General features: G+C 34.0%; 5 protein-coding genes and 1 long non-coding RNA gene across 6 annotated transcripts; 4 read left to right on the top strand and 2 right to left on the bottom strand.

The window, feature by feature from the left end:
- Positions 1-10,422: 10,422 nt before the first annotated feature.
- Positions 10,423-36,075, top strand: LOC117333757 (sodium- and chloride-dependent glycine transporter 2-like). The gene is made up of 14 exons (XM_033893179.1): positions 10,423-10,607; positions 16,736-16,867; positions 17,227-17,453; positions 18,909-18,982; positions 20,020-20,152; positions 21,842-21,976; positions 24,012-24,115; positions 24,541-24,665; positions 25,073-25,188; positions 25,625-25,756; positions 31,208-31,307; positions 34,219-34,319; positions 35,175-35,342; positions 35,762-36,075. Exons 1-14 carry the CDS (start codon positions 10,475-10,477, stop codon positions 35,942-35,944), a joined length of 1,863 nt encoding a protein of 620 aa, XP_033749070.1. The 5' UTR covers positions 10,423-10,474; the 3' UTR covers positions 35,945-36,075.
- A 591-nt stretch (positions 36,076-36,666) lies between these two features.
- Positions 36,667-40,879, top strand: LOC117333320 (protein unc-93 homolog A-like). The gene is made up of 4 exons (XM_033892562.1): positions 36,667-37,649; positions 38,369-38,648; positions 38,890-40,615; positions 40,866-40,879. Exons 1-3 carry the CDS (start codon positions 36,759-36,761, stop codon positions 39,126-39,128), a joined length of 1,410 nt encoding a protein of 469 aa, XP_033748453.1. The 5' UTR covers positions 36,667-36,758; the 3' UTR covers positions 39,129-40,615; positions 40,866-40,879.
- LOC117333321 lies at positions 40,630-42,779 on the top strand. The gene is made up of 2 exons (XM_033892563.1): positions 40,630-42,730; positions 42,767-42,779. Exon 1 carries the CDS (start codon positions 41,733-41,735, stop codon positions 42,303-42,305), a length of 573 nt encoding a protein of 190 aa, XP_033748454.1. The 5' UTR covers positions 40,630-41,732; the 3' UTR covers positions 42,306-42,730; positions 42,767-42,779.
- Positions 42,780-44,520: 1,741 nt separating this feature from the next.
- On the bottom strand, positions 44,521-53,653 carry LOC117332541 (leucine-rich repeat-containing protein 47-like). Its single transcript, XM_033891490.1, has 5 exons — positions 52,614-53,653; positions 50,542-50,658; positions 50,067-50,185; positions 48,802-48,904; positions 44,521-47,952 (listed from the first exon to the last, which is right to left on the bottom strand). The coding sequence occupies exons 1-5, from the start codon at positions 53,595-53,597 to the stop codon at positions 47,650-47,652; spliced, it is 1,626 nt and encodes a 541-aa protein (XP_033747381.1). The 5' UTR covers positions 53,598-53,653; the 3' UTR covers positions 44,521-47,649.
- A 19,215-nt stretch (positions 53,654-72,868) lies between these two features.
- Positions 72,869-76,121, top strand: LOC117333781. The gene is made up of 4 exons (XR_004534003.1): positions 72,869-73,472; positions 75,129-75,159; positions 75,719-75,736; positions 76,089-76,121. It is a non-coding gene; the product is annotated as an uncharacterized LOC117333781 (long non-coding RNA).
- Positions 76,122-103,706: 27,585 nt separating this feature from the next.
- Positions 103,707-114,035, bottom strand: LOC117332117 (sodium- and chloride-dependent glycine transporter 2-like). The gene is made up of 11 exons (XM_033891001.1): positions 113,906-114,035; positions 111,042-111,173; positions 110,169-110,392; positions 109,356-109,414; positions 108,818-108,950; positions 108,260-108,378; positions 106,992-107,058; positions 106,557-106,688; positions 106,035-106,134; positions 105,585-105,685; positions 103,707-103,889 (listed from the first exon to the last, which is right to left on the bottom strand). The coding sequence occupies exons 1-11, from the start codon at positions 114,033-114,035 to the stop codon at positions 103,707-103,709; spliced, it is 1,380 nt and encodes a 459-aa protein (XP_033746892.1).
- Positions 114,036-115,554: the final 1,519 nt, after the last annotated feature.

The following is a 115,554-nucleotide window of genomic DNA, read 5'->3' as shown; positions in this document are numbered from 1 at the left end:
TTATTTGAGTTCATTAGAATTACAAATACTTCCATACTGAGGATGGCATTAGAGTATCCTGTACAACCATGGTCGTCTTTCATTTCATTACACTTACCTTGAGACGAAACCCGTGATTCAACATTGTGATGTTAGAAATTCCCACCTGCCGTCAACGTCTATGTTCAACAATCTTTATGCTTTGCTCAGTACTGCTAGCCGTAGCGATTATTTATATCACAGTGGCCGTAAGTAGGATATTGTTATATTTTAAGGTAAAGAAATTGTTTTCAGGGTGAACGAAATCGATAGTACTGAAGGTAGAATTAGACTCAGTCATATTGCATCGTATGGTGCTGCTTAAGTTCTAGTTGGAAGTAGAAAACGAATATACTCATTAAGCACTTCGATTTGATTTGGCCTCATCAGGTGGCGAAACCAATAATGTCCTTGCTTCGGAATATTATAAATAAAAAAGCGCAGTCAAATCCACAATCAATGCCTCAAGTAAATAATATAAGGAAGGGTTAATTAGGAAAGTCAGAAGCATTTTTGTTTTGTTTTGCGAAATCATTAATGGTAACGGTGAAAGTATATTTTTATATTTTAAGCTTACGCTTCACGCAAAATGAACAATGATATATGAAAGCCCGGAAAGAACGAATTTAGACAAACGAAATCTAAACAAATGTAAGAATATTCGAGGCGAGGTACACTTATATCTTATAACAATTTAGATATGTCACCTGAGACGAAGTCTGAAGTGACCTTTTACGATTGTCTTTGCTCGGCTTCATGCGTCTTGTGTCATCCGTCGTGCGTCGTAAAATATATTTTCGATTTATTTTCAATAACAAAGAGGTCGAAGGTCATAATATTTGGCCAGTAGCATGCTGTGCTGAAGGGCTACCGATTTCTTTCAAATGAATGACCTTGACCTACTTTCAAGGTGACACAGGCGAAATGTTTTTGAATCTTTAAAAGGACGTCCTGTTAATATCCTATAACCCATAATCATGATATTGGGACAGTTTTGTGCTGGGATAAAGGGCTGCCTAATGTGTTCAAGTGAATTACTTTGATGTACTTTCAAAATCACTGAGTTCAAATGTAATAAAATATTTAAACGACGTCTAATAAACAAGAGGTCTATAGTCATGACAACGAAACAGTGGCTTGCTTCGATTTCAGACTGAAATATTTATCAAATTGAATGACGTTGATCTACATTTAAGATCATACTAGTCATGTGTGTTGACTTCTTTATTTAAAAACAAACAAAACATCAAATATATATGCATTCAAACACTTAAGGTCAATATGTGTAGGTAGATCATGGTTCTTTAGATGAGGCTGCAATAATTCCAAGGAAAGAAGGATATTAAAGGATGCATTTATCATTGTCTATATAAATAGAAAATTGAGGCCATGTGAAGATCCATTAAAAAAAATTCGTTCCGCTCAGATTCATAAGACTTGAAATAGTAAGAGAGCGATGACAATTTAGCGACGGTGCTTTGTATTTTGAGTGACGCTGGAGAGTGCATGCCTTTTCCGCATCTTAATTACAGGCTATAACAGGAATGACTGGAATTTGTTTTTACATTTTGAGCAATCTGAACCTTACATGTATCATATTGATGTTGTTGTTAAGTAATTGGACGAAAAAACAAACATATTTTTTCTCTCAAGTATGCTTAAAAAATCTTTTGAAGATTTTATTTAATTGCACGTCAACATACATGTAGCCACACCGGGTTAATTCATTAAACTAAGTGAGAAACCTAATCTAGCGGGATAAACATTGGATATCAATACATAAACCCTAGACGCCTCTAAGTCTGATCGAGTGACAATGGTGAATGTCCTAGCGCCATCTATTTTTGTGAAAAGTATAGTAAAAGATAAAATCGAAACAGAAGGTCACAATCGGAGGAGAGGGCTGTATCGAGAAAAAAAAAAGATCACAGGAACTAAAGCTTGTTTGACCAAATGAATCTCCGGATAACCGGATATGTATGTGTATTGATTAATCCATGGTGTATTGATTTTGATCTGTATGAAACACATACTTTATTATCTTGGATACACCGGATCAATATAATAATCGGTTAAATTCACTTCAAGAGGCCGCGAACATATCCTAAGGACATTGCCTTATTGATCGCGTATCAAATTAAGTGTATTATATATGATTCCTCTATCCCCATGGCAAGCTTGTTAGACTTGTAAAGTATAATGAATTAACAAAACACCAAAATTGAATTGAAATATGGCCGTTTTATTAACGACGTAAGGATATCAATGTACATATACATTTTACATACATAAAGTTTTTTGATAAACCGTAGGTAATCAACATCAAGTCTAAGATGGGGATATGCAAAACGCCCCATCTTGAAATAATATACATGTATATATATATTGCGAAATAAAATGGATCAATTTACCATAATTTCAAACACATATAGGTGGATTGAAGGGGAGGTGGTGGGAAAAGATATAGAGCTTCCAGCTAAACTATAATTAGTAAACACTATAAATAAACAAACGTGTACAGAACTTGTTCATCCATATCTCAGGGGCCTCTGACCTCTGCGTCCAGTGGCCGTAAACTTATATATGAGCTAAAAATAGAAGCCGACTAACTCTGCATCCTTAGCCAATCACCTCACTTCAAATTATAAAATGCTCAGCATTGATATGATGCACGAAAACTTAAAATAATTACGAATGGAACAATCCATAATATAAATGACGTGATAATGTGGTATTACATATATAAATGACATTAAACAAAGTTTAATTTGTATTTATACAAGTCTATAAATACCTACCTACCATGGCGAAAATTGTAACTTGATCAATTATTAGTACATATCATAGCCAACCTAGGTTTGGCTGTTGATGTGTTTTTTGTTCAGATGTAAAGCAAAAAATCCATTTTGCAGGGGGACATAATTAGCTCATTTATATCACATGTATTACACAATATAGCCATACTGTTGTGTTCATAAGTGTCTATAGCACACAATAAAAGCATTGCTTTGACCTGATTTGACTTTATAATATGCATAAACACACTGCCACCTTTTTTGCCAAATTTGTATTATATTATTCACAGCCGCAATTTCCATTTCAAGGTCAAAAACAAAATAAGGATGTATACGTACATACAGTCGAACCCGGTCAAACAAATGCTCCTTATATTTGCTATAGACACTTGTGAGCATAACAGCATGACTATTTTAAGGTTTGATTTTTTGGGTGACTAGAATAATTCCCTGCTACATCTTACTAAAAATCAGCTCTACAGAAAAAAAACTATTAGTATCTACAGCAAATTATTGGTAACTTAAAGAAACTCCAGGTCTTAAAAAACAATTTGGTATATTGCTTGACTAGGTTTGTGCAACTTTGTAGATGTTTGTTCTTGTTGAAAATTCAACATTATTCGCCTACATAGGTGTCCCTTATATCCGTGTTGCCTCTAAAATATGTTAGACCTATGTCGCTGTGTTCTTCATTCGACGAAAAAACTATACACTCTACATTTCAAAGGTGTATATGTGTGCTTCAGCATAATGTATACGTAAATCGAAATCAAATTTGATGTGACAGGATATCAAAGATATTCATTTTAGTAGGGGGGTATCAACAGCTGTTCACCGAAATGCTTTTGTTAGCAGTAAGCATAGTGACCTACCATTAGAGTCAGTGGTAAAATATTAATAAAGAGATACGGGTTATTCGAGTTATAAGATTTTAGTTCTTGATAGCCAATATATCGGTCACAAACTATCGGCAACCGTGCCTGTCAATGACATTGGTAATACATTTCTCTTTCATCTTATATCATTTCTGATATGCCAAATGATTTATAGTTATTAGGTACAAATTAATTTAAATAAACTGAGCATATATATCTTAATTACATATCTTTCTTTCTTTAAAAAAAAAAGAAAAGAAAAAAAGAAAGACTTACGTTCACTTTTTCTTAGTTATTTCTAAAGCATTCCTCTGTATACGAGGGACGATCGATATGTTATGAGCCTCGTATTGAAGGAGGTATTCAAGGATGTTGTTTTTAAGTGCTACTATTCTCTGACTTCTCTAAAGTAAAAAGTAAACAAGACAAGCGGCTTTTGCGAAATGGACAAAATCCATTAGGTTAGGGTTAGGGGAAAGAGTCTGTCATTTTCATGGCTGCCATTAACGTTTAAGGCTTTAAATTGATTGATCATCCGCCTTATTCACTTAATCTCCTTCCATCAGATATTCATCTATTTCCAAACTGAAAACATCTATTTCAGGCACCCACTTTCAGTCCGATGATGACGTCATACATGCAGTGGATGACTTTCTGAACAGCCAAGAAAAGGAGTTCTATAAAAGTGGCAATGATGCCCTCAAACACCCCTGGCAAAGGTGTATGGATACTGAAGGGGATTGTGTTGAAACATAATACAATATGTCCGGTAAAATTTAAATCCTTCAATACGAGGCTCACAACATATCAATCAGTACTCGTACATGTATGTAACACACCATTAGCTTTCCACGTGTCGGAGCCATCAGATGTTATGGTGGTTTTTATTGTGTGGTAATGTATACTTCTGAGTGATTCTGCTTGGAAGTAGATCTTATTGTTTCATTAAGTGCTTTATTAGAAGATGAAGATGAACATCATCTGTCATTTCATCTATGGTTTAATGAACTTCATGTTTAGACTTTAGTGGTAAAAGTTTACAAACACGTCATGTTTGCTATCAGGTCTTTAGATAGAACTACCAGTTAATAAACAACAGTTACAGCGGTTTTCGGTCATTGAATAATCAATTCAACGTATATTCCATGATGTTAGATGAAGTAAATGTCAAGAAACAAACAAGAAGCATTTCTTAGCCCTGATAGAAATATGATATTTTATTTCAAATAAATCAATTTATATAGCAAGGTACCTGGTATACAGATTCACTGCATTTTTTTTAAAACTTCAGATAAGTGTATACGTGTGTCTGTATGAGTATATTGAAATATATCCTCAATCTTAATTTTGCACATATACTGTGTAATGATTTTTACTTGTAGAAAAAAAATCTCTATTTGATAATTAAGATGATTAATTTATTCAATCAGGCGTAGTCGGAGAATTCTCACGGCGCATCCTATAGTGTAGTTTTTTACCAAGAAATGCAATATTCTCACACCTCTTGAAAAAATGGCATGTTGATTTTTACTTTATTTGTATAGCTTAAGATTAATTGGGCTTAACAAAAATAGCGAAATTCTGAGCTATCCTGCTTTCCCCTACATGTTTTCCCCGGTGACGATAACTGTCACTTTATATTAATGTAGTTTATTGAAGGCATGAACATTCTTACATCTGCAAAATAGAAATACAATTCAGTAATATTTGATGCCATGGGAAGACATTTTGAGGTTTGATTTAGGAGTACGAATCATGCTTTTCTAGATTCATATATTGCATGTCAGCTTGATGCAATTATTTCAGGCAATAGGCCTACTGAAACAATGGTGCACATTCCGACAACCAGGAAAGACCCAACAAGGCATATATACTTGCGTTGACGACTCTTTCTTTCAATATCTTCAAACAAGTCTATAATATTTGTTTTTAATAGTACCATTTTAAAGCAAAGTTCCAGCTAGGTTCCATTGTTGGGCCCTCTCTGCCCATCAGGGTTCAAATCAACTTCAATATTAAAAACATGATAATCTTTCCCAAATGATGCTTCGGACAAAATTGGGTTGAAATCCGCCAAGAGGTTTAGGAGGGAAAGAGTTTAAAAGGAAAGGCTTACGGATGGCGTAACGTGCACGACGACAGACGAAACACGATGACTAGAGGTTAGGATGACATTCGTGTCGGATGCTAATATCCTGCATTTAATAGACGCACACCGTATAAACATTTTAATGTATATAGCTATATCACCTACACATTAATGTAAATAGACAACCATGACTGCATGATCGACTTTTTAACAGCTTTACTTAGCGGTATTATAGTAATAAAAAACTCCTGGTGCAATACACACAAGTGCATATAATGAGTTGATACGTAATATAGCCAAGTATACATCTATAAATGTTTTGTCTGTGATGTGCCTCTATATACAAGTACTTTCAGTATGCAAATATAACTCATTAACTATCCAAAATTTAGCTTATTGAAGAATTGATGATTATGTGTTTTCACCCATATGAAATATATGATGAAATATGAATATTATTAGTTTATCATAAAATCTAAATGATCATATAATCCTTATCACTTTTTAAGTTTACTGCTACTGTACAAGTACGTACATTATATACATGTATCTAGTACCTCAGACTAGTTTAAACCATGTATTTATGTTACCAAGAGGCCATTGACATCAAACAGGTACAGTAAAATCCGGTTTTAGCACAATATTCCGGTCACATTTCTTACCAGGCTAGGCCTGGTGTTAGTGTGTGTACTCAAGCGGCATTATAAAGATCACTGCATTTTATTTTATTATCTACAGATTGTTACAGATTGTGTACAGTGTTTACCAGTTTACCGGCGAGACATTTATCTGTTCATATACTGTCGCAAAAAAAAAAAAAAACAAAAAAAAAACAGTCATATATTTTTGTTTTGAAGAATAATGACACTTGTCATGCAGCAAAGTCAGAAAGTTCAGTAACACAAGCGAAGATTTTCTCATCAACATTCTCGCGTGACTCTACAAAAGTTTATTTTGTCAACACTGTCCACGAACTCAGAGAGGGTAGGAATTTTTAATTTAACACTTGTGAAACGGTTTGGTTTTCCCATCAACCCAGGTTCTTAATTATGCTTAATAGTACCATGCTATGAACATATAAACCACACAAGAATTAGATACAGGTTCTGCATTTATTCAATAATCCATCATTTGCAATATAAAACAGCTAGTAACCATAATTATTTACAGCACCACATAATAAAACCAACTTCCACACTTTAAAATCAGAGCAGCTACTACCCAAAAGCATAGACTGAAAACTACACAGAAAGTTACCTGCCAATGGCTTCTCTTAAATGTAAGGAAAGTGTAGAAGGGGAGTATACAACCAACTTGCAACAATGAAGTACCAGCCAATGGCTTATATATCTTCATACAACTACCCTCACATTCATTCACATATTTAAACTAGCACACTTTTCCATTCACAATGGTACACATAGATTAGCATACACTGTTTACAATATAAAATACACAATCATAATTACTCGCACACATTCCAAAACTAAATACATACTCTCAAACTACATATATTTTACATTCTGAACACATATATTCACACTCACAATTAATAATTCAACTATAATTTAACAAAATACTCCCATACATACACAAATACATACTTCTACTAAGGGACACAACTCTCAAACAAAGGTACATAACTCGCAAAATCCATTCCCGTTACATTCCCCCCTCATTTGAAAAATTGACAAATGTTATTTTCTAATAATAACAGTTTGTCTCAAAATACATTGGAAAAATAACAAATACGTCAAATATTAAAAGCAATCAAATATATCACAGCACAATTATACATATCACACTTAATGTCCAAAATTTTCTAGGAAAACTCCACAGATCCTAACGCGAATCGCGAAGCCAGCGACAACACCTGGCGCGAACGGGAATCGTCCATAAAGCGCGGTCGACGATCCAAGGCCTCCTTCCATACGAGGTACTCGCTTCACAGTAACTACCGTCTCTGGTCCGTCTCACTGGTACAGGTATCTTCGCCATTCAACTACAGACCATCCAGTGCCCAGCTCACATAGAATTCGTGTTCACCAAGAACATTGCCAGTACTTACAAATAATACACAAGGCACAGACACGGCCAACACTTTTGCAATCATCACATAAAGCATGTATTTATGTTATCAAGAGGTCATTGACATGAAACTAGTATCTCCTTGGTGAAAGCTTCTTGTATAGCTTGAATACACATACGATTCACTTTCTTCCTTTGGCTCACTACACAGGCAAAATATTTTCTTCTAATAAAGATGTGTATGGTTTTACAATATTGACGTTGGTGGTAGATGAGGAATGGAGCCGTAACAAATGATGAGGATCAACAACCTGGTCAATTCAACGCACAAAAGAGGGCAACTAGTTCAGCTCATGAGGAACACACGATATTGATGGCCTTACAACGCTATTCATTTTGAAAGGGGCAGCTTTGGACGAACCCTAAATTTACCATGCTACTAAACATGCATGATAAAACTTTCGCAAATAACAGAGTGGTTCCCTATTTTTCAATCAATTTCATTCTATAACATATTTTCCCCCCAATTTCTAATTGCGTGTCTTTTTCCTTTCAGTATATGGTATACCATTTTTTTTAAAAGCCAAGCATGTCTAAAAACACAGAAGACTTTATTATTCTTATGATACTATCAACGAAAATTAAATACTCCATATTACATTTACATAAACGCAACTAAAATTCAGATTTGCAAAAAGTTGAAAGTAATTATCAAATAATTCATCTCTCATTAAAAGCTAATTTTCATTACAGTATATGTGTCGGACATTTATCATCAATATATGCATGCTTTTTTTAAATGAATTGATAGCTTATTGGTCCCATGCATAAAACTGAGGGTCGATAAAAATAGTAATTAAGCTCATTTCATATTTTGGATTTAACATGTGCAGGATTGCATTTCAGGTTAATGAGGCCAACTTAGGTGAATATGTTTAACTGAAGTACCTAATGGGGATGATTCAGTAAGTAAATAAAACACTAAATTTGCAGATGTATAACTAATATATATATATATATATACAAGAGACAATGACTAAAGGTTAGCACATTTAATTCATAGAAATAAAATAAAACCTTACCAATAACTTCCTACATAGAACAATGTAGGATGCATGCACCATGTTAACATCAATTTTAAATAAAAATTATCACATTAATGTAGATGTTTATTCTGTTTACCAATAGTACCTATTATTATGGATGATCCTGTTTGTAAATAAAACAGAGAGATAGAGAGAGAGAGAGAGAGAGAGAGAGAGAGCACTCACAATTTCATGCCTATGGGGAATATAATTAGACTTTTGACCAACATTGTGGGGAATAATCGGTTTTATGGGGATTCCTCTGATTCCCCATCAATCCAAGCACTATTTGAAAAGAATCCGGATGCAAAAATTTGTAAGTTGCCGCCAAAAGAGATAGAGGATGGTGATACCGAGGTCATTGGTAAAAAAATCTGATACTTATTTCTCTCAAATTTTGTTTTCATAGTAATTGTTTTACTAAAAATGATGTATTTTTTGTAAATTGAAATGATTCTTAATCGTATTAAAGAGAACATTCAAATTAAGATATTTGTACCGACATCTTGACTTATAGACACTGTTTAATGTTTAATGAGAATTACAATATCATTATCTACAGAATTAGCATTAGAATGAATGATACCAAATAAATATATTTCTTTGTTTACCAAGTGTGGAATCAAATGAACATCAAGAAGAGATTCAAATATCACTAAACAAAGCTGTACCTCTATTCACTTCCATAAACAGTGAGCGATTGTCTCCAATACCTTCTGACGAAGTATGCATAAATGACTAGGAATTAAATATTGAAAAGAAAAGTGTTTGTTACCAGCTGAAGCTTAGAACTTTTTGTAATAGTTAATGGAATTCTTAGTATATTTTTCCACTCCTGTTCATCAAAGTCAAAATCGTCACTCCATTTTAGAATACCAGCAGATGTTTGAGCCTGTTTAATAATATTGCTGCAGAAATCGTTGAACTTTTTTGTTCTTTTAAAGAAAATTTCAAGTAAAAAATTATGTTTTTGTCAAAAATCTTGTGTTGAATATCCTAGATAATCAATGATATTTCTATCCTAAATCCCATGTTAATTATCCTAAATCCTCTTGAGGTGAAAATGAGATGATCCTATCGTAAGGCATATGGGCAATATCAACGATGTAGAAATAAGGAAGTACAGAAGAATTTTTAATTTGAAATAAAAACATATATGCCATAGAGCCAATTCATGTACTTTAAATTTGAAATATTCACTGTAACTGAAGTTACTATCATTGGTGTTAGATATCAATAATGATAGAAATGTGGGAATGCGATCCTATACGACAAAGTATACTAGTGTATCATGGATATCTTATTAACAATTCAACATCATGTTTAGTCCTCTGATCTATGAAGTGGTATCTACAAATATGGCAGCAACAATAACGCGGCATTACTTCTGATATAAATATTCACAACCGTAACACGTGGCGAGACAGTACGCTCTAGAAGGTATTATTTGTCAGACGTCCTATGCTTTTATTATTTGTAGACAGGAATAATTTCTGAAATGTGCTGAGGTGTATAATATCTTTTTACGACGTGATTGTAGAACAAAATACAGGTAACATTCTGGAGAGTCTTACATACCTCGAAATGGAGAATACCAATAGTGCTTCTAGCGTGAAATGGACATCCCGGCTGGAATTTGTTGTGGCCCTCCTCGGTTATTCCATTGGCATGCCGGAATTTTGGAGAGTCCCGTACCTTACATACAGGAACGGAGGGGGTAGGTGTAAAAACCTGTATAAGTCATGTGCATCGAAAAGAAACAGACACTTAATACTATACCCAAATTATCCAGGCGTAAAAGTTTTGTATCATATACTTAATCAATGTTTAATACAGGACTTTACTACGCCAGATGAATGCATTCAAGCAATACTTGCATTACGATATGTTATGTCGACTACTCTCCAATATTTCTTACAAACATTTGCATGCCAGTTTTTCATGAATACGTAATTATGCCCAAGACTCTTCTTGTTTAGTCTTATAAACTTACGAATATATCATAATCGATAAAAAGGGGCAAGTAGGAACAAAACACAGAAACTTTAAAACGTGAAGGAGAAATAGGACCAGATGTCACAGAAAGGTAAACGTCTTCTGATTTATCGATGACATCCGCCGTACACAATCTAGGTCAAATCCAGTTGATGTTATGCCAATCTAATTAAAATCAGCTGTTACATGGCTACGTTTACTATGCAAAACGTAGCCATGTAACAGCTGATTTTAATCAGATTGATGTTATGCGTCATTAAAATTATAACAATAGCATCATATAAGAGCCACACAGGAGGTAGAAGTGACGTCACATAGGTACCGGAAGTTGCACAATAAGAGATTGCGTAGGTGGAAGAGACATCACATAGGTACCGGAAGCTGCACAAAAAGAAATTGCGTAGGTAGAAGAGAAGTCACATAGGTACCGGAAGTTATACAACAACAGATTTCGTAGGTGGAAGTGACGTCACATAGGTACCGTTAATTTAGCAGCAACATATTTCGTAGGTCGAAGTGATGTCATATACATGTAGGTGATCATGGGTTCATATGAAAAAAGTTTTCGCAGTTGATGAAAAACGAATTTTCCGACGACTGTTACGAGTATCATTGATTCATGTGTATACACATGAGGAAATTGTATATAACAATACACCATATACCTAGTGCGATTCGCTAGAATGCCTGCGATGTTGTAGTTATATAGAAAATCTACCGATCCGTCTCTGATGACCTGAGGTGATAGGTTTGTACTTGTTCAAACATACTCTGATGTATTTCCTTAGTATGAATGAAAATTACACCACCTAACTAACCTAAACATATGTGTTATAAGTCTCAGTGATGAAAGATTTTTTAGGTGGAATTGACTTACCGGAGGTTGCGCAATAACGGGTTTCGTAAGTGGAAGGGACGATACGTAGTAGTTGGTCACATGTATACCTTTGAAAAAAGAAGTCAGGTTTTCGCAGGTATGGTGGCATATTTCTGCCATCGAGTTGCCGACTTACGACTTAAATATGTCGACATCATTAAAAAATATGCCAACATAAACCGTAAAATATGTCGACTTAATAGTTTACTTACCGAGATAATATGGCCGTGATAATTATCTAGGAAGTGGCTGACAGAAATATGCCACCATGCGATATAAAGCCGAGTTTCAATCTTCCCAAATAGTTATCACGGTGTTATTATCTCGGCAATTAAGCTAATAAGTCGACATATTTTTCGGTTTATGTCGACATATTTCTTTATGATGTCAACATCTTCTCGGAAATATGTCGACATCTTTATGTCGTAAGTCGGCAACTCGATGGCAGAAATATGCCACCATAGATAGAAATTCAAAAGGAACAATGCAAAACAATTACTTTCCCAATATGTTTCGTAAGAACTTTCAGTAGTACAGTACCAATGGGTTTCGCTGATTCGTTATAAGTACTGACGACTTTCAATCTTTCAGAGATACTTTTCTAACGTGTATCAACGGTACATGTGCATAGACCTTAGGAATTTGTGTATGAACAATAGAATGGTACAAATATAGAGACCATATACCTAGTGGTTTCGCTAGAATGATTTTGTACCTACCTAGACTTTATATATGTGTCATAGATGACGATTGAGTCTAATCAACCTCATTGAACTAAACAATTGATTAGATATCGACTGTCACGTGATTTACCTTGGTCTAATCTTGCCACCTCTGACTTTCTGTTTTGACGGCATTTGCCGTTTTCTTTTTTTGGGGAGTATGTGGGCGCTGGTAGCCAAATCATGGGGACCACTTTATTAACACCAAGAGTCAAATAATATACTTGAAATACGTCCCTCTGTTCACAAAAACATTATTATATATAGTTGTGTGATTACACAACGTACTAAGAACATAATAAAACCTACTATTAGTTATCCGAAAATATGCAGTAAAAATAAATATTTAAGATGTTTGCTTATATTTTTGCGTTCTGCATCAAAGGTTTTTATTCATGTTTATCTTAATACCTGACTCGCATGAATTTGCATTTTGAAAAAAAAGATTTTATTAGAAATACGTGGTTTTATAACCATCGTTCAGTTCTGCATGTATCAAATATTCATAAACATCGATGTACTTTATCTCGCTGACCACACTGTCTCAAATACAAGTCAAATATGTGTACGTACATACGTACACAATCTAAGAGGTGTGATAGAGGGCAACAAAACATACGTCATTTCCCTAATCCAGACAAATAAATATAAGGCTACTATAAAAAAACAAACACAAATTTCATTTATCATGAAGCAAGATAAGTTTTTCGTTTATTTGATACTGAATTCTTGTGATTCAAGAAAAAATCTTTTCTTCAATCGATAAAAGCGTAGCGTTTGTGTCTTCGACGATGCTATGCAAATAACAGAAATCCATGTTAATTAATTTTCTCAATTTCCAACTTTAAAATTTCAATCTAAGATATCAAAGAACATTGTACTGTTACATGGCATTATGACATTTTAAACATAATTGTGGTTGACGTCCATGGTGTTTGTGATTGCTCAATGATGTAATTGTTCTTCAGACAGAAAGTTTTCTTTGTTAAGCTCATTTTCTAGTTAACATGCTTTTGTTGAACATGTTATAAATGAGGTTTTTCTTGTTTTTACACAAATTGAATTTAGGTTTCATCATATTTGTCATTCTGCATTAAGACTATGAGATCAAAACACCATGTAATAGAATACATTCTGTATTCTTAAAATTACAGAGCCATTCCAAATATCAAAATAATAGTTTTGTAATGTAACATTCTGTTTCCATATCATGATTCGAAACTGATGAAGGGATATTATTGTATACTAGGTCTACATTTCGTAGTGGGACGGATTCGAAACAACATTCATATAAGACGTTTAAAGGAAAAAAAAAAGATCAGTGGTTTTACCCTAAACGACACGAACAGCAAATTGCTCAAATTTGAAGCAATGAAAAATATCAGGAGAAGAACACGACAGTCCTAAATAAAAGCCTGACTTTTGATGTACAATTTCTTCGTATCTATACACATGTATCAATGTACCCGTAACATTGAGAGTCGTCGTTTTCACATTTTTCACAATGAAAGGAATTTCATCAACCGCGAAAAATTATGACCGCCTATGTGACGTCACTTTCACATACGAAATCTGTTATCGCACAACCAGTCGTAGGAATCTACGAACAACACATGATCACGTACATTTGTATGTGACGTCATTCCACCTACAAAATCTGTTGTTGCGCAACTTCCCTCACATATGTGACGTCACTTCCACATCCTGTATACCTCCTTATATGTTGCTAACAATAACATCAGAACTACTATTTATGTTTTGAGTATCGAGCACGTCACGCTTCACATCACATATCACCCGCGGGACTGAATTAGTAGGATCGTAATGTAGACGATAATAATCACCATATTGATTTCTTAATCCCACATTTTTCTTTTTTTCTATCAGCACTCGACGTCTATTAAGCAAACTATTATATTGAAAAGATGCGTTTTAGTATAACTGACATATTTTGATTTGACACTGAAGTTACTGCATAGAAATAAAAATATCGATAGATAAATTAAAAACCACGGCTGTTGTTAGCATTGTTAGTGATATTCTTGTAAATGTTTGATTAAGAACCCGTATTCTCCGTGTTGTTTTCAAGACACTTCCCCAATGCGCCTCCAAATCTAGATCTTAACATTTCTGTCTGTCATATATTTTGTGATTCCCCAATGCTAATATCGAGGGTTTTGTACAATCCTTTGTGCTCCTTAAGATTTAATCTGATCATTTTAATAAGCAGTTGATGCAAATTTGCCAAGAATAAATATAAAAGCATTATTTGAATTGTGTTCACAATATCCAGTTAAATGTTTTATTTGATATATAAACAGGTTTATTCATGCATTCTATCAGAACACTACTATGAACCTTCTATAGACACGCTTAGTACGTGACCACACAACAACAAATAAACATTCTGCATAATTTATATTTTTAAAATTTAATTTTGGCTGGTATACATTATACATATTTATATATGAAAACATGTTCAAGTGTATCTTTATGTTTAAATGGTATTAAAAATATAACACATTTCTACCATAGAATGACACAAAAATCACAAATATTACCCAGATTTCCATTACCAGCGCCTCATATTACAAATGTCGAGGCATTTGAAAAGGTGTGTCTATGATTCTAAAAGTACTTTTTAAAACGCCATGATATTGTTAATATGTATGAAAAACGCATCAAAATTAGCATTAATGATAAAACTTCCACTGCGTTTAATATATGTATTTATAATTCCAAAAATGCATTACCATTCAACCACATCTGGCTCTTAAGATTTTTGAAATGTCAGTCAAGCTGACCCTTTTTGCCTCGCCCCTTAGGCCCCTGTTGGTTTGGGACCTTATTATTCACAATTTTGGTTAACCTCTGGCCATGAAAGGTTTCTGGGATTTCTAATCAGAAAAATGTAAATTGTTTACGGACGCATGATGCACGACTGACAACGGACGATGCACGACGACGGACAAAATGCGATTAGAATAGATCACTTGATATTCGTCTTAGTTGACCTCAATGTTTGTGTGCATTCCTTATGTTACAGGTGTGGGTATATATAATCCAATGCCACTTTGTTGTTCATGGTAGTTTTATTATCCATTAATAAAACCCTACAATTACAAGAAATACTAATCATACACACATACATACTAAACTACAGACATGACAATCAAGGGACATAACTCTTACATGTAACATATTTGAACCGATAACAAAGAGATGACACAATTTCTGTTATAAATACGTTAACAGAACCAAATACTAATACATTTATGTTTTTAGAATACACATATCGATAACTAGAATATATCAAATTAGTTATTCACTATTTAGACACAATAGATATACAAATATCAAATTAGGAAATTATCCCTACCTTTATCACTTACATTACTATTAATATATATAAAACATTGGTAATTTTCCTACAGACAAAATCACCATGTACATAATGTACTGTACAATTCATACAATTAAAACAACCAGAACTACAACTCACCCCACATATCATGCGGAGGTTTCCGGAACATTATTCATTACCACCAACCAGATTCACAAGTAATCACCAGCTGTAATCAATGAATAATCTGGTCTAATATATATACAAATAAAAAGGTCATATACAAAATATATTGTATTATGATATCTATCAATTCCAATTAAACATACATGAAGCACATAACTTCTGACAAAGTACCAGATATGTTTTCTACACAGATCTTTTCAAAATACTTATTAAAACATGATATTACATGTTGTTTTATAATACAACATTAATATATACTTAGTTACAAAATAGTATCAAATGAAAGTAAAAACTCACCAGATCTTCAATATAATTTAGGCTCTGACTTCTACAGATTGTTTTCAGCTAGAGCGCCAGAAGAGAAGTGATTTGAAATACTAAGAGGATTAAAAACATGCAATACAGGTAAAAACTGTCCAATGAAATTGTCCATGTCAGGTCACATGTCATACATACTCACATTCCTTTCATTCCTATTAAGGTTTCTCACACCAAACAAATACCAACAGTACATTAAAGATGCACATTCCATGAAATATAACATACAATGATTTTACATAAAATATAACCCTGTGACACTTATATAGCTCGACACAGACCAATTGTTCATAGTTATATAAATGCAATTTCTTTTGCTAGGGATTCATAAAGAATCAGAAATGTGAATATAATTTAACGTTTTGTTATTAGTATCATTTATTGAAAATTCTTTTTTTACACAGGGTCTTTTATTATCGCCTACATCCTACTGATGCTGGTGTGTGGGCTTCCTTTGTACTTCCTAGAGCTGGCCCTGTCTCAGTACTCGGGAAAAGGACCATGGCGGTTTTGGGATATATGTCCTTTATTGAGAGGTAAGTAAGATACATAAGTAGATCAACTTCTCGTCTCATGCTATCAATAATACGAATACCTAGCTATGATCGTTCGTTTTGACTTCTGTATCAAAGTCCACAAACAAAGAATTACTCCGATAGTATGTTGTGATGGTTACATTTAAAGAGTGAAAATGGTAAAGCCAGCAATCAGTGAATTTATTTAAATAAGAATTTTCATCAATGGAAGGTAATGGAAATTTTATACACATACCCTTATGTGGTAAATGGGGTTGCGTGTAAGAACCATTAAATGTTTTGTATATTACTCCGAAATCTCAATATATAAAATAAAAAAAACACCGTGCCGTAGATAATTTCAGATAACTTGTTAACAGGAGTAAGTATTGCCATTGCTGTCATCAATGGTTTAAGTGGCGTCAACGCAGCCATCCTTGAAGTCTGGGCATTTGACTATTTTGTGAACTCGTTTAAGACAGTCCTGCCTTGGGCAAACTGTGACAATGACTGGAACACCCCTGTTTGTCATAAAGATGGGTCGAAAGGAGATACAGCCATGTATGCCAGCATCAACAACAACAACACGAGCAACTACAACATCATGGTAAATATGATTTATACATATGCAGATGGGACGCAATGCGATATTCAATTACTTTTATTACTGTAAAGTCTTTGCATATAACATATAAACCCTACAAAGCTATGTATAAGTTTACGTTAAACATATCGAGGCACTACGTATTATTATTTTGTTTGGTTGTTTTTTCAGCAAATAGAGAAAGGGCAACATAAACTTTATTCTGAAAACGCCACGAGTCTTCGTATATATTGTACCCATGGCATAATCTTGTTGCGTTATTTCATGCAATATCAAGGAAGCAAGATGTGTTCACTGGTACAAACTACAGCAAGATGAAAATAATAAATAATAAATTACCTCCATGTTATGTTAGAAATATCACGAAACTTTTGAAAAAGCCCTTCAAACTCATATATATTATATGATCACATCACACCCAGGTAAGATTTCCATATTTTCCTGCCGGGTTGTATTACAGATTAATTTTTTTTATACATTCCTATGAATATAGATAATGTCATGTCCTGAATCACAAGCCTACCAAAAACTATTATGTGGATACAAAATATTAAATATTAAAGACGAGACGTTGATAGCACGAATTTGTTCTTTGACCTTTAGTGACAGTTTTATAAGCTATGCTATGGACCGAAATGAGTATGGATTCTTAGGCGACACAGCCATATCTTTTATGACACCGTATTCGCATTATGACGCGATAAACACCTGTTGCCAATTATATTAATAAATAATGGTGGTGATTATTTAACTGTGCTTAACTGCATCATTAGACGAGAATAATGCATCAGATAAAATGGTTGGCACAATAGTTATTTTTCAGGAACTTTATTTCAAAGTCTCCATTAAGAAAGAAAGGACGTGAAAAGTTTCTGTCGCAGGATCGGGTGCACGCATTATGATATGTTCTGCGAAGTTGCATTAAAAAGGTTTGGGAAATATTTTCCATTTAATTTTCAGTCGCGATCATTTTTTTCGTGTAAGGTAAGGGGTGGCGATGTAAATATAACTCATTTCCGTTTCGAATTATAGGTATATTAACGCTCACTGAATTTTAGGAAAATGCAGGAACCGCTAGCGATTGGAAAAAAAAAAAAAAAAAAAAAAAATCCAAGAAGTTAAAAATGTCGTGGACGGATATGTTCCAAGATTCATAATCCCGCTGTTGCTTTATCATAATTCATTGCAGTCAGGGTTTAGCTTAATTTCTATTCCTTTCTAAGACTGTTCAACATTTTAATGCGTACGACGGCGTTCATGTTGGCGCAATCGGTAAACTTTTCCAGTTTATAACATTTCTAATCCAAATGAGTGTCTCCTATTGTCCAACCAAGAGTGTTGTACCTTATATCTTAGGGTATGTAAATTGAAAAGGGTGGTGTACTTTGTGCTTAAAATACGTAAAAACGAATAAAAATGTAACATATATTAACATATATCTGTTATATCTATTTTCAGAACAATGCATCTTCAACGATGTTGAATAACAGCGCTTTTCGTCATCCCGTGGACTCCGTCAATGAATTTTGGCTGTAAGTTATGGTCATTCATTGTTATAGAAGAATACATAAGTGTAATGATTTATTCAAAATACACAGACATTGTTTATCATGCCAAAACATTCATAATATATATCCCTTTTACATTTTAGATTAAAGTCAATTTAAGCATTCAAAATACATTGGATACGCAATATTTTAATATATGAAGGGTAACAGGACGTAAAAATTTTGATTTATGCAACAAGTATTCGAATAGGGAAAAAATGTTCAGGTTGTTTATAATCAGACTCTTGTCATTTATATAAAACATGTAATAAATAACAAGGCATGCAGCGAAATACAGTACCCCAAGGGATGTGAAATTATATGCTAGAAATGCACATAAAGATGATAACTTTGTAACGAATAGGGTGAGCCCATACCCAAAGTATGAAGTTCCAGTGATAAGTGGTACTGGAGATATAGCCGGGTCAGACTTTTCTTCGATGTAGATTGAAGGTCAAAACATAGGTTAGAGTGAGGTAGTTTTGATACCCGACATGTCACATAGTGAATCAACACCACAAGCACGGAGTTCCAGTGCCTAGCAGTGTAGAAGAGCTCTGACAAGATAGGGTAAGGACCGACGGACGCAAAGCAAAATCAAAGTCCTTCCCCGGTTCGCGCTGGGGGGTAGATAAATAAGCATATTGTTCAGCAATTCCCACGTGCTTTACCTTTGCTAATGGATTAATGGACGGCTCTTGAATATAAGATTGCAATCCTGGGGCTGTTAGATGTGTATATCTAAGGTCAGCTGTAAACATAAACTAACACACCAAATAGATATGATTTTGATAAAAAGTGCGGAGAAGTGCTAATAATTTCAATTAATTGGATCCTGAATCTCTTTTAATTTTCAGAATAAAAAAATCCTTGACGATGAAGAGCTGATCCTGAGTACAGAAAAAATAGTTTGAATCGTTTACAATGCAAATAAACTAGGATAGATATGTATTCAAATTACATTTCGAATGAAAGGATTTTTTTTTTTTTTTTTTAATTTTTCGTCTATTTTCCTCCATCAGGTATCGGATTCTGAGAATATCGGACGGATTTGATCACCTTGGGTCCATCAGTGTTATTTGTGTGATTTATCTACTTGTGATAAGAATACTAAGTGCTTTTAGCATGGTAAAGAGTGTCAAAAGTATAGGCAAGGTATGTATTTATTTGTTTTTCATCCTAAGGCACACGAGGGCTGATTGATATGTTGTGAGCCTCATTTTGAAGGATCTGAATTTTACCGGAAATATTGTATTACTTTTAATCATAATCGCCTTTAGTATCTATATACTTTTGCCACTTTTGTTCAAGGGCCTCAATGCCACTTTTATAGAACTCCATTTCTTGTCTGTTTAGAAAGTGATCCACTGCATGTATGACGTCATCATCGAAAGTGGGTGGCGGAAATAGCTGTTTTCAATTTTGGAAATAGATGAAAGTATGATGGAGCGAGACCAGGTGAATAAGGCGGATGCTCAATCAATTCAAAGCCACAATCGTGAATGGCGTCCATGTCAATGACGGACTTGTGAACATGAGCATTGTCCTGGTGGAATAACACACATTTAGTGAGCTTTCCGTGGCGCTTAAGTTTAAAATGTTCCCGTAACTGCCTCAGGAGTGAAACATAGTATGTGGCATTGATTGTTTGTCCCTTTTGGAGATAATCTATCAGCAGAATACCATCTGCATCCCAGAAAACCGAGGCCATAACCTTCCCAGCTGATGGAACAGTCTTTACCTTCTTTGGCGGAGGAGCCAGGGTGCTTCCATTGTTTCGATTGTTGTTTGGCCTCTGGGTTAAAATTATGGACCCATGTTTCATCCATAGTGACAAATATCTGAAGAAAATTGGCAGGATCTTCCTCAGACATATTAAGATTAGCACGCGAAAATGTGCGCCAGGTGTGCTCCTGATTAACTGTCCGAAGCCTTGGTACCCATAAAACTTTCTCATTACAAGATCCTCGTTCGGAATGGAATGCACCCTTTCCTGTGAAATGCCAATTCTACTGACTATATATTTTTCTGTGACTCGTCTGTCAGTCATAACAATTTCATGAATTTTATTGACTATTTCTGGGGTTGCAACATTGGCAGGCCTTCCAGGATGGGGGTCATCCTCAAGGCTCTGTCGGCCGCGCTTAAATTCCGCCACTCACATTTTCACTGTAGCATAAGAAGGGGTATTTTCCCCTAGTGTTGCTACAATATCATTATTGATATCTTTAGGTGTTCAGTCTTTTTATGGAGATATTGGATCATTGCTCTTTCACCGATTTTGTCCATTTTGCAAAAGCCGCTTGTCTTGTTTACTTTTACTACCTCGTCAATATAAACTGACCAAATGAGACTAGTCCTTGGGTATATGGCTCTCGTCAATATAAACTGACCAAATGAGACTAGTCATTGGGTATATGGCTCTATATATTCAGAGAATAGTAGGACTTAAGAACATCCTTGAGTACCTCTCTCAATATGAGGCTCACTGCACATCAATCATCCCTCGTATATGGTATTTTCGAACGGAAATGTGGGTAACCTCATATCTAGAAAAAATATTTTTAACGACAGAATATGAAAGAAATTTAGTCAAAAACAAATAAGCATACAAAATGTACATGCATAGCCAAACGATAAAATAAATGAAAAAAGAGTTAAGTTTCTGTTATTTGGACAGTTTCAAATGCGTCAGAAACGAATTCAAATGGCTTAAAAATGATAAATTGGTTTTAACTTGTGGTTTCAAAACACAGGAAAATATGCCTAGTGCATAATTCACAATAGTCTACAATACCCCTCCTTGTATGTCAAACAATTATTATCATCATGTCTGACCTACAGGTAATGTATGTAACTGCCCTTCTACCTGTGTGCCTGATTCTGGTGATATGGATACGAGCCCTGACCCTTCCTGGTGCCACTAAAGGAATGCTGTATTTTGTGTCAACTGACGTCACTAAATTAGCTAACACACAGGTATCAATTAAGCCTTTTAAGAATTTCTCAGAGGACAAATTAATCATAACGCGCAGTTGCAAACAAATAAATCAACAAACTTAGGCGCGTTATGATTAATTTTACTGCAATCATGTGAGAATAAAAGCTGATAATACTCGACCTGTGCTATTTTTATCGTATTCATAGTCAAATATTTACATTTTTACTTCGCTCCGCCTCAATGAACATAGTAAACTCATTTCACTTCATTTCCCGTTGAAGATTTTGGGTCGCGTGCTTCTGTTCTGAGAGACGAATCACTTTGTTGCCGGCGTGTGAATACATTCACTGAATTTACAATGGCGATCGAGTTCTGTACCGCCACAGACTTGAATGCACTTTCATTTTGTGAATTGTTTAACATTGTTATAAACGTATATAAACACAAGTGGAATAGCCGCTTTATGTGCTAATAAAAATGACAGTATAATGCAGACAGTTTAGAAAACAGGATCTGACAGAACACTGACACCCCCGATAGCACTGAGCTCATGACCTACGTAGCGCAGTAGGTCTAACGTTAGCTGTATCTCGAATGCCATGCCTTGATACCATTTTAGTGGTCACAGAAAATAAACCTCAATTTTAACACTATTTAACAACACAAAACAGACTGGTAGCAGAAGCATGCTATATCGAGAACAGGGACACATTATTGTCGTATTTTGACTCAATCTAAACATATGGAGGACACAAGTTTCCGGCCGTCGAATACCGCCAATTTTCAAATCAATGTTTCTTTACTTACTATTATCAGAATTTACATCCCAAAACGCCAGTGCGACAATGAAATCCAATATTTCAAGAACACCATGTACATCACCAGCTAACCTGCGACTAAAATCCACATTGTTACACTTTTTCTCGAGCTATGAATATCCCAGTTATTAGACTGCATCACGTCATTTTTTTAACCGAGTCCCTGTGTCTCGAGTGACCAAATCACACACATACTATACTGTCAACAATGCACTTTAAATTCGTATTTATATGGGTATTGCTAAGTTTTTATTATACAATATCATAAATATTTGTTATAAATGAAAATTTTACCTTGAAAATATCGTATCTATGTGTATCAACATCGTAATAATCAAAACGTGTATGGCACTATATTTTGTGTTGCCTTGGCGACGAGAATAGTTGACTGTCTGCTGTTCCACTACTGTGCACACATGTACGATAAGTATAACAATGTTACAAAGTGACGCACTTACGTCACACTGTTGCGACCGAATTTTGCAATCTGGTGGCGAAGTTTTAAATTTGGTTAACGTAAATATAAGGATTGATTGTCAATTTTGTTGCTTGCATGGACTGATGAAGGGAAGTGAACCTCGTGCAAATGGTACATGAACTGCTTCGCAGTTCACTTCATTTGCACGAGGTTCACTTCCCTTCATCAGTCCATGCAAGCAACAAAATTGACAATCAATCCTTAAATTTCTCTCTGTCCATAGGACTTGTTCTTGTGACGTCACAGCTAAACGCAACTGTTCCCGGCTAAAAAATATGGTCCGTGAACATACACAAAAAAGCTTCAACTTTATTTCAACAATATTAATCAATATATGCATTAGAAATGATATTCACCTTCTCTACTACACAAGTACAGTACATAAATTGTTGCGAGTATAATTTAATCAATGGGATTTTTTAATCCGGTAGCACGAATCTCCGTGACGTCAAAAATACAATAACTATAGTGACGTCAGACAAAACAACGCCATTTAGTGGTGACCTCACGAACATTGTTCTCCATATAAATATACCAATGGGAATTTATGTGAGAATTATATAGGACAACTCATTTTGTTTGGTAAAGTTGTACATGTATATTGGCAATGTACGGCAAATGGACATATTCCTTTATTATAATATGTTTAGATCGACAAATAGTATTTACAGTCGGAAAGACATAAAAACGTTAACAGAATAAAAGAAAAGAAAAATACATTGCATATATTTACATAATTACTACACAAGATCGTACATAATATGTTACTGATTTTAGTTGTGGACCGAGGCAGCTTTCCAGGCATTCATGACGCTTGGGCCTGGTTGGGGAGGGCTGATGATGATAGGAGCACACAACAAATTCAAGACAAATTGTTTCAGGTGTATATTTTCATAATGATAAAAAAATCATGTGATGTTCATCTTTGATAATATCATAATATATTATGAATATAAGTATCACCAGTAAATATCTTTAATGTTTCTCTATTCTTTTGTATGTCGAGTTGCAATGAAAGTCCTTATATAGTTCGTTGGTTTTCTTTTGTTCACTTTTTCATATTAAAATGCCACCACCAGGAAGAGTAATTCAGTCTTCATAATACTCACCACCATATCGTAGTAAAGGCGACATAAAACACACTTATCGTTTTATGGCAGAAAATTCACCTCCATAGTTGTCACGCATCTTCAGTTCCTGTCGATATTACTTTCATATTTAGATTTCAGTCTTGAATCTTGTTTTCTCTCTATCTGTTTGTGTTGTTCTATTTGACTTTCCTAATGCATTACGTTCGTTTTTATAGAGCATCCATTATATCAACTTCGGCGACGTTGACCTTCGGACTATTCAATGGTCTCGTGGTGTTTTCCGTGCTTGGTGTGATGTCTGAAGAGATTGGTGTCCCTATAAAAGACGTGATGACGTCAGGTAGGGGTCTTTGTAATGATACACTACATCGATAACAATAACAACCAGACAATATGAATAAACCAATCAAACCAAAACTGTAGCTAAAAAAGTAAATAAAGAAAAAGTGGATAAGTGAACACAAGAAAAAATAAGAAGATACATGTTAAAGAATATCATAAAACTATATAACTCTAGGTGAAATTCCAGAAATGTCAAGCTCTCAATTTGAGCACCAAGACGACTTATTAACCAGATTCATTTTAGAACAAAGATCGGGAAAATTTCACAAATGTTGAATGGCATTATATAACCAAAGGGAAGATAACACTATTCTATCCTTATCAACTACATACCACATTGTGTGAAATAGCGTTTCTTTATGGAGACTATCATATGTTTATTTTTTGTTTTATGCTTTTTTTCAGGTGGTTTTTCTATCGGTTTTATCGCCTATCCTAAGGCACTCAGTTATTTCCCCTTACCACAACTTTGGTGCGTTATTTTCTATTTGGTCATTCTACTGCCGGGATTGGATGTTATGGTAATGCTTCATGCACACGATTATTGGTTTATTTTGTAAATACCAGATGTATGCCAAACAAAATCTCGCACTCCTTGCTCCCAAAAATAATATTAAAAGGAATTATTCAGTGGGTACAACTTGGAAGTAAAATCATCATAATGACAACTTAATCCCAAGTGTTAACTATAGTAAGTTTCTATAATCTTTTATGATAATACCTCCTGTACTTGTTGTGTTGTTTATCTTTTTGTCCATGCCTTAGAAGGGAAATAACTCCCGACGACACCGTTGTTGCAACACATAAATTTCGTAGGAGCGACAACCTTTGCCTTTCCACGTATACAAATGATTTAACGTATCAATTAAAACATTTGCATTTTGTATATTATCATATGATTAATCTAAATCATAAACCGGCATTCTTTATATATTACGTTTTATTTTTCTTAAACAGGTTGTAGATACAGAACCGCTGTTGATGGTACTTGAAGAGATGTTCCCGAAGGCTCTAAATAATCGAAGAGTCTCTTTGCTCGCAATTGTCAGCATGGTCATGTTTCTTCTCAGCCTACCGCTGGCAACACAGGTAAATATGTCAATATAGGTAAAAATAAGCAACATTTTTCAATATGGTTATAGATTAACAACACGTATGCAAATCGGTAAAACGTGGAAACATGTACGTAAATCAATCAGCACACGTCTAATTAATCAACACGTGCAAAAAAAGATGTAAATCTGCCACACGTATACATATAAGTGTCAATCAGTGACACGTGTTAAAATTAGTATAATAAATCAGTAATACGTGTTTACATTAGTATAAATCAGTAACACGTGTTTACATTAGTATAAATCAGTAACACGTGTTAACATTAATATAAATAATAACATGTGTTAACATTAGTAAAAATCAGTAACACGCGCTTACATTAGTATAAATCAGTAATACGTGTTAACATCAGTATAAATCAGTAACACGTGATAACATTAGTATAAATCAGTAACACGTGTTAACATCAGTATAAATCAGTAACACATGTTAACATTAGTATAAATCAGTAACACGTGTCAACATTAGCATAAATCAGTAACACGTGTTAACATTAGTATCAATCAGAAATACGTGTTAACATCAGTATAAATCAGTAACACGTGTCAACATTAGTATAAATCAGTAACACGTGTTAGAATTAGTATAAATCAGTGACTCGTGTCAACACTAGTATAAATCAGTGACACGTGTCAAAATAACTTAAAATCAGTAACACGTGCTTACATTTGTATAAATCAGTAACACGTGTTAAAATTAGTATCAATCAGTAACACGTGTTAACATTAGTATACATCAGTGACACGTGTCAACATTAGTATCAATCAGTAACACGTGTCAACATAAGTATAAATCAGTGACACGTGTTAATATTAGTATAAATCAGTGACACGTGTTAAAATTAGTATCAATCAGTAACACGTGTTAACATTAGTATACATCAGTGACACGTGTCAACATTAGTATAAATCAGTAACACGTGCTAACATCAGTATAAATCAGTAACACGTGTTAACATTAGTATAAATCAGTAACACGTGTTAACATTAGTATAAATCAGTAACACGTGTTAACATTTGTATAAATCACTGACACGTGTTAACATCAGTATAAATCAGTAACACGTGTTAAAATTAGTATAAATCAGTAACACGTGTTAACATTAGTATAAATCAGTAACACGTGTTAACATTAGATAAATCAGTAACACGTGTTAACATTAGTATAAATCAGTAACACGTGTTAACATTAGTATAAATCAGTTTAACGTGTTAACATCAGTATAAATCAGTAACACGTGTTAACATTAGTATAAATCAGTAACACGTGTTAACATCAGTATAAATCAGTAACACGTGTTAACATCAGTATAAATCAGTAACACGTGTTAACATTAGTATAAATCAGTAACACGTGTTAACATTAGTATAAATCAGTAACACGTGATAACATAGTATAAATCAGTGACACATGTCAACATTAGTATAAATCAGTAACACGTGATAACATAGTATAAATCAGTGACACATGTCAACATTAGTATAAATCAGTAACACCTGATAACATAGTATAAATCAGTGACACATGTCAACATTAGTATAAATCAGTAACACGTGATAACATACTATAAATCAGTGACACATGTCAACATTAGTATAAATCAGTAACACGTGATAACATACTATAAATCAGTGACACATGTCAACATTAGTATAAATCAGTAACACGTGTTAACATTAGTATAAATCAGTAACACGTGTTAACATTAGTATAAATCAGTGACACATGTCAACATTAGTATAAATCAGTAACACGTGTTAACATTAGTATAAATCAGTTTAACGTGTTAACATCAGTATAAATCAGTAACACGTGTTAACATTAGTATAAATCAGTAACACGTGTTAACATCAGTATAAATCAGTTTAACGTGTTAACATCAGTATAAATCAGTAACACGTGTTAACATTAGTATAAATCAGTAACACGTGTTAACATCAGTATAAATCAGTAACACGTGTTAACATTAGTATAAATCAGTTTAACGTGTTAACATCAGTATAAATCAGTAACACGTGTTAACATCAGTATAAATCAGTAACACGTGTTAACATTAGTATAAATCAGTAACACGTGTTAACATTAGTATAAATCAGTAACACGTGTTAAAATTAGTATAAATCAGTAACACGTGATAACATACTATCAATCAGTGACAAATGTCAACATTAGTATAAATCAGTAACACGTGTTAACATCAGTATAAATCAGTAACACGTGTTAAAATTAGTATAAATCAGTAACACGTGTTAACATTAGTATAAATCAGTAACACGTGTTAACATCAGTATAAATCAGTTACACGTGTTAACACTAGTATAAATCAGTAACACGTGTTAACATTAGTATAAATCAGTAACACGTGTTAACATCAGTATAAGTCAGTAACACGTGTTAACATTGGTATAAGTCAGTAACACGTGTTAACATTAGTATAAATCAGTAACACGTGTTAACATCAGTATGAATCAGTGACACGTGTTAACATTAGTATAAATCAGTAACACGTTGCAACATTAGTATAAATCAGTAACACGTGGCAACATCAGTATAAATCAGTAACACGTGTTAAAATTAGTATAAATCAGTAACACGTGTTAACATCAGTATAAATCAGTAACACGTGTTAAAATTAGTATAAATCAGTAACACGTGTTAACATTAGTATAAATCAGTGACACGTGTTAACATCAGTATAAATCAGTAACACGTGTTAACATCAGTATAAATCAGTAACACGTGTTAACATCAGTATAAATCAGTAACACGTGTTAAAATTAGTATAAATCAGTTAAACGTGTTAACATTAGTATAAATCAGTGACACGTGTTAACATCAGTATAAATCAGTAACACGTGTTAACATTAGTATAAATCAGTAACACGTATTAACATTAGTATAAATCAGTAACACGTGTTAACATTAGTATAAATCAGTAACACGTGTTAACATTAGTATAAATCAGTAACACGTGTTAACATCAGTATAAATCAGTAACACCTGTTAACATCAGTATAAATCAGTAACACGTGTTAACATTAGTATAAATCAGTAACACGTGTTAACATTAGTATAAATCAGTAACACGTGATAACATAGTATAAATCAGTGACACATGTCAACATTAGTATAAATCAGTAACACGTGATAACATAGTATAAATCAGTGACACATGTCAACATTAGTATAAATCAGTAACACGTGATAACATAGTATAAATCAGTGACACATGTCAACATTAGTATAAATCAGTAACACGTGATAACATACTATAAATCAGAGACACATGTCAACATTAGTATAAATCAGTAACACGTGTCAACATTAGTATAAATCAGTAACACGTGTTAACATTAGTATAAATCAGTGACACGTGTCAACATTAGTATAAATCAGTAACACGTGTTAACATCAGTATAGATCAGTGACACGTGTAAATGTAAATCAATGAAAACCAATGAAGAGTTTTTGTTGTCATTTCAGAGGTAAGTTTATAGATTATTGTAACATGTTCGACACAAGTTTGTATTCTCGGATTTACTGCTACTCCAAAGTGTCAAATCATTGTATGGCTTTATCTAGTCATAATTGTGTACATAATACATATCTCTCTATATGTATGCAGTACGAAACGTCCTTAGCTTACACTGATACGAAACTTCTAGGTCAAAGGTCACAACAGAATGTCAATAGTCTGATATGAAATTCCAAGGTCAAAGGTCACAACAGTTAGTCAGCAGACAGGTATGAAATTCCAAGGTCAATGGTCACAACAGATAGTCAATAGACAGGTATGGGGAAATTCCAAAGTCAAAGGTCACAACAGAAAGTCAATTTTCAAATCAATTACGATAACATATTTTAATCAAACTGATATGGATATGATTTCAGTGCCATATGTTCGGGTGTTTATAAAGTCGTTAATATGATTGCGTATTACAGCTTGTCTATAACTACACATATATCTCATGATAATGTCACTACCAGGAGTATATACTTGAAATACTTATCTGAAAATAAACACCATGTACTACTGAAAACTACTTTTTATCTTAGTAGATACATCCATGAGGTAACATGGTATACCATATCAAATATTCATATCAAAAGTGGGACAAGTTAAGACTATTCATGCATATTGAATGCATTTGATTTCCATTTAAAATTATCTAACATTCAAAGTCTACCGAAAATAACTTTAGTTTGGTTTTGTGATGTCATTGACATAGCTATATATGTTTGAAAAAGCCTGTTCTAGCATCCCTTACGTCTCTTTTAGACTTTTGATACCCCTTAGCCCACACACAAACATTAAAGCATCATGACGAGTCCTCGAAAGATAAATTATATTTTTTGGTGCAGTTTTATCACTGTTCAGAATATACTTCCCTTTTCGTGACTGACTTATAATTCATACCCGTCTTTAATGACCATAGCTGTTGATAGAACATTAGATAATATTAACCTGAATCATACCTGTATAATAAATCTTTGATAAATTCACTATTTAGATTCCTGGATGGAGAAAAATAAAGCCCCTGGTGTTACGCATTCCATATTAAAAGAGGCGACTTAGGTGTTTGTCATTTTAGTGCGACTAAAGTCTGAATTGTTCTACCTTTATTTTCGTCACAAGATTTAGCATATTACAAAAAACATGGATATTGATCAATATGGTAAAAATGACAAATCCAAAACTCCTGTTAATTACATCTAAGATCGATGATGAAAATGTCTACATAATTTGGTTGCAATAGTGTAGAAACAATTGTATTGGAATATCAATGCGCTTTTTTACGAATACGACCTTCTAGACACTATCTGACACTTATATTTATACTGATTTCCTAATTATTGATTTTCATGAAAGGTCCTATTTTCAAACATGGCGTATTTTCGAGTACGTTTTGCTTGTTAGAAACTACATGCTTATTTTCAGCATTGGCTTATTTTCAAGGTCGGCTTGTTTTCGAGTTTTGTGGGTTTTCAAACCTAGCTACACATTTAGACGTTTTCTTGATTCATTTACAATTTTATCTTAGGTACATTGGTATAAATATAAAATTCCGGAGTGTAAATTGATAATCTTTTTTAAAGAAAACCTAAATGTGCAGCATGCGTTCGACACCAGAGTATCGTTTGTTATTCCTAACAACTCCATTGTAGAATTGAGTGTCATAGTCTCCTACTTAGGAATCATTTGAAAAGATATTAATAAACTTGTTTTATTTACCTCCAAGGCAACACGTGCGCGCCAGTATAATGTGTTCTCTTTTGTATCTATACTTCCTAGGGGACATTGGATGATATCAAATCTGATTTGCTGCATGGGTAACTCTATCTTAACTTCTATATATACACTTTACTTTTCAGTCTGTTATAGTCTTGACCAGTACGCCGAATTATTCTTTTTTTTCTGAACAGGGCGGAGTCTACATTTTTCTGTTGGTGAATTGGTACACAGGTACCTGGAGCGTCACACTGATCTGTTTGGCGGAGTGTGTGATCTTTGGCTGGATTTATGGTAAGTCTGGCTGGCAACCTTATATTTCTTTTGAGGTATTTAACAACCGTTTTGTTGAACCAGATGGAATATTGAAGGAACGCTTCTTTACAAGGCGAACTGAGACCAAGACCTAGTCTACAATTGCTGTTTTTGATTTGCAATATTCTGTATGAAACACGCAGCAAAAATAACGTTTCGGCTAAGAAGGACTTCCCTCACGATTCTTATCATTATTAATATTTTTAGTTATTCCAACACGTTGAAATAATTGATTGAATTCAATGATAGCCACACCAGGAAAAAAGGAATCGGGACACTGAAAAGGTTTCGAGTTTGATCAATATGATTAGTTTTTCCTATTACAATGCACTGGTGGTACCCATTATCTTAATGTTTATTGAAAGATTTTTCTTTAGAAGGACGTTTTCCAGCTATATTCAAAAGCATGACCGTATTCGTAATATATATCATTTGCTTTGTACCTTAATTAAATGTTCAGAAAGAACTGCTTTGAAAAGAACTCTTTCCACTTGAGCATTGCAACTCTTAATGCAATTGTGGACAGGTGCAAAAACAGATAAGGATTTGCAAACGCTTAAAAAATTCAGATGTACTTTAATCTTTTGGAGAGCGTTTTGTGCGCCTGAATAGTGATTAATTAAATTGAATTTGATCGATTGAATAAAGTGTTGTAATTGAACGGTGACAGCGGACAATGAGTACGTATCCGGAACCTAGTGTACCTAGTGTACCTAGTGTACCGTACCTAGTGTACCTAGTGTACCTAGTGTACCGTACCTAGTGTACCTAGTGTACCTAGTGTACCGTACCTAGTGTACCTAGTGTACCGTACCTAGTGTACCTAGTGTACCTAGTGTACCGTACCTAGTGTACCTAGTGTACCTAGTGTACCGTACCTAGTGTACCTAGTGTACCTAGTGTACCTAGTGTACCTAGTGTACCGTACCTAGTGTACCTAGTGTACCTAGTGTACCTAGTGTACCTAGTGCGATTTTATTACTACTATCATGGCTGTAATGTCAACGAAGAACCGACATTATCTTTCAAAGGACAACATTAAAGAGACATACACAATAACATTAATTAGACAATCGATATACTTTTGTCGGAGAAAAAAATAAAAGATGTCTCTCGCATTTAACATAGCTTGAATTTTTGTAATGCTTTCCAATGATAAAGCGAATTATTAATCTAAAAAACCAACATATATCTCCTCCTTCTCCTAAAACTACCTCACACACGCACGCATATATGCATTGGTTCATGGACGTTAGTTAAAGACTGGACAACGAAGTTTCGTATTTATGCTTTAAATGGATTAATGACTAGATTGTCGTTATCACTCTTCATATATTGTTGTTAGTTATAAGTTCATGCTTTAAGGACAGTTACACCAATAATACACTGCATTACTCTAACCGTTTTATCTTACACCAATAATACACTACATTACTCTAACTGTTTTATCTTACACCAATAATACACTGCATTACTCTAACTGTTTATCTTACACCAATAATACACTGCATTACTCTAAACGCTTTATCTTACACCAATAATACACTGCATTACTCTAATAATTTTATCTAACACCGATAATACACTACATTAATCTAACCGTTTTATCTTACACCAATAATACACTACACTGATTTAACTGTTTTATCTTACACCAATAATACACTGCATTACTCTAAACGCTTTATCTTACACCAATAATACACTACATTATTCCAATCATTTTATCTTACACCAATAATACACTACACTGATTTAACTGTTTTATCTTACACCAATAATACACTGCATTACTCTAACTGTTTTATCTTACACCAATAATACACTACATTGATCTAACCGTTTTATCTTACACCAATAATACACTACACTGATTTAACTGTTTTATCTTACACCAATAATACACTGCATTACTCTAAACGCTTTATCTTACACCAATAATACACTACATTATTCCAATCATTTTATCTTACACCAATAATACACTACACTGATTTAACTGTTTTATCTTACACCAATAATACACTGCATTACTCTAACTGTTTTATCTTACACCAATAATACACTACATTGATCTAACCGTTTTATCTTACACCAATAATACACTGCATTACTCTAACTGTTTTATCTTACACCAATAATACACTACATTATTCCAATCATTTTATCTTACACCAATAATACACTACATTACTCAAACTGGTTTATCTTACACCAATAAATCTTACATCAAATATACACTGCATTACTCTAAAAGCTTTATCTTACACCAATAATACACTACATTAATCTAACCGTTTTATCTTACACCAATAATACACTACATTAATCTAACCATTTGATCTTACACCAATAATACACTGCATTACTCTAATAATTTTATCTAACACCGATAATACACTACATTGATCTAACTGTTTTATCTTACACCAATAATACACTACATTAATCTAACCGTTTTATCTTACACCAATAATACACTACATTAATCTAACCGTTTTATCTTACACCAATAATACACTACATTAATCTAACCGTTTTATCTTACACCAATAATACACTACATTATTCTAACCGTTTTATCTTACACCAATAATACACTACATTATTCTAACTGTTTTATCTTATACCAATAATACATTACATTACTCTAACCGTTTTATCTTACACCAATGATACACTGCATTACTGTAACCGTTTTATCTTACACCAATAATACCTTGCAATAATCTAACCGTTTTATCTTACATCAATAATATACCGCATTACTCGAACCACGTTATCTTACACCAATAACACACTGCATTAGTCGAACCATTTTATCTTACGGGCGAGTAAAATTATGAGTGCGTTACCTTTTTTTGCATATATTTTATATATCGTATTACAGGTACCCACAGAATCGATCGTGATGTCCGACTGATGCTTAATCGGCCGCTTCCTGCCATTGTCCGCTTCAGCATTGCGTTTATAATGCCAGTTTTTCTTACGGTAAGCTACTATAAATTTATGATGAAGACATTAATAAAAAAAAAAATAACAATATATAATAATGTTATTAATTAAATGCGTTGTTCTTAAAGAGATGCATCAGTCTGTTATTAAGATTACAAGCATTTAAAAAAGATGTTTAGCTTTAACACATTATTTCAAATGTTTTTTGTTTTTGTTTTTGTTTTTGCATTACAGATAACATATTCTGATAAATGACACACATTTTGATTTAATAATTGCATCACTTGACATCCATATAGTTAATTCGTGTTCAATTATATAGTCATGTAATCCCTGGCAACTCCTATCAATCATATATATACATGTATAATAACTATTACGGAGTTATAATTATGTATAATAATATATGTATATATTTATATATCATTTCCTCCCCTGGTTACTTTTCTCTTCTTATTTTTGTTCACAATATTGGTTTGTGTTTCGCATGCCTGTATTGTGGGGCGGAGTTTGGCAACCCCTACAGGTCTTTGTTGTCATTTAGTACCATGGTCAATTCGAGATGTTTATTTTTAGATGTTTTAATGATTGTGTTATTTTATGCAATTTTTGTATTGTTAAATTGTAATATATTTAGAGTTTACATTAATGTCATCATATGCCATGTATGGTGGTCATTTTCAATCTAAACATTCTTTTAATTGTCTGTGACAGGACTGAAGATACATGAATATATTTCCATGCAGATGCATATACTGCTGGAGGAATTTAATATTTGTACTGTAAAAAGAAAAAAAAAAGCCATACATGTTTCAAGAACTGAGTTAATTAATATAACAAACACTTTAATTACATGCATATCGTATTTACAATGTATTTATATTTTTACAGTGTCTCCTTTTCATTAGTATATTTACTTACAAACCACCAACATTTGGGGAGTATCATTACCCTGTGTATGCCCGTGCCATAGGATGGGGATTCATTCTCGCGGCCATATTCCCGATCATAATATTCTGTGTATGGGTCGTTAAGAATGAAGAAGGAACGCTGTGTAACGTAAGATATAGAGTAAATTTAATTGTTTCTTATTGAAAAGTCATGGATGGGTGTTACGTAACAAACACGAATGAAAGTTTTGGTAATACTTAGCATTTAACATATGCTTGAGAGAGACAATAAGTACAATCAAATTAATTGTCTCAAGCGTTGTTTTGTGTGTCCTATCTCTCGTCGACTCCTATGTATTTTTATTGGATTTACCTGGAATTACTTGTGACACTATTGAAACACGAAAAAGAAAGTTGCAATATTGTTCTCTTTTAGGGGTAAATTAAGCAGCTATGCTTTACTTGTTAAAACACTGTGCGAGACACGAGACATGCTTTTTTGTTATTTTTAGATATAAAGTCCATATATAGTCCAAATGGTAAGAGAAGACAGTTTCTTTCTATTTCTTTTTTTTTTTGAATTTACAGCGGCTCAAACGTCTGTCACGACACACAGAAAAATGGCTACCAGCATGTGAGAAAGTTGAGGACATCCACAGGGATACAGAACAGTTAGCGAACTACACCTGGTCACAACTATTTTGGTTTAACCTGACGGGCAAGGGGGGCTTAGTCATAAATAAAAGCAGGGAGATCGTGCCAATGCTGTAAACGAATGGCATCCCTCACACCAAAAATACAAATATTGTGAAGATTATAGTTTAACCAGAAGTTAGGAAATTAAAAACAAATTGAATATTTAGCGAAAATTAATGAAACGGGCAACAAAGGGACGATATTTTAAAGATATCTACTTTTTCAATCGTTATAATAACCCAGAAAACGTCTAAAAATGGATAATTAAAAACGAAATAAACTTAACAAGTTTTCTGTTTTGCTTACTGTTCCATAAAGTTAACGTTAGCTCTTTAGCATTGTTTACCGACTGACATACTGGAAATTGATCAACACGTGGTGTAAAAAGTTGTAGACATAAAATAATTGGTTTTACAACCTTATGTGTATCTGTCGGTCAGTACAGATGTTAATCAGCGATTGTGGCTATCGGCAGGTCATCCATGTTAGCATAAGGCTTTGTTGACCTATGCCACCCTGACACCATATATAATAACCTACATCTTTATCTAGAGAAGGAAAACAGAAAATAATCTGCAAATTCAAACTCCCTGATATGCATACAATATAAATTCAAATTAATGAAAACCACACTGTTTCAAAGAGATTAAAGAGCATAAAACACCACCATTACTACGAGGATAAAATATTAACGTTGATCATGACAGAAAGTACCATTGTTGAATACATATGGACGAGTGTGTCATGCTATCAGTGTCAGCTGATTACCGCGGTCACTATTAAGATGACGCATCAACATGCTTGACCACTGACCAGAGTCAATCTTTAAAAAAATGAAATAGATTTAAATTAATGTTGCACGGATTTTGTCTAACAAAGTACAGTGACAATGGGGGATGTTATTCTGGACCGTATTACCATGACAACAGATGACAAGGAGGGACTTGTGGATCTAGATGAGGATGAAAGTAACAAATCTAAGAGAGATTGCTACAAGGTGCTAGCTGTCATCAGTACCATATGGATGTTCACTTTCACAGCCTATTCGGGACTACAGAATCTTGAAAGTAGTTTAAACCCGGAAGTTGGGACATATTCGTTGGCGGCTTTGACAGGGGGAGGTCTTGTGTCATGTCTGCTGGCGCCTGCCATCCTAAACTACATCGGTCCAAAGGGGGCACTCCTAATATCATGGGTATGCCTGTGTGTTTTTATAGGGGGGAACTACTACCCCAAAAACTACATTTTGATTCCGGCTGCGGCTATTGAGGGATTATCAACTGGTATTATGTGGACTGCTCAGGGTATTTATGTTGCAAATGCCGCAATGCAGTTTTCTGAAATAACTGGAGAGTCGTTCGATAGTGTACTTAGTAGGTTTTTTGGAATATTTTGCATGGCATTTCAGAGTACACAGATCTGGGGAAATCTCATCTCGTCTGCCGTTCTTCAGTACGGCCATAAACAACCTCCACTGCCCAATATCACTTTAGTGTGTGGAGCTGAAGAGTGTCCAACAAATATGTCCATACCAGCTCTACCAGAGACTACAATAATATATATCCTTATCAGTATTTATATGGGACTAACCATCATTGGCCTGTTCATTACATTATTTTTCCTTAGGCCACTGAAGAAGAAAACGAACCAGGAAAGTATAGGCAAGTTACTGTTGTCGACTGTTAAGCTGCTCGGTACGGACATGAATATGGCGTTGTTAGTACCCTTCAGTCTCTACACTGGTTTGGAACAGGTGGTTATGTACGCCGAGTACACAAAGGTAACACGTATATTATTTAAACGGTCATAAGTTATACAGTTATTGAACTCATTTAATAACAATCGGATTAAAATCATATCTTGATCAGCGCTCCATTTCCGTAAAATACCCTCCGCCTTGATCTGCGCTCCATTTCCGTAAACTAAACTCTGCCTGGTGGAGAGCAGTGTGCGGAAATGGAGCTCAAAAAAGGTGGAGTGTAGTTTATGGAAATGGAGCACAGGTCAAGGTATGATTTTAATCAGATTGATTTAATAAATTTCAGATGTTCTATTGATCACATAACTCAAACAGTCATGTGACGTCATCACGTCATTAATTCATGACGTCACAATCGATTTATTAAACGCGTCTTACGATATTTGTTGCATAGACGTGACGTAAACGTGGTGAAATAAACCGTTTTTCAGTTATAGGATCTTCACCTCTTTAGTTGTACCTCAGCTTTAGAGTACCTGATTGGTCAAGAGATCGAATCCAATTAACTTAGCCGATAGCATATTACTGTCGAATAGAGCTGTCAGCATACGTGGTACTCCAAAGCCGTGCAGAAATTTAAAAGACGGAAAGAAATTAACAAAAATAAATGATGAACGTACAGCCATATGCTGATGTAAGATGATTTTCTTTAAAAAAATAGTTCACCTGATAACTGTCTTAGAGACCATTGATTAGACCATTGCCCAAGAGTAGTAACAACTCGCCATCTTGTTTCCTAGTCGTTCGTGGCCTGTCGACTCGGAGTGGAGTGGGTAGGATACACAATGATATGTTTTGGAGTATTCAACACGATAGGTTCCCCCCTGAGCGGAACCTTAGCCAAGTACGTCGGTCGGGGCTCGTTGCTATTGGTTGCCTTCCTACTGAACCTTGGCGTCCTGGCGGGCCTCAGATTCTGGGCGGTTCCGGATCAGCCTTCCATCAAACAAACTATACTGTTTTTTGTGTTTCCTGGAATATGGGGGCTGGCGGATTCCATTTGGCAAACTCAAAGTGCAAGTAAGTTACGGTTTGAGTGATATATTTTAAGAGCTTTTTTTACCCCTAATTAAAATAGGGGAATTTAACAAACTCAAAGTAACAGCAAGATATTTTGATATCTCATAATTCAAGAACTGTTATTTTAACCTCGATGTGTTAAAATGAGTTTACGTTGACCTAGAGTAACCGTAAATTGTTGTGGTAATTCTGGACAGTTAAACTAAATTGCTTTGTTTGACGATATGGGATATTTGTTTAGCTCTTGTAGGTGTCGCCTTCAAAGACAAACAGGAACCAGCGTTCGCTAACTTGCGACTGTTTCAGGCCATGGGTTTCACAGTGGCCTATTTGTACAGTATACACCTTTGCGAGTACATCAAACTGTACCTTGCTGCTGGCTTTGTCACACTGTCCGTGGTGTTGGTTGCTGTGGTCGAGATCCGGTTGCGCAAACAGGCCAGCAGCTACGACATCCAGATGAAATCGCCAGGTTACTGATAACCAGAGGGACGCCGTCTCAAACTCGTCAAAAAGACACCAGGCATTAATTTTCTAATGTATGACACTAATGGGTATCTCACTATTCTACTACCAAGCTCCATGTCATTTACCTCGGCGTATATGGCAATAACGGTCACCTAACGACTTCCAATGTCTATCACATTACCGGACAACCATGGTCTCCTCACGCATCATTGAAATCCATGACATTACCTAATTAGGTATGGCAAAAATAGTTATTGTACCAGAACCACGATATTTACCTGAAGTATGAAAATAATGTCTAGCTCTCAAGCAAACTCAAGCTTGGTGTTGGAGATGTGTGCGTGTATGACGGACCTACTGTGTCATAAACATATTTATGTGATAGTAGGTCCATTGAAATAATAACATTTGGGGAATGAAATACCACACTCAATTTAATCAGTATGCAATTTATCTACATATCGCATTGAGACAATTCTCGGTTGCAGAAAAACAGGACACTGAAGGTTGTATACAGACGTAGTAAGGCCTGGACAATGAAGGTTGTAGACAGTCGTGGGTCGTAGTTTGGAAAAGATAATGAAGACTGTAGACGGTCGTAGTTTGGTTTGAGCAATGAAGACTGTGGGCAGTCGTTGGTTGCAGCTGACCTGGACAATGAAGGTGGTGCAGTCGTAGTCTGGCCTGAGCATTGGAGGTTGTAGACGGTCGTAACTATGCCTGGTTAATAAAGTATGTAAACAGTCATAGTTTGATATGGACAACAAAAGTTAAAAACAGTCGTAGTTTTGCCTGGACAATGAAAGTTGTAGACAGTCGTAGATTCGGCTGGACAATGAAGTCTGCAAAAACACGTAGTTTGTCCTGGACAATGAAGGTTGTAGACAGTCGTAGTTTGACATGGACAATGAAGGGTAGGTAGCCAGTCGTAGTTTGACCTGGACAATGAAGGTTGTAGATAGTCGTAGTTTGACCTGGACAATGAAGGTTGTAGATAGTCGTAGTTTGACCTGGACAATGAAGGGTAGGTAGCCAGTCGTAGTTTGACCTGGACAATGAAGGTTGTAGACAGTCGTAGTTTGACCTGGACAATGAAGGTTGTAAACAGTCGTAGTTTGACCTGGACAATGAAGGTTGTAGACAGTCGTAGTTTGACCTGGACAATGAAAGTTGTAGACAGTCGTAGTTTGACCTGGACAATGAAGGTTGTAGATAGTCGTAGTTTGACCTGGACAATGAAGGGTAGGTAGCCAGTCGTAGTTTGACCTGGACAATGAAGGTTGTAGACAGTCGTAGTTTGACATGGACAATGAAGGGTAGGTAGCCAGTCGTAGTTTGACCTGGACAATGAAGGTTGTAGATAGTCGTAGTTTGACCTGGACAATGAAGGTTGTAGATAGTCGTAGTTTGACCTGGACAATGAAGGGTAGGTAGCCAGTCGTAGTTTGACCTGGACAATGAAGGTTGTAGACAGTCGTAGTTTGACCTGGACAATGAAGGTGGTGCAGTCGTAGTCTGGCCTGAGCATTGGAGGTTGTAGACGGTCGTAACTATGCCTGGTTAATAAAGTATGTAAACAGTCATAGTTTGATATGGACAACAAAAGTTAAAAACAGTCGTAGTTTTGCCTGGACAATGAAAGTTGTAGACAGTCGTAGATTCGGCTGGACAATGAAGTCTGCAAAAACACGTAGTTTGTCCTGGACAATGAAGGTTGTAGACAGTCGTAGTTTGACATGGACAATGAAGGGTAGGTAGCCAGTCGTAGTTTGACCTGGACAATGAAGGTTGTAGATAGTCGTAGTTTGACCTGGACAATGAAGGTTGTAGATAGTCGTAGTTTGACCTGGACAATGAAGGGTAGGTAGCCAGTCGTAGTTTGACCTGGACAATGAAGGTTGTAGACAGTCGTAGTTTGACCTGGACAATGAAGGTTGTAGACAGTCGTAGTTTGACCTGGACAATGAAGGTTGTAGACAGTCGTAGTTTGACCTGGACAATGAAAGTTGTAGACAGTCGTAGTTTGACCTGGACAATGAAAGTTGTAGACAGTCGTAGATTCGGCTGGACAATGAAGTCTGCAAAAACACGTAGTTTGTCCTGGACAATGAAGGTTGTAGACAGTCGTAGTTTGACCTGGACAATGAAGGGTAGGTAGCCAGTCGTAGTTTGACCTGGACAATGAAGGTTGTAGACAGTCGTAGTTTGACCTGGACAATGAAGGGTAGGTAGCCAGTCGTAGATTGACCTGAACAATGAAGGGTAGGTAGCCAGTCGTAGTTTGACCTGGACAATGAAGGTTGTATACAGTCGTAGTTTGACCTGGACAATGAAGGTTGTAGACAGTCGTAGTTTGACCTGGACAATGAAGGTTGTAGACAGTCGTAGTTTGACCTGGACAATGAAGGTTGTAGACAGTCGTAGTTTGACCTGTACAATGAAAGTTGTAGACAGTCGTAGTTTGACCTGGACAATGAAGGTTGTAGACAGTCGTAGTTTGACCTGGACAATGAAGGTTGTAGACAGTCGTAGTTTGACCTGGACAATGAAGGTTGTAGACAGTCGTAGTTTGACCTGGACAATAAAGTTGTAGACAGTCGTAGTTTGACCTGGACAATGAAGGTTGTAGACAGTCGTAATTTGACCTGGACAATGAAAGTTGTAGACAGTCGTAGTTTGACCTGGACAATGAAAGTTGTAGACAGTCGTAGTTTGACCTGGGCAATGAAAGTTGTAGACAGTCGTAGTTTGACCTGGACAATGAAAGTTGTAGACAGTCGTAGTTTGACCTGGACAATGAAGGTTGTAGACAGTCGTAGTTTGACCTGGACAATGAAGGTTGTAGACAGTCGTAGTTTGACCTGGACAATGAAGGTTGTAGACAGTCGTAGTTTGACCTGGACAATGAAGGTTGTAGACAGTCGTAGTTTGACCTGGACAATGAAAGTTGTAGACAGTCGTAGTTTGACCTGGACAATGAAAGTTGTAGACAGTCGTAGTTTGACCTGGGCAATGAAGGTTGTAGACAGTCGTAGTTTGACCTGGACAATGAAGGTTGTAGACAGTCGTAGTTTGACCTGGACAATGAAGGTTGTAGACAGTCGTAGTTTGACCTGGACAATGAAAGTTGTAGACAGTCGTAGTTTGACCTGGGCAATGAAAGTTGTAGACAGTCGTAGTTTGACCTAGACAATGAAAGTTGTAGACAGTCGTAGTTTGACCTGGACAATGAAGGTTGTAGACAGTCGTAGTTTGACCTGGACAATGAAGGGTAGGTAGTCGTAGTTTGACCTGGACAATGAAGGTTGTAGACAGTCGTAGTTTGACCTGGACAATGAAGGGTAGGTAGTCGTAGTTTGACCTGGAAAATGAAAGTTGTAGACAGTCGTAGTTTGACCTGGACAATGAAGGTTGTAGCCAGTCGTAGTTTGACCTGGACAATGAAGGTTGTAGACAGTCGTAGTTTGACCTGGACAATGGAGGCTATATAGCCAGTCGTAGATTGACCTGGACAATGAAGGATATAGCCCTGGACAATGAAGGTTGTAGACAGTCGTAGTCTGACCTGGACAATGAAGGTTGTAGACAGTCGTAGTTTGACCTGGACAATGAAGGTTGTAGACAGTCGTAGTTTGACCTGGATAATGAAGGGTAGGTAGCCAGTCGTAGATTGACCTGGACAATGAAGGTTGTAGACAGTCGTAGTTTGACCTGGACAATGAAGGTTGTAGACAGTCGTAGTTTGACCTGGACAATGAAGGTTGTAGACAGTCGTAGTTTGACCTGGACAATGAAGGTTGTAGACAGTCGTAGTTTGACCTGGACAATGAAGGTTGTAGACAGTCGTAGTTTGACCTGGACAATGAAGGGTAGGTAGTCGTAGTTTGACCTGGACAATGAAGGTTGTAGACAGTCGTAGTTTGACCTGGACAATGAAGGGTAGGTAGTCGTAGTTTGACCTGGAAAATGAAGGTTGTAGACAGTCGTAGTTTGACCTGGACAATGAAGGGTAGGTAGCCAGTCGTAGTTTGACCTGGACAATGAAGGTTGTAGACAGTCGTAGTTTGACCTGGACAATGAAGGCTATAGCCAGTCGTAGTTTGACCTGGACAATTAAGGTTGTAGACAGTCGTAGTTTGACCTGGATAATGAAGGGTAGGTAGCCAGTCGTAGATTGACCTGAACAATGAAGGGTAGGTAGCCAGTCGTAGTTTGTCGGCCATTGTTTGACTAGGACAATGACGACGCTCATAGTTTGGCTTTAAAGATAAAAGCTGTAGAGAACAATGAAAACAGCCGTATATAGGCATGGAAAATGAAAGCTATATATTGTAGTTTTGCCAGGACAACTAAGGCAGTAAACAATCGTAGTGTTTACTGTACAGTGAAGGTTGTACAGGGTCGTATATTGACCAGGATAATGAAAGTTGAAAACAGTCATAGTTTTGCCTAGACAATGAAAGATGTAGATAGTCGTAGTTTTGCCTGTACAATAAAAGATGTAGATAGTCATAGTTTTGCCTGGACAATCAAAGTTGTACACAGTCATACTTTTGCCTGGACAATGTAAATGTTGAGAGTCATAGATTTGCCTGGACAATGAAAGATGTAGATAGTCATAGTTTTGCCTGGACAATCAAAGTTGTACACAGTCATACTTTTGCCTGGACAATGTAAATGTTGAGAGTCATAGATTTGCCTGGACAATGAAAGATGTAGATAGTCGTAGTTTTGCTTTGAAAATGAAGGTTGTAGACAGTAGTAGATTTGCTTTGACAATGAAGGTTTTCATAGTCAATATGAATGCCAACTGGACAGAGGCAAATTCCATGAAGCGCGCTAGCAAACTGAAAGCCGTTCAATGCTTATATTTACCATCTGCGATTTTTTATTTGTCGTGCGATTTTTTTTTTAATTTTCAAATTCAAATTTCAGTTGGCAGTTCATAAGCTGGTGAACTCGCAACTGAATTGGTAGGGTTATATAGTGGCAGTGCCATACAATGGTAAATATAATGTGATCATTATCCCTTTCCATGGTCTTCATCAACAGGCATTCCTCGAAACTATGTTAATTTCATACTGGAGGTCAAGACATTTAAGCAGTTAATATATATCTCTTTAACAGTGTGGCTGTTCATGTGATAGTACGGAAGACGTAAAATTGTATAGCACTGTAATATGAAGGAAGAGTCAGTGTATGTCATGTAATGAATTTAAAGATGTACTAATCAAGTGTTTTGAAGGGAAGTCGAGAAAATCAAAATTGGTCTGAAGAAGTATTTAAAGCATCAATATGCCTACAGTATAAGGTGTAGGCATATTGAAGTTACATTGTACGTATTTTTGCTACACATACTAGTAAGAATTTAAACCTGGCAGATTAAGAGTAACAAAACAGCATATTTACTTTGAAAATATTTTTATTTTGCTATGTGACACTTTTGTTATAATGAAAAACAAAAATAAATATGAGACTTAATGCACGAAAGTTGTTATGTTGATTCCTGATAGAAATCATTAATTCCTATTTCATTAAGTATTCTGATCTTGTCTATCATACTGAGCATGACAGCTGACCATCCTGATAGAATAAATAAGCTGAAGCATGTATTAACAAGAGGCTCCGGATTCATGAAAATTGGTTGACTAACATTTGAATTACTGGTTAATGATTCAAATTGATGCCAATATAATATAGGTATCAACACTGAGGTTTGACAAGTTCCTTTGACCCAGAATAAGTCAATAAGTGATCTAGGGGTCGGACCCTGGGGTTATCGTGTGATATTTCAGTGATTTGGGGGTTGAACCCCGGGGTTATTATTTTCATCCTGGGTCGTAGGAACATGTCAAGACACTGTGGGTATGAATGCCAATTCTATCCACATAATCCATTGACATTTCAAAGCAATTGCCCGTTTTTCTCATTTAAAACAAAAATTTTGATATCAAGAAATAGTTAAGTGTTTCAATAGCCTTGAAAGAAAATATACCATTACATTGTACTATGAGTCATTTAGTATTGGATAATGATAGTTAAATGATGCAATAAAAGGCATTAATGAAATAGTTTGCCAAGATAGAAAGAAATAGTTAACGACAATGAACAGAATCATTTACATATATCGTAATATTGATTCATATATATAATTATTTTTTATACATAATCAGAATAATATGTTAACAAACCTTTCTGTGTTTTTAAGAAATGCCTTATCCTTACAACAATCAATTCCTCAATAGAATTACTTACTATATAACAAGAGATGCTTGTATGTAGTTTCTTTTGTGGTTTGGAGCTTTCAAATATTTTGTTTGTACAAATGTTCGTAGTAAGCAACTTAAACTTGCAACAATAACATAACAATAATGCATACAACAATATTCATTGAAGTCGTATTTGCTGTTTCATAACAAACACGAAAGCAATGAGTTAAATGTACTATAATACAAATCTAAATAAAACAACTTATAGTCCAAACATTTTTTCATACAAGAAAACACCTCTTTACTTTTTTCAAGACATTTTGAAAATAAACTGAGCAGCCTACATTAAATGAAAGACATTCAATTTAAGTGTAAACTTTGTACCCTAAACCTGCAAAATGTATATCATTGTTTTTAATTATAAAACAATGTTTACAATTAAGCAAATTTCAATATGAAATGTTTCTATCAAAATGCTAATTGAAAAAAGGATCATAACCATTTCTATGCTACAAATCCCCTATCAGAAAATAGACAATAAGTAAAGGAATTGTTTTAAAATACTTTACATATTGGCTTCAAGAGCTCCAAATATAAACAGCCAAACCCAAACCCATTTTTGAGATTAGTCTTCATAAATAGTTCCCGAATTAGAGGGCAAAATATTGAAACAATTCAAATTAATTACTGTGACAATGGTAATGGTTTTATAATCTTAGGTGATGATGGTATTATACAAAATTTAATGTGTATAATATAACACTATACAATGTGTATTACATTGTATATTACATTGTTTTTTCTATGACACTGCTACAATGTATAAATGCATACAACTCGAGCGGACTACATCTATAGTATCACCTATTGTTATCAACATGTATATGTTTAACCAAAAGAAATTACGGCAATCAATATTTCATTTAATAGCACTTTATTTTTCACATAAACTCTGTGCTTACAAGGTACTTAACAACAACTGTAACCAATTATCGAGAAACATTTAACATAAAAACATTAACAGGTTATTTTGCATGGGAAGAATTCGGTCAGAACACATGTTTTTCATTGCATAATGGGTCAACATCTCATTAAACAATATTTATCCATTAAAGAATTTATCTATCCTTCCTAAGAATTGTTTTCTTATCCATGTGATACAGATAGACTCTATAGCCAATAATTTTCACAAATAAAAAAAAATTGCAACTTTCATTTAACACGAAAGAATACAATTTTAACAAGCTAAAATTTTATGACAGGGCTATAGGGGAATATCTGAATTTTCTGAAAATTGATGCCGATCTATTTACAAAGTGTTTGCCATGTTATTGGTGATACAGTATATCACAACTAACAACTGGTTAGAAAGTATGGTCTTGGTGTGACGTGTGATGTGATTATTGTTCAGATGTAAAATTTGCCAAATCATTCATCATCTTTACGTATAATCTGTTCTGAACAATTATAATCATCAAGATAACCTCGGATGATTGGAGGCTACCAAGTCAGCTAAAGATGGTACAATATGACAATACACGTAGTCTTCAACACAGATTAGTTCACCGATAATATTTACCTGTGTCATATTATTTCACTGAATAACTGGTCGTGACCATGTCAATGGCCTGCGAAATGATTACTCAGTAAAAATAATTAAAGTAAACATTGTAGTGTTTTCTATATTAAGTTGTACTATTTATTGCTATTTTGCATTAACATACAAAATAGCAACTCTATTATACAAACAGAGCAAGTTCCACTTTACTCCCACAGGTAGTCGACTTCCATTATAAATGCATTATGGAGAAATAGTTTTCATGAATTTACATATTTTCAATAAATCATACATGACACTGAATTTGAATGGCATTTATAAAATACTTCTATAAAAAGGTCATGTGTTAAACTTGATTATTGAAAAACATCAATGTGTAACCCTGAATTGTCAAGCAAAATAATTTCTGATGTTAATATTTTCTTCGCTTTCTTTTCTGTTTTCTTGAGTAATCATTGAAATTGTCAACTTTAATTGTCCATTTCAATTTATATGGCAAACGTGCAAACCAAAATTAATAACTATTGTTTATTAGAAATTGTAACCAAGATACTTTGAAAGTTTTAGCTATAGTAAAATATATATTTTAAAGAAGATGTTCTACCAATAGTCAGTACAAGACTAACATTCCTAATATAAACACAAGCTGTCCAACAATTTCCTTTTTTTTTTTTTTAAATTTATGATCTATTTTCTCAATGACCTAAAAATGTTTTGTTGTAATCCCAACAACGGTCTGTCAAGCCCTCTGAAAGCTTAGCTACCTTCAATCATCATAGCTTCTGATAACATCAATAGAATCATATGGGAGGTCTGCACGCGATGGGTATACAACTTTCATAGAAGTGTCAGAGTCCAATATGCGGACCTGTTCCACCACTAGCCGCTTGGGAGAGCTGTTGTCAGCCTCGGGCCTGGCACTAGCCTCATCACCACCCCCCTTACTGGCTCTGGCTCCACAACCCAATTCCAGCATCTTCAGTAACAGTTCATCCATCGCCTTCTTACACACGTCCAAGCTCATGGAACTGGTCACCTCTATAAACAACTCAGTTGTTTCTTTGGAGATCTAAACAAATGATAAAAGTAAAACATACATTTTTTTTGTTTAGATATAAAGACTTCTTTATCAATTTGCCTGCTTTTGGGAAATAACAAAAACAAGACAACAACATGTGAAAGAAATCTTAATCCTATGTCATAAAACCTGTGAGACTTTATGACCTGTATTCCAAAGTAGTCATGCATGATAATTCAACTACACTATAAATAACACTGAAACCATGGATAAACTTTAACAGGAATGAGACTTTGTGTTTCAGAAGGGTACAGTAAGTGTATCATTATATGAAAAGGGACCTCAGTGTTGTCATGCGAGACCTGTTTACATCTGAAAACAATAGGTCACCTTTACTGATATTACAGGCTTGTTGATATTCAAATTTTCCCATAATTACAATATTGGGGTTGGGGTAATGGGGGTAGAAGATAAACAGAAAGAAGTTCTTTTGTTCTGTTTTAATTTTTTTTGTTTTGTTTTTAATTTAAAACAGCACATAAATGAAATGTTAACATCAAAATTTTGCATAAGATTATAACTGTACATTTTAAAATCAAATTCATGAAAGAACTCCCTAATGAAATTATTTTTTCCCCTATAATATGAGGATAAACCTACAAGAACGGCTGCATCAATAGCCAATAGAGTACAAATTAAGAGTACATTTAACAAACTATAAAGTTGTTCAGAAATCATGTCAAAAATTTCTATTTTTTTTTTAATTTTAAAGCAAATAAATTTATTGTGATGCACTTAAAAAACTCTTCCACAACATAAACAATTATCGTATTTAAAAAAAAAATAGTACATATTCTTAAGCTTGCTATTCCAACATTTCTTTGGTACTAAACTTGTTACCTTAGTCTTGTCACTGTTTGTGATAGGTGGAAATGAGATGACATCCCCCTCGCCATCTAACAAACATGGATATTGTACTTTGTCTTTCAGTAAATCCAGATACCTGAAAACAAAAACCAATATTTGCATTTTTTTGTACAACAATCATATGAAATATCCAGTATATAATGCAATTACAGTAAGTGCCACTTATTTTATTATTATATGATTGGTATGAAACACTATCACTCATTGGTCCTAATGAGATAACATGGCATCAATTATTTCCTTGGAAATACCCCATGACATCACCAAGGAGTCAATATAATGTTTTGTCAGGTCCGTGGAATCGTATATCGACTCCTGCTAAAAATAGAAATTATGTCATATCTGCTGAGATGTATTTTTAGCAGAGGTCGATATAACATTCCAAAAAACTTGGCAAAGCGTTATATTGACCTCCTGGTGATGTGATGAAGTATTTTAATTATTTTTCTTCAGTTTTTTTTGTTTTGTTTTAAAATTAATACAAAACATATTATAAAGTAAATTCAGACTTCAATTTTGGTCAATCCATAGTTTAACGGACCTTCCCTAAATTATATCCCCCTCGGCCTTTGGCCTAGGGCAATATTGTCCAGGTAAGAACTGTAAACCATGGATTGCCCTCAACCAAAATCTGTATTTGTATAATATTGTTTTGAATGTACCAAATATTCTTTATAGAAATTAAATAAAAAACATCCTGTTTATCATGATACAGTCCAACATGATCATAATGGGCTGAACTTTAAGGGCCTGTAATTGCTTGATTCGTTATTATAATATGCTGATTAGCATGATGTAAGGTTTGATAAATAAATATCCTAATTCATTAATATGATTTACTGTACATACTTTAAATCAAGTCTTCGCATGAAATGTTTACAATTACTTACATGTAGAACATGAACACTTTTTTCCAAGTGTCACTTTATGAGCTACTAAAAATGGGAATGCAAAAAAAAAAAACAAAAAAATAGCAAAATGCAGGGATTGTCTCCCCTTATTGATCAAAACGAATATTCTTCAGGTAGAAGTACAGAAAAATATTAATGTATACACTTCCCTTGCTCGACCTTTAGTTACTGCATAAATATTCCTGGTAAGAGTTGTTTAAGAAGTATGAAATACAAATGTAGTATTATTGTAAGTAATACAAAACCTATGTAAAACACATGAAAGTTATTCCCCAATAACTTATGCTTTAGATTTAGCATGTGGTAGGTTATTTATTCATGCCTTACTGATGAATCCCTGACAGAGTATTTCTTTTCTTCTCTCTCCTGTAATCCTCTGCCTCCTTCCGAAGATCAGCCACAAGTTTTTCTCCTGTTACCTCTTTTTTCTTGAACAGGGGCACAATCTGACAACATAAATTAGAAATATCAAGATTACATCTTCTTTTCGATATATAGATATATATATATATAAAAGATTTTTTTTACAGTATTGAGTATCTAGTATTTTAGAGGAAAAACAATTTGAATCGTGTAAACAAGCTGTGAGATTGAACTAACATACAATACTATTCGTGTACAAATCAATAAATTTTTTGTCTAAGCATAAACCATTGAAAAATTGTACCAAAAGAATTGTCTTGAAACGAATTGTTGATAGACAAAGTTGGTAAATGATTATAAATCCTAAAAGGTTTGACATATTGTATGATAAATGGAGCTGGTTGTCTGATAAAATTCCACTGTTAGGTGTAATGCTTACCTTTAAATCATGTGGGAACATAGCTTCATAGGTTAGAGGTCGCTTGACACTCTTCAGATCATGTGTAGCGATGGTGGCAGCCTGCCTCTTCTGACATACTCCATCATGAAGCTTTGTCTAGAAGCATAATAAAGTAGATGCATGAAAAACTGTAATACATGCATGAATATTCAACACACCAGCTCAGTTTAAGACATGTGTCCGATAAATCGATGACAAACAGTCCTATAAAAAATTAACAGTAGATATGATATGTCCTCTTAGATAAAAGTTCAGGAATATCAAACAATAATATTTAAACATTTTTTTGTGCTATGGTTAATTGTAAAATGTATGAAACAATGGTTATATATATATGCATGATAATATCATTCATCACTTAACTGGCCCGATCTATGGCATCTCATGTACTACAGCCATGTAATAAACATCCTGATATATATGTGTAATAAAACTATATGTGACGTCACAAATAACTTATGACATCACAATAGCCATAATGATATATTGTCAAAAAGTTATCTCTGTAGAAAAAAACATACCGTCTTAGTTTAAATTTGATTCTCAATTATAGAACTTTAATTGAGATTTCACTTAATTATGTTCTATTAAATATATGTTATAAACAGAATCGTACATTCATGGTTATGTAATGTAGGGAATTTACTGAGCTTGTTACAAATATTTACACGTCACTCGCCTAAGCTTAAGGCCAGAGATTTTCCTACAATTTTCAACTGGGTCCAGGATCCATTGGATTGGGAATTTTTATGCGACAAAATGTGACATTGGGAAAAACAACAAATAGTAAAATTCATACAAATTTCAGTTATTCTTTGATGAATATTGCCTTAATAATATTTTTGATTTCATTTTGTTATCTGTAGCTGTTTTTCAAAATTGCCTTAATCAGAGACATATATAGAGAGATAAGTAACATCGCTATTTCCCTGTACAAGTGGTGGCTCCCTTTATTCGTGACCACTCAAGCATATCCCTTATCGAGAGCGCCCTGTCCCCTATCAAACACACGCAAGCACAGGTAAATCGGGCTTTGCGCATGTGTGTATCGATGTACTGGAACTTATTTGACATGTTCTGGTTAATCCGCCATTACGTCAGACCAAAACATCGTCAATTTTAAATGCACACGAAAAGCACATCGCTTTATTTAGGCCACTACAAAAGTTACCACATTAACCAAAAACTATCATACTTATGGGATATAGTCTTATTGATCATGCACATTGTTGTCATTAATCCGTATTTTCGAAAATCCATTGGGTCCTATATCGACATGTCCAAGTTTTGTAATTAAGCAGCCATTACGTCAGACCAAAACATCGTCAATTTTAAACGCACACAAAAAGCACATCGTTTTATCTATGCCACTACAAAAGTTACCACATTAACCAAAAACTATCATACTTATGGAATGTGGTCTTGTTTATCATGCACATTGTTGTCATTTATCCGTATTCTCGAAAACCCCATAGGGACTTTTCGAAAATTGGAGATTCCCGCCGATCTTTCCTGCGGTGTGCTTGACTTTCATACTCAAAATACAAACACTTGGACAGCAAATTGTGATATATTTCATATTGATGACACTTCTGCACTTTGATATTAATAAAATTAAAGCACATAATTGGATCTTGGTGATGATTTCAAATAGAAATTATCGATAATTATGTGTCTGGTTTTCACGATTTCTCTAATATGGCATCAAGTGAAGACTGAACCGAGCGACCGCAAAGGATTGTGGGAAGGTCAGGGGCCACTATGTTAACACAAGGGCAAATAGAGAGTTACCAATCTCTATGTATACATGTCTCTGCCTTAAGATAGTTCTTTGTATATAAAACATACTTAACCATTCAAAAGTGACTTCAAAATTGGGTATGTTTCATTGATAAATTGGGAATTTCACAAGATTTTTTAGGGGAATGGGTCCTTTTAACAGACCCTGTTTCTCTTTTAGGAAAATCCCTGAATGCTCATGGCATATCAGATTAAAAAACATATCAATCACATTCAGTGACAGTATATATACTGAGGATTTATATATATACCTGTAAAGTAATGAAGTTTTTAAACAGGTTCACCGACTGTTGAAAATCAAGCTCTCGGACAATACAGCAAACAATATATTGTCTAACTGACAGGACTGCTGGCTTCAGCTGAACAGTGCATCCTGCCTCAGCTGCACCAGCAAAGTGTAGAATATTTATCATGTTCTTTATGATATCTTCGACCTCTGCTTGTTCTTTTTTTCCACCTTTCTTTTTCTTCCCTTTCCCCTTCTTTCCTGCTTGTTCCCGTTCTTTCTTCAATTGTGTTGCTAGGTAATCTAAGACAGATTTGGTACCACATTGGTCAACCATTTTACCAAATCTTCTATCCTTGAATTTATTTCCTTTCAAATTAAGTTCTTTGAGTTTTGCACATTCGCTCATTTCTGATGGGACCTCGAGTAGCTTGTTGTTTGACAAATCTAGAGTGTTTAAATGGGCCAAATCAACAATATCTCCGGAGAGCTCGGTGATGACATTATCATTTCCTATAATCTTACTCAAGTGTACAAGACTTGAAGAAAAAATCCCTTCCGGCAGTTCCTCCATCTGATTATGTGAAATGTTGAATATGTGCAAAGCCCCTAGATCTCCCACTGCTGGGAACTCTGTTAATTTATTCATGGAGACATTCAACGTCTGCAAATTTGTTAAAGAAGAAATGTCTTCTGGAAAAGATGTGATCTGATTGTTTGAAACATCCAAAAGTTTCAGCAATGTGAGCTTCGTAATTTCGTTCGGTACAGATGTGAGGTTGTTGTTGTGCAATACTAAGTCTGTGAGATTTGTCAGGAGACCGACACCACTTCCAACATCGGAAAGACATGTTTTTGAGATGTCTAGAAAATTCAACAGAGATAGATCGAAAAGGCCTTCATCAATACCGCTTTCCTTGATCCTGCGACTAATTTCCTGTCCATGAAGAGTGAGTTCTCGGCGGTTTTCAGAGGCTGCCAGCTGTACTTCAGGCCATGTGTTAGCCATTGCAATTTTTACAAGCGTCTGTCTGATCGAGATGATGTATATAAAATTAAAATCGGATATAATAACCTATTCCGGACCATTATCAGACAAATGCAACATTAACTAATATCTGTTAAGTTGAACTGAAAGTTTTGCTTATTTTTGTGACATTATAAGGGCTACCTACAAGGTGGATGTGCACAAATTAAAGGGACATATTTGAATAAAATTTAGTAAATTTACATACGAATATTGTAAAGGTAATTATATATACCATGGAAAACAACGCTACACATATAGGATCTATATACCAGCCAGGTGAGTCAGCCTATTTAGATATTAAAATCAAATTAAAATGGAACCAACAAATTAATTAACTGTGGACTTTAACAGTGACTTCAACATATTCAAAGACATATATATGCGTAACCGATAAGGGGGTTACACTATATAATATCACAATACCAATACGTCCTCATATGGTTGTACATGCTATTAAATACATGATAAATGCCACTGTTTTACACATTATTATATTATATAATTTAAGATAAAACAAATAAATAAATAAATAAATAAATAAATAAATAAGAATTAGAAAATAATGATAATAAAAATCATATACGTTTTAACCAAGCTGTAAAGTACATTTCATTTATAGATGACAGCTCTTTGTACTTACATAATGTGCGAACATTCTTTCGTGTGCAAGGAAATTTATTCAGAATTCCACACTTTCTATCTATCATTTGAAATTGCGTTATTTCTGTTTTTAGTATTTCTAACAATCTGAATAATCTTAATTGAGATATTCTCATTGATCAGTTCTGCTTTAATTGAGAAACAATTCGTTGAGAATCGCCCTACAATGAAAAAAATGCGATTTTATATAGATGCTTGATATAGAAGAAAGATATTAAATGGGACCTACACTATTTGTAGATAAAAACATCAAGTTCAAGTTCTTTATTAACTTTGAGTCTTCCGACTCATCAGTATCCTACACATACACAATATACAAATTTAGATAACATTGACAACATCAAAAAATAATAACTACGTGCCAGCGACAATATACTCGGTGAGCATAACATTTTCTTCCTATAAATGTACGTTATATTTTACTTTCGCTTTCCATTTACTTTTCACTGTAAATACTCCATCTGATACGTATTCGTGTAAGAATTTGTATAAATTTACATAACATTGACAACATCAAAAAATAATAACTACGTGCCAGCGACAATATACTCGGGGAGCATAACTACGTTAATGAAACTCATTTGCCGCTTTGATATATTTGGGCCAATTTTTCTAATTCTTTGGTATTTTGTCCGGTAAATAACTGCATCAGTTTAAACATACTTAAAAAAAAGATAGTAACTTTTCAAATATTTCTTACGTATATCAGAATAACATGGACATTTTAGAATAAAATGAAATTCATCCTCGACATCATTTAAATTACATACAGTACACATTCTTAAGTGTCACTGGATATTTTGATAACGATCTTTTTCTACATTTAAATCGTGAGCTGACAGTCGAATTTTAGTAATTTTTTTTAAAGTTCACTTTCACTAATGGTTTTCTCAAATAACCCCGAATACCATATTCATTGTTAAGACGTATAATAAAATCCCTTTGAAGATGTTTTTATTTGTTCTGCGCAATTCTGTCTGTTAATATCTAAAAGTATGTCTTTAATTACAATGTAAGAAATATTGTCAATATTTTCTGTTTGCCATATATAGCCTAGGCCTATTCTATATAATTCGTTCTTGATATTTAATACCCATTTATCGTTATGCTCTAACATGTCTTAACATTTTAACATGATCTTAAAATACAATTATCAGTGTCATATGTATAGATAAAATCGACAACCGAAAAGATATTATTAAGGTATTCTCTTTATTTCCTCCTTAAAAGAAGATTACATAAATAGAATAACACAGTTAAGATCGTAAACAGGATAATTGATATAAGTAAAGTACATGTACAGTATATAATATGACTACAAAATTGAATACAACACTATCAATCATGATAATTATGCATTTTACCACACTTCTGACATATTTCCTTCTCTGGTTTTCTTAAATTATGATTACTGACATTGCTTTCGGTATGGCTTCTCTACTATGAGGGAATTTTTATTAATAATTTCCAAAACATGTGAGGAGATAAATTATCATGAACTATTATAAATTTGTGAAAATCAGGACCACTAATCATTCTCTCTCTCCATACTTCTTCTTCCTATAAATGTACGTTATATTTTACCTTCGCTTTCCATTTACTTTTCACTGTAAATACTCCATCTGATACGCATTCGTGTAAGAACTTGTATAAATCGTATTTCTTTAGAATTATTAAGATATCACTTGTAAACCCGTTATTGTACATGTTGGTATCCATATATGTCAACAAAAGTCCACCTTTTGAAAGACAACACAATTCACACCCATAAAGAGCCGAAGCATGTACTTTTGATTTAATTATTTTATAAATACAAATGTAGTTAATGGATTTTACGCACATGAATGAGCTCCACTTCTAACTAAACTCATGGCACCATTCTAAGCTTATTACAAGCACGTACTGTGGATTCGATACCATTAAAATTATTGTTTAACATCACACCAACATGAGTTCTTTCTTTAACCAGTGGAAAAAGATGCTCGTAGAGATAGAGTTTCGCCTCAAGATTGCGATCCTTTCTTTTTTAGAGAAACACATTATTTTACCTTTTACAGCAGAAAAAGTGACACGCCACTTTTTACTTTACAAATCACATATCTCGAGCATATTCTGTAAGCTTTTACGTGATGTACTAATATCATCAGCTTGTGTTAGTATGTTTATTATTAAATCAACAATAAGTGCTCCATTTTCACATTTTTCAATTTTGTCTATAAACTGTTTATGAATACAAGAAACATCTTGGCCGAAAACGCACTCCCCTGTAAAATCCCTCTCTCCATACGGATCCATCTTGAATTCAAACCATTAAATAAAACACAACTTGTTATTTCTGTATATATTGCTTTTAGAATATGCCATGACTTTGAAGTACATTTAATACCGATATCTTTAAGTTTGTACAGTAACCCATCATGCAATGCATTATCAATTGCCTTTGTTGCTGTCTAAGAAGGCTACATAAACATTTTCTTCTCTTTCTAAATTATAATGTATACTTTCCTGTAAATTGAATGGCGTTAACACAATCCTTTTTGATACGCCGATTGTTGTCTATTCGGGAAGTTATTGCAATTGATAACTGCTTCTAATCTTTTAGCTAAAATCATTTCAAAGACTTTGGAAATGGCCGGTAACAAAGTTAATCCTCTGTAGCTATTCGGATCATCTTTAGGTTTACTGTTACCTGTATACAACGTAATTATTGTTGCCATTTTCCACTTTGTTGGTATCTATTGATTCTTAAGGACAGCATTAAATAATTTTGATAAGTGAATATATACAACGACAAGTTCCCGAATTTTAAATGTTCCTAGACAAGAATGTCTGGGCCTCCCGATTTATTTGCTTTTAACTTTTTGCAAGTACTTTTGATTTCCGATACAGTGATAGGCTCTTGTAAAAACCTGTCCTCATTACAGATTATGCCATCAATCTCTCTAACTTTACCCGAAACAGTTTGTTTGAATTCTTCGTCAAATGAACTATTGCAATCGTTCTTGAAAATATTTTCAAAATGCGTTGCCCATTTATTTACAATAATCTTAGGATCTCTAAACGTTTCACCATTTGATGTAAACTCCGTCTGAGAATTTCGCTGCTTTAACACATTTTTTGATCTATTTCACTTTATTGATCGATTTCTGATAACTGGCTAGACATACAATTGTCAAAAGCCTGTCTAAGATTTTTCCTGGAAACGTTTTTCATGAGTTCACACCTCTTGGTCTACCTTCACTGACCCATTTTTGTCTACTCAGTCTCATACCAGTATGGTTTTAAGTAACGTTTGTACTTCACCATTGGCATAGATTCTATGGACGATTTCAATATTGCAGATAAATTTCACAATGATATTTCTCTATGTATTCATTGGTTTCACCATACAAGACACATTTTTATTCAAAGCTGCTCTGTAAGCACTATAATTTGCTTTCTTCCAATTAAACCTCGTATAATTATCCGTACATTGATAATTACTTGTAACAATGACCGGCATATTTATGGCATTTATTACTTGGACATGCTCAGAAAGATTCAAATCGCATTCCTCTGAAATAGCCGCAGTACATTATGATATGGTCGATAAGTGTTGATTTGCCAGTCTGAGGGAGAAAAGTATTATTTGGTGTGATACAGTTAGCATGCACATTCAATGATATTATATTACACCCTTTGAAAAACGATTAAACAAGATTCGACCTTTCGTTTTCTACGAAAATAGACTTAGGACCAAGTATTTTAACGTTCATGTTCCCATTAATATAACCTTTCCCTTTTCAGAGTAAACCATATATAGAAATTCCAGAAGCGCAACGTGTTCTATGAACAATTTAATACTTCTCGAAGAAGGTGGCATACATACAACATTACAATAAATTACTATATCATTAGACAATGTTAACTCAGCCCTTACTAGCCTCGGACTATCGACTTTGATCTCTTGGACTGTTACTGGTTATCACAGCTTAACTCATTTGAAGGTCTAGAACAATTATATTGTTCATATGTACACAACAGACATGTGTGTAGTACATTTAAAAAGATCACACTACTCAAAGGAGAACTGAATATAGCTCTTGTGACTGGAATACATAACGGTAAACTGGTCGTAATATCGACCTAATTACAGGTACCGTACTTAGACGTGATATACACAACGACGAATTCGTTAACATCAGACACTTCTACGGTTCTAAGGTGAGCATTACATTTTTATGTTTTTAGCATAAGACGTAGCTTTAGCCTTGGAACTCATGATATGCTTGTGCTACATCTATTGTGTATACAAAACCAATGGGTGGTCGGTTACCAGGAAATAAAATACAGGCTCGGTAGACACTAACTCTTTACCGAAGTAAACTGTAGATATATTTGTATGTTTTACAATGATATATTGTTTAGTACTAATTTCGACCCGCATACAATGTTTACCTCTACACACAAAAAGGATAACTGCATGTTGACATCAACTAAGATCTTTTCAAATAGATGACTAGATATGCATGTCCTTACAACAAGAAATCAAATAATGATAGCAAGCTTTAAAGATATGACAGGGCCGATAACATATACGCTGCCTTGTACAAAACTGCATAAAACATTTATCCACACCAGCAACTATCTAATTATCACGAAGAAGAAGGAGAAAAAAACCTTACAAACAATACATATATAAATAAATAAATGTAAATGTATTTATTTAATGCTGATTGTTTATAAGACCTGAAGAAATGATCCAATCAAAGGCACCTGTTGCGTTGACCTTTGCTTGGCAGACGAGTCGATATTCATGGACAGTATATAACATACATGTACAGTGGAACTTCGTTAACTCGAAGTCGACGGGACCACGAAAAAACTTCGAGTTATCCGAGTGTTCGAATTAAGCGAGTTATCGTTTTTGGTGAAAAGTTTGGTCAATATTTGTCAACATTATATAATCATAATAACTTCGCTCCGTCGCTCACCAGATCAGTGTAAAGACTGGTCAATACATGTAAATATAAATGTAATGTTTCGTTATGTCACTTTTAATTTGGTGTAGTTTTGCCGATATACAGTCACGACAAAGTTTCTTTCACTTAGTCACTTCAATAATGATCTGATGTGCAAGTCATGTTTGCAAAAGGTAAACGATAAAACGGAATTCCACAAAATAACAAGTTATTAATGTCAAAACAAATAACCGTTTAAGTTTAACACAGATTGCATACAAAACGTAACAGAACCATTACCTTTTATTGGACATATATAAAATACTGTTTGATCGGCCTACTTACTTTTTATTGATAACCACGCCATTTCCACGTGTATTAGCACCGGAAGTTGGGCTGCGCATGTGCGTATAAAATGTTACTGTAACTGAGTTGGCGTTTTATCCGATTTAATAGACAGCACTGATCATGACCGTTACAGTTGTACTCTGAACACCTCGGCAGTAATTACGCTATTGTTTCAGCAGTTTAAAGATTTAATAGGCGCCGGGACGTCTTTAAACACAAAGGGCATATGCTATTTGGAATCGTCTATATCCCGCCCAGTAGCTCCAAGTATTCCTCACCTGACCTTTTTGATGACGTTGAAAATGATTTATTATCTTTCAAAACACAAAATAACAAGTATGTTTGCCTGCTTGGGGATTTCAATGGTAGGACGGCGGATCTTCCAGATTTCTTTGAACCCGAAAGCGGTGACTATGGCTATTTTTCAGATGTTGATAATCTAATTGATATTAATGTACCTAGAACAAGGTCATCAAAAGATATTTTATATAATGATTATGGGAAGCGGTTAATTGAGCTATGTAAACATTGTAATATATTTATACTCAATGGCCGAATGGGAGATGATAATGGTATAGGAAATACGACATGCAAAAATGTAAGTGTAATTGATTACTGTATAGGTAATATTGATACATTTAGTATTGTGGATGAATTTACTATTAACGAGTTTTCTCCCCTACTATCCGACGTACATTCTCCGATACATATAGGCCTACTATTGTGTGTAACAAATAACGTAGGCGATCACTTTGATACAGATGTTGGATATAATACATGCAAACCCAGAAAGTGGAATGATGATCAGAAAGATGTTTTTGTAAATTTTCTAACTGAAAAAAGCTCCTGTATAAATAAACTTGTAAATAAATTACACAATCATATAACTGTTGACGATAACAATGATTTCATCGACTCTATAGTAGATGATATATGCAATCTTTTTATAGATGGTGCCAAACATGCATTTGAAACTATATACACTAAACCAAACTCTGTAAATAAACATGCATTTAAATTTAAAAAACCGTGGTTTAATAGAGAGTGTCAGTCTGCTAGACAAAACTACAGAAAAGCAAAGCGATTGTATAAAAAGTTTGGTAATGATTACCTCAGAGAGGAAATGTATGTAATAATCATAAGGTATATATTAAAAATAAACTCCGATCACTGAGATCAAGAAATCCTAAGGAGTACTGGAAAATAATTAATAATGGCTGCTCCAAAAAAAGTAGTTGTAAAGCTGATATTGAAGATCTTTTCAAAATTTTTAAGACATGTTTTAACAAAAATTTTGAAGGTGAAGATAATCACGTGTTGACTATCAATGAGCTCACTGAGCTCTCTACACTTGAAGGTAATGGTTTTATCAATGAACCAATACTACCGAATGAAATAATGAATTGTGTCAAAATGCTTAGAAATAATAAGGCTGTTGGTGACGATATGCTATGTAACGAGTATATCAAATCAACTATTGATTTATTGATGCCATTATATGTAGAATTATTCAATTATATTTTGAATACTGGTCATGTGCCCGAATCCTGGCTTATGGGAAATATTATCCCTGTTTTTAAAAATAATGGTAGTTTGTATGATCCCCATAATTACCGACCTATTACTTTGATTAGTTGCCTGGGTAAATTGTTTATAGCTATAATTAACGAACGTTTAAATAAATATGCTGATAATGTTGAACTCATTCTCGAAAATCAGGCAGGGTTTCGAAGAAACCACTCCACAACTGACCATATTTTCACGCTCTATACATTAATTGAGTTATCTAAACATTTTAAAAAGCAATTATTTTGTGCCTTTATAGATTTTGAAAAGGCATTTGATAGTGTATGGCGAATTGGTCTTTGGAATAAACTTTTGATAAATAATATAGATGGTAAATGCTTTCGGATTATTAAGAATATGTACAATGGTATCAAGGCCAAAATAAGTAAAGATGGTGTATTCTCAAATGTATTTTTGTGTACATCCGGTGTCCGGCAAGGCGATAACCTATCCCCGTTTTTATTTTCACTATTTCTTAACGATTTAGAAGATTTTATTAAGTCACATGATTGTAAAGGTTTGTCTTATATAAGTGACAAATTAGAACAAGAATTGCATATATATTTGAAATTATATGTATTGTTATATGCTGATGACACTATTTTACTATCAGAAAATGCTGATGACTTGCAAAAGCAGCTAAATATATTTTTGAAATATTCTAAACTTTGGCATCTTAAAGTTAATACCAGTAAAACCAAAGTAATGATTTTTGGAAGGAAAAGAATTCCTAACGATCTGAATTTTATATACGGTGAATATAATCTAGAAATAACCAAAGAATTTAAGTATCTTGGGGTTTATTTTACCCAAACTGGTTTAACACAATTCAATATCAAGCAGCTTTATAAAAAGGGGATTAAAGCAATGTATGGTGCTATTGCTAAATGTAGAGATCATAATTTGTCTATAGATTGTCAACTTGATATATTTGATAAAGCTATCAAACCAATTGTTTTATATGGATGTGAAGTTTGGGGTTTCTGTAACTATAAACTTATTGAACGTTTGCACCTAAAATTTTGTAAACATATTCTTAATGTTAAAACATCTACGCCAAATTTTATGGCATATGGAGAACTTGGTCGGTTCCCACTTGATATTAATGTTAAAGTCAGAATGATTGGATTATGGGCTAAATTGACAAAAAATAATCAGAATAAGTTGAGCAACAAACTCTTAACGATTATGTCATATTATAACTCGTCTTGGTTGAGACATGTGAAAAATATATTTGTAGAATGTAGATTATTAGATATATTTAACAGCCAAGAGTTTTCAAGTATAAATTGGCTGAAGAGTACAATATTTTATAAACTTAAGGCAATTTTTTTAGCAAACTGGAGAAATGAAATTTTTACTTCCACGAAAGGTATCAATTATAGAATTTACAAGACCGAACTTTGTTTAGAGAATTATTTATTAGAACTCCCTCCCAAATTAGCCAAAGCGTACTGTAAATTTAGAGTAGGTAATACAAAAATTCCAATTGAAAGTGGTATATGGACTAATATACCACGGGAACATAGAATATGTACTTTATGTAATTTAAGAGAAATAGGCGACCAATTCCATTATTTATTTAACTGTGATCAGCAATTTATAATCAATAGCAGACGGAAATATATGTCTAGATATTATTACGAAAGACCAAATACATTTAAATTTCATACATTATTCAATTACGTAACTAAAAATGAACTTATTTCATTGGCTAAATTTATTATTGATATAATTATAATTAATTCACAATCCTGATGTCCATCCTGTTTTACCATGTTTTATTATTATCCATTTGTCTGTATTATTATTCTCTACACTGTACTGTTTACGAGAATAAACAAATTGTCATTGTCAAAATTGTCATTGGTGACTGTGTCATTTCTACACCTGTAAAAACATCAGCCGGGTAGATCTACCGGTGTGTCAGAGATTAGTTCCGCTTGAGCGAACGGGTAGATGAGTTGTTGACTATCGTGTGTACTGATATCGGCGACCGTCTTGGGAAATTACCTGATGTAAGTAAAGCAGTACTTTTTATCACCAAGACTTGTTGTTATAAGATTCAACCGACAATTTCTTTTATGAATTTATGAAACACTTATAATAGCATGTAGGTTAGTAGTGCCGATATGTTCAGTATTACAAACGGAATTTAGCTCTTAAAAAATGTCGGCGTTTGCCACCGATCGACGAAAATTATACTTCGAGTTATTCGAACATTTCAAGTAGGATTTTTATTGTTGGGACCAAATTTTTACTTCGTATTATCCGAGTTTTTCGAGTTATCCGAATTCGAATTATCCGAGTTTTTTTTTTACTAAGATAAAGAGAGAATTCGGCCGGGACCGGCGAGGTACTTCGAGTTAAGCGGGGTATTCGAGTTATCCGAGTTCGAGTTAACGAAGTTCCACTGTATGTGTATAAACAACAATTCCAAAATGGTACCCCAGACTTCAAATCACTTCAAATCAGAAGTGGGGACTCATTGGTTACGTCTGTGAGCAGAGGTTTAAGTGTAAGGAGTGCGAATCCCGATAGGTCTTGCTTTACTTTGATAAAAGAAGTAGTTGTTTTTGTTGATGAATTATCTATGTGTGTAATTGTTGCTTAGTGTTATGTTTTGTATATGTTTTGCTTTCCATTTTACTTTTCCTTCTCTTTATTTCTACTCTCTCACATATAACTTATGTGTTATATGAGACCCTTAACTTTTGTTATAAACCATAATTGCCATATCGAATTCAAGAATTTTAATGATATACTCCAAAACGTTAACACTAAAGTCTACGGAAAAACAATTGGTTGGTTAGTCCCTATACATGTTTAATGTTTTTTTTTCTATCTAAGATACTCCTTCCTGCTGTTAATAACTGACAGCTTGAGGTACACGCATTACATTGTATAATCATAAAAAAGAGTATAAGACAATTTACACAATGATATAGAATCTAAGCTTATAATATGGGCTTTAAAGTTCATCAATTAACTTTTACGATCAATTCGATTTGAACTTTAACTGAATAGCTCTTTATACTGTGTATTTAGCCCGTTGCGTTCACCCATGACGAAGGCTACACCCAAGTGGTTTTAACACACACATATATATATGTTTGTGCGTCTTCTGTGTTATTTAAATATCGTCGACTTGAAATCGGACAAGTAAATATCTAGTGAGCATTGATTTTTAAATAGTGAAAAAAAAACAAAAAAAAAAAATAGTGGAACAGACATTTTTATCATGAACAAAACTAAAATAAATATATATATGTATGTGTATATACATGGATTTTGACATAATGACCTATGCCAATCTCGAGGCCTTCTTACTAATATGTGGCACTTTGATACGCTATCATACGTCCCTGGTCCAGACCGTCCATTTTTATTGTTAATGCTCAAGTGTTTACCTGTAAATTTTTCACACCTTCAAGAACTATGTTTGACTTGGGCGACCAAATGAAGGTTAATGATTTTCAGGCTGTATTGTTCTCGATAGTTTGATCATTGCAAGTATAAGATAAATATTCGAAAATGAAAAATGCACTATTTGTTAGAGCAATTTGAGAAAATTACCAATAAACATGAGTAGTTTGTCGTTGTTGTCATTAAGTAGAGCAAGAAGGCTATTTCCTCGAGTAAATCACTCAATATGGAGAAAATGCACAACTTGTACCGATACCTGGCGGTTGGGGACCAGTCTACAATGCATAATACAGAAACCCTTTCTTTTGAGGGGTTAGGCTATGTGACATAAAATATGTGCAGCATTAACACTTGGTCAAAGAAATGCACGACGCAACCTTTCTTGCACTGCACGACTACGATTGGCCTATAATAATAATTACAAATAATGAAATATTCAAATAATGAATGTCAACATGTTGGGACAGTTTGAACACGACCATTTAAAAAATATATCGATGAACTTCTTGTCAGCCGATGAAGACACAACACGGATTAATCTTCGTACGTAGATTTCTTTTTATTTATCCCATAACTACGCTTGTTTCACAACTTATATGGCACGTGATAACATTCGTAGTAGTGTGTTATTGTTTTTGTTTACACACCGCAGTGTGTGACCACTTTTAAGCCTCCGATTGTTCATTTGTGACCCCCAACAAATCTGATTGGCTAACTTGTGGCCTTTTACCACGGACTATTTTTAAAACTCTCACTTAGTCTTGTGTTTTTTTTGTCGTCTGTCTTCCAAAAGATCAACATTACATGGACACGTTTACCTACAACACCTGGAGCTGTATTCATCACTGTAAATTGAAGTATACAGTCTCATGAATACAATTCAATTTACTAACGACATATAGACAAATGCAACACAGAATGTAAATATAGAGAGATGAAGCGCTCAGCTATCAACGACCACCCCAACCCCCACCGCAGCACCCACTCCAACTGCACTTACACTCAAGCTTCAACCACCGCTGTCTCTCTTGAAATAGTTTGCAGTTCGTTCTGATGAGGAAATAACACAGCTATGAGAGGCCAGAGTAAGCAAAGTCAGAAACACATACTGAACAATGAAATAGAAATGAGATAACTTACAATTAGACCACTCGACGATGAAACGTTACTTTTTCGATATTCCTATTCTGTGTAAAATCTTATGAAACACGTTTACTGCTGCTACTTAAGAAAAAAACAATAGAAAAAGAACAATTACTTAACTGTTACACCGACGACCATGTCTCAACTGTCAATTACCACAAAAGTGGTAATTTTCAAACATCTAAGTCTACATCTTCATCGATAAATAAAAATAATAGATTTGTGATTATTTGAACAGGATATGAACGGGGATTAAAATATTTTTCCTTTATCTGATCCGTTTGCATTATATCTCTAATTAAATCTAATACATTGAATTGAAATAGGATTGTGTAACCAAAAATGTAAAATTCACTTGTTCAGACTGCAACATTGAAATAAACGAAAGGAGGGTAATTTTAATACAGTTCAAGCAAATGTATTGTTCAAATCCCCGATAAAGTCTACGTTGAAGCCAGACAGAGTATATTATTTGATCAACTCTACCACTTTTGTCGGTCCTACAAGAGTCCGAAACGTCATATGGACGTATCAAACGTTCAATTATCAAAAGGAATAAATTGATATAAAGTATGATTATAGTTTGGATATTCGAAGACCATTGGTCTGGGATATGTTTATACGAATATTTATCAATATAACATGGAAAAATATGTCAGAAAATGTTTTGTTATTTTTTTGATGTGATTATGTAATTCAATTAAATATTTTAATTTATAGTATCTTATTTCAGGTTGACGCATAAAAAAGATGTCTGCGGAAATGGCCCAGTCACGTTGTGCGATTGATCCTCCTTGCCCAAGTCATCCTACAACTGAAGCCATTTTTGTATGTCTCGAAAAACCATGTGAGGAAATACTGGCGTGTCCCAAGTGCATTGTAATTGCTGGGGATCACAATAAACATGATATAGCTTTACTTGTGAATCACTTGGGTATATTTAAGAAAAAAATCATTGACTATAATACGAATACCGGAGAACAAATACTTGGTCCATTGAAAAAAATGGTTGACAGAGTAGCAGACGATTTAGAAGAGTTTGATACGGCTACGTCATCTATCCTCGATGATATCGAGACAAGGGGGAAAGAAATTAACGAGCAAACAAACGCATTAGTAATCGAATTTAAAACAAAATGTAGCCAAATCAGATCATCTAGCCGACAGATGATGGAGCAATATCAAAGCAGACTGTTAGGTAAGATCACTGAAATTGAGGCTGATATCTCTGCACTAGATAGTTGTCTTTCTGCTGATTGTAAGGCAGATATTGTCAATGCAGCGAAAACAGAACTATGCAAAAAGTACCAAGCTTTACCGTATCCTGACGATATCAAAGAAGTTTCTTTCAAAGGCAGTGACACCCCTCTGAATGCAAACCTTCTAGGGACAATTTTGATTGGAAATGAAGAACCAGTGAGGTAATAAGTTTTTATCATAAATGTTATTTTTGGTAGATTGAAAACAAATGACTTTGTCAAATAATTAGGTTTAATTTGTTGTTACATAAAAGCACTGTAAAATATCCGTTCAAAAATATTTGGATATAAAATTTTGTATTTTTAACGCTACATTGCATACGATAAAAGTGGCCATAACTGTCATCTTAACATAAACGATTTGTGCATTCAACAGTTTAAATACTATTTTTAATGAATGTCTACGACTTTTAAATAAGTTTCACAGTTAGTGTGTCACAATTTACTCAATCCTCAGGGCAGAACCATATACCGAAATGATCAAACGACTGGAGGATAACATCAAAAGCATGGAACAGAAGTATGTAAATTTATCTTTGACGTCAAATAAATAATAGTTCCAGTATAGTGAGATGCGATAGGGTTATCTTTCTAAGCATTGGTTGTAGACTGGTGTTTTCAGTTTTCCAAGATACAATCAATTACCATGCGTTAATGATCAAGGCGCCAGAAACAAATTCTAGAGTCAAGTTTTCCTGTTGTACTTGTTGATATCGAATATGAATCTTTTATCCACTAGTGTATTTTATTCCAGGAAGGAAATTGATGAAGATCGTATTCAGAAATCGCAAAAAGAATTACGTGACGTGACACAAAGGTACATTTTTCAAAATATGTTAATACGAAAGAAACAAGCAACGACTTTATTAACCAGATAAGGAAGTATTATACGTATATTTAACACGAATACCAACCATGAATATATTGTATCTAAAGATATTTGAAGGCAGACGATTATGTTTTGATAGCAGTAAATGAACATTTGTATCAAGCTGCAGCTTATTGGTGATTCGACACGATCTTTAAACATATTCCAACACTTATTTAAATTTTATTTCTATCAAACAAACAAACAATGAACTCTTACACTAAGTTTCTGCTTGAAGTTATCATACCACACATGATATGCACTACCGATAGATTCCACGTGACTATTGTTCATGTGATTCAATGTGTTACAGTCAAATACACATGACTTTACACCTAGGGATTCAACTATAAATCAATTATTGTCTTTTTACCATACCATTGTTAATTGTCTAGATCAACATATAGAAATCAAAATAATACTTTGTGACATAAGCAAGGCTTTTGATAGAATCTGGCATAATGGACTACTTTAAAAGATTACCTTTAACACATGCTTCAATATTGTAGAGCGGTTTCAAATGTTTTTGTCAGATAGGCAAATGAGAGTTCTAACTGAAGTTTATAATCAACCTTTGAGCCTTTTCAAGCAGGGGTTCCACAAGGCTCGGTCCTCAGCCTATTATTGTTTTGATATATATTTATGATATTGTTGATTGTGGTTCCAGTAAAATAAATTATTTGCGAATAACACTTCTCTCTATGGTACATGTGATAACAATCCCATTGAATTGGCACAAAATCTCTCAGATGACTTAACTAATATTACGCGTTGGGCCAGTAATTGGGACAATAAATTTAATCCTTCAAAAACTGAATCTGATATTTACTCAAGGAAAACTGACAACAAGAATCCTGCTATAATTACTTTTATGATGATTCTATAGCTGAAAGCAAAGCACATACACATAGGGCTCTTACACTTGGTGATGATGCCAAATGGAATCAATACATATACCTAGAACTAATGAAAAATGCATTTCACAGAACAAATATATTGAGATTATTAAGAAACAAAGTTGATAGAAAATCCTTAAATAATATATATACATCCTACATAAGACCAATTATTGAATGTGCAGATTTTGTATGGAACAATTGTACACTAACTCAAAAAAAAAAAAAAAAAAAAAACATTTTGGGATCTATACAATTAGATGCTGGGAGACTAATTACAGGTTTACACAGAGGAACAACACATGATAAATTATACAAAGAATTAGGACGGGAAACTTTGTGTTGCAGAAAAAATAAACATTAACTTATTTTGTTGTACATGTATAGAATAATGAACAATGAAACTCCAGATTACCTTAGAGAAATCATACAACCGCATATTCATAATGAAACTCAAGACAGTACCCCCTCCGAACAAACAGAATATACAGTCAAACTTCGATGTTTCGAAGTTCAAGGGACTAACAGAAAAACTTCGAAACAGCGGGACTTCGAATTATTCATGGCTGACAATAGATCGATGTTTTCTTGATAATGACCATATCTGTTAACGTTGCATGTCCTCAGTGTCTTCGTGTTGATCGTCGCCTGTCGTGCTCACATCGAAAAGTTTAGTTAATTTATACCTCAAACACAACAAAATAAAAATTATTTTCATTAATTCTACCTAAGCATTTTATTAATTAAACAAAATATGTATCGGTTACAAAATATTTATATCGCGTTTAACAGATAAAGCAAAAGAAGCACAATTCACACTTACGTGCGTTTACGTTATGTGCATATAAAATACGGAATGCCGATCGGATGGAGAATGCATGATTGAATGACAAATAATCGATTTACTTGGATATTTATGTATAAGTTTGAAACGTGACACTTTGAATATGAGTGAAGCCATCGCTAATTGTTTGTGTTTAAAATTGGTCCGGTTGTTTTACAGTTCCGTAAAATTTACTCACCGACCGCTGATTTCAATGGCGGTGGAGATTATCAGAGACGACTACCGAAATGTTTTACCGGAGTGATTAAATGTCATGGCTTCTAAATACACATTTTATCTATCAATTTGGTCTGATTATTAATTAACCCCATGACGGGGAGTGACAACACACGCTATCGTTATCCCTATTGTCAGTCAGGGCATTTGAGGGAGAGGTGTGAAATCTTGCCGCAGGGGTCACGACAAACACCTGTATGATCCCCCACTCATTTAATTGAATATCCAATGTGTGAATGCAACCGATCTTTTGAAACTACATTACATCATTTTCCAGAATGTAATCAATTTGATAATATTCGTCAGACTCTCCAACATAATTTGAACTCTCATAATCATCATTGTATAAGTGTTCTATCATATGTTTGTAATAGTTGTAATGATATACAGAATAGAGATATATTATCACATGTATCAAGCTTTATATTACAATCAAATAGATTTCATTAAAATTATATTTTTCTTTTTTTCTTTTTGCAAAGCTATATACATGTACATATCGTTATGCTTTCTTAAGGGGTAAATCCCTAGGTGGACTACAATAATATAGCAGTACATAGTATACCCGGGATTGGCTTTGGGCAATTTAGATAAATGCTATTGTTCTGTTTATTTCATGTAAACATCAATACGAATTAACTCCTTTCCTGTCGATTAAGGAATAATCATATTATTTGCGAGATTTAGTGTAACCTTACTTAGAAATGCATATCTATTTACTGAAATTGGCTTTTGATTCTCATCAGTGTATGACCTTTGTGGGGGAATAAATTCAATATCACCAAATATTATTATATATCCAATCAATCCTATACCCCTTCAACTTTGAAATCATGTCCCGCGGGAAAAGTCTCGCGCCTCCAGTAGAGGCAGTCATGTTTGAAATCTCTTTTCCTACACGACGAGATCTGAATGATTTCCCTCTCGTCGAAACAAATAACTGAAAGTTAGTTCAAATTACTTATAGTAGTATATTTATATGAATTCCAATGGTTAATTTTGTTTACTATCATTCACTGATAACATACTGGTATAGTAAGTATTTCAAATCAATATATCATGTCACTGTGTATATATGTATTTGTCTGTATTTCTTATCTCCTGTTGTCTCCTTAAGGAGAAGACTTATATAGGATATGCATGATGTCTAATCCTATAGACTTTCTCTATGTCAATAACATTTGTTTAAATTGAAAATGACTAGCTGAACAAGAACTGCAAAATTCACTTTTTTCTAAGGATATAACATGTCTAGGAGAAGAGAAATTGTACATGTTGGATCAATAATCAACGTTAATTGTATCTACAGTGTAGTCGTGTGTATCTGTGTACCTTAACTAACTTAACATGATATCATACGATACACAGTGAAACTGTTAAAATGGTCACCATACACTTAAGGGAAAACATGAAATTTAGTGTATTTAAATAAAATGTGTGTCGTGAAATTCAACTTGATATATTGCAGGGGTCAAGATTATCAAGCCCATATCGAGAAATTGCAAGAAGAATTGCAGAATGCAAGGAAGGCGTAAGTGTGTTTGACAAAAATGTTATCTATAGATTTGAATAATAATTATCATAATAAAATAATAATAAATAAAATCATTGGAAAAAAACCCAACAAAAAACAAACTATTTGACCATTCTACATGGTTTGAAAACAGTGCAATAAATGATTCTTTTGTTAATTTCTTAACAGTTCCCTATGGTACTGTATTTGAAATCATAATTGTCACGATCATCAAGGTACGGAAGCATATAGGACCTTCACATAAATATTGCATCTCAATAAATCAGTACATTTCTTTTTTCTAGGTTTATAATATGATTCGTCTGCAAAGTCAAATATCTATGTTGTGTTAGTTAGTTTTAAATATCAATACGTAAGGTAAGTATACTGAAGTGTAAAAGTAAGTATACATTGAAGTTTAAGATGGTATATTTCCAACACCGAAATAGCAAACTAACACATATTTTGTATTATTAGAAATTTCATTATATTGGCAAATAACATTTCTGACATAATTCATATTGCGTTAAGTAGTTCAACGCCAATTACATCACGATGTGTTGACAGGTCAACAATGGTTGCGTTAATTACCGGGGCTATCTTAGTATCGTGTATGTCCTCCGCTTGCATTTATCACAGTGTTGATCCTCCTCATGGAACTTGTGTGTCACTGGATGATGTTCCTTGGAATGTTCCGCCGCTCATCGTGAATAACCCTTTCCAGTTCTACCAGAGTTATCGATGGGTTTTGCTGATGATGTACGCGGCGGTTTAAGACATCCCAGATGTGTTCTATTGAGTTTTAATCCGGGGATTTTAATGGCCACGGCAACACATTAATGCTCTGAGAAAGTTCTGTGTTACTCGCGCAGTATGTGGGGTAGCATTGTCTTGAAATAACGTCAAATTTCGACCATGACGTCTGAAATATGGCACAACCTTTTGGTTCAGCACCTCAGCACAGTACCTTTGCTGCCGTTAGATTTCCTTGGATAGCTACAGATATGTGTCCCCAAGCCATAGCACGTCCCCTCACCAACGGTCGAACTGCTGTACACAGCTACCCTCATAACGTTCGCCACGACGTCGCCAAACTCTGAAGCGTCCACTGCTTATGCTGAGACAAAATCTAGACTCATCAGTAAACACAGCACGATTTCAGATCATTTGATTTTGTGCTCGACGTTGTTGCGCCCACTGAAGCATTGCTACACTCGTCATTTCTGAATGTCTAAATATTGGGGTACGTTTCTAGTACAGATGTATACACAGGTCACGCGACAAAAACAGATAGCACACACTGCACGTGCATTATTCGAAAAACAGTGCATATTGGTCAGGCAAGGTGATGCTTTGGTGGCATTTCGTCAGATCTGAATTATATCTATTTACGTGTTTTTTTGGTCAGGAATCATCTTATAAACGTTATATATTGATCTTTTACACATTTTGGACAAAACAATATTTTTTCATATGTATACTTACTTTTGAACCTCAGTTATTTCAGACGGTATTATTTTAGTACAAAAATATCGATATAGTGTATTAAATGGAAACCGAAATTACGGATCTGGATTCATTTCAGGTTAACTGTCTTTTGTTAACTCCAAAAATATTAATTTTATGGAGAGTGGTTTATAATTTACTTTTGTAGGGATTAGAAAGACAAGGTATAAGTGTGATCTGAACATTAAAATGAGGACAAAGAAACTAACCGAATGCATTGATGATAATAAAAATGAATATGTATTTTATCAGAAATGTAAATATAGGCTGTGCTACTTACATCTGGTTATTGTTTTTATGAGTTATAATGGTACTGGACAATTCACCATTACGAAGTTAGCGTTTTCATAATATAAACTATAAAACTAACCCTCCACAGAATCATTGGATATTATAACATTCATGTCACTCCGTGTTGCGATAACACAAATATTTAAAGCCAATACATATATGACTTTTCTCATATGTCATTATCGTATCTTGAATCTGTATATTTCCTCTCTTTTGTGTCACTGTCAAATTTTTAAATCTCTCTATGGCGTTGCTTCTAATAAAAATATCGGTGTAAAGTTTCTTCTTATTACTATTAAAAAAAAGGAAAACTGCTGATGCAAACGAGAAGAAGAAAATGCAGGACACTATTGATGATTTGAGAGCAAAATTAAAACAGTAAGTATTTTACAAATAAAACTGTAATTGGTATATGATGAAGACATCACCCGATTATCGGTAAACATATTCACATTGTTAAATGTGTTTCATGATTATAAAATTACATTCTAAATACAAAACAAGAAAACGGAGAGTCAAGGCACATACAGTAAAACATAGACATTTGAATCATGCTGAAATAATAACTGGTTCAAAATAAGACATTCGTATCACCAAAAATCGTTGCAAGCGTGGTCGAGCATCCCTAGAACGATTTACATTTGAGACACTCCATCATGCATCTAATGCATTTAATCGAATTCGGGACAAATCTAACAGTGGTACTGTTCACAAGTTTCAACAAAGATATGCCACGAATGACCGTAATTGCTACGAATCGTGCTATTGCGCTAATCCTGCAGTAAAAGCCCTGTCAGCAATTCACATTACTCGAGTTACCGATTAAAAACTTAATCTGTGTTTCACATTACCACATAGACGTGCATACAAAAAATAATATGACGACACGACGGTATGATAGATGCACATATCTCCTACAGCTCATAATCGTTTTCAGACAGAGGGAGGATCAGTAATAAACATACACCGTCACCATTCTTTTCGTGTGTTATTCAAAGACGAATCTCTGTTAATATATCACAGATCAGATAAATAATGACTTTGCTTTCGGCGAGGGCGATAAATCCAACACACGGTAGTGTAACGCAGAAAACCGAAGAACTTGAAACATGAAGCAAATTATAAAGACTTCATCATCGGTTTTCTACGTTGCCATCGTTCTAGACACAGTCAATACTGCTCCTATTGTCGGCTTCTACTGAATTTATCCAGCGAAAGTTCAAATACACTAACCATTAAGATTAAACTTTTCCTTTCAGACCAGTGTTATACTTGAACATTATTTTCTGTTTTAAACAAAAGCGGTTGCTAGTACTTTTATGATATCAATTACGTTTAAGTATCACTTTATCCCATGCAAGGATGTTTTGTAATATTTAACAAAGTATGGCAAATCCTCATAGCAAACAAGCATCTGAAAAGTATGTCAAGAATATACTCGGCTATAATATGCAGAGCATTTTCATATTATAACAAATTACCCCTTCGACTGCCATTTTTCAAAAGACAAATTTTCAACTTTGTTATTCTAGATTGATGACTTAGATGTAGCAAGTTCGTTTTTGCTATACAACATGTAAATCCTCTTCTGAGTAAAAAGAATATGGTCATGGGAACAAGCTTATATAGTCTAAATCGGAACTTCATTTGAACGAATACACCTTTGTTACACTATTAATTATTATTGATATCAATTGATTACTGTACATCTCTGTTTGTTGCGTATACGCGAGTACAATTTACGTCGCTTTGCTAAAATTATTTCTGATTAATGTTACAGAATCCTAAACACACTGTGTAGTGAAAATTCCAAATGCACAAAGGATTTATTAGTATTGACATATCATCTTACTTCCCATCAACGAGTTTAAAGATTGATATCAATAGTGTAGATGTTAATTTGGCATCTTTAACGTAAGTCTGACGTGTTTTACGGTTAATACTGTAATTCCAATGAAACGTCATAGAAAAGTATATGTTTCCTTCTACATTGTAATTCGATTTGATGCCTATGTTCTTTAGTTATAATTACAGAAACAGACGTACCATGCAGTCTCAACCATCGGTAAGCTGTTTGATCTTTTCCATTAAATTCACCTCAAAGGAGTATGTTAGACACTATGTATATCATAACAATATTATCAGAGAATATCTCCATGTAATTAAAATGTCACCCAGGTTATTTAAAGGAAATTACTGCAATACTGCAAAATGTGACCTAGAGTAGTAACAACAAAATAGCTGTATTAAAGATAACTTAATATCTTACATCATATTGTATAATTAAATACACTATTTCTCATAGACAGTAAGAAGTCGATAATTAGAAAGCGTTGTGAAAAGAAAATATGATAACAACAGAAATAAGCAAAATGTATGGTTACAAACGTTTTGCTAGAAGAGACTTTTCAGGAGCGAAAGTTTCAGATTAAAACCCATTAACTGTAAGTCTTCATATTAAATCATAAAACATATTGGCTGTAAATAACATGTCTTATCTTCAGAACTTGCATGTTTATGGGAAAATGTTGTATATAAAAGAACGCAATATTATTTTTATTTCAAATTACCAAAACTCAATGTATTATTTCAAACGTTCATGTACATATATATCTACTTCACAGCCAAAAGATAACTGTCTGGTGAGTACAGTTTGAACATTACTTACATATTTATCACAAACATAAATATGACTCTATAAAATACCATATTGATTAGCGTGTGACATAACTGAACTGCTTTATTATAAGATACGGATTTGCTATTAATAATCTGAACACACGTGTAAACACATTTTTGTGAAATTTCCGATATTTGATACATCCGGATAGATATAGAATGCTGCTCTCCTTGTAGAGAAAAATATATGTAAGAACTTATATCCGTGGTATTACAATTGAATTATCAATAAATGAAGTGTCTATACGTCCGTGTTAACATCTTGAATTAGTTTTCCACGTATTGTTAAATTCATATTTTTGTTTTTATTGAAAGTCGTGCCATAAACCAAAGTCGTCTTGTACATGTGTAAGTATTGTTCATTCGTTTTTTCCAAACATTGCTATGTCACATATGATTGTTAATATTTTATCATGATTTAAAGATAAATTGTCATTCCATAAAACTGTACATATCACTTACATGCCATTGATTGGTAAAAACGAAACAATTTATTTGCTTTCTCATGTTCGCTGTTGCTTTACTTTTTCCTTTGTCGGGGTAAACTGTTAATTGCATGTCAATGTATTTGTTGTATTTGAATTGATATTGCCTTTCGTAGTCAGCTATACCTGCCCAATGCTACCGATATACAGGTGCTTGAAACATGGCCTGTACATAATTCCGACTTATTTCCCGTCTCGCTGTCGAAAATGAATTATTACTATGATGTTGTAACGTCGAACACTAATTGGATTCTTAGGGTCAATAATAACTATCATAAATAATATTACAACGGATGAGTTGAATTTTGATCCAACATGGTTGAGTCATGACAAAAATTCAGGTTGATTTTTCCGAAAAAAGTGCGTTTTACCTGTTCTAGATATAACCAGTATGATTGTGTATGTTATGATTCCACGCTTGAATGAAATACAGTTACAAAAAGATATGATGATCTCCGGTTTACACAGATATTTCATTCAGTGTTCATTCCTTTGTTGAACTGATTTTACATATTTTTTGTCAAATCAGCTGTTTGTGTATCACTTACACATGTATCACGTTTCGTATTATTAGGTTACACGTTGATCAACAGAGGTGTTTCCACATTAATAGCAGATGGTCATGTATACCCTAATAAGCCTTAATAGGGTATGAAGGGGGATGCGAATACATGTTTCATCCCCTGTTGTGAATATTATGCCACTGAGAGAAGTAAATAGAAACAAAATCGTAAAAGTATCATGAGACCTAGGTCCACGTGTATGTTACAGCGAAAAATGAAATAAGTTACTTTAATCTGAGTTATTCAGAATAACTCTAATGTAAGTTGTCGAAGAGTATAATATCTTATAGGAAAGAGCAATAGTATAGAAATGCGATGCGCGCCATATATGGCCATCATAACAGTGGTGTCCAGATAGCGGCCTCGTTGAGCCTTTGTGTTGGTGTGTAACATAGTGTATATTCCAGGTGGAGTCAGCGTAATGGCAAATATTTTTCATTCATGTTACAGCCATTATCAGTTACTTGTAATTTATATGTAAATTATTACAGGACCTGTCATACCACAAACATACATATTCCGAGATATCCAAAGGTTGTCACCTTGCTTCAAAACCAAATAGGTGTCCCATTAAACTTTCTGAGGATCTGGATTTTAAATTCCATGTTCATTTTAAATATCAATATCAGATCACTTATCATCCACGCATTTTACATGGATGAATGCTTATTTTTGTTGTTTTTGTTGATACGAAGGGTATCATAATTTTTGTGTGTGTTGCGTTAGCTAAGCATGTTACTACCATAGCATACATATGCATCCCACCCTGTTGACTATTTCATACCGATGGCGCAATATTGAAGCTAACTATATACTTTACATTCTTTATCGTTCTTTAGTGAACAGTATAATTGTGTATCCAAATGGGGATATCTGAATTGAAGTGTTTTCTCTCTTCAATTTGTAAATCACCAAAGGACAGAATAAGCAAGATTCTTTAATCAGTAAGGGTTTAAGCATGATAAAAATGTTATATATAAACTGCTATAAATAAATTACTGCATGAAAAAACAAACAACATCATCGTTTCACTTATTCTGATGCTACACATGTCAAGATAAATGTCTCAAAACAATACATATATAAAAGAATACAAACAAAATCACAGCAATGTTTATTAATGTATAGTATTTTTTTTTTATTTACAGAGGACCTGCCCTGAGTGCAAGGTAGGTACTGACGGGATTTAATGTGCCGGGGACTATTGAACTCTTGACATTATAAGTAATCTTACCCGCATACAATTTCTGTTCTGATACGGTTTGTATTATCATTAATTATTATTTTATCAGAAATAAAAACAAAACAACGGCATTCAAGTCTGATACATATTTAAACTATTTCGCCTTTGAAACATATATCGCTGTATTTTTGTTTATGATGATTTTATGTTTTATACTTTCAGTACAAAGGAAATGACTTCATAGTAAGTATTATGTATTATTGCTTTAGGTCACTATTATATAATCCGAATATTTATACCATTGAACAAGCACGCTACTTATCGTTCGATCAATTCATCAGCATGTATTAACAGCGGAGGTTGGTTTGTCAAAGTCACAAATATACGGAAATACCAACATTATTCATCCGTAAGGACATAATCGTAAGGATATCATCGCAAGGATATCATCGTAAGGATATCATCCGTCAACATTACCACCCCTATCTCGGAATCAATGTCATGAAATAACAGTATGATATAAGTTCCTCCCACCATTCACATATTTATCTCCAGTTTTAGACGTGAGGGATTTTTCTGTTAACCCCTTGGGTATGACAGATTGCACGCGCTAACCTTCTGAACCGGAAGTATTTCCGGAACTATTTTTTTGTTTACAATTCGTCGTCTTCTTATAGTAAAACAAGCAAAAATATACAAACAGGCTACTTATATCCCAAGAATAGATACATTTATCTAAATATATGTTAGCTAGGCTGCTTTTGACGACGCCAGATTAAGATGTTACATTGTTTAAATGCTTGAAGTTGTGGAGAGACTGGGGTATTAGGGGGTATTATGGGTACTTCTTCAAATTCAAGCGCCGACCATGTGCGTTTGTTTACAACGAAACTTGATCACGGCTGGGATATACAGCTATCTAAAGTGGTGGAAGAAAACAAATCATTCCCTACCTATAGTGTGTGAAAAAGAAATTTTAAGCCTCGGGTTTAACATTCATGAATTACCCCTCGGTTTGAGAGTTAATTGTCATGCCCAAAGGCAGGGAAATTTTGAATTAAACAATATCAGTACATGTGCATACTAGTAATGAACATCTGATATAGATATGACGAATGCTAGTATTTAATGCTAACTTGCTCATTACGGTCACGCCAAGGATTAAGGTAGCCGCGGATCTAACCTGCTTTGTTTATTATACATTTCGTGTATAATGTAAGCACAAGGTTTCTCCTTGTGTTGTATTGAAATAATGTTCAAACCCATTTATACAGGTAAACGTTATATACGCTTTCTTCAAAGTTTGTGTTTTTGTTTTTTGTTTTTCTTGAAAATGCATTCAAACGTGCGATGCATTATATTAAATGTGATAGTTTTTCAAACGAGCGGAGAGAAATTTACGCAAAATAGATTACTGATTAATTCAACAGCAGTTGTATATTTTGTTGTTTTATTCCGGTTATCTATACTTTATTTCGACAAACACAAGCTGTGATTTGGAACAGATGTGCTGTTCAAAGATGTGTCGGTGAAAATATAAAGATATAAAGGGAATATATTGATATCGGAATAATGTAAATGTTAAAAATACAACAAATCCATACCAGATACACTAAAATGATGTGATAAAAACATGACTTACTTCTTTTGTATTTTTTATTGTTTTATTGATTTTTTTGGATGGTATAGGAATACTTATTTTTATGAGAATAAAAAACAGTTAATGCGTTCCAGGTAAAGCAAATAAAAAAGAATCCGCGGGTTATCTGCATTATTTAAAATTTAAATAAATGTTACTTATAACTGGATTGATGTCGTTTTCTTTTACTGCCGATGATCCTAATTATTGTATCGGGCTGTTTAGTATGTAACAGTATGAGATATATACCTTAGATTTTCGATAACTTTACTGGATATTGTCATCGTTTAGCCCGCGGGGTATCCACTGATATTTTATATACATACACATTGTACATTTGACGCCTTGTGGCCTATTCAATGCAGCGGCCAATATGACGGAAATGTCGGAAATAGTACATTTTCCTTACAAATTCAATGTAGCTGTTGGTATATTCAATTCATTTCATGAAACATAAATCATTATTCCTATATCAAATCATAGACAAACATACACAGTGTTCCTATAATACAATCAAACATCAATCAAGTGCTAATTTTAGTATAGTTCTTTCTGATCTCTCTTATTGTTATTGGTTTCAGATGGTGAGTATTTTGGAACAGTCCTGGTACGGTAGTAAATTTCACTAGTTCTTGTTTGTTGTGTATTGAAATCGTGTCCAAATGGTATGATACAACACCTGAAGAAGTTTCATTTTATATTGCAATAGCTTGATGAAATACTATCAAATCAAATTAAATTCTAACGCATAGGTAAGACGTAGACGATATTTAAAGTATACAAGACAGTGTTTATAGTTCTACTCTCATTGCTTTATAAACCAAGCAACATATATATTTGCTTCAACCCGTACTAGTATAGTAATATACCATTAGTTTTGATTATAGATAGTTAAAAACAGCCTACAAAAACCGGTATTAATTGAATCGATAGGTGAATCCTCATAGGTTAGAATATATGAAAGACAACATCATATAACATGGATATCACAATTACACTTACACACGTGTTACCATATCAATTAAGATAAAACCAACCTGGTCATTAAACCAGCACACACATTATACCATCGTATAGTTAAATACATCTGTTAATTAATTTGTAATGGTACTTCTAATGATGGTCAGCTAAGCAACAAATAAACTATATAAAATGCTTGTCTTCTCATCATAGTTATAGTAATAACAGGACGTAATGATTTCAGGTGGTAACACTTCTAGTCTATATCGTATACTATAATTCGCGTTTAATTGAAGGTGTTTGAAAAGATGGAATTATGATCAAATTTCGCTTACATATAGTGAATAGTCTAAATAGGTAACGTCAAAAAGTGACGAAAACACTTAAGTTGACACTTATTTCTTGTATTAGAATACGAAAGACGAGGAGTGTGAATAATCATAAAAGTAATCATAAAATTGGTATAAATGTCCTGGGGTGATATGTCAATCCTGGATGATTGTCTTTCTCTATATTTACGAATCTATTACAACAATTTCCTTCTTCAAATAACAGCCAACAAGTAATCAATTTTCGGATGGTATAGGAATATAGGTATACGGAAATGACTTTAAGGGTTTTATCAGAGATACAAGGGTGTGTTTTATTAAGCAGACGCATATCAATGTTGAAAATTCAAACAAGTCATAATAAATGCATATGAATGATTAGTATACAACTTCATTGATGCACTAAAATATAATTGGAGTACGATGGAGCATACATTGGTTTTATCTAAAAGTAACGAGACGTTAATGCGTAAAATATGCCATGTACATGTACCTACAACACGGTCTGTCTACAAAGCGACAGGATATAGCATTCTTTCAGGCTGAGCTCATGATCATTTTAGTTATTCCATTTTCTATAATACATTTTAACTTACGTTATTATTTTACAATTATTTAAGGTTTATATTTTACTTCTGTTATATGAATATTTAAAGATATATATACCTCAAGAATATTCCAAGATAGTCTGTTAAAATATCAAAATATCGAAAAGTTTTGTTAATCGAATATATATTTCAGTAGACATTTTAGACGTAAAAGATGTAATAAATCCTTAAACTGTTCATACATGTTGTTAGTGATAGGCAAATTTCAAATGAATTGATCTCCACTACACATATTGAAACATGGATTTATTTTTGATCGCATCAACCATATCTATGAAACATACCAACATACGTATAATTGCACTGGTTGCATGCGCATGCCCAAACTTATTAATACTAAACAATAAGTAGTTGCAAGGTTTCTAATATAAAAAGTTCGTCTAGAATTCTGCTAACAATTACACCATAGTGCTTTTTCAAATCCAATGCTTGTTGGCTAAAATTCTATTTTCTTCAACCTCCGCATGCTGCTGTAGTTGGAAACTTTAATATTCCCTTTCACAATTCATAATTCATAATCATGCCTGTTACATACAAAAAGTGACATGCATGATTGCCATCAAATGTGTCTTGAAAATGTCACTAAGAAATCAGAATGTCAAGCCACATACAGACCAACATCAAATACTGAAAGAAATGACATTTGAGAAATATATATATATATATATATATTCGAATACAAATTCCACTCAGGGGAAAAAATCATCACGATTATAAAGCCCATCAAGTCTTTAAAGGGGATCGGTTAAACTGTTGGACGGAACGATAGGGTAAACACAATAGTTCGGCAGACGGACGTTTGACGCCTACCACAATGCTGCCCCAAACTTGATTACATTAAATGTTGGTATGATTTATTCCCAGTAATATACCTTTATACCTCCAGCTTTTAAGTAACCGGGAACAGTCCTGACACGATAGTATATGTCGCCTAATACATCTAACGTACCAACTCTAATTTAAATTTAAATTTTTTCTCAGAATAGTGTTATACATCATTAAGATAAGCTTCAATTTCTATCAAAGGGAAAAGCAACAAAATAAAATCAATACCAGGTATGATGCACACTATATATATATATAATCTATAACGAAACCGGTGTCTATAAATCCACCCAAGGTCCAAAGTGCAAAACATATTTTAATGAAATATATAATCATCTCGTGAGTTATGGGATGAACATATTCTCCAACGAGTGACTGGTGTTATTTAGGTAGTTGGGTAGGTGCGTATAGTTAAAAAATATCATGTTTTGAAATTCTTATTGCCAAAGGCATCCAAACTTGATGTTTGCCACTAGTAAAAAAAAAGAAAAAAAAAAAGGATATCTCCGTCATTAGTTATTTCAATTAAGATATCTCCAAAAAGAGGACACGTTCTTTGAGTCAAATTATTCAAACCGCACTACCGAATTCTCAAATTACCCCTCTTCTTTCACATCTCTCTCTCCCTTCCACTGATCTACCAATCATATCTCTGCCTCAACACTTCATTCCTCTCCCTCATTATCATTTCTATCCGTATGCATAGACTATTTCGTTACTGAGAGGGGAAGGGAAAAGATAATTAACAGGCTGGTATTAAAGAAATGTTATCAACCTTAGCTTCAGTTAAAACAATCTAACAATGCAAGTTAAGATAATTATGAACTTCAAATTTAATTCCAGGGCCCCAATTCTCAAATACATCTAGTAATGTTGATTTTGTTAATCCCGACCTTTCCCGATTTATGCTTGTATTTTGTTTAGAAGGCAATGGTATTTCTCATGTCCGTACTAGGTCGTTTTAAATACCCAAAATTATTACCGCAAAAATACATATGTGGGTGTTTTATTGTTTTTTAATTGGTGTTTTTTTCTTTTTCAGCCCTTCGTGAGTATACTACTACAGTTTTACAGTAAAGTATTTATAACTCCGTTTAAATTTCTTCAGATGATTAAAAAGATATCAATATAAATTTACTTGATATAAATAGCATGACTATTTGTATCAAAGAATAGAAATATTACCAGACTTTAAGTGATATAACAATAATTATCACGCGTCACCACATATATGATAAATCATCATATATATATAATTAAATTTTCTTTGTTTTCATGGTAAATACTCAAATGTGATTGGTCGAAAAATTCTTTTCATTCTTCTATGAAAGAAATTCCGAGAATGGCGCGAAAAATGTGACGTCACAATACGACAATTGACGTTGCGTATTGATCTGAGAAAAACAAATCCCATTTAAAACCAGTAAAATTGTACATAAAACATGTTTTAAATTAGAAAATCATTTTCAAAAATTAATTATAAGCGTTGATGTCAATTATATTTTAGTTTCATCGGGGTATGAAACAAATTTTGTTTGCAAACTTCTGTAAGAATCCGCTACGCGGACAATATCCAATCAAAGAGGTTTTTACCTCATGAATACCCATTGTAATGTGTAGCTTTTAACGCAGGCACATGCACAAATCGCCATCATTCTTTTGAGCAGAGCCGACACGTCGATACATGGTATCTGTTTATCGTAGAATTGCGGTACATAGGCGAATTAAAAAAAAAAGTACTGATCATAAGCCACGCTAGCTGGTTGCCATTATTCCACGTGGTGGATACATTCACTAGTTTACGACATTATGACCGACAAGGATGATATCCAGTCGGATGAAACGTCAATAGACTAGAAGAAACACAAAAGTAGTTCTGACGAAGTCAGTGAGTCAGAATATGACAGAGAAATACGACAAAATACGTACAATAAACGTGGCCGTGGCCGGGGAAATAGTGGAAAGACTGATGCCACGCGAAAAACATCTAGGCGCCGGATCGATAAGAAGGATAATTCTTCACTGAATATACCTAAATTTAAACAACAACGCGGTCTGGGTAAATTGGAGAAGTCGTCAATGGTCAATATTGTAACAAGAAACGAGACAGCGCCGCTGCTTGTAATGTAAACAATGAGACACAGGGGCATGCGACCCAGAATAATCCAACGGATATACAATTATTCGGTTGGTTCACAAGCGCAGACAGAAGTTCTCGCGGGGATAATACCAGCTTACTATCAGGCGGCAATGACTCCGTCAGTGTTTTTGAGCCTGATGAAAACTTTTTTTTAGGCAAAGTAATGATGAGTATTCGGGGATTCCTCGGAATGAGGATTATGAGATTATGGGTCCTAAAATATCTTAACCTCTGGTCAAAGCTGTCGATAGAGCGTGCAGTCGTAGAGTAGACGCGGGTATAATAGCAGAGATTATAAAAAAATACCCAAGATTAGCAAATTGTGATTTAGAAGTTCCAAAGTTAATTAATTCAGAGATCTGAGGCAGCTGCCTAAAAGGGCACAGACAGCTGATGTTGCCCTTAAGGAGGTTCAGAAGCTTCTAACAACAGGACTGGCACCCATATGTAAGCTGGATTAAGTTGTAACGTCCTTCTCTGATGATCTGAAGGAAACAAAGTCATTGCAAGATGATGGGAAATGTCATGTACTCTTTATCTGCAAAGAGGAAATGCTTCTAACACAGCACTTGTTCGGAGACGACATTACTAAAAGGCTCAAAGATTTGAACGAGGCAGGAAGGGTCTCAAATACTGGGAATGCCGCTTATAGTAGTCGGCGTAATGACAGGGGTTACAAACTGAATTGGGACATTTAAACTACCACAAACGCCCATACGGGCGAGGCCAAGGATCCTACAGGAACAAGGGCACGTGCAGCATGTACACAAGGTATCAGAGACAGGCAACAGAGTGTCCCCAAAAGACAAGAGTGACATAACCTCCTAGTAACTGGCCAGGTAAATACTTTAGACACATGCAAAGATTGTTAATGGAAATTGTTCACTACGGATGAGTGGATTTTGAGCACGGTTCCTAGATATCAAATTGAATTTTGTGGAAAAATTGTTTCAGTCTTCAGTTCCGAATTAGATATGCTTTTCAAGAACAGAGATTAAAATTATTAATAAGGAAATTAGTGAACTCCTTAAGGAGGAAGCTATATGAGAAGTTTAACCAGAGCCAGCAATTTATATCAAATATGTTCATTGTTCCCAAAAAAAAAGAATTGGGAATTAGGCCAGCTATCCATTTACGTAGAATATCAACATTTTAAACAGGATCATATAAAGATTATTATTAATTTGATTCAAAAGAATTATTTCTTAATATCAATAGAATTGAAGGATGCTTATTTCAACATTGCCATAAATCGGGAGTATCAAAGATACCACAGGTTCTCTTGAAAAAACATATTTTTGGTTTTACAGTTTGGGCTGTCTTCAGCTCCTAGAGTATTCACCAAAGTGTTGATACCTGTATATGCTGAGTTCAGAAAAGTACATTTTTTGTAGTCTGTTATATTTATGATTCTCTGCATATGAATCAAAATTATGATTGTCCAGTCAGTAATACACAAAGAATGGTAGATCAGTTGACAAATTTAAGTTATACAGTTAATACGGCAAAATCTGTGTTGATTACAACGAGAATTGAATTTTATGGTCTTGTTAATGATACTGAACAGTTTAGATATTTCTTCCACAGCAACAGGTTGATAAAATCATGTGACAAGTGTGAAAGTTCAGCTAGAATTGTCATTCGTGATTTGACCTCATTCATTGGACTCCTAATCCATGCTTTCCATGCAATCCTACAAGGGCCCATGCATTATAGACCTTTAGAAAGGGACAAGATCAAGTTGCTCAAACACAACGATAATGATGTTGACCTACTCATGGTTTTATCTGAGCAGATTGTACAAGAGATTTGTTGTTGTAGGCAAAATTTTGTTGTATTGAATGGTAAATCAATAAGACAGTCACCCCCTGTAGTTTGGATAGAAACAGACGCATCCTTAAAAGAAGGGGTGCATACTTCACTTGTGGATCTGCTGGAGGCAGGTGGTCTTGCTCTGAAGATGATATGCATATACTTTTTTTTTAGAGCTTAAGTTATTTTTTCTCGAAATTAGGGCATTCTTCTCTAAAGAATCAGTTGAACATAGGCAATAAGTCAGACAATTATACAGAAGTTCCCTATATTAATGACGTGGGTGGCATGCAGTCTATTGGACTTGTTATGTTAGCTAGGAAAGTTTGGAAATTGTGTTTTGACAGGTTTACAGCTCAACATATACCCGGAGTCGAAAATGGAAATACAGATATTTTATCGAGACATTTTCAGACTACAGAATGGATGCTCAAAAGTATCATTTTTGACATTTTTTTTTTCACATTTTGTCAACAGAATATTGTTGTGTTCGCTTCTAATTAAATTCAAGGTGTGCTGGATATGCTATCTGGTCGCAAGACCCAGACGTATTGATTGTGGATGCATTCTCACTTTCTTGGAAAGATTACATGCCATACATTTCCCCACCATTTTGGTAGTTCAGTGGAATAATAAAGAACATAGTCAGTGAAGAAATTGATAAAGCCATATTAGTGATATCATTTTGGCCGACACAACCTTAGTTTCCACATGTTATGGCTAATGTGATATCGTTACCTTGTACACTACCAAGGCACAGAGACCTGTTAACATTGCCACACAACGGAGAAGTTCATCCAATGAGCAGACACCCCGGTGTACCAGCCTGAACTTTGGAGGATCAGGGCATTTTAAGAGACGTTGCCATGTACACTGAGTCATCTTGGAGACAAGAAAAAAATAAACAGTATGGGAAGGCTTGCACAAAGTGGGTTATTTGAACCTGTTTCTGGCCAATTGATCCATTTCCTCCGTCTGAAGCTCAGGTAATGGCTTATCTTACTCATCTTTTAAGGCTGGCCTTTCTTACTCTGAAGGCTGGCCTTTCTTACTCTGTGATAAGCAGCCATACAGTTATGTTAACTAAAACTCTACCTCTTTTAGGAGTGAAGTGGTCTATGGGATCTACACATATTTCTAGACTTATGAGTATGTTTTACAACTTAATACCACCTAAACCAAGGCATTCCTACACCTGGGATGTGTCAGTTGTACTGGATGTTTACGAGCATTATACCCCTTGAGCAGCTATCAATAAAGTCGCTTACTTTTGAATTAGTGGCCTTAGTACGGGGACAAAGCACTACATTGCCTTGATAATGATAACATGAAAATAACGTAATAAAAAAAAACCTTTTGTAATAGTTGAATTGAAAAAGACATCTACATTTGGGAAGCCTGCCAGACGTTTGGAAGAAGACCATGCGTTGTCAGAGTTTAAAAGAACACTTGATCGAAAATCCAGCAGGTTATTTGCAAGTCTCGCACAAACCTCTATAGGAGTATATAACCCCACTTGGAGTATATTACTCCAACTTGAGTATACACATAAGCCCCAATTGGTGTTATGCCAAGGTTATTAATCCACAATATTTAAAGCGTGCATAATCGAGACCTGATTCGCATGCAAGTCAGCATTGTCTGCCGAATGTGTTGCACGTTTTACAGAATTGTCTCGAAAATCATGTTTAAGTTGTAAATTGACCTGCATTGACTTTAATGATATTACTGGGACTTGGTTGTAAGGAGATTGACTCTAATGGTTAACTGTGTTTACGAAGTCGAATGGCTCCGATATCATAGTCTTAATTCCCGTAAAAAAGTGTTTCTTCAGTTTATTAAAATGTTGAAGTTGATCTGACATTGTTGTTCTTACTATGTGATACCCTCGTAAGCCGATGCCACAGTGTAAAGGAATGCCCCCCTCCTCCAACTATACCATAGGATATGATAGAGGAGGGGCATTCTTTAAACTAAATAGCTCGAGGCTAAGAGGGTATCAACCTACCCATATTGCCAATGGCTGGATGTATTGTGTTTTGTTTGCACTTCCCACCTTGATGGGTATTTTATCAACAAAATATTTCTCTCACTGGTCAGCGAGAATATGCTATATGATACCCTCTTAGCTTCGGGCTATTTCGTTTAAAAATACAATCAATCTTAGTGAGTATATTCGAACACTAAATTGATCCGAAAACAAATTTGGAATAAAACAACGGCTCCGTTGTTTTCTTACAATCATAATAATATATATATAAAAAAAAAAAACTTTACTCTGTTCTTCTCTCTCTGTAATACTGTCAATTAGTTAGGTTCAAGTTTTTTGTTTTTTTTTTGTTTACATGATTTATAAAGAGTATAAGCTATGACAAATTAAATCAAATATGGATCAGATGCATTTTTGAGGACCTAAATGTACATTGTGTTTAAAATATAATATGTTTGTCATTATACAAATTACGTTAGAATAAAAATTTAAATGTTTCAAAAATGGAGGAACACAGATGATGCAGGTCATTAGTACCATCATAACAAGGTGCGATTATCAATAGGGGATCACGTGTGACATGACCTTAAACGCAAAGCTATAATTCTGTGTTCAGAATCGGCCAGATAAAATTCTGTTGACATCCTTAATTTACATTAACATTGAGCTGATATAAGTATACACCAACTCAATATTAAGATTACTGGAGAAGTTCATCACTAAATATCGTATTCGATGTATAACTACTATAACCAATGATAAAAATTCGAATATGAGTAAAACATCCTGTTAATGTACAGAATCCAAAATGATCTGAAATATCAAAATAAAACGAAATACAACACAATAGACATATGTTTAATCATTTCAAAGTATCTGAGTCGATTAGAAATATTAAGTCAGTTTGTTTAATAATTTAACTGAATATATTCGCACTCATTAAGATTTAAATTGATGCAAACTTTTTAGAGGCGCTCTGCACATTTTTGTATCGTTTTAATTATCTACTTGTAGTATTGTTGTCATTCATTTTGCCGTTTGCAAAAAGATATTTTCATTTCTTGATTACGAATAAATCTAGATTGGGATAAGCAAAACTTGAACTACAGCTTCAGTTACCTAAATTCAATGACATTTCATATGGCAATGGAACAAAATGCAACCAAAGCAATATCCATTTTTTTTTATCACGGACCCGTCAAACGTCGGTCAAGTTACGACAAGTAAATGCTACATTCGTTAATCTTTGAACCATAAAAGGAATGAGATGTATGTACAAACTTGGTTATTTTTCAGTATTTTTGGTAAAAACCTTCAATTAATCAACTTAAAAAAGAAATAAAAGGTTGAGGCGCTGATAAGCTGTGTGGGCTTGTTATTATGTTATGTTATAATGTTATTATTAATCAGATAGAAGTACTCACCCTGTATTTCAGCACCGCCATACTGAGTAAGGCTTTACTACGCGATCTATTTTGTTAATGTTCGCCTAAACAATAAATGGTTGAAGTAAGGCAAGCTTATTTAAAACTAAAACAACACAATAACAAATACGTGTACATAGAAAAATGGCATGTGACATAACTTCCGGTACATACCTTTATAAATATTACATTAAAATTTGATTACTACCTTGTTTGTTTTATTTAACGATCCATCAATTGACCGTGTCGGTGATAACCACACATGCATTTGTGTTGGAGATGATTATTTACAACAAACAATATGTGCACTTGAGATTCATTCTGCAATCATTACCTACAACTATAGGCAATACCCGTAATCCCAATGGTATTTAATACATTTAAATATGTTACAACTATTGTGGCACGTGGTCTGCCAGTCTTATCTGGGGTTTTCTTCTAAGCAGGAATGTAACAAACTATCACGTAGATGCATTTTGAATTTTGAATTAATCATGAATCTGGTAATTGTATTTTGTTTTAATTGATTACATATTAATTTAATGTGATGATTGAAATGACAATTAAAACGGCCAGAGTAGTTTAGACAGACATCGCAGTAATTGGTAATCATAAAATCTAAAGATAACGATTTCAATGTTAATTATGTTAAAAGAAAAACTGATAATGAAAATAGTCTCTGTCATAATATAATGTATATATCAATGATTATTGCTATTGCTCTCGCGAACGTGAATCTAAACATTGCTACTTAGATATTAAAATCAGGTGCATTCATAATATTATTATCATGACAGATTTTGTATGATTTTATTGTACTTTTTACCGTAACATATTATGTCAATTGAATTGCTAAATAAATTAAATTAAATTTGAAATTTATTTTTTCTTTCATTTATACTTTTTTGCTGTATTTTTTTTTAAAGAATAGTTTTGTTTTTAAGTGAAATTATGTTATTTTTTTCTCTGTTTCAGGATTGGGTGAGTGTCCGACTACATTTATGTCAGGGAAGTACATATCTGCTCTGTTATTTTTGTCTTCCTTTCTAACATATCTTTGCAAGCACTTATAAGTGCGATGTTGATAATAATATATTTCCATTCATATTTGATGCATTGTAGAGAAACTAAAAGAAAAACAGACAAAAATACCCAAATGTTAACATAACCAGTGCAATCACTATAGACTCTCCTGGCAGAAATAGGCAGTTTTCACAGAATAAGTATTGCATCATAACTCATTTTATCAAACACACATACCCGCACACAACTCACCACTCACCACCACCACAGCATACAATATAGTTGCGCGGGTTTTGCAAATATATCCCCTGGACACATACGATATTTAAACTTACAAACAACCTCGAAAATAAATCTAAAAGAAATATAATTCAATACTGATATTGAAGAAATTTCTGTTAGACTGAACTACATATGAACCCGATTATTTCTGCTTTTCTACCTAAACATTACGTATAAATCGTTACAGTGTTCACAGCATATGGGGGGAACTGTTTATCATCTTTATTCATTTAATTGCATACGATTCAATCGTAACGAATCTGCCGCAAATATGATACATTGTGAATACTTCTGGAAAATAGGACATCGTAACTAAAATAAGTATGATATTCTCAATTGAACTTGAGATTCTACCGATTTGTTTGATGTTTTTTTATGTGGCCTCATTCTTTATATTGAGTTGAGCACGACAACCTCACATATACTTATAACGAATTACACACTTAATGAATTCTCCCTGGCAAGGACAGACTCGGATTTATATATATATGTATATAACATCTACATATTTTGCCTAGCCCACACACAACAAATTTTGGAAACGTCTCGCACCTGAATATCCAATCGGTAGGTCCAAATACATTCACATTCCTAATAAATATTCTGCCCAAACGGAGAGAACCCAAAATCTATTTTTGATTTGGTTCTGTGGCCCCTTTCGACAGACATCGCAGTGATTGGTCATCATACAATATAAAGACAACGAATTCGATATTAGACATGTTAAAAGTAAAATTGATTATTAAAATAGCATCTGTCATACCATAATGTATATATCAACTATAGTGCCTTTATTGTAACTATACCTATCTCGAATACAAACAGTTTTACTTAGAAATTAAACTCACGTTAATTCGTGAATTATACATGACTGTTTTTCTATGTAATTTCACAAGGAGATATTGTGTTTTTTTCTGCCACCAATATTATCAGTGGAATAAATAAAAATTAATTCACTAAGCCTTGATTCCCATTTATTTGTACTTGTTTTTTTTTTTTTTTGTTTTGTTTTTTTTTTAAGAATTCCTTTGTCTGTTGATGAAATTGCATTGACTGTTGTATGTTTTCTGTTTCAGGTTGGGGTGAGTATCCGGTTTCATTTATGTCAGGAAAGTATACATTTACTCGATGTCCTCCGCTCCATCATATCCTTACACACATTAATAAGTGCGTGTTAACAATTATGGATTTCTATTTCTATTTGATAAATTAAGTGTTACTTAAAGACTTAAAAACACTCACGGCAAAACCAAAAATGCAATCAGACTCTCCTTACGCAGATATGCAGGTTTTGCTGAATAACTCAGTATTACGCAATTATCTCGTTTTATCAAATTCACACACACACACACCACCACCACACACACAATGGGATTGCGCGGGCTTTATTAATATATCCCCTGAACAAACAACTTAAAGCTAAAATCTTAAAATGAATTCTGATATTGTTGATATTTCTAACTATTACAGTTAAATTGGACGTAAACTACATACTAACTCGGTTATTTATGCTTTTAGGATAAAGGCCCACACTTGTTTACAGCGTATGACAAAACTGTTCATACTTAATACTAGTTGTGCGTGTGTAGTATGTTATGTGCAATGAATTAACTTTCTTTGTTTCTATTGCATGCGAGTCAATCTTAACTAAGCTGCTGCCATTATCATATTATGCGACATTAAGTTTTCTATGAAAATTATTGAAAAATAGGACATCCTAACTAAAATATGTATGAAACTCTCAATTTTCACAGAAAGAATTTCTGTTTATAAGTTAATTATGGCATATGTATAACATTTGATTGATATATTTGTTACCTTGATAAAGATATCAAGCTGTTTTGTAATGAAAACGAGCGTAATGTAATGTAAGATTTGGATAAGATTTTGCTAATATCATTAAAATCGAGCTAAATAAGTATGAATCAAATCTCTCAACCCCAACAGTACCATCAATAGCTTGATATACTATTTTATTTTATTTTCACCAGTGAAATATCGAACATCATTAGCAAAAAAATATATCACTTTTTCTTATTTGACTTATTAAAACACTGCTCCAAATCGACAATAGGGAAAAGTAAGATTTGCATATAGCTCTCCCTCATGTTATATGACGTCATAATGCCAGATAAAACACATAACGTCTCGATTTGGCGTATATTTAATTGTAAGAGCCGTTGATAGGGGACCGCATTGAATTCTGAAAGATATCCTCTATATATTGACCTTAGTGCCCTGTACCTCATTGATATGGTAAAATGCACGAAATAATAAAAACAAATAAAACCAGGCAACAAGAAACAGTAAGGCGCTTATATTATGACAAATGAAGAAGAAGCGACTTATATTTACCTATACATTTTGTATATAAATATTTGTTTATTTTCATGTTATCTTTCACTTTCAATGCAAATATATTTATTTTCATGTTTCAAACCATGGTAAGTATCCGGTTACAGATATGTCATAGAATTATAAATATATTCCGTTGCCTTTGTATTTTCTGCTACCTTATCATCGCGATCATTAACATTTGCGACATTAATAATTATGGATGTCCACTAATTTGTGATGAAATAAATAATAACACATACAAAATATCCTGTCAGTATAGACTATAATATAGGATTGCTATTTATTGCATCACATCCTTTCCGATAAAATATCAATTATTCTGAATCTTATCATTAAAAAACAAATATTAACTTAAAGCATCGTATGTATCCAATTCATTTGTTATGTATCAACCACACTTTTCAATATCAATACCTTTATCAAAGACATTAAAATGTTACTATATATTTTAACTCAACTAGATAGTCAATACCAATGAATACTTGTAGCATTACGTACTACGTATAAACACGTTTCCGTAAATGAAAAAAATAAACAAATAACAAATAAGTTTCGGATTGACTAGGAGGAAAAATGCTTTAAAGTTATATAGTTTTTAGGGAAACAAATCCGTCACTTCATAACATATCACATCAGAATGATGAACATCAAATTGATAGATTACTGATTAAAACAGCCATTATTCTTCTCAGATCATATTATCATGATTTTATGGCATCCGTAAATTCTGATTGATCTATAAATCACTTTAAGATGACATATCTTAAATGTATGTGACGTTGTACCTATGGTTTCTTTCAGCGGGAGTGTCCAAAATGTGGTGTAAGTAGTTTTACCATCCTTTATATTGTAAGAAATAATTAAGTAAATGTACAACTGCATCTTAGCAAGAAACTGTATAAATAGCACACTTCATTCTTAAGAAATAGAATAAAAAAACATCTAAGAATATATTCCGAATGGGTCGCTACCGTCAATCATAGAATGTATTCTATAGGGAACAGCCAACCAATTGAAAAAATAGATTTTTGAAACGTCCCCTGTGTATAGAAAGTTGAGCCAAGGATAAAATATCTGGCAGCCACTGATTGGCCAGTATGTTATATAGTAAGAAAATAGATATGTAGCCTGTTAGGTAACTATCAATAAGAAATGTTGATATAAATTTCGGAAGTCCGATTGATTTTTTTCCAAAAGTTCAGGTAATAATAATTAATTAGTCCCGTCTTAGAGGAATTGCTAGATAAAAGCATGGTTAACATAATAGTGATACCCAATCCCTATATGGTGTCTATAACAGATACTAACCAAAAGTATTATCTTTTAGAGACAGATCGAGATATTAAAGCATTTAGTTACATTCTTTGGAAAGTTTGTATTCCATGCGTTTCACAGCATTGAGTTGGCGCGTTACGATTGGTTGTCTGATACCCTGTGAGAATCATAGGAGGAATACTTCCAATAAGACAATTTAATGCTGATATATCCATTTTAAAACCGATATGCAACCTGTAACAGTATAATCACATTTCAAAATCAAATTCTGCGTCACGAAAAGTGTTATTCATAACACTTCACCAATGTGAGTTATGTGAGAACTATGATTGGAAAATTTTCTTTTTGGTCTAGTAATGTTTTATATTGACAATGCAGAGCGAATAGAAATATTTACATTTATATTTTTGATATCGTATTTTTAGCAGATGGATAATACAATCTGTCGGTAACAATATGGAAGGCCAACGCTGCTTATTATGATAAATGTGCATTATATCATTTGATTTTACTATTATATTATATCATATCATATCATCATTATATGGTGCGATATTATCATTATATGATGGAATATATTATTATATGATGAAATGTATTATTATATGATGAAATGTATTATTATATGATGAAATGTATTATTATATGATGAAATGTATTATTATATGATGCGATATCGTCTTTATATGACGTTATCCTACTATTATATGATATGAAGTACTGTCTTTTAATGGTGCATTGTCATCATATAACCTCGATTTATTATAATGGTAAAATCACATCATATAATAATAAAATCACATATAATGGAAACATCCGATCATAAAGAGAAGAAATTACATCATATAATATGAAAGTTGTATCTTATAATAGTAAAATTACGTCATATAAAGACGATACCGCATCATATAATGGTAATATCGTGCAATATGATGATTTTTTACATCATGAAATAGCAAAACGATATCATATAATGACAATATCACATCATATAATGATGATACGATAGCATTTAATAATAAAGTCAAATCATATGATGAACATTTATAATAAAAGGCAGCTTTAGCGATTCATACAACAATGATTTCATTTTATTTTTAGGATCGCTTCTGGTAATAATCGTCTATTCTGAAACACCCTACTTACAGGAAAAAGAGCTGATACTTTACAAGGCGACGTTAAATGTCACATATTTCAGTGTATATGGATACATTATGACGCCAAAATACATAAGTATAAAAAACAAAGACGACTTTGAATAAACGGCTATGGAGCTTTTGTTCGTTTCTGATTCATTTGTATTTAATGAACATTTTCGAATTCATCGAAATCGCATTGTTTACATTACAGTCATTTGTTTTATCATCAATTACAGCTTGTAATCACTTACATGTTTAAATATCTATATTTTGCAGTAACTTGTATTGTGTTGTTGCAGTCTATGAAAATATTCTAGGTTTCGTTTCAGAAAGCTTCGTAACTTACGAAATTTGCGTAAGTCACATTTACGAATCACTAAGCGTTTCACAAAACCTTGCGTAACTTTACGTTATATCTAAACTGTCGTAACTTACGAAAACAATTTAAAATCGTGCGCAATAGAGATCTACATGAGCATGAATTAAAACTTCTAAAATACGGACTAAAATTTACTCTAACCCAGCGAAAAGATATACCAGAACTACAGGTAGATATCAAAGGGTTTGAAAGAAACAATCTAAACAATCTGAATATGTCCATTCAGTTTACAATGGAATGTAGCGAAACATAACCTGCATTCCTTGATGTATTTGTTGACAAATCGGGAAAATATATCATAACTGATATATTTTACAAGTCCACGGATACACATCCGTATCTGGACTTTCATTCATGCCATCCAACGCACACCAAAAGAAATATACCATTAGCTAAATATACCAAGACGTATATGTGCAAAGGTGATTGACAGTGAAAAACGCATGCGAAGACTTGATGAGCTACAATTTTTTTAGTTAAAAAGCATTACACTGCAAATTTTTAAGAAGTATCGATCGGGCTAAGTCATACCAATAGCAGAATTAAGAAAAGCAAAAACCACATCCGATGTAACAACCCGTGCCACAAAAACTTTTCCAATGCATGGAAAGCCTCTGCCACATAAAAGTGAAAATATGCGGAATTTGATTCAAGCATCGGAGTAAACAACAGCCGGCCAATCTTAAAAGTATTCTGACAAAAAGCTAAATTTAATGAATCTGGTCAATAATTTTTTTCTGTATTCAAGTGCGAAGACACAAAGTGTGGGACCTGCAATGATATACATGTAGGGAAATAAATCTCATTTTGAAAAATGGGAAAACGTTGAAGCCCAGTAGTGACTTGAATTGTAAAAGCAACAAGGATGGATAGTATTGCAACAGCAATGCAAAGTCCCCTGCCTGACCCAGGAGTGCAACTATTTATTTCCCATTTTTTAAACTATGTGTTATACTGATCACGTATACCAAGTTTCGTTAAAATCGGAGTAGTACTTTAGGATTGTCCGGACATGCCTCAACCAATGAGAAGCCGGCCGCCATTTTGAAAAATGGTTTTTCGGAAAAAAAATGTGGGATGCCGACTACATGTTAAACTGATCATGAATACCAAGTTTTGCTAAAATCGGAGTAGTACTTTAGGGGGAGTTGTCGGGACAAGCCTCAACAAATGAGAAGCCGGCAGCCATTTTGAAAAATGAATTTTTGAAAAAAAAGTGGGATGCGCAACTAAATGTTATACTGATCATGTATACCAAGTTTCGTTAAAATCGGAGTAGCACTTTAAGAAGAGTTGTCCGGACAAGTCTCAACCAATGAGAAGTCGGCAGCCATTTTGAAAATTGGTTTTTCAAAAAAAAAAAAAATGTGGGATGCACAACTACATGTTATACTGATCATGTATACAAAGTTTCATAAAATCGGAGTAGTACTTTAGAAGGAGTTGTCCGGACAAGCCTCAACCAATGAGAAGCCGGCAGCCATTTTGAAAAATGGATTTTTTGAAAAAAAATGTAGTATGCACAACTACATGTTATACTGGTCATGTATACCAAGTTTCATTAAAATTGGAGTAGTACTTTAGGAGGAGTTGTCCAGACAAGTCTCAACCAATGAGAAGTCGGTGGCCATTTTGAAAATTGGTTTTTCTAAAAAAAAAAAAAAAATGTGGGATGCACAACTGCATGTTATACTGATCATGTATACCAAGTTTCGTTAAAATTGGAGTAGTATTTTAGGAGGAGTTGTCCAGACAAGTCTCAACCAATGAGAAGTCGGTGGCCATTTTGAAAATTGGTTTTTCTAAAAAAAAAAAAAAAAATGTGGGATGCACAACTGCATGTTATACTGATCATGTATACCAAGTTTCGGTAAAATCGGAGTAGTACTTTAGGAGGAGTTGTCCAGACAAGTCTCAACCAATGAGAAGTCGGTGGCCATTTTGAAAATTGGTTTTTCGAAAAAAAAAAATAAAAAATGTGGGATGCACAACTGCATGTTATACTGATCATGTATACCAAGTTTCGTTAAAATTGGAGTAGTACTTTAGGAGAAGTTGTCCAGACAAGTCTCAACCAATGAGAAGTCGGTGGCCATTTTGAAAATTGGTTTTTCGAAAAAAAAAAAAGAAAATGTGGGATGCATAACTGCATGTTATACTGATCATGTATACCAAGTTTCGGTAAAATCGGAGTAGTACTTTAGGAGGAGTTGTCCAGACAAGTCTCAACCAATAAGAAGTCGGCGGCCATTTTGAAAATTGGTGTTTCGAAAAGAAAATGTGGGATGCACAATTACATTTTATACTGATCATGTATACCAAGTTTCATTAAAATCGGAGTAGTACTTTAGAAGGAGTTGTCCCGACAACTATTGCGTGACAAACGGACAGAAGGACGGACGGACGGACGGAGGGTAAACCTATAGTCCCCCCGTTTTTCAAACGGCAGGGGACTAATAATCTAATTAACGTTATAGTTTGCCCAACATATAAAGAACATTATATTGGCCAAACAGGGAACGCATTAAGTGAGAGAGCTCGGGTACACACACACAATAGATACGTCACCCGGAAACAAGCAACATTCTCGGGTGCTTTGATTTACTCTTATAATAAGTTCTGGATTTGTGAAACACGTGTTCGTCTTATTTCATGTAAGCGTTGTGCATGTAATGTGCACAATATGAGGGAACATTTACAATTTTCATTTTTAATTCCACATCGATGGCTCGAATACTTTGTCAAAATTACAAAAATCTGTCCTTCAAAAGGTCATTAATAAACTACTTAGCCAGATGAAAAACGATAATTGAAACGCACATTTAAAATGTATCGACGTTTTCAAAATGAAACATAAGTGTTGATTAAAACTTGGAAAATATGTCTCAGAGACAAATAACTACATGTCATTCCTCCGAGATACAAAATTCAGCAACATTTGCAATACAATGTACCTGATATATATGTACAGCGTAATTTAATTTGGAGGGAATTATTTTAGTGCTCTCATAGCTAATAGATAAAGAATCACACGTACGATTCAGTGTGTCACCAAAGTAGAAAAAAACAACAACAAAAACAAAAATCAAGAAACAACAACACAAAAAAACCAACAGAAAACAACATAATATTTTTCTAAACTATCAAGTTTTAGATATGACCTACGTTTCATAGTATGTTAAATATCATATTTTTACAACATGTTTTATAATTCTCTCTTCAAATTCCTTTGGTTTAGTTTGTTTTTGTTTTACGTTCTATTAACAGCCAGGGGCATTTGAGGACGTGCCAGGTTTTGGAGGTGGAGGAAAGCCGGAGTACCCGGAGAAAAACCACCGGCCTGCGGTCAGTACCTGGCAACTGCCCCACATATGTTTCGAACTCGCAACCCAGAGGTGGAGGGCTAGTGTTAAAGTGTCAGGACACCTCAAACACTCGGCCACCGCGGCACTTTTTTTTCTCGAAAATCTATTAGTAGTAATAGTGACCTTAATTTTGACCCTAATAGGTTGAAATCTAAATTTACGCCAAAGATGATGGCTGTTACTAAGTGTATGGAGCCTCGGCACTAAGAGAAGCTTAATAAAGTCAGTAGAGGAAGGTCACCAAAATATAATTACATAAACACTGACCTCACTGTTGTCTCCAGGAGGTTGAAACGCAAACTCGTACACGATATGATAGTGGTGAACAAGTGCATGGTGATAAAGGACTACTAAAACATTAATAAAGCCAATAAAGCGAGAATGTCATTATTCTATTAAAAGTAGTATTGACTGAAATGCGAACTCATACAAGAGATAAGAGCTGCGGATTATGGGTATGAAGATTAATGAAGTGGCTAGAACGACGATGTTAAAAATCTATTGATATGGTAACAATGACTTAAATTAACTCCAGGTGGTTGAAACGGAAAGTCGTACAAAATATAATGGTTGTAGTTAAGTGTTTAAAGTTTCACGACAATTGAAACATTAATTAAGACAGTAGAGACAGAACATGGCATGGTCACGTATGTACGAACATATCCCTATATCCCACTGTTGATTCGTTCCGATAGGATAATAAACTATCAATTCTTTATGTAAAATTTCTCCATTGAATATTACTTATGAAAATACATGTTTATAAATGTTAATTTATTGTATGCTATCCATTAATAAGAATACGTTTTCATTCTAAACAAATGCATTGTATCTATTTTTGCAGTTACTGAACCCTATTTCCCTATTTCGGAGTTGCAAAATCATACTCATGACCAAGAGGTTTCCCTCTACAGGAAATTCGAAACGAAACAACTCTACCCAACCTATGTACCAAAGGTAATCCAGTTAAACTGCATGTACAGTCTTTAACAAATAACCAACCCGATATAGATGCTATTTATAGAATGACACGTGCCGTACCTTTTTATTTTGAAGCCACACCAAAATCTCACCCCTATTTGTTGCTACCTATTAGCGTAACTGGGCGCGTTTCTGATATTTCGAGAAGTTACATCGCAGAATATTTTCTCTACAAAAAAGTCCTTCTCTTAGAATTTTCGTCACCCTAGGTTGTTCATGATAGGAATCCGCATAACTACCATCGCGAATTCAATGCAGAGTTCGATTTGTATCAGAACAGTAAACAACTGGTGAAATTTCTCTCGTCCGATAAACCCGGTAATCACCAAGACATTTTTTCAGTACAGAAGCTTGTTTATTATAGAGTATTGTGAACTGCCGGATATATTCTTAGCTGAAGCATGGAAAATAACATTGGAAGACATCGGCATTTGTGATGTATTATGCTAGTGTTCTTATTGCTATCAAACATACGATTTATTGTGTCACAAAAATGAAAAAATATATGTTCCACTCATTGTTCATAAATTATGAATTATGAGCTAGAATCTACGTTTCATTTAAGCATTGATGTCATTTTTTTTTTAGTTTCATCGGGGTATGAAACAAATTTTGTTTGCAAACTGTATGAATCCGCTACGGGGATTCATACAGAAGTTTGCAAATAAAATTTGTTTCATACCCCGATGAAACTAAAAAAACCCAAATGGACATCAACGCTTATAATTCATTTTCGTCACATTTTTCGCGCCATTCTCGGAATTTGAGTATTTACCATGAAAACAAAGAAAAATTAATTATAGTACGGTGAATATCATGTTATTCAAACATGTATTAAAATATCATTTTCCATTTTCAAATATGCAAAGTGATAATATTTTATCAACGTTACGATTTATATTGATAATGTTGATTATTTCCAATAAAAGCCTTTTCGCTGGGACGTAAACTATTAAGAGTGCAGTTTACACAGGTTAGTGATCAGCCACTTTCCTAAAACAAACTTCCTGTAACCTGTGCCTTTTGGTCTCACCCTTTAACAGATTCACTTGCACAAGGTCATGAATCCCTATGGTTTGTATTATCTTAAACTTAAGTGTTAAACTTAAACGAGACGTCCAACATCAAAGAAATCGACCCACATCTGGTTACATAACATACTTTTCAAATTGAATGCCTCAAACAATTCAGTTCACCACAGTTTATTTATATATATATTGTTTTTTAAAATTAAAAACAATTATACAGTCTTCTAAGTTGCATTTCTGCCATCTCACCCTACCTTAAATCTACTTCTCTCTCTCTCTCTCTCTCTCTCTCTCTCTCTCTCTCTCAGTCATTACCTTGTAGGATACTGTCTAGGATACAGAGTGAGTGAATAAAGGCTTTTGAAATATTTGTTGTTTTTTTTTTATCTCATTCCCCCCCCCCCCTTTACTCCACTACTTGTCCATATACATTGTACGTGTAAACATTGATGTTTCCTAGCATACTATTCAAATGTATAATGTGTTAGTCAGGGTGAACATGGATGTAAAGGTGTACATGTGGCTAAGGGTGTACATGTATATGTATGTAAGGGTGTGTATGTATGTGAGAGTGTTTTTTCATGTGAGGAAGCGGGTATATGAGGGTATGCATGGGAGGGTGTGTGCATGTGTGTGTATGTGATGGTGAAATATATAAACAAATTGTAGTAAATAGAGGATATCTAACAGTATCTTCAGTAATACCAAATATATTTCACGAGTGGGACTAATATTTTGATATTTTTCACGAGTGCGCAGCACGAGTGAAAAATATCAAAATATTAGCCATCAACGAAAAACCTACCCCGTATGCTAACTAGGCCTACAGCGATAATTTGTAAACAAAAAAAATAGTTTCCCCTGTCCAGGTGCTGACATATATGTCGGGCTTTCTGATTGGTCAATCATTTTGGTATTTTCTAATCATTAATTTGATTGGTCAAATCAGCAAAAGTGATATTTTTCACTACTGAAAAATATGATAGTGAAAAATATCACTTTTACAGAATGAATAATTTTTGATATTTCACTGGTAAAAATGTAATAAAGAAATTATACATTTGTAAATTGTGAGTGTAATTGATGCAATGTATTTACAGTACAGAAATCTTGATTATTTAGTTTTCTCTGCATTTAATGTTTGAGTTGGACATATGTATGTGTGTGTGTGTGTATAAATGTGTGTATGTGATAAATACAGTAATTTTGAATATCTTTTATTTATACAAATTTAGTAAATTTAATTGATTGAGTGTATACAAGCCTTAGTGTGTGTGTGTGTTTGTGTGTGTGTGTGTGTGTGTGTGTGTAATTGTACATTGTTTGATGAAAACACTGAATAAAAAGTAAATTATGTAAAAAAAAATTTGTTTTTCAAACCTTATACCACTAATCTCTATTCTCGCTTATGGGAAGTACTCACTCGATATGTTTATTAATCAGACCAACCCCTACAGACCTCAGGCAAATCTCTCAAAATTAGTTCTTGTTCCAAGAAAAATAATAATTTTCTCCAATTTTAGACACTGTCCTTTATTTCTAGCATGGACGAGCTAACATAGTGAAAATTGCAGAATAATAGGACACATCACCGAGTTTTAGACAGCAAAGTGAGAATTAGAGAGTATTCATCTTTTTTTAGACACTGCAAACAATATTAGTGCCTATCATAGAAGTTTTAGGTACGTTTCACAAAATTCGGCTTGAAGGCAAAAAACTAGTGTTTGAATTGCATAATTAGGTATGTTTCTGACAAAAATAGTATGTGCTGTGCTAAATCAGTGCTTATTTGGTAAAATTGGTAAACAATTCTAAATTAGTAGAAAATATGAAAAAAAACTAGGGCATTCGTATCTCCCAGTGATAACATATTTTTTTCGGGGTATTCATTGCGATTGCTTGTGATGTTGAATCTTTTGTGATGATATGCTAAACTATACATAATGTTTTTTTTTATTATCTAGCAAATAAGGAACTGTAAGATATCGATAGCTCACTCACCGGTTAATAAACCCAGAAATTCATTATACATATCAGGCCCGCATTGCTTTTCCTTTTTCTTTTATCTGTATTCTTCATGACTTCAATGCCAGTTTTATCTTCTAGGAATTTCGATGTACAATGATATATAATCCCCTCAACTATCTACAGCATTTGGACAGAGTCCCCACAGTCATTTATAACAATGCCTCCTTGTCCTGTAAGATTAAACCAGAACAGTTGTTTCCAGGTAAATTCTGCTGAACGTTCAGAGTCCCTGTAGATTTCCTCAGCCTTCTCATTTGCTGGAATCCACTGTAGTGTGTGTCGTGCGAGGTGTTTGATCCGCTAAAAGAAAAAAAATATTATCGGTAAACTGGGATCTGAATAAACAGCAAATTATGGACACCAACATATCTACATGTATCATTGCTATGTTTTGAGCAGACATTTGTATTTATGTTATCTGGTATAGCCAAAGATAAAAAGACAAAATATAATTGAGGCGTTCGAAAGAGCCAATGAAAAAAAAACCTCTGTTTTTTTTAGAATACTAGTATTCAAATAAGATTAGAATAGCATTGAATATATGTGGAGGAAATATGGGTTAAAGTGAGATAGTTGGCTTTGAAATTATGTTTAAGCTAGCTGACATAACTGTAGATACAAAGAAATATCAAAATGTCTCGCCTACAGCTCATGGTACACACACATAAGACAATTGTTATCTTGACATATTTCGCAAACACTTCCATCAACTGTCATTAAACTTCACCTGTATAAAACAAACTTAATCAATATATTTCTCATATATCTGTGTAAAGGTTCCGTTTGCTTTCGTTGTTACCCACACACAATAGCCAAGAGCTGGTAGTAAAGAAGACAATGTAAAGCACCATCCTATAGCCCGGGCATACACAGGGTAGTTATACTCTCCAAAGGACGGCGGCTTGTATGTAAATATACTGATCACGAGGAGACACTGAGGGAAACAAAATATTAATACACAACTGTTTAAATATGAGTATAAACATTACATATTGATAAAATAGTAAATATCATGTGACAGTTTGATAGCTTCTTTTTGTTGATTTAAAGTTAGAATTAGCTTTTGTTTACTCGCTGGTATATCCTTGTTGTTTTAATCATGAATAGTATTCCCTGTTTGGATGAATTCTAAAGCAATGTCGGAAGAAAACAACATTAAAATGTCATCATATGAATTATGAGATAAACTTATATTTTTTGTTTGCTGATTTCTTGAGTTGGTGGTCGGCAACATAACAATGACCAGAAATTATCAATGGTTATTTATTGTGTAACATATTAATTTTCTATGTATTTCAAATAAAAAAACTAACTTACATACATGACATTAATGTATGCTGTACAAAATCGAACGAAATACAAATAAAATTGATATACACGGATATTTTTCAAAAGTAACAGAAGAACAGGACCAGGTTGTTCTGAAGTATTAGAGTCTTCTTCTTCATCCACAGCATTTATAATGTTATATACTCGATATTTGAAGAGTAAACTATTGGGTTGGTTATACATAGTTATTGACATGTTCTCACCAAATCAAAGAGATAATTTTTAGATTGAAAAACAATCAAATATCAAATATGAAAAAAACGACACATGATTGGCAGTTCGGAAGATTTATAACGATCATGTTAACGAAGAAAGTATATAAATTGGTCGGATTTACACATCCTTAAAGCTGATCCGATGATAGAATTGTGTATTTCTGTTATCATTGTTAAACAGAGTATATCACGTTTATGATTTGTTAAAGTTTACGTCATTGGTTAACATGAATTAACATATTCTTTTTCATGATACCGAAGGTAAAACGAGAAAGCAGTATAATTATTCGGGAAATGTTCATCCTCAGGATAGAAACTTTTAAAATCATTACATCAAAATGAATAGATAATATTCATAAATAATGATACAAAAATAATAATAGAAAAAAACGTACTTAATTGCTTGTATGTGTCCTAAAAATGATAATCACAGCAGCGTCAATCTACATACCGTGAGAAAAACTGGCATAATGAACGCTGTACTTATACGAACAATAGTTGGAAGGGGTCTGTTAAGCATCAGGCGAACGTCACGATCTATTCTGTGGGTGCCTGTAAATGGTGATAAAATATATTAGTTCAATGGTCCACTAAAGTATAAGACTTTCTCTACTGGTGTATGGGAATCTTGATATGGAAACATTAATAAATAATACTTAAGACGCAATAAGTTTCTACGAAATGATACTCGAAACGCTCTTTTGTCAGGTTTTATTTATTTACTTTTTTTGTTTGATAGAATTAAACAATACAGCAAAACAATTTAAAACAAACAGTACTAAAAGCGCAAACTCCGTTCTAAAAACAGACATGTATACCATCATTTCCTTTATAAACTAAATTGCATTAATCCTCATTTTTCGATCATTTTGCGACTTTAAATTGTATACGATATATTTACCATAAATCCATGCAAAGACAATACACTCGGCCATACACATCAGCATAACGCTCCAAGTTCCAGTGTACCAGTCAACCAGCAGAAATATGTAGACTCCTGCCTGTTTAAAATACAAAAATAAAACGCACTAAGACTAAATAAATTTGACTGGAACATCATAGCTGTGATGGAAAATATAATAAAGTGTTAAACTAAAGCTTTACATCAGAAATGCCGTTTGTAAACTACCATTCTTTACTGTCACCTATTTTATTACTTCAATATAGGTGTACCATAGAGAGTTTTCACATTATGAAATTGATTTATATTCTATACAAATTCGGCTTGTTATTGATCCCTCATTTCAAACAGCTATATGTTTAGTCATAATAACAGTATACTAGAGCATATATGTAAATACCAACCTTAAATCATATTAAACATGAATTACTGTGTAAGTCAATAGCCCTACGTCTGCAAAAGCATAATCGTCATGCAACCGCTCTCTGTGTTATTGCGTCACTTTTGTGGTATATCTGTTACCTGAGTAGCATAGGGTAAGCCGACAAGAAACATCCCAACACTGACGGCAGCCAAAAGTGGAATCCTTCGATTGTTCAGAGCTTTGGGGAACATTTCTTCAAGAATCATCAGAAATGGTTCTGTCAATATTGCCTGCGAAATAGGTAACGCATATATATTTAAAACAAGTTATTCAAGTTAAGACGTGAATTGAATATGTCATTGATATTATTTTCATTCACACAAAAAAAGGGGTATGCATTAAGGAAATTTTCTCCTTTTCTCTTCCATCAGTCGTCAACCGTTATTTTCTATTCACATGCTTTTCCAGAAATCAATGAATCATATGTAATGACGTTCTAAGGATATAATTTTTCTTTTTTTAAATGATGATTTAAAGCTGTCACCATAGCATCCAGCCCCGGAAGCAAAATCACGAGGTAAAAGATGACGCACCAGAGTTGTGGTAAGGGGAAATAACTCAGGGCTTTGGGATAGGCGATGAATCCTATGGAAAAACCACCTGAAACAAAAAAGAGAATCGTTCATCACAGTTTATAAATCTGTCAGTTTGACTAAGAAAGTATCCTTTGAATATAATTTATGGTATCGCTTAACGAGAGTATGTAACCAAGAATGGAAAATGAATTAAAAAACAGTATAATCACATTTACTAATATCTTTAAGGAAATGCTCAGAAATGTATCAAAACTTACCTGATGTCATCACGTCATTTATAGGGACACCGATTTCCTCCGACATCACACCAAGCACGGAAAATACCACGAGGCCATTCACTAGTCCAAAGGTCAAGGTTGCCGTTGTCGATATAATAGAAGATCTGCCAAATAATACTCATTTAAAAAAATGTACATGTAACAATGTGCTTTGCTTTTGTCTGACATTTCATTAAACCCTAATTGTTTGCTATAAATTCACATCGACACTGGAACTGAACTATTCAAAAAAATGTAATGTTGTACGTTAATAGCATAAATAATGTAACTATGTTACTTTTGGTGTTATATAAAATACATAACAACCTATTCCTGATTTCAATCCATCATAACTACTCTAATAGCTGATGTAACATCTTTAATTTTAATACAGAATCTGATTGTCACCTAGTATTTCCAGCATTTTATGTATTGTCTAGCAATAAAAACATACTGGAAACAATTGGTCCGGAATTTATTGTGTGCCCCCATCATCATGAGTCCTCCCCAACCCGGACCCAGTGTAATAAACGTCTGGAAAGAGGCTTCTATCCACAACTAAAAAAAAAACAAGAAACGGCATCGGTGTTATACATGTAAATGTAAATATCATAAACAAATTGAAAAAATATAACAGCGGATAACAAGAAGAAAAAAAGATAATTATAAGAATGAATGCTACATACCAAATATAGAGATATAAAAATTATAGAATTTCTTCGGGGTTTAATTTGTTTCTTAATTTCTAAAAAAATCTATTGAATGATGGTAAAAGTATAAAGTATGTAACGATTGGTATACATTATAAGACAGCCTATATGTGTTTTCAATCTAGCATTGCTCGTATGTTCTATGTTTGCGCCTTTAATAAGTTACTTGTCAAATCAAACCAATCACTGTGTATCATATTTAACAGTAGTAAGGAATAGTATTTAAACTGATATGCAAAGAATCATATCAAAAGTATAAAGTTATGAAAATGGGTCCCTTGCCTGTGGATCAGCAAACCTTCTGAAGTCAGCAGATAAAAAATACATTATCCCTTTGGTAGCACCGGTTAATGTCAAGGCTCGAACCCAGATTATTAGGACTAGGGCCACAGGTAACAGGGCAGTAACATACAACACCTGAAATATCGACAGATCAGCATCATTACACATTGGATTTCATTGTGTTGATATGTTTTGAAAGTATTGTATCCATCACTGAAATATATGAGGTTTTTAATATCAAGTAACAACTACCTATAGTTTGAATGTTCTACGAATCTCCCAAGTACATCAGGATTGTCACAACATGGCATTGTATTAAAGATTTTCAAATTGTTTCTCAGCCAACATTATTGTAGTGGGTTATGAAGTCATATGATAAATATGTCCATGCTATAACGTCGTCAATATTGTTGTTTCGATGAAACAATTATTCGGGAGATTAAGTACGGAAACAAAACAACATCAGTTTTGATACAAATTTTTGTTCTTAATACACCACATGAACCATAAGAACTTCATCAACATTTGAATTTACACGTTTCTGTGCTATGGAGAGAATAGAACGTGTATCTACCTTTCCCATACTTTCGACACTTTTCACAATACTTATTGCCGCCACTAGTCTCATCCCGAATAGGTAAACCACAAATATAGCACTGATAGCTCCAATGTCGTTAATTCCATCAGAAATTCTCAGGATCCGATACCTATTTAAGCATGAACATTACTAAACTGTCAACGGGTGGATAAATTCATAATTTTGCATTACGAAATACACAGGATCCCGGCTTAAGAGGACTTTAATACAGCGCTAGTTTTAATGAGAAGAAGCATGAATTACAATAAATATTCACATCGTTTCTAACTTTTAAGAATGGTTCTGGCACTGACACATTTATACAGCATATTACATAACGAGCCAGGCTTTCAATTTTGATAAATGTAGGATTTGCTTTTGAATTTATTTCAACCTTCGGTCACACATCAATTGGTAATGTTTGTATACTAGATCTACTATTATACGGGGAACCCTGTTATAAGAGTTCTTTGATGTGTATCACCCATCATAATATAGCATTCAGGAGTTCCTGTTACATATCACACAGACTTACAGCCAAAACTCGTCAACAGAATCCACCGAGTGATTTGTTCCAGGTGTAATTGTTACATTCTGAAAAAGTGAAAATAATATTTTTCAGTATGCCTCATTAAAATCAAAATTGTATGGACATCAAAAAGAAGTCAGTCGGTTTACCGTCTGGCTACGCATAAGAGGTACGAGTGTCGACATTTTATGTAAGTCTGGAGACAAACAAACGTATAGTAACATCATGTACAGATTTAAATACGTATCAACCATACAGCGACTTACTGTAATTATACAATTACAACATATTATATATGACTGGCTGTCCCGTTGTCACGACCCTTCTTGTATGTTCAATCTCTTAAAGAACAGTTATATTGCTTTGTTTTAATGCAAAATGATCAAATGTATAGCCATCACAAATCAGAAGCTCGAACCTCATGAAACAAAGTAATATTCTCACGTGTTTCGTGCTATGCTTTAGAACAAAACCGTCTATCGGTATCATTTATGATATATAGTAATGGCTCAACTGTGTTACGATATCCAGGTAAGCATTGCAATTAAATACACCACCAATTGATAAACACTTCCTAGCATATCTTCGTTTATTTATAGACATGGTGTTCAGAGATATGATGGCGTCCTAAGACCCTCTCACTTCATCATATCATTCAGACGGTAGTTTTCTATTGCCTACCAACGATTGTATCTAGCAGAAACCTTATATATCTCAAACGGAGAAAATGGGACAAAAGATACATTCGAAGATCACAAATGATTAACATAAAATGCATAGATTTACACAGGTAACACATTATTAAACCGAACGCCTTACTGCAATGCTATGGTTGTATACACTGCTGTTGTACATGGACATGTTCCAAAGAAGTTTATTTGATCCTTCACGGTAACACGCTAGGGTGTTCCAGTCATTGTCACAGTTGGTCCACGGCAGAACTGATTTAAACGAGTTCACGAAATACTCCAATGCCCAGGCTTCCAAAATGGCTGTGTTAATGGCACTTATAGCGTTGATGACTGCTATGGCGATACCAATACCTGTGAAATAGGTTATTGTAATCATATCAGTCCATCTCCGAGTTTCAATTATGTTTCTCTGTACTCCTGGGATATGTCAAAATAAATCAAAGGCTTACATACAGCCATTATGATGATGAAAAAGAAGACAAGTTTAATACTTTGAAGTGCATCTGACAAATATAACCATACTTTCAGAGAGTAATATTTCTTTGAATATTGGATTTCAAAAGAATGTCAAACAAAGGTGTATAGATATTCTGATCCGTGTCACTATTTAAATGATTTTTAAAACGTGCATATGTGTAAAGGTTGAATTTACCTTCTCAAAATTTTGCTCAAAGCAATTAGACCCATACCATGGCTTTGCATTTTACTTAAATGAAAGTTGTGGCAAGGAAACAGTGAGCAGGGACATAGATAATTGAAACGGCCCTTTTAATAGGAAATTCAAATGGCTGGTCGATCAAGTTTCTTTTTCAGTCAATGAATGTGGCAGACTCCCTTAAGTAGGACGAACTAGCCTTGTTAAGACGATAAACCTTTTTAACCCTGTGCAGTATCTTGACGCATGGGCATCGTTTTAACATGATTTTTTTTAAATGTATTTGATGATTACATTTCATATATACATATATTTATCTTAACTAATTACTCCATTAAAATTTACCTCTCAATAACGGACAGATATCCCAAAATCGCCACGGTCCTTTGCCCGAGTACTGAGACAGGGCTAGTTCTAGGAAGTACAACGGAAGCCCGCACACCAGCATCAACAGGATGTAGGCGATAATAAAAGGACCTGGAAATTAATGAAATATATCAATATCAATTAAATACATTGAAAGAGGACATGTACGCTTTCTTATTGAAACTTGAATCATCAATGCAAGATAAAGATAGTTAAACTAATATATATGTACAGGATAGAATAAGAAGCTAAAAATAGTTTAGATTTTGTAGGTCATAGTGGTATAATAGTGTATCTATGTGTTTTTGTCGATATATGTATATACCAGCAAGACGACCAGTGAATGCTATCTATTATTCCCGGGAAATTGTTACAGTCATTTGAAGGCATATATCACTTGAGACTCAAACTCGAAAAAGGCACGCAACACACCGCCTTGTCATTCTAAATAAATTAATAATCCATTTACATTCATTGATTCAGTAGTAACACATGTCAGAATCGGCCTTAACATTGACGTTGTGTCCATAACATTATATTAGATACGTAGCAATTATTCGCTCAAGGAATTTGACCTTTCATCTCTTTTACCTTTAGTCAATTCGGCTTTAAACCTAAAGAAAAACCTTTAGGCGCGCATACCCCAAAGTGGTACCAATCAACTCGTATTATTATCCTTAATAAATGTACAGCCAAACGTTTTTGTACATACCTCCACATAAGAAAGTATGGCCATGACGATAATATTTTTGTTGTTGTGTGTACCACTTTGGGTCTGCTATTGGTCAAGGTCAAATATAGGTGAAAGGTTAAAGTGATCTTGATCCTTGATATAAAATCTTATCCTCTAAATTAAATTTCGCTGACCTGTGTGTAATACAACTGTAACTCCTAGGCAGAATATGAAAAATACGGATTTGTACAAGACGTGTAGAAACAGTGCAAGGCGTATAACAACATGTTTCTTTGTGTCGACCATAACACGTTTCCATGCATTAACTTGCATCTCTTGAGAGATAGTGTTTTAATTTATCTGTCACGGAAGCCATGGAAATAAGTCTTTGAATATCGAATCAACTGAGCGGCTACATCGTAGGTAGGGGGAGCTTGGGTGTTTCAGTCTAGAAATGGAAAAAAAAGCAATTAACTACTTGGAACTTGATTTCAAAAGGTTAATCATACAGCTTGTTGTAAGCTTTCTTCGCTGAATAATCCGTATTATCATGGCACTCTTTTACATTAGCACACGCATACCAGGTGAAAATGGCCCATATTACGCAAGAGCGAAAACATATGCTGGGTGATTCTTTCCCTGCATTTCATATCATAGAATATAAGCCATGATTAGAACCTTACAAGATCTGAACGTTTTTTGTTTTAATTTTATACAGTCCAGATTTAATTGAAAGTTCTAACAACGAATTGAAAATATAACTATTTTTCATTCGAACCCCTCCCATGGGGCAAACACGAGACCCCAGGGCTAGGAAATTCACAATTATGGTAAAGCACCTTAAGACCCTTCGATCTGTGAAGAGTATTTAATTTTACCTTATTTGGGTTGTAAGAAGAAGATTTTTGAAATTTCAGTTAATTTGACCCTTTTTGGCCCCGCCCATCAGCCCCTGGGGGTCAGTCAGGGCCAACATGTACATCAAACTGTCATCCTATGCTGATAACGTTAACGAAGTTAGAATGAATTCCAATAGAAATCCAACAAATAATAGTCAAAAATGTGATTTCCCTATATAAACTATAGTAAAGTTTACCCCCTACCCAGGGGCAAACGTGAGACCCCAGGGTCATGAAATTCACAATTTTGGTAAAGCATCATAAGACCCCTTCATCTATGAAGAGTATTTGATTCTAACATATCTGACTGTAGAGAAGAAGATTTTTGAAATTTTAGTCAATTTGACCCTTTTTGGCCCCGCCCACCAGCCCCTGGGGGTCAACCAGGGCCAACATGTACATACCATCAAACTGTCATCCTATGCTGATAATTTGAACAAAGTTAGAATGAATTCCAATAGATATCCAACAAATAATAGTCAAAAATGTGATTTCCCTATATAAACTATAGTAAAGTTTACCCCCTCCCCAGGGGCAAACGTGAGACCCCAGGGTCATGAAATTCACAATTATGGTAAAGCACCTTAAGACCCTTCGATCTGTGAAGAGTATATAATTCTACCTTATTTGGGTTGTAAGAAGAAGATTTTTGAAATTTCAGTTAATTTGACCCTTTTTGGCCCCGCCCACCAGCCCCTGGGGGTCAACCAGGGCCAACATGTACAAACCATCAAACTGTCATCCCATGCTGATAATTTGAACAAAGTTAGAATGAATTCCAATAGATATCCAACAAATAATAGTCAAAAATGTGATTTCCCTGTATAAACTATAGTAAAGTTTACCCCCTCCCCAGGGGCAAACGTGAGACCCCAGGGTCATGAAATTCACAATGTTGGTAAAGCACCTTACGACCCTTCCATCTATGAAAAGTATTTGATTCTACCATATCTGAGAGTAGAGAAGAAGATTTTTGAAATTTTAGTCAATTTGACCCTTTTTGGCCCCGCCCCTCAGGCCCCTGGGGGGTGGGGACCATATAATTCACAATTTTGGTTCACCCTCAGCCATGGAAGCTTCCTGTAAAATTTCATTGAATTTAGTTCAGCAGTTTTTAAGAAGAAGTTGAAAATGTAAATTGTTTACGACGCACGACGCACGACGCCGGACAAAAGGCGATTGCAATAGGTCAACTGAGACTTCGTCTCAGGTGACATAAAAAAATATATTAATTAATAACTGTTAAGGTACTAATACTGTACCTTACCTACCCCCTCCATTCCTGTAGGTCAAATACGGTACTCTCCAGAATTCCGGTAAACCGATGGAATATCCAAGTAACGCCACAACAAACTCAACGTGGGAGGTCCATTTAACATTAACAGCACTGGTCTCCTTCATTTCAGCTCAGATTTCATCAAAACTATACACAACTTTCAGAAACTATCAAAATTCAGCCTCAGAGATGAAAACGCTATATGGTAAACGTAATTCAATCTAACATAATATGCTTATTATAGCGTCCGTGGCTGGAGATACACTGTAAGATCTGTCTAAGGTAACTCGCCACTACTTTATACAGACTGTATTTAATTTATGTGGGGCATAATTTCACAAACAGCATTTTCTCACATTTCTGGTTAGGTTAGAGACAAGCCATAATTAAGTGATACGACTACATCAGATGATCACAGATTATACTTTAAGGTATCTATAATATGCAAAAACGCGAATGTTACAATCAGCATTAGTATGTGAGAGCGAAATCGGACAACGTGATGTTGCACATTATGAACACTACAAGAAGCGATCATACGTAAAATATAAATCAGGTCATATTATCTACGCAAATGATGACGCACATTTAAAAAAAATATATGTTATAACATTAACCATAGATAATACAACAATCTACGGTATGTATGTATATGTGTACGACCTGTAAACATATTATATACAGTTTATATGCGTATGTACGTACAAACTATATAGAATCTAACATATATTTTTAGATGTACAATAAATGTAATTGGCAGGATGTGAGGTATATACATTGTAATACATGTAATATACAGGATAAACCTATCATACGTGTAATTTACAGTATATAGGGAACAGCCAACCAATTGAAAAAAATAGACTTTTGAAACATCCCCTGTATATAGAAAATTGAGCCAGGGATAAAATGTCTGGCAGCCACTGATTGGCCAGTATGTTATGCAGTAACAAAATAGATATGTAGCCTGATAGGTAACTATCCATAAGAAATGTTGATGTAAATTTTGTAAGTCCGATTGCATCCCCCCCCCCCCCCCCCCAAAAAAGTGCAGGTAATAATAATTAACAGGTAAACATTTCAGATTTCTGAGAATTTTTACTGCGAAATTCACCCATTTTCAAAATGTCTACATTGGAAAAAATTTCAGCTGAAAGACCCAACTGTTTTTTTTAATTACGTGTTATATGATATCTTAAACTTTTGTTATAAACCATTATTGCTATATTTAATTCAAGAATTTTAATGATATTATGACAGATAGAAATAGTATAAATTATGTTATGTAAATAAACATTACATATATATAGATAGCAGGATAAGGATGTCCACCGTATAGGTAGCAGTGTACAGTAAAAATGCCCAATTCTGAAAAATATGGCACATGTTTTAGACATTGCCAGTTAACCCTACATATTACCTCTAATAAAGTATATATTTTTGTAATCTGTACAACATTTGCAATTTTAATACAGCTCTGAAGGATAAGTAAAACTTATATTTTCTGTGATTTTTAGAGCTGTGAATACCATGGTAACAGCTTAGAAAATGCTCAAAAATTGCAAAATATTATGATATTTCACCCAAAATGACACAATTCTCAACACATTTTTTTTCTGAAACCTATTTGAAATTAATATCTCT

The sequence above is a fragment of the Pecten maximus genome, chromosome 8 (genome assembly GCF_902652985.1).
Source record: "Pecten maximus chromosome 8, xPecMax1.1, whole genome shotgun sequence".
In the NCBI taxonomy this organism is placed as follows: Eukaryota; Metazoa; Mollusca; class Bivalvia; order Pectinida; family Pectinidae; genus Pecten; species Pecten maximus.
The sequence above is the reverse complement of the archived record's forward strand: the minus strand, read 5'-3'. Positions and strand labels throughout refer to the sequence as shown.

Excerpts from the sequence above, each read along its gene's own strand:
- LOC117332117 (XM_033891001.1), bottom strand. The coding sequence starts at position 114,035 with ATGAAGGAGACCAGTGCTGTTAATGTTAAATGGACCTCCCACGTTGAG. Across the intron at positions 109,415-110,168 it reads TATACAACCATAGCATTGCA|AATGTAACAATTACACCTGG; the intron begins GTAAGGCGTTCG and ends TCACTTTTTCAG. Across the intron at positions 108,379-108,817 it reads GTGTCGAAAGTATGGGAAAG|GTGTTGTATGTTACTGCCCT; the intron begins GTAGATACACGT and ends TCGATATTTCAG.
- LOC117332541 (XM_033891490.1), bottom strand. The coding sequence starts at position 53,597 with ATGGCTAACACATGGCCTGAAGTACAGCTGGCAGCCTCTGAAAACCGC. Across the intron at positions 50,186-50,541 it reads TGTTCCCACATGATTTAAAG|ATTGTGCCCCTGTTCAAGAA; the intron begins GTAAGCATTACA and ends TTATGTTGTCAG. Across the intron at positions 47,953-48,801 it reads CAAACAGTGACAAGACTAAG|ATCTCCAAAGAAACAACTGA; the intron begins GTAACAAGTTTA and ends TCATTTGTTTAG.
- LOC117333757 (XM_033893179.1), top strand. The coding sequence starts at position 10,475 with ATGGAGAATACCAATAGTGCTTCTAGCGTGAAATGGACATCCCGGCTG. Across the intron at positions 24,666-25,072 it reads AAAAGACGTGATGACGTCAG|GTGGTTTTTCTATCGGTTTT; the intron begins GTAGGGGTCTTT and ends GCTTTTTTTCAG. Across the intron at positions 35,343-35,761 it reads AAGAAGGAACGCTGTGTAAC|CGGCTCAAACGTCTGTCACG; the intron begins GTAAGATATAGA and ends TTGAATTTACAG.
- LOC117333321 (XM_033892563.1), top strand. The coding sequence starts at position 41,733 with ATGAAGGTTGTAGACAGTCGTAATTTGACCTGGACAATGAAAGTTGTA.
- LOC117333320 (XM_033892562.1), top strand. The coding sequence starts at position 36,759 with ATGGGGGATGTTATTCTGGACCGTATTACCATGACAACAGATGACAAG. Across the intron at positions 37,650-38,368 it reads TGTACGCCGAGTACACAAAG|TCGTTCGTGGCCTGTCGACT; the intron begins GTAACACGTATA and ends CTTGTTTCCTAG. Across the intron at positions 38,649-38,889 it reads TTGGCAAACTCAAAGTGCAA|CTCTTGTAGGTGTCGCCTTC; the intron begins GTAAGTTACGGT and ends ATATTTGTTTAG.